The sequence below is a fragment of the Amblyomma mixtum genome, chromosome 7, assembly GCF_055824585.1.
Source record: "Amblyomma mixtum isolate Tamu chromosome 7, ASM5582458v1, whole genome shotgun sequence".
Lineage (NCBI taxonomy): Eukaryota > Metazoa > Arthropoda > Arachnida > Ixodida > Ixodidae > Amblyomma > Amblyomma mixtum.
The window spans coordinates 113,013,942-113,157,784 of record NC_143018.1 but is presented as its reverse complement, the minus strand read 5'-3'; the positions used below and the strand labels follow the sequence as shown (position 1 = coordinate 113,157,784).

General features: G+C 46.9%; 3 protein-coding genes and 1 pseudogene across 5 annotated transcripts in view; 2 read left to right on the top strand and 2 right to left on the bottom strand.

The window, feature by feature from the left end:
* LOC149337246 (putative sodium-dependent multivitamin transporter) overlaps nt 1–40,760 on the bottom strand; it is a 62,143-nt gene extending 21,383 nt beyond the window's left edge. Inside the window, exons 1-8 of the mRNA XM_089554847.1 lie at nt 40,629–40,760; nt 24,554–24,996; nt 16,746–16,811; nt 15,288–15,339; nt 12,758–12,825; nt 10,768–10,925; nt 4,358–4,498; nt 1,108–1,237 (exon numbers count right to left, since the gene is read on the bottom strand). Of these exons, the coding sequence (XP_089410973.1) occupies nt 1,108–1,237; nt 4,358–4,498; nt 10,768–10,925; nt 12,758–12,825; nt 15,288–15,339; nt 16,746–16,811; nt 24,554–24,925 (987 nt within the window). The 5' untranslated portion in view covers nt 24,926–24,996; nt 40,629–40,760. The remainder of the gene's footprint in view (nt 1–1,107; nt 1,238–4,357; nt 4,499–10,767; nt 10,926–12,757; nt 12,826–15,287; nt 15,340–16,745; nt 16,812–24,553; nt 24,997–40,628) is intronic.
* A 17,358-nt stretch (nt 40,761–58,118) lies between these two features.
* Nucleotides 58,119–58,643, bottom strand: LOC149337245 (uncharacterized; annotated as a pseudogene).
* Nucleotides 58,644–61,630: 2,987 nt separating this feature from the next.
* Nucleotides 61,631–96,334, top strand: LOC149337244 (deoxyribonuclease TATDN1). 3 transcript variants are annotated; one of them, XM_089553405.1, is made up of 10 exons: nt 61,638–61,893; nt 68,937–69,003; nt 70,081–70,175; nt 71,362–71,425; nt 74,709–74,861; nt 81,498–81,670; nt 84,007–84,083; nt 88,396–88,466; nt 90,658–90,790; nt 96,197–96,334. In XM_089553405.1, exons 1-10 carry the CDS (start codon nt 61,780–61,782, stop codon nt 96,315–96,317), a joined length of 1,068 nt encoding a protein of 355 aa, XP_089409531.1. In that variant the 5' UTR covers nt 61,638–61,779; the 3' UTR covers nt 96,318–96,334. The 3 variants fall into 3 exon arrangements, with proteins under 3 accessions (XP_089409533.1, XP_089409531.1, XP_089409532.1); XM_089553406.1 differs by lacking the exon at nt 61,638–61,893 and adding an exon at nt 61,900–62,406; XM_089553407.1 differs by lacking the exon at nt 74,709–74,861 and having other exon boundaries at nt 61,631–61,893.
* Nucleotides 96,335–101,534: 5,200 nt separating this feature from the next.
* On the top strand, nt 101,535–137,817 carry LOC149337243 (glucose dehydrogenase [FAD, quinone]-like). The gene is made up of 11 exons (XM_089553404.1): nt 101,535–101,761; nt 105,397–105,593; nt 110,055–110,247; nt 115,410–115,544; nt 121,002–121,123; nt 123,240–123,407; nt 124,852–125,008; nt 127,074–127,231; nt 131,271–131,448; nt 135,014–135,236; nt 136,161–137,817. Exons 1-11 carry the CDS (start codon nt 101,635–101,637, stop codon nt 136,300–136,302), a joined length of 1,800 nt encoding a protein of 599 aa, XP_089409530.1. The 5' UTR covers nt 101,535–101,634; the 3' UTR covers nt 136,303–137,817.
* Nucleotides 137,818–143,843: the final 6,026 nt, after the last annotated feature.

Sequence of the window (143,843 nt, the reverse complement as noted above, 5' to 3'; positions counted from 1 at the left end):
TGTCGCTGGATTTCATGTCTGAGCTGCGGCGCCAGAGAACATGATTGTTCGGGTAGAGAGGGTAGGAGAGATAGCTGGCGGCCAACCTCCTCGCGGACAAATTTCTTGATTTCGGCGTTGAGCTAGGAGGAGTCGGCGACCGCGGCCAGTCCAGCGATCGACGCGTCAGTAGGGTGGCGAACCAAAATGCGTTGCTTCCGTAGCTCGTCGCAACTTTCCAAAGTTCGTATACCTTTGCGATGGTGGTCGGACTCCTAGCCACGAGCATGTTGAAGGCGCCATCATCGATGCCCTTCATGACGTGGCAAATTTTATCTTCCTCTGTCATAGATGGGTTCACTCGTTTACATAAATCGACTATGTCCTCGATGTAACTTGTGAAGCTTTCACCGGTCCTCTGCGCTCGCGAACGGAGACGCTGTTCAGCGCGAAGTTTGCGAACGGCAGGGCGGCCGAATACTTCGGCAAACGTAGTTTTGAACACGGACCAGGTGGTGATGTCCGACTCGTGGTTCCGATACCAGAGGTTTGCGACGTCAGTAAGATAGAACACGACGTTGTTAAGCTTAAGAGCGTCGTCCCACTTGTTGTGCCGGCTCACCCGTTCGTAGGCTGACAACCAATCTTCCACATCTTGGTCGTAGCTGCCACTAAAGATAGCAGGGTCGCGTTGACGTGAGGGACCAGAACAGGTGATAGGTGGAAGCAGGTCGCAGGAAGCAGGAAGCAGGATCGGGGGCTGCTGGCTTGGGTCCTCCATGGGAACGGACACCGTGCGACTGTGGAGTTCCAGGGCGACGTCGGGGTTGGGATCGTTGCACCCTCCACCAAGTGAACAGTGAATTTATTAGTGGGTCACGGCGACCAACGCACGCAGCGCTCAGGTCGTAGCAAGACGGCAGAACCAGCCGAAGGAAGCAGCTCCAGCACGAGCCTTGCGCCGGAACCACCAGCGATGACGACGAAGTGTGGCACCGCGGAGACGCCCTCTTCTTCTTCTTACACTACTATTATTTCTACTACTACTACTACTACTACTACTACTGCTACTACTACATGTTTGCACCTGTCTCTGAATTTATGCAGGATATACACACGCGAACGCACCTGATCGAGCCGAGTGATGTAGCCGGCCAGCTCCGGGTCGCAGTCGCGATACCAGTACGTGAGCGCCAGCGCCGTCAGTGACACCGTTGTAATGAAGAACATGAGCATTGTAGCTCCAGCCCACATAACCCTGCACGATAGAAGCAGTGGAAGCATCCAGTATCTGCTACAATTGATGTCAAAATTCTCGTCGCTTTAGAAAGTGGCGCTTCTTCTTTAAGTTGCAAACGATGCGGGTAATGGGCCTTCATAACACGCGGCTGAACAGGTTTGCAGGGCGCTACAGGACCCGAAACACAAAGGAAATTAAAACCAGCGTTGCTTCTTTGCGCGGTTCTCAGCTCTCACCTAAAGACGATGTGATTTGGTTTTCCTCTGAGGTTTTACCATTTACAGCTATGATTACACTATCGGCCACTCGTAGAGTGCTTTTCCTGTGATCAAAGTGCTGGGAATGCCTGAAATACTTAATTTTATTAAGTAACCCAGCTTAACTGCAGCGGAGTTCAGCAACATATTGGACGTAGTCGGTACTTTTCTAATGACTCAAGCCTGAGAGAACACGAGAAGGCTTTATTCTGCTGCAGTTGCAAAAATAAAGAGCAAGAAACTAGAGGGAGCAAATGGGATTTGCATTTGCATGGTTGCACAGAAAACTGCAGAAAACAAACTTCCCAAATTGCCACTGATAAGAACGTGTGGCATGACCAACAAATTGACATAGCTCCATATTTTTTAGCATCCCCCGATCCATACTTGAAAATTTTGAACAATGTAAAGAACTGCTCCGCTTCTGCTACAGAGGCGACGTTACCTCACTTCGTGCTAACCTGCTCCAGCCTTGGGAGGCACGCTAGTGACACCTCGGCATTCAGGGTTACCACCCCAACCGACCACCAGACACTCGAATCTGGACCCGTGGGCCCCAATACCGGGCCTTGTTGGCATTCATAGCCGACACTGGCTGGCATCATCATCGTCACCATCATCATCAGCCTGATTACGCCCACTGCAGGGAAAAGGCCTCTCCAATCTCTCTCCAATTCACCCTGCAGGCAGGGTCATATTATTTTTATTTCCATTTCGGTTGCCCCAACCTACCCTTTGTCCATTGCCAGTGCTGGGGTAATCTGACTGTGCGGCCTGCTCGTGCCCCCCCCCCCCCCCCCCGCCACCGGATACAGGCCGGTGTAGTTTCGTCTACTAGGCTTTGTTCCGGTGCAATGCCAGCAGTGGGGATGGGACGGCCGGGACCCATCCTCTGGGGATGCAAAACCCCATGGGAGTGGCAGCGACTCCCAGGCGGCTGTGAGGGCCAGGCGCGCGCGTGAGGTCCGATGCCTGAGCGGAGGCAGGCCTGGGTTTATACTCAGGTTGGACCCACAAAATCCGGCCCGGAAGGCAAGTCCAAAGAACGAAAGGTTTTCAAATACATGCTACTTCCCTCCGCACGCGGGGGCGTGCAAATCTGGCTACCGACGCGTCGGTTTCTGGTTATGGAGAAACCAGGTCCGCGCGGGGGTTTATAGTAGCCAGGCTCTGAATCCGCGCCTCGGGGAAGCGGCCTTACGGCCGGCCGCAGGGCTGTAATGGCCTTTGCGGGACGCCGGGGGATGGGGGCCTAGTACGACCACGTAAGAGTCTGGTAAAAACCGTCGATGTTGTGGAGTACCGGTGGAGTAGGCCCGGGCCATCTCACCCTAAGCCACGTTCTTGGTTAGTGGCCCGGTCGGCCGGCCTTGAACACTCTCTCCTCAGTAGGAGAAGAGCAAGCTAGGGGAGGAAATAAGTGCATGGTTGGATGGATGGAAGCACATATGGGTCCCCGCGGAGGTGTTAAGTCACGACGCTGAGGGCCGGGGGACCGTTAGGCAGACGACCTAAGCCTCTACTGGCTGGACCACATCACACATACTTCCGGTGTCTGAAAAACCGTGAAAAGGACTCGACGGTGAGTAGCCGTCTGGTCGGAAAAGTCCCCTAGTGTCGTGGAGGGGCCCCAAGAAGCTGCTGACCCCGTGTTAGGTTTTCCTGTCTCCGACGGTCGGAGCCCCCCTGCGTATGGTGGGTGGTCGGGCATCCCGTGAGTGGGGCCCACCATTGGGCAATCTCGATGCTCTCCCTGCCCTGGCCAGGCAGGCCAGCAGTGGAGTCGAGATAATCGAAGGATCTGAACAAAAACCTCGCTGTCCCCATTCCCAACCTTTATCCCCACCCATTACCTACAACTATTCTTCCTATCCAATTGTCCATCCCTTTCCGCTACTTCCCAGGGGAGATCAGGGGTGTCTCCCCGGGCCCGCTCCCCCGGCTGTGGGCCGCTATAGTAGCTTTTCCCTTTTATTTTACTTTTCCGCCTACGGGTGGTGAAATTACAATTTGCCTACGGGCCTATTCTTTTATTTTAGGATTGGGTTAAGCCTGTTGTACGTATGTGGTGCAGGCAAGGGGCTTATTATTTTTATTTCCTTTTCGGTTAGCCCAACCTATTCTTTGTCCTTCGCCAGCTGCACCCACCGTATCCCCGCAAACTTCTTAATCTCATCCGCCCACCTAATTTTCTGCCGCCTCCTGCTACTCTTGCACATGTGCCTATAACCCTTCCTCTTATGCGGAAGGGTATATTTGTGCAATTAAAAATAAAGATAAACCGTGAGCTTAAAAAATACGGTTTAACGTATCGTATTGTCATATTTATTTCAAAGAGTACCCCTGTTACCCGCTTTTTCATGCAAAAATGTGCATATTTCTTTTCAGGTTCTAGGGAAAAATGTACTGTTGGTGGTTTCTTTTTGTGTCATTTCTTTTCATTACAATGTGCTGTTGGCGGTTTTTCATTTGTGTTATTTCTTTTCATTACTGATGTGTGTTGTCACACGGCCTCTTTTAAAACATTTTCTTTATTCTATTTGTTAAACCGTGTATGCGTGAACGCCGCGGTGTTATTCAATAGCCAGTTTTGGCTTAAATTTTTTGAAGTTAATAAAAGTGCAATTGATTAATCTACCACCCATTCCACGGGAGCGTTAAACCCAGTGCTCATACGAGACAGCCCCATCTGATTCACGTGCCCATGAACGGCAAATTGTCGAGAGCCCCAAACCCCGCCCTCCTGGACATCACCTGCAGGATATGAACGCGGTAGCTCTCTGTTACGATATACTAACCCCTTTTTTTCCAGAAGAAAGCATCATACCTATCGCGCTGAAAGAGAGAAGACGCATAGCAAAATTACGAAGCAAGTACTGGCCTGCGTGCACTGTTGATGTTCCTCGCCGCCAGAAATCTCTGAGCGACCATCTGGTCCATGCCTTCCCGCACCATGTGGAAGGGCACAGTGGCGATGGCGTGCGCCCACACGGTCTCGTCGTCTCTAAAGTCGGCGTCCAGTCTGCAGGTACGCGAACAATCGAATAAAAATATAGAATGAGACGCCGGGCTCAGTGCAATAAAACTGCGCAATTTATTAGAATATTTTCGGAACCGATCAACAAGTTTGCTATTCCGGGGTCTTTTAGAAACAGCCGATGCATGGAGCGCAAACAAATGCCAGACGTTTTACAGAGACTGTCAGATTGTAGCCAAGGGGTAATTCCAGCTAAATGAGGAGATAACATAGGCCTACCGTACTGCAACGCACCGTGATTGGTGCGTAACAAAATTATCAATTTCTTTAAGACAGAAATTAAATACCTACCAAGTAGATTTTAAATCTCGTTTTCATGCAAGTTGGTGACCTTCTTGTATGTTCTCTCCATTTGATTTTGATATGTCATGCAGTGACTGTTGTATAAATTGACGACCTCTTAAGTTTTGTTTAGTTAGTTTAGTTTATGGTGTCTAACGTCCTAAAGCGACTCAGGCTATGATACACGCAGTAGTGAAGGGCTCCAGAAATTTCGAGCACCTGGAGTTTTTTAACGTGCACGGACATCGAACAGTACACGGGCCTCTAGAATTTCGCCTCCATCGAAAATTCGACCGCCACGGCTGGGATGGAACCCGCGTCTTTCGGGTCAGCAGCCGAGCACCATAAGCACTGAGCCACCGCGGCGGCCAAATGACGACCTTTTGAATAAAAACGTGAGTTGATAGTCAGCACTGTGTGTGTCCGGTTCTTGCGCTCGTGCGGTACTTTTCGCGCTGAGACTAACCTTAAAATAACCTTACTTTGATCAGAATGATTCATTTTTGCTTGGACAATGTGCTTTTTGGTGCACCAGTTAATGTCATGACCGTAAGACGATAATAACAATTAGCTAATGTAGCTTGTTGTCAAGTTCGCATTTTGTGCGACACACACAATCTCACTTGCCAGCGTCTAGGTCATTCGATAGTCACCATGTACAATGACTGGGGCTCAAGTAAGTTCATGCCTGGTAGAAACATAACTTAACAAGGGGATGGTTCGGGCTAGTGGGTGTGCGTTATGTTCCATAGCGGAGCAAGAACTCAGGGGTCAAACACAAGCGCTAACTTCCACTAAGGCTTTATTTGGTGCACACATAATTTGCACATGAAGAAGAAACGATACGTGTCAGATTAGTCAAGGTAATTTGTGAACAACAACCTTAAAAAGCAAATGCAAACACGTTTCATCGGTTGGCATACTGCCGCGAGGTTGTTTGTTCACAAATTATCTTGACTAATCTGACACGTATCGTTTTTTGAATGAATGAATGAATGAATTTTTCTTCACGTGCAAATTCTGTGTGCACCAAATAAAGCCTTAGTGGAAGTTATCGCTTGTGTTTGACCCCTGAGTTCCTGCTGTGCTATGGCACATAACGCCTGGTAGAAGTGAGTTAAGAACCGCTTTTTTTATATACAGGGTGTTTCACCTAAAACTCTACACAATTTTTAAAAATAGGCTTTTTGAGGTAGAAGAGTGCTTTTCTCGGCACAGCATCGTCAGCGGTCTTGTACATCAAAATACAGCTAAGATGTGCTAGCTATAAGAGTGGTTAACTAATATTTAATAGTTAACTTTTTAACTATTACTGTTAGACTCCTTGATTACTGAGACCCGTGTAGCTCGTTGTGTGTAATATAGATATCAGTTTATCGAATTTTGAAAACGTTGTTACTCTTAAAGAACCCCAGGCGGTCGAAATTTCCAGAGCCCTCCACTACGGCGTCCCTCATAGCCTGAGTCGCTTTGGGACGTTAACCCCCCATAAACCAAACCTTTCCAGTGCATGTAAGTGGCCGAAACGGCCAATATTTGTTTGGCCACAGCATCGAGGGTGTCAGCTTTTTTTGAAACCAGGAAAACTGATATAGCTATTAATTACGCTAGGCTACACGCCTCTCAATAATTAAGGAGTTTAACACTAATAGTTAAAAGTTAACTATTCAGTATTAGTTAAACAGCCTGCAGGATAGCTCGCCTTAGCTTTATTCTTATGTAGAATACCGTTCACAATGCTATGCAGAAAAAAGTGCTATTCTAACTAAAAAATCCTATTTTTTAAAATTGTGTAAAATCTTAGGTGAAATACCTTGTATATAGTATATCACACAACGAGCTTTTTTTTTTTGCAGACAGATTGCAGGGGTCTCTTCGTCTTTGACCCTGAAATTTTTGTGTTCGGTTATGTCTGTTATAGGAAGCAGGTTTTCAAGGCCTATGTACCTTGGCGCTCCGAAGGACGCGGGTTCGATCCCGGTCGCGGCGGTCGCATTTAAATTCTAGAGGCCCGCGTGGTGTGCGATGTCAGTGCACGTTAAGGAACCCCAGGTGGTCGAAATGTCCCAAGCCCTTCACTACGGCGCCCCTCATAGCCTGAGTTGCTTTGGGACGTTAAACCCCAATAAACCGTAAATCAAACCAAGGCCAATGTACCGCGTGAACTCTTTCAGGGCCCAGTGCACAAAGTCTCCCATTTTGCTTCCTGAAGCATGGTTGGCTGTGTGAACTAATCCACAGAGAGCGATCGTGAGCACTACGCTTAGAGAAGCTGGCTTACAGTCGCAGGTGAAATTAAACATCGCGTACGAAAGTACTGCTAAGCTTTGTAGCTGAGCGATCGCTAGATCGTAAAGCACGCGGTAGGTGCTTCGCGAGTGTACGTTTCTCCTAAATTCAGTATATTGCGTAATAACAACCTTGATAATATGAACAAAACCAAAGCTTCAGTTTACAATCCGGGGAAGTTAAGCTATTTTGGGCATTGACAATGTTGACATCACGGAGTGGTGGTGCACATGTACAGCTGGAAATTTCGAACAAATGATAAAAACCACACGGATAACTAATCTTTATCTATGATCAGTTACGATCAGTTGAGTTCAGCAGAATGAAGAAAATAAGCCCCTAGCAATATTGCCGATTAACTCCGTTTTGCGACAGCCTGCTATTCCATAAAATTAGAAAACAGAACCTGAGGAGGGGGTTTGTGTTGCGTTCTGAAGAGCGTGAAACAAGCGCAAGAAAGATAGAGGGAAAACCTGAGAAAGCGCTATCTCACGTCTTGCTCCCTTCGTGCGAATCTTGCATCTGCGCAGATCAGTCCACCAAATGTATGTCTCGTCACTTCATACAACTTATGGGCGCCATAGATTGTGATTTCTAACCACCTGTACACATTCTGTTCCTCTAACTGAGGTTCCCCGGCTTTGAGTTTTGCGCATTACTTTGCTTGTGCTGACTATTATTATTTTTTATTTCCCCTCAAATACTCTCGTATTTCCAGTATGAACCATGCATCTTCTTGTTCAATTCTGTACTTATATTTTTATTAGACAGTTTTAGTATAGCGTTTGCGTTTTTTGCGTACGCAACACGCAAGATGTTTGCGTACGCTAAATTCAAAGCGCGAACAACACTTTTAGGTGAGCGTTTGCGGACCGTTCCGCAATAGCCGCTAAGTAGACATACAACATCCAAGTTCAGCCCCGTTTGGGTAAGTACCTAGCGCCACCACACGTCGAAAAAAAAAATTGAGATCGTTTTGATCCAAGTGCTAAAAATGGCCGTTGCCATGACGACAGTGTACAAAACCTGTCGTTAGGCTTACGGGCTTGAAAACAGACTGCTATCTCAAAAGTACCGGCAAGTTATCGCACATAGCATTGCGTCCCAGTGAAACGACAGAAAGCGGAAGTGAATACCACCATTTATTGCCAGTTGAGCGCCGAATAACTCAATGACGAGGTATTTTAGAACCGAAGCGGGCAAACAGGGCGCCGCCATGTTGTCTCCGCAAGCCCCGCAAAGACGCTACGCTATTTCCAGAAAATTGCGTGCGTACGCTAAACGCTAAGCTTCTTTTAGCGTTCTGCGCATGCGCATTCTACATGCGCTATTTTATTGCGTAGGCAAAGGTTTTGCGTACGCTATACTAAAACTGTCTATTTATTTATTTATTTATTTATTTATTTATTTATTTATTTATTTATTTATTTATTCATTTATTTATGTATTTATTTATTCATTAATTCATTCAAAATACCTTACAGGCCCATTGGGCATCGTGTAACGTAGACGTAAAAATAGTGTGCAGTGCATTAATAACCAAGGGAAACAAAAGGGAAACACACGATCATAATAAAAAAATAAATCAACAATACAGTTATGTCTATTCGAGAACTACTACTAATCTGCTATATAACCTTTTTGTTATCCTGGAAAGTTTTGATCCGCACGTGCGTACAGGAAAGGCATAGTTTATACACTTTTCTTTCCTGGAATAGCGGAAAGCGGATGTCCTTCCGCGTTTGTTTTAGTTCAGCTTTACGCACACTGCAGCGTCCCGCGGAACCTGGAGTTGTAGCAGGGAATAGAAGCACCTTTGGCGCACGGTGTTGAAAAACAAAAACGGTTATTCCGCACATGTTTCCGTGCAGCGTACGGTCGCTTGCTGCGCCGTGTGCAATTTCTGAACACAGTCGTACGTAGGTAAGTCAGCGCACATGCTCTGGTAGTGTGCCTTTACCGTGGATCGCATCCCGATTATAATCATGGGAGTCATGCTTTCGAATGATTTTTTCACAACCTGATCTCCTATACTTACCGTAATGGTTCAAAGGCGAAGGTGTTCTGCATCTTTTCATTACGAGATCGAGGGATGGAATCCCGGCCGCGGAGGTTATATTTTTGTGGGACCAAAACCCAAAACGGCACGTGGGCTGTGTGACGTCAGTGAATACTAAAAAGCCACGGGTGGTTAAAAAAAAAACTAAAAACCTTGAACTGCTGCGCTTTCTAGCATGTGCGCAGGTTTGGAAAACCAAATCACACATACTACTCCGCGTTTGCCTTTTGGCTGTTTTTTTTTCTGTTATGCCTTGGTTTTCAGAGGTAGCGCTGCGATTTCATTTATTCCATCCTCAGGGAATTCCAGAAACATGTTAAGGTACGGATGCACGTGGTTAACAAACGCAAAAAAAAAAGAAGACTAACCGAGGAGCGGTACATTGATACACCTTCGAAGACAACTTAAGCAATAAGTGAAACCTCTGAAATGTGAAGCACTTTGGGGGTTTCTTGTCACACCTGACTACTTGTCCCGGTCAACCAAGAATATTGTTACCGGTATGTTACGGTATTACCGTTACGGTAAGTCTATACTGGCGGCTGCTCTGAGATGGCCAGCACTCAGCTCCGACTCCAAGGGCCCAGCTACCCACTGTCAACGTCGTCGTCGTCCAGCGCACCGCCACTTCTTCGTTCACGATTCGTTCACTTATTGAGCAACCAGTTCACCGGTAACACTACCCCCCTCGGCTGAAGGCAACGTCCCGGTGCGTGTTAGGCGTGCGATGTCGAGGGTGGGTGATAGGGCTTGAGGCGAGCCACATGAACGACTTCGGATGTCAGTGGAGCGGACGGGGACTTTGGGTGGAGCGGTGTGATCTCGTACGTTACGTCGGTCACTGCCCGCAATACACGATAAGGACCTGTGTAGCACGGCAGAAGTTTTTCACATAACCCCACACGACGGGATGGGAGCCACAGCCAGACGAGAGATCCGGCAGGGTAGCGCACATAACGATGCAGGCCATCGTAGCGGTGTTTTTGAGCCTCTTGAGAGGCGGAGAGCTTGTCACGAGCAACCTGGCGGGCGGCGTCTGCTCGGGCGATAGCGTCTCGCGCATATGTAGTGACAGGGCCGGCTGTGGGCAGCAGAGTGTCGAAGGGCAGTAAGGGGTCTCGTCCAAAGTGAAGATAGAAGGGCGAGTAACCACCGGTATCCTGGCGCGAAGAGTTGTACGCGAAGGTGACAAAGGGCAAGCTGATGTCCCAGCCCCGGTGGTCGTCGGATACATACATGGCGAGCATGTCTGTCAGCGTGCGGTTGAGACGCTCCATAAGACCGTTCGTCTGAGGTTGATAAGCCGTCGTGAACTTGTGACGAACGGAGCACGAACAAAAGGTTTCGTCAACAACTCGGGAGAGGAAGCAGCGGCCACGGTCGGTAAGGAGTTGACGGGGAGCGCCATGGTGTAATATGACGTCGTGCAGAAGGAAGTCAGCGACGTCAGTGGCGCAGCTGGTTGGAATGGCGCGAGTGATCACGTACCGCTTGGCATCGCGTTGTGCACGTACCGCGTTGTGCATGGCATCGGTTGAACGCAGTTCAAGCGTTGTGATTTGCGCTTGGAATCATTGCCGTAAAAAATGAAAAGCCATTGAACACATACAAGGCAATCGCTAACCTTAATAGGTAGTCCCTGGTGCTGATATCGCTCAGAGGCCTGAGCGGCGTGGACAAGTGCGCCGAGTCGTATACGATCTTAGCGATGATGACAAATGGTGCAGAGAACAGCACCACGCCCTGGACGCAGTCAGCCCACACGACTCCTCGCAGTCCACCCTGCAATGGGGATTATATGCACCGTAAACTTCGTTGCAAATGCATCTGATCAAGTTCTAAGACTAGAAGAGAGGGCTTCCTAATGCCCTTCTTTTTTCTGGACATCTTTTCTATGTCTCAGAAAAAAAGAAGGGCATAACGAAAGAATATAAAAGGAAGAAAAGGTGAAAAAATTAGCTGAGGTTTAGCTCTCATTAAACCGGACAAGTTGCGTAAGCAAGCAGCAACTGTTTTGCCCGAGGCGAACGCGCGTATTTATTCTCCGTTTCCCTCCCGCTTCCTCTCTCCACATTCCGACACATGCGTCGAGAGCGCGCGACTAGGCGCGCGGCGGCGGCGCAGCGATGGTCGTGCCGCCTGGTGGAGCGCGGCTAAAACGGTTGCTATGGCAACGGCGCTTCATCTGTTTGACCTCGGCCACCGCCGGGAGCTACGCGACGGCTCGAAACCTGGCGCAGTATTGCTTACGCAATAAAAAAAAAATTCAAGGATGCACACTTCATGCAATAATTCCATGCTCTCAGCACTACTCATCTCCAATCTGGAAATTACACCGCAATTTCCTTACAAGGCCAACGTGAGAAGTAAAATGATTGGTTTGTGTTAGGATGTCATCTGTTCTTGCATTTTCTACCCTAAAGTACAGCGAGCACTGCATAAGAAAGAACAATCTATTTGTTCTGGTAGCGCTGTTTAAAAAGTGTAAAAGGCAGAGCAGAGTTTTCCTGTGCTTTTGTGTCTTCGGACAGATTTATTAACCCGACTGCGATAAAGGCCCCGTTGTCCAGGAAATCCGGTCTCGGCTTTGTCGTCGTTGTGAGCGAAAAATCATGCGCCTGGCTCTGACAGGTGATCCCCAGAGAGCAACGTAGGAGGCAGGTGGGCCACATGGGTCACGTGACCTAGCGGGGTCATCAAAACCTGCCCACTGGGTAGTAAGCAAACTGCCGACCGTGGCAGGTGACACTTAAATCAATGATTGGTCGCTCGGGAAGAGCAACGTTAGTCGCACAAGGCCCACCACTTCGAGCACCTGCCATCGCAGTGTCGCATCTGTACACCGCTGCACCACTGCACCAGGAGGGGTAGTCGGACTCCGAGAGGTCTATGAATGTACCGCGTGTTCCGTATTTATCTGTCCCTGTTACGAAAAATTCCGCTGCGCAATCTACTGAACTATATGGACTCAAAACGCCGACTACAAGGAACCTTATGATGGTCTTCGTCTTTCGATAAGTAATTTAACATCTAAAATTGCCTGCATTTTCGGGAATCCGCGAAAAACTGCATTAAGCTGCGGCAGAACTTTTCGTCCAGGCAAGCAAAGAATCCAGTTTGACAGACTGCGCCATCTGGCGAGTGGTGTTAATTTCAAGGAGCAGACGACACGCACTCCGACCCAAGCCGTGACATCGGTTGCCTCACCGCTCGCCAGATGGCGCAGCCTGTCAAAGTGGCTTCTTTGCTCGCCTGACGAAAAGGTCTGCCGCAGCCGAATGCAGTTTTTCGCCGATTCCTGAAAATGTAGGCAAGTTTAGATGTTAAATTACATATAGAAAGATGAAGACTATCATAAGCTACCTTGTAGTCGGCGTTTGAGCCCATATAGTCCAGTAGTTTCCACAGGAGAATTCTTTCTAACACGGACAGACAAATACGGAACAGGCGGTATATAGTAGAGATTGACCTGCCGCATATATGGGAATTAATTACGTACCCGCGTCATACCCTTAAGGCGGAGATTAAACGTCCCCTCTATTTTTTTCTCTGTTACAGTTATTTGTATTGTAATGAAGTACAGGGGCTTTGAAAAAAGAGCAAAAAATATTTACCAGGGCTGTATAAGATGTTCCAATAACGCCGACCATCAAGTTGCACGCCAGTAGAGGAGCGCCAAGCACTTGAAACAAAAGGGAGCAGAAGCTTTTTTCAGACCCTTACTCAGTGCGAAAGTACAGCCCAAAGAGTTGTTTGGCGACATTTTTTCCAAACCGAGCGTAGCATATCTGCGGAAGCCGTTCAGGTGTGTGTCCCATATTAGGTCAGTGTTGCAAAGGCTTCGTAAGCATGGCGCAATGGGAGAGAAGTCAGGTGGGCGCCCATAGGAAGCATATGGCTGCTGGCCGCATCACTGGACCAAAAGTGAGCACGGGCGGGTCGCGGCATCTGCGCAACGCAACCTCAGTGGGTTTGGGAACTAAATCGACCTTATCGCTTTAACTTCTCCTTTCGCGTCGCATCGTACACTTCATGTTCCAAAGATTTCTACAGTACTTTGGCTGCTATCAGTTTTAGTGAAGACTTTTATATGTAGATAAGAGCAACACATACTGTGCGTGGTACCAAACGAGTCTATGCTCAGTCACGCCTTTTACTAGGGTTTCATGTCCATGGGCACAACGTAGAAGTGCACCGTATACCATAATGCAAAAACCGTCTCAGCCCAGTGGAAAACGCTTTTAAATATCTTGGCCCGCCTCAGGGATTTCTATTTCCAAAAACCCTTGCATGATTACTCTTGCGTACTTCGTCATGCGAACATTCAAGAAACATTAAGTAACGTTATTAAATGCCTTTATCCTTTGCTTCGTGCTGGTTCAAAAGCCCACCACTGATATTTTAGCGAGGTTCGCGAAAATATGCACTTCCAGTACCTGGATTGTACGTACAGCGAAACAGTGGCGAATGATGGCCTTCTCAGAACTGCTCATTTTTTTTTATTTTACCTTTCGCCTTTAGCAGAGTAGCAGCGGTTTCAGTTGCTCAAAATCCTTATCACTGAATGCTTCGTTCGGGCTACTTTCAAAGATGACTGTGCATATTTTGCTCTGGAACCCAATGTGCACGAATGCGCTTCCCACAAGCGAAAGCACACCAGGAAACAATGAATGCGTGCTCCTGCCAGCAACGAGGCCGCAATCGTAAGGTCCTGGCGAAATCAGCTTCAGTCTGAAATCACTAATGCAGACTGGCTTGCGCGTAATGTTCGTGAGCACGTGCCTGAACTGTCACATACTGGCCAATGTGCGTCGCATGGGCGTCATTAAAGGTGCACTGAAGACGAATCTGAACTCGCCTTTTTGCCGCGGTAACTCAATCTACACGTTCCGAGCATTCTTAGAAACATCCGACTTATTGCCCTGTGTGGCCGATTTCCCTAATTAAATCGAATTAACGACCGGCTCCCGCCTTTAATTTTTGAATTCTCCCCGTACGGTGGGCGGAGTCGACCAACGCGTGGAGTGCCTTTCAGCCAGCTCCGTAGAGGCTTTGCTTTCGCTTTATTTTGTTTTTTGGGTTTCCATGAATAAATAGTTTCATTCGCAGATAATATAGCCGCAAAAAAAGCCCGCCGCAATAAAGATATGCGCGGACTATTTGCTACTACGGATTACTACGTATTACTCCGCCGATGGCAGAGCGGCAAGCCGCCACAGGACTGGGTAAAAGGCACTCCACGCGTTGGTCGACTCCGCCGCCATACGGGGCAAATTAAAAAAAAAAGGCGGGAGCCGGACGTTATTTCGATTTAATTAGAGAAATCTACCACACAGGGCAAAAAATCGCAGTTTCTAAGAATGTTCGGAACGTGTAGATTGAGTTCCCGCAGCAAAAAGACGAGTTCGGATTCCTCTTCAGTGCACCTTTAATCTACGAGTATAGTGCTACGAGACTGTTATATGTCATTGGCTCTAAAACACAAAATCGACAATTGAGAAATGTAATCAAACTGGGAATGCGAGAATGTGGCGAGTGTAAATTTCACAAGAAAAGTGCCCCATTTAATATCAAGATCCCGGGAATTCTGTAACGATAGCAGCAAGCAGGCGAGTATACTCGCAACACAAGAGGGTCAGAATCAAAGTGACAGAAATACAGAGTTGTGGTCTACGCCGACCCAGGTGTATAGGTGGTGAGGTTAAAGTTGCAAAGGAGTAGACCATTGCGTCGTTTATCGCTCAACTTTCTTCCTAACGCCCCACCCCCACCCCTCATTTATGACGTGCATGTGACTCTGAGCCAGCGACATATCACAATTACGGCTTTCTCCACATTTTTCACTTTTAGGTGCTGAACTTTGTTGGCTGTACAGTTTCATTTTTTGTTGTGAAGGTCCTTCTTTAACCTAAAAACACTTGCCGCTATCGTTACTTTCTGTTAAATTTATCGGTAAACATTTCATTGAGTTTTCGTAAAGTTACTTTCAATATCCAGACGATATACTAGTGTGGATCTTTAGAGAAAAAAGGCAACTAGATCTTTTTTTGCACACAGGTTAGGAACGCGAAAGAAGCTCCCAGTTTTGCTCAAACTTATAGCAGAGCTCTAGGTATTACAAGAGAATACTGATAAGGTACTCACTTGTAGACATCCCAACTGCTGCACAGTAGACGCTCACTGCCCCTAAAGTTTGCTAGAATATCAAGACGCACTGTCAGGTTTTTTTATTTGGTCTTAGTAGAATGACAATGAATTGAGCACAATGCTTTCGGTGCATTAAAAACGCAAGCCGTTTTTTTAGCTGTTACGTAAAAACGAAATAAACAAAAAGTACACTTAAAATTCGTGGACAACATAAGGTATAACAACGAAATGTAGTTTTACGTAGTGCATTCGATGCAGATATTTTTTGCACATCTGGTAATTTCGTGGGGATATTTATTCCGCGAAAACTTCGTGCTGTGAACCAGGTTGTAAGAAGCCTCTATCTGCTGTAGGGACGATTTCAAATTTCAGTTGTACTTTAAAAGTGGGCTGATATCCAAAAGTTTGATATCCCAACGAAAACGGCGCTTTCCTGCGGCTGGATATTTGCTTATCCTTCTCGTAGGTGAAGTTTACCACGAGAATTTATGCCCCCTCTGCTCAACCTGATGGTCCGCAGAGCCATACTTGGCAATGGTGTACACCGCAGGTTTGAACATTCAGCCCTCACTGTGCCACGTGTGGTTCCAGTCTGACCTGCACCTACTCTACAAATCAGCGCTCACTAACAGAGTAGCACGAAAAACGCCGCGTCAGTACTCTGCAGTAAGCGGCTGTTGAGGTACAGCCTGACTCGATTTGAGGGTGATCGCTTCAGGCTTTATCTACTCTGATTAAGCCGCCCCTTCGCAAAATGGCTGAAAGAAATAGGTTAGCTTAGCTAGGCGATGGATTCCTCTATGCTGCAACGTCATTTTTGTTGCAGACTAAGTGACTGTCACGACATCAAAATTTATTGGTCCATTTTAGCTGGAACGAACGCGATAACCTCCAAATCCTGCAATACTACACCTAGGCTGGGATGAAAATAGCGCTCACTTCACAGTATTATCTCACAGGATGGCTCAGCGCACGCCCCGTTCTAACTACTACATTATTAACGCGGTAGCATGAGGGTCTGGTTGTTTTCTATTTTTTCGTTTCAGCGTAGCTTCACAGAACGCTTCTTTATCGCGTTAAAGAAAAACTACTGTAATTTTCGATATACAGTCCGTAACCAGTCTGTGATCCGCAAGCTTCAATTTCAGTCGAAAAAAAAATGAACATCTTTTTTACTGGATTGTCCGCACCATGGAAATAGCCCGCAAAACGCAGGTGTGCAGCACGCGCATATGATGTATGCGCGCGCACAGCGTCATTATCACAAACCTCTTAATTATTGCAAACCTGTTAATTGTCCCAAACCTCTTAATACTAAAGAAAAAAATAGTATGTAGTAAGCACCAGTAGAGATAGGTCGAAAAGAACAAAATTTCAAATTTTAAATATGCAAAGCCCGTGCATTTTATACCGGAAATTATGGTCAATAACGAAGAAATGAAGGGGACAACTTACACTGAAGAAGAAATAGATGAGGCAAGCCGAGATTCCCACGCTGCTTCCAAAGCGCATCCGTAGGTACTGTGTGCATAGGGGGCCGAAAATAGAGAGAGCCAATGCATTGGCTATCATTTCTCTAAATTCTTTCCCGGTGTTAAATTTACTTTCTGCGCCAGCAACAGCCACCAGTAATTGTGTACGGGCTCCATTGCTCCTTTATGTGCAAGTAAAAGCCGCCTATATTGGCTTTCAAGCCCTGACTTACAAAGTATTTGGTATCTAACACCTTGGCAAGCAGCGAATACACAACAAATAAAAATGTCCGCAAGGAAGCATGAATAAATGAAAAGATTGTAGGCGAAAAAGTCAACAACTCTTATTTCATAAGGGCGGATCGTGTTCGAGTCATTTGGGCGCTTTTTAGGTGGCAGCCTGATCGCTTTCAAACCCACTCCGCAAACAGCGTCGAACTTTCTCGATGCAACAAAGTGGGGCCAGAGGTAAGTAACCTGCTTGGGAACACCAGAGAAAAGTTCGGGATTGGAGGAGCGGATTTTAATTGAGCAGACGATGAAACTGAAATGTTCTCAGACCAAAGGGGGGGAAGGGGGTGCAGTGAGCCGCACAGCAGGAAGTTTATAATCCCTCGTTTCTCAGTATAAAAAATAGCTAGCACTGCAAAAGAGCTAACAAAGAAAATAGCTAATGTGACAAAAGAGACTTCTATAGAAGCGGAAGGTCATACTAGCCAAAAACTGGAAATTCCAAGGGTAGCAAAACAAACACAGCGACATTTGCGACACGTGCAACAGCTGATGCTGAACATCCAAGGATACTTTAACGAGAGAAGAGGATGTATTAAATGCTATAGCGGTAAGGCTCCAGTGCTGCAGAAAATCCGACGTGATCGTTGTCGTCGTCGGCAGCGTTGTGAGCGAAGAAGCAGGCGGTCCGCCTACCACCTATATCTCATGATGTTGTGACGTCATCGCCATTTGCCCATCGTGGAAGATGGCAACATGTCCACCGAATTGTCAGAAAACAGCCCACCGTGGCAGGGGGCAGTTAAATTAATTACTGGTTACGAGAGATTGCCCGGGAAGGACGACCTCTCACATGCCCCACCGGTGACTGCGCCTGGAGTAGTATGAGCTTGAGGAAAACAGCGCAGGAACAGGGACAAGAGAAAAGAAGACGACGGGACAGCGCCTGTCCCGTCGTCTTCTTTTCTCTTGTCCCTGTTCCTGCGCGCTGTTTTCCTCAAGAATGTATCAACTCGCTCAACTCGCCGTTTTACTGGAGTAGTATGAGGACTCCCAGCGATTTATGACTGTAAAGCACAAAATGACAGGTCATGTAGGCTACGCCTATAGGCGAAGTGGTTTGCAAAGAGGACCCTTGGGCGCTGAGATTATCGTGTCATACCCTTAAGGCGAAGCTGAAGTGTCCCCTTAAGTTTTTTCTTTCCGAAATGGCACAGCGGGGAGGCCCATAAGCTACTCGAACGAACAAGCAGCAGCTGTGTCCACTAAACAAACCGGCATGCAGCAAAGCGCAGATTAGGAGAGATACGATTTAGTAAAACTACACAAAATTTGGCTTTTTCGACAGTTACGTGCACTGGAGGGGTTGCTTTTCCTGCATGCTTTCAAAACCGCATGTATTTTAGCACGATGCAGCCAAACTTTGTCGAGCCACAGCGGCGAGGGTAATCGCGTTTTAGAAATTCTAAAAACTTATATGGCTATTAGTAACGACCGCCTACATATCTCTAATTACAACTAGACGCATAACTCTAGCAGTTAAAAAATTAATTAAGAAATATTAGTTACCCAGCTTACTATCTAAGCCGATTCACTGGTTTTCTGGTTTCCGCCAGGCCTGCAGTACCATGCCGCAGAAGCCATATTTTTACCCCAAAGAGCCTATTTCTGAAAATTTTTGAAAGTGTTGACTGAAACACCCGGCATAATGCGTACCTGAGCCCGATGCTCTAACGAAATGCTCCAGATGTCACACAGCCGGCGTGTACTTTGCGCTCAGAAACCGGCTCATTACAAGGAAGCTGAAGCCAAAGCCCTAGTAGAGTTTCTATACAAAACGTTTATGGAATAAGTAGCACTCTGAACTTTATCCATTTCAGGGTTTGAAGCATGCATTCTCAGTGCAAAGTATACCTTAAAAGTTCCCGCTTTGAGCAGCACACCGCCGCGTTCGAACTTGTGCGGCGAGCATAAAACGGTGCAATGCATGAAAGTTATTAAAAGTCATTAAAAGTCACTCGAAGTGAAAATGTACAGCTGTTGTCTAAAAGTAGGAGAGAGGGCGGCAAAGTGGAACATGGGACAAGACGCGAGATCTTGTCACTTAACCGCGTCACTTTTAGATGTTGTGAGGATCTGTGAGATTGCAGGTCTTATTTTCAACAAACACCAAAGTACAAACAATAAACGAGGCGGCTTTTAACGGAAAGGAAACCAATTACAATATGAGCGAGAAGAAAGGAAAGGAACAAGAGAACAAGGCAAAAATACACGGGAAAAACACACGGGGGAACAGAACAAAGTGCTTATGATAAATGCAGGAAAAAGAGTCAAAGAGGAAAGTTCACACTACTTGTCTTATTCGAGCAACGAGCGGGGAGGACTGGCTGGGTGTCGGGCAGTCAAGGAGTCTCTTGGCGTTCCAACGTCGATGAAACGCTACCGCAGCGTCAGCGTTCGTGGGCACCCGGCACGGTTCCCAGGTCTGGTCTCCCGGAAAAAAGGTCACGTAGGCGCCCGAAGCGGTCTATGTAGAGCAGCTGACGGATGGACGGAGAAGAGTAGCGCCTGGGCCTGGTGGTTGAGGCTCTCGACGATGGAAGTCCAGGTCTGGTGGCCCGGACGTCTGCGGCTAAGGCCCAAGCCCGGAACTCGGGGAGCCAGCAGAACTCGTCCACGTCCGTCGCCCACCGCGCTCTTCTCTTCTCTGCCACGTAATCCTCTTCGACCTGCCCCGCGTTCCCCTCCGCACGCGCTCCTCGTGCTTTGTCTTCTTCTCACGAACGCCGTTCGGTGGCGCTATCTCCTTACAGAAGGCCCCCTCTTCGGAAGTTTTTTCCAAGGGAAAGAACTCAACTTCAGGAGAGCGACACCAGACGCGTTCGACGATCGCAACACAGAACACCGCACCACAGCGCGCACACTACACACCACACACAATACGACGGTCATCAATGTTCGAAGCGTTCACAGACCTTCGCACACACAGCACAGAGAGCACATGGAAAGTCAACGTAAAGCGTCCATAGAGGGCGAAGAAACACGGAAAGCATAAAAAGTAGATAGCCGACACTCAAAAACAAACATGAACAAACAAAAACAATTCCAACAATAGGTGTGGGCTACATTCTTCCGTATTCCATTGTTCCCATCAAACCACATCACCGTCGCGAGAACTTTTCCGGCTAATACTTCCGTTTTTCTTTGTGAAACCGTTTTCTCCAAACCGACCTCGGTTTCCACCATGATTTTACATGTTCCCGTCCTATGATGTTATTCACTCTGTTCTCCCTTGCCTTCGACACAGTCTGCTGACACATGTCACACGATCTGACATAACTCTTAATGTCAGCCTGTACCCCGGGCCAGTAAAACTCAGTGAGCACCCTAGCTATTGTTTGCCGTATTCCATGATGGCCGGATAATGCACTCTTATGTGCCAACTTAAGAACTTGCGTGCGTAAGCCCTTCGGTACCACCGCTTGCTCAACGACTTGGCCGGGACACACTTGGTACGACCGGAAAAGAACCCCGTCATCTGTATCAAAGGAGTGGGCGGTCTGTCCCTTACCACGAAATATTTGCCCCAACTTCCTGCGACACACCTCTAAGCTCGGGTCTTCTTCCTGTTTGAGGCGAAACTCCGGCCGTGACAAGTGGAGTGTGTTCAGAGTGGGGCTTTTACTACTCTCTGAAACCTTTGCTGTCACCATAAGGGAAGGAACATCGACCGCACCCGTCATGGCAAGGGAAACTGCCTGATCAGTGAGAACTGGCGGGTCAACCGGGAATGGAGGTTTAGCCCCGGGGACATTGCCTATTATAATGTCGTATAAGGGTGTAGACAAGCAGCGCGCGATGGCCTTACCCGAGAAGTATGGAGAAGAAATCACCACTTCCGCTTCCGGAACTTCTACACGGGTCCCATTGGCCAAGAATAATGTAGCCTTTTTCTCTGTTAGTGCCGCTGCCGGTACAAGGGACTCACGCACAACAATGCCGGTGCTGCCCGTATCCCGTAATACCGAACCATGCTGGCCGAACACCTCACCGTGCGCCACGGGCATAGCAGTTTCCACAGGGTTGGAAGGACAGACCATCTCCCCCAACTGGCCCTCTACGCGCGTTACCACTGCAGTGCTATCGGGATGTGAATATCGAGGTGTCATGCAACAAGCGGACTCCTCACGGTCTCCTGGCCTCTTAGCCTTGCACGACTGGGCATCATGTCCTACCTCGCGGCACCAGGTGCAATACGATTGCTTCGGCTTCGTCCGACAATCCGCCGCCTTGTGCCCAGTCTTCTCGCAGAGAAAACACCGCAGGCGAGATTGTGAACCTGAAACCTCGTCCTTGGCTTTATTCATCGTATGCTCCCCCTGTTCTTTGAAGAACAACAAGTTATTTTGCCGCTGCGCTTCAAGAAAATGATCGGCAGCCTCCGCCAGCTTGGCAACTGTCTTGCCCTCCCGCTCACGTAAGAAAAGGGCTAAACGAGAATGACAGTTGTTCAGAAATTGTTCGCTCACGACCATCTCGCGAACCACCTCAAAAGTGCGGCCTTCACCCCGCATCTCGACCCAACGGTCAAAGAAGCTAAATAACCTGGCAGCATATTGCGAGGCCGTTTCTCCATCCTGGGGCTTGCTCTGGCGAAACTTCTCTCGGTAACCTTCCGCGGTGAACCTAAACCTCTGAAGCAAGGCAAGCTTCGCTTTGTCATAATCCACGGAATCCTCAGGCGAGAGCCGACCGAAGACCCTAAGTGCTTCGCCGCCAAGGCACAAGCTCAACGCCGTTGCCCACTTTTCTTTTGGCCAACCCTGCCCCGTGGCCACATGCTCAAATCTCTTTAAGTAGGCATCGAGGTCATCCCGCGCTTCATTGAACTGTGGTATGAGGCTGTGCGGGTTAATGGAGCTGGCCGGTGAGACGCTACGCTCTCCACGGTCACTCGGAGGATTTGCGCCACCCTCCATGAGCCTTATTTGCAGCTGCAAGTTCCGCGCCTCTAACTCCAAGCGTTCCTTCGCAGCCTCTCGCTCCGTCTCTAAATTCCGTGCCTCTAAATCCAATTTCTGCTTCGCAGCTTCACGCTCAGCCTCTAAATTCCGTGCCTCTAATTCCAATTTCTGCTTCGCAGCTTCACGCTCCGCCTCTAAATTCCGTGCCTCTAATTCCAATTTCTGCTTAGCAGCTTCACGCTCCGCGGCTCTCTCTTCCCGTGCCTTACGAAGCTCGTCCTCCACCCACGCTCGTAACTCCGCGCCGCACAAGCCCATGCGCTCGCCCAAAGCAACCAAATCTGAAGCGCTCATATTGTTCCTAAATTAACACAACAGGCGAATAGATAAAAACCGACCTAGTCCTGTCGTGGACGCCAAATTTGTGAGGATCTGTGAGATTGCAGGTCTTATTTTCAACAAACACCAAAGTACAAACAATAAACGAGGCGGCTTTTAACGGAAAGGAAACCAATTACAATATGAGCGAGAAAAAAGGAAAGGAACAAGAGAACAACGCAACAATACACGGGAAAAACACACGGGGGAACAGAACAAAGTGCTTATGAAAAATGCAGGAAAAAGAGTCAAAGAGGAAAGTTCACACTACTTGTCTTATTCGAGCAACGAGCGGCGAGGACTGGCTGGGTGTCGGGCAGTCAAGGAGTCTCTTGGCGTTCCAACGTCGATGAAACGCTACCGCAGCGTCAGCGTTCGTGGGCACCCGGCACGGTTCCCAGGTCTGGTCTCCCGGAAAAAAGGTCACGTAGGCGCCCGAAGCGGTCTATGTAGAGCAGCTGACGGATGGACGGAGAAGAGTAGCGCCTGGGCCTGGTGGTTGAGGCTCTCGACGATGGAAGTCCAGGTCTGGTGGCCCGGACGTCTGCGGCTAAGGCCCAAGCCCGGAACTCGGGGAGCCAGCAGAACTCGTCCACGTCCGTCGCCCACCGCGCTCTTCTCTTCTCTGCCACGTAATCCTCTTCGACCTGCCCCGCGTTCCCCTCCGCACGCGCTCCTCGTGCTTTGTCTTCTTCTCACGAACGCCGTTCGGTGGCGCTATCTCCTTACAGATGTATAGAAAAATCAACTGAATCCCTCACGACATGTTCAGTGCAATTCAGTTCAAGGCCGAGAAAATTGGTCGTAATAAAACTAGAGAAAAAATGTAAAAAGAGTCATCGAGCACGAGAACGTGCTCGAAGAGGCGCGAATATATGCACACGTCTTTGTCCGGTGCTTCCCAGCAAAAACAAAGGGTTATTAATTAACATAAGTGTTTATTTATTGCAATTCAATGCTAGTTTATTGTACGAAAATTGCAAGTAAATTTCGCGGAAAAGATAGGAAAAAAGAACGCTTGGGGGAAGGTGAGAATTTTAATAGCTGCCCGTAGCCACTCTGCACGCAAAGTCTGGCTGTAGTACGGTGTGGCATGGGTAGCGGATCATGAAACAAAACAGTGCCGGTTTATCTCTGGATGCACAGATTGTCATATGTATAGGCTCATAAAGATTGCGCAGGAGCTCATTGAGGTTCCTTGACTGCGTACTGTATGATTTCGAAACAGCGTCGTCCCTCGCACATCCTCATTTTCCCCCACTGCACAGGGAAAATGGGGCATATTTTAATACGAAAGCATACGGTGTCCAACTGAAGCTTACCTTCCGTAATACCTCATAATAATCCATCACGTAATACCGCATTCCTGGGGCATCTGAGGTATTGATAATAAATAAATAAAAAACTCCACAGTGCGATGACAGGAAGGCAGAGAAACATTCTGTCCATTTTTTGTTGATATTTGTGAATAAACCAAAAGCAGATAATTAGCATAATATTAACGGCTAAACGGCAACAGTAATTTCACTCGGTGTAGAATCTCATTCAAAACGAAGTGACGAGGTGCGGTGAAACTTCTTGAAGGCCACCATGTGACGCCAAATCGGTGCGCGCAACCTCACTTTTTGGGAAATCCATCATATAGTGGAATTAATTGTTTCCAGTATTTTATGAGCGTTTACGCTGTTTCTAGAACCTGTTGCAATGTAAAGAAGGTTGATTTGAAATGCGGCACTGCCTTTGCGTTCATGACTTGACTACAGGAAGATTGGGGAGAATATTGACAGTCGTCACAACCTGGAGGCCCGCTACAGCCTCTTTGCAGGCGTGCGAACATAGAGGCGCTTCTGAGCGAGGTATGTATTAGGGCTGGATCTATTAATATAACAGTCCTCCAGAAATAAGACATAACCAGATCCGAAATTTCAGCCGAAACATGTTTGTGCGTTCAAGGTGCATCTTTTGCTGCACACCATAGGGATACATAAACCCGAGTGCGCCCGTGGCGTTTTCAAACCAACCGCTGCGGGTTGAGGTACAATGAGTACCAATCTTCCTATCTTCAATCTTCCTATCGCAAAAAAAAAACAATAAAGCTGGCACCCTAGAAAGTATTTTGCTGCACCCTGTTGCGTGTCGTTGCCTTCTTTTAGTGGCATCTAGCTCTCCCAAGCATGTGCGCCTAGCTTCACGTTTTAAAGAGATACGGATGACTCACCTCGAAGACCGATGTGACCTTCAGCCGGTAGAGCACCGGTAGAAAGAAGAACACAATGAACGGCGTCATCACCGCTATGGCCACGTTGTCCCAGAGGAAGTGCATTCCGTAGGCGTACTGGTGGGCCGACATGCTCACCACGCCGACTCCCGACGCTGCAGATGCGAGCACGGACACCGCGAGGGACCAGGTGGGCAGGCTTCGACCGCCCAGGAACACTTCCTCTTGCCGCGCTTGAGAGGAAGTAGGAGACTTCTGACGGCTTCGCTGAGCGGCTTGGTAGCCTTTGCGTATAGAGTAGTAAAGTCCCAGTGCTAGGCTTGAGGCCGTGAGAGTGCAAAAGATTGCGTAGTCGACGATGTGGAGGGTCATTGTTGAAGTGCGCCTCTGCCTTTCGGCAGCTGGGTCTTAGGAGGCTACGGTGGTCTCTCGCTGAAGGGGCACTGCGTTTTAGAAAGTCACAAAATGCAACATAATGCCATTAGCCTCAGCTCTAAAGGCTCACACTCGACGGTATTCTTCCCGCAGGGAGGATTTAGGCAACAACTTCAAAAATACCGCTTTCAAGCGTTAGGAACCGCAGTGCCGTCATAGAGGGTACTAACGTGTAAAGGAAAACAAGTTCGAGTTCTAAATCTACTTATTACACAGCATGGAAATAGGCTCATGCATTCAGCTTACAAAGCGCTTTCTAATAAAACTTTGCCGTGTGCCTGGGTATCAGTTTAGTAAGCCTTGCCGTCTTGTGAAACCTTTCGTGCATTTTTTTTTTCAGGCTTGCAGGCGCCTTGAAAACAACTGCAGCAACCGTGAGCAAGAAGGGAGCGCAGTTACTGGTTCATCGCAAAGAAAGATCGAATGGTTACCTTGAATCGGCTCTGGAACGAGCGGAAGTAACACCGGCTTTTTTATTTTTATCTTCAGAGATATAAAATCACACCAGGAGCCCGTCAGCCTTCAAAGCGGAAACTCGGATGCCCTTCAACTGCGCCATGAAGCGTGTATGTAGAAGCTACCTCTGTCACGGGAAAAATGCATGCTCATGCTTGGCCTTGTGGCTGAAGTAAGACTTGTATGCCACGCTGGGATTCTGACTATGCTATTGGTAACCGCGTAGTAGGAAATGTAACAGATGCGGGAGCATTTGAAGCCTAGTTTGAGACTTCGTTTTCCAAAATGCAACCCATCAGATAATCCTTCTATACAGCACTTCCTGTTTGCTGAAACTTCAAGCTCGCCAGCATGTCTTCCCCTGGAAACTCCGCATGCTGTTTACACCAAATAGACCCTTTACTTCGACTCAATCCTCCATCCGGCGTCTCCCGCTACGATTCTGCGCTGCTGTGTCGTCTGTGGCTGGGGTGGCATGTACAGATGTCTACTCTGACTAAATCGCAATGGAAGACTGTTCTGAACTGTGCATTGCGGATGCGATGAGAATTGAGCACCTGCTTTGTGACTGCCCTCTTTTTGAGCGCTAGCTTGTCCTCCTGGCTTCAACACTCCGCCGGCTCGATTCTCGTTGGTTACAGTAGCCAAGATTCTGGGTCCTTGGACTAAACCTTCATCTGAGAAGGCGCTTTTGAAGCTCTTCAAGGACACTGGATTGAGTTCAAGGTTGTAAACTTTCACTGGGGGCCCTGTGTACCCTGTCAGTAATGGTCTACGGAAAAGCGATCTCCCTGTCCTCTCTTCCCTTTTCGTCTCTCCCTACGTATCCCTTTTCACGTGCAGGGTAGCATACTGGGCGTCGCCTAGTTAACCTCCCTGCCTTTGCGTTCATCTTTCTTTCTCTCCATTCATTCATTCATTCATTCATTTATTGTACCCTTAAAGGCCCTTTTCGGGCATTACATAAGGGGGGGGGGGGGGGGGACAGTTGAAATACAAAGTAAAGAGAATGACAATGTTAATACAGTAAAATACAACACAATGCAATGCAAAAAGAAAAAAATAAAAACAAAAAAGAACTGGAATACACTGCGAAATGTTAAGATGCAGTTGTAATCAATACATGGTGGCGGATAGCCTAAATAGGGAATAGTAACAAGAAAAATAAATGGTAAAAATCAAAGCATGAGGTTGTTTTCTTCATTTGCTGTAATGTTCGATTAGTGCGTCTCTAAATTTACTAGCGTCACGCTTGTTTACAATGTGATCTGGTAACTGGTTCCAATTTTCTATTGCTGTAGGTAGAAATGATCTCCCTCTCTGTTTTACCAGTGCTCTTACCATTTGAAATTGAAGTTATTGAACCTCGTAATGCCAAAGTAGGGCTCCAACTCACTTGAATTACTCAGATTCCGGTGGCTCAGTTGAAATGATATGACTAGCGCAGATAAGGACTTCCCCGCACCCATTTAAGTTGATGTTCCCATGAACTCCATTTTTTCTACAAGCTCGCTCGCCTACCATACAGGTAAGCTTATTAAACGATACCTCACAGTTTTCGGCCTTCAGGTGCAATGGAAAAATTGACCGCTTCTGAATGAAGGTAGCTTTCACATCGTTGCCACCTTATTTCTTGATGAAAAATTAAGCGTATGGTATCAATTTATTCCATTGTTATCTCTTTGCTATTGTTCTACGAACAGAACATGTGAGCACACAGATGAAACAGGAGATGTCACCCTTCAGAGTGCTCTTAACCAGCTTTGGAGGTCGATGATGTTATGTGAACGTCGCGCTCCGCCGCTTGGCAGACGTCGGAGGTAGCGATCCGACCTCCAGTATCGAAGGCCGAAAATGAGGAACTGCGCTCTCAACATTTGTCAGCTAGGAAAGGCATCGAGGAGCTTCTGATGTGTTTGACAACCACAGGCCAGAGCGCCAGACTGCAGACTAACTCTTGGCGTCCTTTCTTTTTAAAGACCAAAGGAAAAACATGCAACGTTTCATACTACAAAATGCACTCGCTTTTCTTCCCTTTCTTTATCCTCCTCTCCCCGTACAAGGTATCCAACCGAGCACTGCGTGGTTAGCGTCTCTGTATTTCCGTTTGGTGTCTATCTTTACCAGCGACGTTCGGGGGTGGTGGTGGTGGTGAAAACATGTATTAAAATGGACAGGAGGCATGTTTGGATCAGCCCGTAAGGGACCGATCCTTACAAGCCCTAGGTGGAGGTCCCTAGTATGGGACCCCAGTGGCGGTGGCCGCCGCCCGGGCGCGTCCGACTAAGGCTTGTTGGGCCTGTAAGTCGTGGCAGCCGAGCAGGGTCGCCTCCCAGTCCTCCCGGGTTGGGTTGGGGATGGGGGGAATAACGGGGTTGGAGGGGCAGGCCCACAACATGTGATAGGTGTCAGAAGACACTTAACTACAGTGTGGGCAGCTGCCGCTGAAGGAGGGGTCAAAATGTTTTAGCGCTGCCGGGCACAGAAAGGTATTGGTGAGAAGGCGGAGAAGCAGCCGCTCATCCGCCTTCTTAAGGCCTTTACAGGGGCTAGGGTAAAGGCGGGAAGCCGTTATTTCGACGCGCGGATGTTTCAATCCCCACAAAGTTGCCCTGAATGGAAGACCACCGTCAAATCAACAACTTCTCTTCTGTAATGCGAGGGATCAGGGGGAAACAATTGCGTAAGGAATTGTTTTTCAACAGTCTAGGTTATCGAAGTGCATCTGGATCGATCCTATCTCAACCCGTAGAGGACGTAAATCCGGGTGAAACAATATTCAAGCAATAAAAGGTGAAGCCTAAGCCAAGAATATACACTTGCTAATCTACGGTGAAACAAAGCAAAGTCCAAGATCTAGGCATGAGTGCCACTCAACGTTGAATCTTCTTTGCAACTCTACACACTCTACACATGGAGTTTCCGCTAAACACTACTTATTAGGTGTTGTAAACCACTAATAAGTAGTGGTTGGCCATTTTGTAAAGCCTACCACTACTTATTAAAAAAATAGGATTTTTGAAGTATAAAATTGGCTTCCACGGCCTACTAGAGAGAGAGAGAGAGAGAGAGAAATGGACGGAAAGGCACGGAGGTTAACCAGGCGATGCCCACCCAGCTGGCTACCCTACACTTGGGGAGAGGAACAGCGACGGGAATACAGGAGGTAAATGAAAACTAGTAAACTGGTGTATAAATACTATGAGTGAAGTTTTAGCTACTACAGTTATGTGCCTGGTTGCAATTGTAGGTTTGTCGCTGGCTGTTAGTATGTGTTGCATCAGTTTTTAAAATTGCCTTAATGCGATCGCTCTCGGTGCTGTAGCTTTACAAATTTTAGCAATCTCGCGTACCATTCGGAAATCGCGCAACTACTATGAGCGCAGCAGCGCCCATCAGTACGCTTAACTCAACGGCGCATTTATTACGTGACCTTGTTGTACGCTGCTCTCCTCTGCTCGTTGCTTTAGCCCAGGCGGAACAGAAAAGGTCATATGACAGTCAAATATCATATGACAGGCGTGCCATAGTGTTAAGTGTACTATTAGGGGCCCCCGTGTGGACTCCAGCCGCACACTTTTCGAATCGTGCACGAGATAATCAAAATATGTTGACCGCAGCGCCGAGGGAAATCGCGGTTTCGAAACATTATAAGAATTCATGTGGCTCATACTAACTACGAGCTTCGAACTTCTGTTTCCCACCAGGCATATAACTGTGATAGTTAAAAATTTAATCGTTAGAATTTGATCACTGTTAGGTCACAGCACGGGTCACTGTTCGCAGGGAGACTTACGGACATGCAATGCTCCTCTACAGTCAAACAACAGGGTCAGTATCAATTTGCCAGTAGACGAAGCTTTTCGAAACTTCGGCTTCGTCGCCGGCGATGAATGCCGTCCCTTACTTGCTTGCTTAGTCTCAGCAGCCTGCAGAAGTGTACTCTGCATGCGTTTCCTATGACGATAAGCTGTACGAAGCCATTTTATCCAACTCTAAAACGTGTAACGGCGCCTGACTCTCGTCAATATAGTATTCCATCAGTCCGGAGAGAATTGTTTCGGAGCTTACGTAAACGAAATTTTACATAAATTACTGCAGGTGTCCAATATTATACCATCGCTTTGCCATGCTTATTCCTCAATTCTTGCATCGCGTTTAACGGGGTTAGGAGAACAGGTGAAGCGTATGCCGTGGTGCTAAAGGGCGGCACGTACTATACTATTTTGGGGCTAACGGACAGATGAGAGCTAGGTACGGGATTCCTGATCAATAACGATATAGCTGGCAACATGGAGGAATTCTACTGTATTAACGAGAGGGTGGCAGTAGTCGTAACTAAGGTTAATAAGGGGCATAAATTAAAGGTGGTCCAAGCCTACACGCCTACATCCAGCCAGGGTGACCAGATCGCCGAAAGCTTTTATGAAGGCGCGGAATCGACGATGAGCAAACTAAACACACTACACACTACTGATGGTTGACTTCAATGCCAAAGTAGCCAAGAAGCAGTCAACAAGCAGAGGGGTGTTATTAATATAGTAGAGCTCACAGAACGAAATAATTTACGTGTCATGAATACCTTAATAAGGGAGTAATTACTCATTGGCATCCACCAAGCGCAGCCATACGGCTACAAAGGAAAGCTATACAGCTTTCTCAGAAACTTCGTAGTTAAAGAAAAATTCGTCCTGGTCCGGGGTTCGAACCCGGGACCACCGCTACACCGGAGCAGTCGCTCTACCAACTGAGCTAACCGGGACGGCAAGCTTATGGTAGGGCGAGAGCGAATTGATCAATAACTCGAAGTGGGAACAGTGTTGGTCAAATGATTTTGGGGAATCCCCCAAGGTGGAGTAAATTTGTAATAAGGGAGTAATTACTCATTGGCATCCACCAAGCGCAGCCATACGGCTACAAAGGAAAGCTTTGTAGCCTTCATAGCTTTCCTTTGTAGCCGTATGGCTGCGCTTGGTGGATGCCAATGAGTAATTACTCCCTTATTACAAATTTACTCCACCTTGGGGGATTCCCCAAAATCATTTGACCAACACTGTTCCCACTTCGAGTTATTGATCAATTCGCTCTCGCCCTACAATAAGCTTGCCGTCCCGGTTAGCTCAGTTGGTAGAGCGACTGCTCCGGTGTAGCGGTGGTCCCGGGTTCGAACCCCGGACCAGGACGAATTTTTCTTTAACTACGAAGTTTCTGAGAAAGCTGTATAGCTTTCCTTTGTAGCCGTATGGCTGCGCTTGGTGGATGCCAATGAGTAATTACTCCCTTATTACAAATTTACTCCACCTTGGGGGATTCCCCAAAATCATTTGACCAACACTGTTCCCACTTCGAGTTATTGATCAATTCGCTCTCGCCCTACCATAAGCTTGCCGTCCCGGTTAACTCAGTTGGTAGAGCGACTGCTCCTGTGTAGCGGTGGTCCCGGGTTCGAACCCCGGACCAGGACGAATTTTTCTTTAACTACGAAGTTTCTGAGAAAGCTGTATAGCTTTCCTTTGTAGCCGTATGGCTGCGCTTGGTGGATGCCAATGAGTAATTACTCCCTTATTACAAATTTACTCCACCTTGGGGGATTCCCCAAAATCATTTGACCATCATGAATACCTTGTTCGGCAAACGGAAGAACCGGAAGTGAACGTCGAAGATCCTGAGTGGAGAGACTAAAAATGATGTAGAGTTTATATCGTGCGCTCATCCCGGCTTGGTGGAGAATATGGAAGTGCTCGACATGGTGAGATGTAGTGACCATGGGATGGCAAGGACTCTAATTAGCCTATTCTTGAAGAGGGAACGGAAGAAACTGGAAAGGGAGAAGGTCATCGCCCAGTTAGCGGTAAAAGGGAAAGTGGCGGAATTCAAGTTCCTCTGCTGATCAGGATCTTCTGCAGAACCTATATTCTGCTTTAACCCAGGAGTGCGACCTTAGTGTTCCCTCAGTTAACGATAACCTCATACGTATGATTACGGACTGCACCATAAAAGCATTGGCAGAATATATTCGGACAGGATGCCGGCGAGCACTCTCAGGAGACGATATATCTTATTAAAAAACGTCAAAGCATGAAAGCCTCTAACTCCGCAAATGGAATAGAGATGGCAAACCTATCAAAGATAAGTGTAACGTAGCTGACATAAGGAAGAATAATGGGGAAGCATCAAGTTCTAAAGCACGGAGGTAGCCTAAAAGCGCTCAAGATGAAGTTAGGCATAGGCCAAAATCAGATGTCTGCGTTCAGAGACATTGAGGGCAATGTTATTAGAAGTATCAACGCATAGGTAAGGTAGCCGAGGAGTTCTGCACAGACCTATACAGTAGCCGAAGTAATCAGGAAGGTAATGAGAGATGCAGCAGTGCAGAGGAGTCAGACATCCCGCCGGTAACAAGTAAATAAAGTATTATTAGCAATGCAAAGGGGAAAGCAGGTGGCGAGGATCAGGAAACAGCAGATCTTTTGAAGGAAGGAGGGAAATTGTGCTACAAAAACTAGCCACCCTGTATACGCAATGTCTCACGACCTCGAGCGTTTTACGCTAACGTTATCTTAAGCGTAGGGAAAGGGGTGTCAAGACATAAAAATAGCAGACCGATCAGCTTACTGTCCATTGCTAAAAAGTATTTACAAAAGCATAATTTTATAGAATCCAAGCAAACTTAGACTTTATCCAACCAAAATGTCAGGCTAGCTTTAGGAAATGCACACGACAATAAACCATGTTCACGTTATCAATCAGGCGATAAAGGATTGCGCAGAACATCATCAATACATCTACTTAAGGCAGGCAGCGACTGCTGATCCGGACCACGAGAGGGAAATAGCTGGAAGAACAAGACTGGGGTGGAGTACATTTTGCAGGCACTCTCAGATCACGAATGACAGTTCGTTCCCCAAGAGAAAAGTATATAACGGCTGTATCTTACCGGTTCTCACATAGAGAGCAAAGACGTGGGGGCTAACGAGAAGGGTTGAACTTAAATCGAGGAAAGCGCAGCGAGGCATGAAAAGAAAAAATTAGCTGAGGTTTAGCTCTGGTTAAACCGGGAAAGTTGCGTACGCAGCGTGAAGCCTGGTGGAGCGCGGCTGAAGCGGTTGCTATGGCAACGGCGCTCCATCTGTTTCACCTCGCTGCTGCTAAAGGTGAACCGTGGCCACCGCCGGGAGCTACGCGACAGCTCGAAACATGGCTCAGTATTGTTGTTTCTTATTTTTTATTTTTCATAATGCCATTTTTTGTTTTATACTATTTATGAGACCCATGCATTCACTACATGAGCCTTTATTCATGCTCAAACCCTGAGCCTTCGTGGCGGACTACAATAAAGAAAAAAAGCCTTCGTGGCGGAGTGGTGGCGTCTCCGCCTCAAATGCCAAAGGCCCTGGTTCGATTCCCAGTCTCGACGCAGTTTTTTTTTTTTAAGTAGTAGCGGTCCTGCCGCCGGGTGGAACGCTGCTGAAACGGTTGCTATGGCAACGGCGCTCCATCTGTTTGCCCTCGCTGCGGCTGAAGGTCAACTGTGGACACCGCGGGAGCTACGCGACGGCGCGAAACCTGGCACAGTATTGCTTACGCAATAAAATGACAGGAGTAACGATAAGAGACAGGAAGAGAACAAAGTAGGCCAGGCAACAAACACAGGTGAACGACATCCTAGTCAAAATCAAGGAGAGAAGAAATGGGCATGGGCAGGGCATGTGATCCGAAGGCAAGATAACCGATGGCCGTTAAGGGTAACGGAGTGGACTATAAGTAGGGAAAGCGTAACAGACGGCAACAGAAAGCTAGGTGGCCCAATTAGATTAGGAAGTTTGCTGGGATAAAGTGGCTGCAGTTGCCACAGGACAGGGTTAATTAGAGAGACCTTTATCCTGCAGTGCGTGAGTCGTGCTGATGATGATGATGGGTTTCGAGGCTTCCTTGCTTTGGCGCTGCTTATTCTGCTTAATCGTGTCTGCATAATCAGAATGAGCTATTTCATATGTCAGCTCATTGCTCTCTAGCATGTAAATTGGACACCACCACAAGCTTTGGAAAGAAAAATAAACGCTTGTTTGCTAGACAGACAGAGAGGTGGACCAGAAAGAGATTACCTTATTAGAGCACTCCGCTACTGAGGCGCCTGCTTGTTAACGTTAACTTTAGTCTGATTCATATCACCGCGACAGTAAACACCCTGAATGTTCTTAAATTAACAGGGTGTTTCCCTCAAGACTTTACACGATTTTTACAAATAAGCTTTTTGAGTTAGAACAGCTGTTTTTTCAGCGTAGCATTGTCGGCGGTGTAGTACACCAGGAACCAGATAAGACGAGCTAGCTAGCAGGCTGGTTAACAAGTATTGAACGGTTAACTTTTTTAACTATTACTGTTAGGCTCATTAATTATTGAAAGGTGTGTATCCCACCGAGAATGAGAGCCATATCAGTTTTTAGAATTCCGAAAACGCGATTACCCTCAGCACTGTCACCCAACAAATTTTGGCTATTTCGGCAAGTTACGTATACTGGACAGGTTGCTATGCCTGCAAGCTTCTAAAATTCACATGTATTTTGGCGCGATGTCGCCAATTTTTTTGGGACACAGCGCAGAGGGCAACCGCGTTTTCGAAATACTAAAACTGATATGGCTCTTGCTTGCGGTAGGATACACGCCTTTCAATAATTAAAGGCACTATGCAATAAACTAATTGAGATTACGTAAATCATACGAGAGATAGTCATTCCATCACTCGTCACCCCAGCGCAAGAATCTTTGAGCTAGCAAAAATAGCAGCGAAGATAGAGACGATTAAAAATTGTACTCCTCCTCTTCCCCCTCAACTCGTACACGCGGGGCACCAGGAAAAAAAAACAGTGAGCTCTGGGACTTGGCCCTGCCCATGAATGCGTCATTCGCTGACGTTCCGTTTGCGACTTCCGGTTGTCGCACCCAGCACCCCAGCAGCAGCGTCGGCAGCGTCTCTCCGGTCTCTCTTCGCCTTCCTCGATTATCCCGATTTTCTCCCGAACTCCCGACACAAAGACTGTTCGTTTGTTTGTTTGTTTGTTTGTTTGTTTGTTTGTTTGGTTGGTTTATGGGGTTTAACGTCCCAAAGCGACTAATGCTATGAAAGACGCCGTAGTGGAGGGCTCCGGAAACTTCGACCACCTGGGGTTCTTTAACGTGCACTGACATCGCACAGTACACGGGCCTCTAGAATTTCTCCTCAAAAGAAATTCAACCGCCGCGGAGGGATCGAACCCGCGTCTTTCGGGTCAGCAGCCGAGTACCATAACCACTGAGCCACCGCGGCGGCTACCCGACACAAAGAGGCAGCACAGGTAAATTGAAACCATAAGCGCGAAGGCAATGCCTAGCTGGCTCGCACTTGACCGAGGGGGCCGCGCGGCGGCACGAGCAGACGATTTTCACGGCTACCGGAAGTGTGCCGGTGACGTCGTGGCCGGTGACGTCGTGAGTTAGTTGCATAGTCACTTTAAGGAGCCTAACATTAATAGTTAAAAAACTGAACTATACAGTATTAGTAAACCAACCTACTAGTTAGCAAGTCAGCTGTATTCTGATGTACTACACCGCTGACAATGCTATGTGGAAAAATCGCCTTTCTAACTCAAAAAGCCTAATTTTAAATATTGTGTAGTCTTAGGTGAAACACCCTGGTTATGGCGTGCGTGTGTGCGTGCGTGCGTGTGTGTGTGTGTGTGTGTGTGTGTGCGTGCGTGCGTGCGTGCGTGCGTGTGTGTGTGTGTGTGTGTGTGTGTGTGTGTGCGTGTGTGTGTGTGTGTGTGTGTGTGTGTGTGTGTGTGTGTGTGTGTGTGTGTGTGTGTGTGTGTGTGTGTGTGTGTGTGTGTGTGTGTGCGTGTGTGTGTGTGTTGCGCTGTCAGAAAATTCCAACCCTAATTGAGCCCAATTTCTCTACCGAGTGCCCTATAATCACCCTGTTAGTTTCTTAAATACCGCGCTCCGTAATGTGGCTCTTTTCACATATGGTCGCAGTTGGCAAAGTTGTTCTCTGAGATACGGAAGCATTCAGCTAATCTTCAATGTGTGCCGCTTGGCAGCTGCAGCTCAAATATTGTACTCTTTAGCTTATCACTCCAACGGGTAAGTTAATGAGCCATGGATTGCAAGAATGGTATCGATGACATGCGCAACGCCTCTGGCCTCAGAAACTGCGTTTCTCACTCAGTTGATAACACTAGATGAAAGTGACCAGAAAATTCCTTAATGTAATGTTTAGGAAGGCATGTACAGCCTTTGTCAAAAGTTTAGAACCCAGGAGGTTTGCTTTTTAGCCCTATTGTGGGGTTCCTGTAGCGTTCCTGTAAGTCCTACTCACTGAAGGGAGCAGGACACGATATTTTCGTAACATCAGGAGATTTGTAACGCTGAGGTTAAATTACGAGCCGCACGGTGTGGCTCAGAAGCAAAACCCGTTGGCGCTAAACTTTTGACAAATGCTGTATATTGACGAATATGCACCTGCGTAGAGAGTCAGAGGAAAAACCATGCACGTGGCGTTTTTCGGTTATTTTTTTCTTCTCTACAGCTGCTCATGACGTGTGCCCTGCACAGCTACCACTACGCAGCTGCTCGCATGTATTTGCGACTGCGAACAAAAGTTGGAAGTGGCATGACTGGCGAAAGGACATTATAGGAAAACAAATATTCTGTACTATATTATAAAATGTTGAATGGAAAAACACTTGCATATCAAGATCGTTCGTCCGGTAGTAGAAGCTACTCGATAACTGTGGTTTAATAAACACGACAGCGTACTGAGTATCATTTCGTAACAATCACTGTGCAAGAACTGTATAAATCTACTCAATAACGAAACCAATATGCGTGTTTTTTTTGTATGAGCAATAAAATGCCTTTGACTCGATACAAAGACAGTCTAGCTCTGTTAATATTAAGCTGTTAATTATATTGCTGCGGGAATAATATATGTACAAGTATTTGCTGAAACAACGGTAATGGCAGCCGAGATAGCCGCGAGGAGCGCAGAAGAGCAAGGTTCCGGGTTAGTTGGTAATGCATTTAAAGGAAGAAACAGCGCGACGAAATACGGACACACGAATAAATGACACACACACGAGCGCTGACTCCCAACTGAAAGTAGTTTATTCTGGTGGAAAGACCCTTAAATAGAAAACCCGAGGGGGTGGGTAACAGGGCTGCTCAGCGATAACCGGCAATCAGTGGCGTCACAAGATGACACAAAAACACAACAGGGAACAAAAGAAAGTTATAAGCGATAAAAAGACAGTGTAAAGGGCCGCGTAACGGTGGTCAGGTAGGTAACATTAACAAAAAAAAAAGGCTGAGGCTTAACTTGGTTAAGCCTGGAGAATGCGAAGCATCATCGTGTCGCGTAATTTGGAGGCACACAATCACAGTGACGGCGCGAGGTGGGCCCCCGTTTCTCCACTGTCGTGACGTCATCGTGTCACGTGGTGTGACGTCATGTATCACGTGATTTGGAGGCGCACAACTACAGCGACGGCGCGAGGTGGGCCCCCGTTTCTCCACTGTCGTGACGTCATCGTGTCACGTGGTTTGACGTCATGTATCACGTGATTTGGAGGCGCACAACCACAGCGACGGCGCGAGGTGGGCCCCCGTTTCTCCACTGCCGTGACGTCATCGTGTCACGTGGTGTGGCATCATCGTGTCACGTGATTTGGAGGCGCACAACCACAGCGACGGCGCAAGGTGGGCCCCCGTTTCACTACTGTCGTGACGTCATCGTGTCACGTGGTGCGACGTCATGTATCACGTGATTTGGAGGCGCATAACCACGGTGAAGGGCTGAAGTGGTAGCTAAAGTAGTATGCTTCGCATAAAACTATGAAAAACTACCCAAAAGGGCGGGGAAAGGTAAAAACTATGAAGGACACAGATGGGCGAGGACGAGATAAGTTGACAAGGGAAATCGTTGAAGCCCTCCAAATCCATTATGCCGTTCAAGACTGCCTCAGTACTCCATCCCTCTCCTTGTCAAAAAAAGAGCTAGATTTTCTGGGTGCGTTGACTAACGCCGAAGGTTCTGGTGCGCCACACACAGCTGATTAATTCACGGAATCCTCGTTGCTACCGCTTTTATCTTGCTTTTAGTTCCACACCCCCTTTTTGGGCGCGTTTTTTAAAACTTTTACCTTCTTCACGTTCTTACATTTTTTATATTTTTATGTTTTCACCTGTATAATTTTCATCTGTGTCCTTCATAGTTTTTACCTTTCCCCGACCTTTTGGGTACTTTTTCATAGTTTTTGTTAATGTTACCTACCTGGCCACCGTTACGCGGCACTTTACAGCGTCTTTTTATCGCTTATAACTATGTTTTGTTCCCTGTTGTGTTTTTGTGCCATCTTGTGACGCGACCACACTGATTGCCAGTTATCGCTGAGCAGCCCTGTTACCCACCCCCTCATGTTTTCTATTTAAGGGTCTTTCCACCAGAATAAACTTTCAGTTGGGAGTCAGCGCTCGTGTGTGTGTCATTTCTTCGTGTGTCCGTGTTTGGTCGCGCTGTTTCTTCCTTTAAGGAGCACAGCGAAGACACAGTGATCTTCTTTGTACTCCTTTGACTCGTAGCATGTGTACTGTTCGTCTTCGTCGTCGTCTGCGAACTGCAATATCATAGTCCCAAACTTTAGTATTACCTCAGGGCATAAATATTAAGCGTTGAAGAGACGTTAAAATTAAGCTAAGTCATTTCTAGTGTCCCTAGATAGCGCGGAAAGAAGTGTGCTTATATCGGAGAATAGTTATAGACTACTTTCTGATGCAAATAACACTTTACTGCAATAAAGCCACAGATGGAAGCGTTTGAAGCTTATTTATGGACAGGCAGCTCGGCTGGTATACGTATCAGACAGCATCAAGACATGCAGTTCCTTTCTGAAATACTTGGCGGAGTAAGTTTTAAAGTGGGACATCCAGAATCGCAAATGTATGTTAAAAGGCAGCAGAAGAAGTACGCAAAAAACGGCTTTTAAATGCGGTATTGAAGCAAATACTTCAATATAGGGTACGAAGCAAAAAAATTCAGGGGGCACTTTGGCTCTTTAAAGTGCTGCAAGGCGAAAGCCTTTCCTGGCGCAGTGTTTGACATTGACTGCGAGACTTTTTGTGCTGTACTAGTGCTTTGTTTGACTACACACTTCGACTGCCGACTTGGACTGCTTCTTTAGCAGGACATTCTGCTTCGATGAATTCGGTTGTATCCATGGCTCTGTTCGCAGTAATGAGGTATGAAATGTGGTCACCCACGGACGCCTTACGCCACCTGTCGGAGCGGACAACTATATTATTAGTTGTTGTGTGCTCTAAAAGGGGGCGTAGGGTGACCTCATTACTTCGAATCCGTGCACTCTGACGTCATAACCATTTCGACCTACCGAAAAGCGTGACACCTCTGCTGACAACCTTCTGTCGACAACGATGAGGCATTAAAGGCTCTCGCCTTAAATATCATGGGCGATAAATCCGACTGATGTGAAGGTGGATGCGTTAGCAAGTGGACTACGATTATGTGAGCGCATTGACACGTGGTGCCCTCTTTTTTCTGTCCCGCAAGTTAGAGCGTGCGTCAAGGATTCGTGGCGCACTCTGTACGCATTTTGTTCTAAGCAGCAGACAGACGCTTCTGTGGCAGCAACACAAAATGCTCTTTATTAGAGGCAGCAGCGTGCTTTTGTAGATAACGCTGCATGCCGGTCAGGCACACGATCAGGCATACAAGACGTTTATAGCCTTATGAATGGGGAATATTCAGACTTTAGTTTCAAAATCGGTCACTACGAACACACCAATCGGCCCGCGAATTTTAAAAAACACGGTTTCTAAAAATTCATAATAAATTGCCGGCTTAGTTCCGAAGACTCATACTTGGTGTGAATGATTCTTAGCGTAATTTCTAAGCACTTAAAATATTTACTAGAAAATAATTACATATTTACAAAATATTTACATTCGTTGCATAGTCCCTTTACAGCGGTAAGTTGCTTGAGTAAAGTGCAAAAGTGGAGTCAAATAAAACTTCTCGAAAACGCGATTTTTATTTTGTGAGAGTAAATCAAAAGAAGAAATGTTTGTAGCCGCCTGAGGTCAGCCGGCCAGAACGTCAAAATAAATAGTCAATGTTAGTGACTAAAAAATTTACCCGCTCTAGATTTCCCGGAAGTTTCCGTTACAAGGTTGCAAAGCGTAAAATGAAACTAACAAAGATTGCGTTTATTATACGACTTTAATATCCATGACCTTTTTACTTATGCGCTTTCTCCCCCATGACGGTTGACATTTTGTTTGTTTATTCGTACATACCTTCATTGTCCGAAGGCATCATTGCAAGGCGGAGGATACATGAATGATGCTGTTAGCCATTGTGATAACAAAACAATAAACGAAAACAAAACAAGCGTGCCAAGTTCGTCGCGCAAAATTTGTTACCAGAAGGAGCCAACAAAGTAAAACCTGAGCTGTTCTAACATTTCATGTGATCCGTTCATCGGATGGACGAAGCTCTCATCACCAGTTTAGAGTAACACACCCTGAATTCCATTTGGCTAGCAACATCTCAATGGAATGCATTTTCGTGCCTTTTAGGGTTAAATCTGAAACTGCTTTGTATAAATCGGTCAAATATTTAGGGAACCCCCCAAGGTGGAGTAGATTTGTAATAAGAGAGTAATTACTCATTGACATCCACCCAAGCGCAGCCATACGGCTACAAAGGAAAGCTATACAGCTTGCTCAGGAACTTCGCAGTTAAATAAAAATTCGTCCTGGTCCGAGGTTCGAACCCGAGACCACCGCTACACCGGAGCAGTCGCTCTACCAATTAAGCTAACCGGGACGGCAAGCTTATGGTAAGGCGAGAGCGAATTGATCAATAACTCGAAGTGGGAACAGTGCTTTGTAGCCGTATGGCTGCGCTTGGGTGGATGTCAATGAGTAATTACTCCCTTATTACTTTGTATAAATTGTTGTGAAAATTGGTATGAAGAAACAAATCCCGCGTATTTCGAGCAAACGTCAATGGCACGTATTCTTTTATCGTTTTAACCATAGACATATATTTTATCTGCAATTTAAGCCAACCGCGTGGGACATCGTATTTAGATTATCTGGATTAGGCAAAAAGAAAGCCGATGATCCTTACCTTTGTACGTTATCCTCCCTGCGTATAATACAAGTAGACTTTTCCTGCCGTCAGTCGGATATGACCGCGCTTTCGGCGTATTACTCACCGACTCCCTCAGCCCCAAAGCGCAGTGAGCTTCAGCTTTTCCGCTCATTGCCTGGAAAGCGCTGTTTTGCACCTGTTGGTTCTGTTCCAGCCGTTAGCCGCAGCTGTTACCACGTCGCCAGGCGAGAGGGTAGGCTGTTGACAATTTTACCACATGGACGGTAGCGCAGCCTGCATCTGGCCAACACATTTCACGTCGACTGCGCTAAAGCACAGCAGCCTGAGCGACGGCGCCGCGAGGAAGTTACTCTTTCGGGGCTCAGAAATACAGTATGACCACCGCTTGTATGTTCGCATGAACGCGCCTTGTATTTTCTACAAAAAGTGTTTATACAAAAAGTTTATACAAAAAGTGTTTTGTATTTTCTGTAAAATAAATTCGAAATAAATTGAATTGAATTGAATACCGTTACAAAAGTTTTAGACAGACTATAGAGTATCTATAGACTTCTGTCTATAAAGCCTATAGACTGTCTATAGAAAAATCCTACAGAACAGTATATAGGCAATATAAATGCCATAGGCAGTCTATAGAGATTCTATAGATTTATAACCATACACTTTTAGTAGACTTTTTTCTATAGACAGTCTATAGAATATGAATAGACAAAAATCAATACCTATAGGAAGTCAATAGAGTCATAAAGAAGTCTATAGACTGTCTATAGACCATTTTTATAAGGGAGCTGCATATAACATTAAGGTCGTTGTCTGTAAGGGCATGAGTGCCGAAGCAGGAAAGTACAGAGGAAAATTTAGCTCTGGCAATCGGGCCGGAAACGTTCTAAACGGGCCAAACAACTTCAGGATTTGGTGCCTCATCAATAAACTAAGAGGCTCATATGCATACGCGGGCTCAAACTATAATTGTGACAAAATTCCGTGCCCCATCAGGCACACGAGCGGACAAATTTACCTCTTACAGGGATTTTTAATTTTAATTGTCTCCGAAGTGCCCATCCATGCATTCACGCCAGCCGTGTTCACACATCAGACAACGATTTATTTCTTGTATAATTTAGTCCTTTCACAGCATCACGGCCTAAAAGAGAGGGCAGTTCGCCTGATGCAAGCTCTTTGTCGTCTCACAAATAATGTACAGACTGTCTACCTCCACCTCACCCAGTCAGAAATAGCAAAACTAGAATCACTAATACGGGCGGCTTAAAATACTGCACTGGGTCTCCCAAAGACAGCATCAACATCGCCCCTGATGTCTCTCGGCATCCACAATACGCTCCAAGAAATCTGGGAGGCGCAAAGGTTGTCACAGCTGAACCGCCTGGCCCTCACTCGAAGAGGCCAGACCCTTCTAAGCAATTGGTGCACCTCACAGTACCCTACACGGTCGACCAAAGGGCGGAACTTCCTCTATCGATCCCCAAGAAAATATATGTCCATCAATTACCCAGAAATATGCATCCGACATTTAACGGGGAGCGAAGAAACGTTAGAGTCGAAAGCCTGCGCAAGAAATGGGATGGACGCCCTTACACGCTCTACGTGGATGCAGCCGGTCCAATCCAAGGGCGCATGTCCATCGCCGTGCCACTGTGGTTAGGTTAGGCAGCGAACGTGCTGACGTTTCTCTTTTCCGCCTTCTCGGTTTTCGAGCTGCAGGTCGTCAAACTGTTTGCTATTCCCTTGAGCGCGTTGAGTGCTCGTTGAAACCATGATGCGGTGCTGAATCAAAACGCACTCATTTTTGTAACAGCACCAACATAGGCCGGTGCTGTGTGCTTGAGCGCCGCGGAAATTACGACGGCGGCCAAAAAGTTAGGGTGTTTAGTTTTCCCAAGGATGAAACTCGCAGAAAACTTTGATGATAGTAGTTCCTCGCAAGGATTTTACGTCAACCATGCGTTCCAGGGTAAGTTGGGAGGACTGGGAGGTCGTGCTCTCGTCTCTGGACCCGCCATCGCAGCTTGCTGCGGTGCTTCGGGGTGCCGACGTCATGGACAAACACCACATGAACGTTCCGACGTAGAGTGGGACCGTGCGGTGGTCCAGGGACCCAAGGGGGGTCTAACACACTTGCCATAATAAAGTTTCTCTCTCTCTCTCTCTTTAGGGTAAGTAACTGCAATTCAACCGCTTTTGATTGCTTATGTTCTATAAAACCCAACACTAAACAAAAACGTTGGTTGTTGAGTAGTGGTTTAGAGAGAACTGGATAGTATAACAATTAAGCTTGCTCATAAAGTTGTGCGAGCTCCATTTCTATGAGCAAGACTTCATCCCAAGCTCTCACATGATGATCAACAAACGGGAAGAACCATACAGCCCGAGCGCGATTGTGTTCAACTTCAAAAGGACGCAGTGCGTTCGGTGCTCCCCAAATGCCTACCGTACCTTTGTTCTACACCTTTATGTCGCGAGTCCACAGCAAAAAACAGAGCACGTTTGGAAAATGACGCGCTATCCAGGTAGCCATCAACAATTATATCAAGGCAAGCGAGGAAGAAAAACCCATAAATTCAGTGTCTACGTTTGAAGTATTGCAAATCAAGCTAGTCAACATTTACGACAGCAAGTTTCGGACAGTCACTGCGAACGAAAAGTTCATCACGTTTCTTAGTTTAGAAACTGAGCTGTCTCCACATGTGAACGGGGCTGTCAAAGTCCTTCCGAATCTAACAATATTTTTCACTATAGGCATGGTGAGGCTGCACTTGAAGAATGACGTCATTTAGGACAGCAATCGAAAGGTGCCTGCCACGAAGCGAAAAAAAATTAAAGAATTAAAATATTTTAAGGCACAGCAGTGAGAGCAATAAAGTATTCGCATAGCCTTAATGTTACTGTTTTCCATGACTGCATTCATTTTGTTTATTTAAATGTTTAGCACGTCATCCGCTTTCTAAAATGCAAAAAAGACATATGCTTCTTTAAAAAGCAGTACAATGCATGAGATGCGGCTAGATGCTGAATTTCATACATTCTACTGCATTTTACTGTTATGCTGTCTAGGAAGTAATATTTTGATGTTGATATGAACTAATTGCGATGAACTTAAGAGCAGGAACTGTAGCAATGCTATGCTTTGTCACAAGTATCATCATAAAACTATAAAACGAATCAATGAGCTGCAGCATGAAGTGTAGCCCGAGGGTCACGAAAAAAAGCACAAATTATAATAAGTTAACACGGGAGATATAGAGCGAAATTAAGCACGGATTTAAAAAGCTGTTCTTTATTCGCTAATTGATGTTTATTGGCTCATTACTACAGCCATTGGACCTTGAATAGTAAAATAATGCGCTGAAAACCGCCGGCGATCCTTCGCAGCCGTGAGCGGAGGACGGGCAACTAGCGTGACGTCACGGAGCAAGCGGAGATACCTTTGCGTTGCGTTTCGAGCGTTGCGGAGAGGCGACGCTGCCAAAGCTAGCGCGCCTGTTCGCGCAGGCTAAGTCCACACGCAAAAAATAGTTCGCCACACAACCAAAGCGAACACATACATATTTCGTAGCGACAAATCTTAAGTGCTGTTACTGGCACCTCCGGGACTTCGTTTTACCTCTCGCCCCATTTTCGTCCTGCGACTCGCCGAGATTTCGAGAAGCAAAAAGTACACGTGGCGGTATGATACGCGGTTGGTAGGGCGAATCGCTTTTACTAAATCCGCGCCCAAAAAGTAGTTCACACTCCGTGAAAATTATGGCCAGAGAGCCCGAACACTGAGCGCTTCACAGCTTTGACTGTGATTGTCAATGCTACTACATCGTTTTACGCCGCTCTTTGTATTCGTCCGAACAATGACCGGAGTTTAGAGAAGAACGAATGATGCGTGGCGGAGTAATATAGTTTCGCGGACGCACTATTTCAGCAACCTTCGCAGCGTTGCCTGCTATGTGGCATTGGTTGATCCTTCGACGGGAGCGCCAGCGGCGGTGGAGCGCTCGATGAATTTGGCAGAAAGCCAAGAGACTTGTGCGCCCTGGACGGGAGCGTTGGCGTCTTGCAGACGGGACACTTAACATGCTTGTGAGGCCTCCGGTATCCAAGACTGCGGTAGGCGATATCTATTATATATCGGTTCGCAAGAAGTACCCAGTCGCCATTTTGGGATGCCAAAGACAATAGGATGTTGCTGGCGCAGTTTTATTCGATCCTAATGAGCATGTCATTTTTAGGCGACTTGTTCCCGGAAAAAAAGTGCGCATTACAATCGAGTAAAAACGGCAATCACTTTTATTTACGTCTTTAGGTGTGAAGATTATGGAGTCAAATTTAAGGCCACCAATAACGAAGGTCGTTGTTAAATTTTCTTTATCCACAAGTGGTTCGAAATATCGAACGTCAAAATTACGCATTTCAAAGCTCGCTAAGTTGGCTTTTACGCATTGCATAATTATAAAATGGCGCTGGTGCGCGTAATATCGCCGCCAAAACCATGTTAACAGCTTCTACGTCATAAAGTACACAAAGGGCGTGGGTGTTTGCGGCATTAGAAATGCGAGCGACTCTATATTTTATAAATTTTCAATGCGGTAAAGCCAACTGAAGGAGCTTTCAAAATGCACTTTTTTTGCATCCTATGCTTGCAACGCCATTGCCAGTAAATAAAATGTAAAAACCGGGTTCACCTTCGATGTTGATCGCTTTTTTCGCAATGTCATCTTGCCCTCTAAAAAAATAATGCAAATTTTGATTATTTAATTTTAGTTCACGTGTCACGTATAATGACCACCTGGCTGTACAATGCACCTACGCAGACCGTCCCAACGTATCTCTCACTGTTTTAAAAATAACAACCTGAAAACGTTTTAAAAAAATTAGACTATATTTCCCGCAGCTCTTTCCAACTCCAGACAAGTGTGACAACCGAGTGTGATGTCAGTTTCCCGAAACAATAACTGGCCTTTTTATAAATGCGAATTCGGTGCAAAGCATTTACGAGAAAGGCGGAAGTTGTGGCTATAACAACGCAACAACACGACATAGGCGAAATGAGATAGGAGCCTCCGGGCTGTTCTTCATACGAGGAAAAGCGAATGACCGATAACAGTGTTTGCATAGCGAAAACCACTTCTACGGGGCGCAATTATTTCCTCCGCACGGCACATATAGCCTCCCACCGCTGCGGTTAACGCCCTCACTTAATCACTGAGAATTGTTTATAAACCTAAAGTCTACATGGGTATCCCGGCAGACAGCTCTGTGCTCATGCACTCCGAAGTTTTTTTATGTTGGTTTTGGTTAGTAAGTCGAAAACTTCGCAGTTTATTTTCCTAGTAAGGTGGAAAGTTGGGCGATTTGAATCATATTCATGAAGAAGTAAGCGCCAAAAACGAGGTCCAAAGTAGGAGAGAAGACACAACACGAGCGCTTCTACGGGGTTCTTGTTGTGTCTTCTCTCCTACTTTGGTCCTCGTTTTTGGCGCTAACTTCATCATGAAGTTTATTCTGAATAAAGACCAAATAAGTATCCACTTCAAATATTGTTGTAAGATCCCCTCCATACATTTACAAAGTTTTGCTGTAAAGCTGTTTCAGTTTAGTGGTAATCTGTTGAAAAGAAGTTATAAGCTTGCTCGTGGCTTGACATTCTGTAAAACCCGTATGCTGCTTCAACCCGTGCGGTTATTATCCACGGGACTTCTTTGTAACCTCCTAACGCTGGAAGAATCAAAAGTTCCATAGCCTTGAACCCTGGCGAAAATCTTTCCCAGCCCAAATGGTTTATGGAACAATTTCCAGATGGTTTCAGTTGGAACCAACTGGGTTCCAGTTGGTTCCAGTTGGAATCAACTGGAAATTGTTCCATACACCAGTTGAGCTGGGAAAGATTTTCACCTGGGAATGCTGCGTATGCTCACACAAACGGGTGGTGGTGGTGAAAAACTTTTTACTCAGTGAGAGTTTGCAGGCCAAAAATGGCACTTTACATAGGTGGAGTCCTTAGTCCGGGACCCCGCTGGACGAGGCCGCTACTCGCGCCCGTTGGACTAGAGCCCTTTGAGACTCCAGCCCCCAGCAGTTGAGCAGGGCTGCCTCCCATGTCGGGGAAGTAGAGATCACGAAGCTCCTCGAAGAGTTTCTGCGGGGAGGCCTTGGAAGTGTGTATGAGCTTTATGAAGTTGTGTTTCTGGTGTGCCTTGGAATGAGTCGAATCAATGAGACAGCGGAATAGGTTCAAGGTCTGGGACAGGCTCATGTTGCTGTCCAGCCTGTTACAGAGGAATTCCCAGTTTTTGGCGAGATAGGCTCGCAGCATGCGTCTCAATATCCTTGTTGAGCCGGGCCAGTCGGCGTCTGAGGGTTCCATTCCAGCGCTGGCGCCCCCACCTCCGCATATGCCTGCTTCTTCCCCGCATATCCCTCCGCAGGCCACCGTGACTACACAGGCTCCCTCAACAACCCCCTCGACCGACCGATCACCGAGACGGAAGTCAGGGCAAAACTTCAGCGCCTCAACACGTCCTCAGCTCCTGGCCCCGACGGAGTGCACAACAAGGCACTCCGCAACCTCCATTCCCCCTCCGTCAAAGCCCTAACCGACTACTTCAATGAATGCTGGACGCGCGGCGCCCTCCCGTCTCAATAGAAAGACGCCTAAGTAGTCTTTATTCCCAAATCCGGCAAACCACTTCTCCCCGTTAAAATTCGTCCCATCTCCATTACGTCAAGTGTGGGCAAGCTCATGGAGCACGTTCTCCACACCCGGCTCAGCCGATATCTTGAGCATAACAACCTCATGCCTTCGTGCATGCTTGGTTTCCGCCTAGTGTTATCCACCCAAGACGTCTTTCTACTACTGGAACACCACATCCTTGACTCCCCCGCGGGCGACACCAAGGCTATCCTCGGTGTCCACCTGACAAAAGCTTTCGACAACGTTACCCACGCAGCCGTCCTAGAAGGCCTCCACGCCCTAGGCGTAGGTCCGCGGATGTACATTTACGTCCGCGACTTCCTCTCCGAACGCACAGCCACACTCACCTTGGGCGATAACCAGCACCCTAGTGTCTCACTGAGAGCATGGGGAACGCCTCAGTGTGCTGTGCTGTCTCGTATGCTCTTCAACATAGCCCTTCTTCAACTCCCCCACCAACTCGCCCGAGTTCCCGACGTACATTTCAGCTTCTATGCTGTAGACATCTCCGTCTGGAGGCAATCGAGGCAGTGATGGTGACGGAACACAACCTACAGTCGGCCCTCAACATCATCGATTGGTACGTTCGCGCGCGTGGGCTAGCCTGCTCCCCCTCCAAATGAGAACTCTTCATTTACCGCCCCAGGACGCATGACCCCGCCAACCCTCTCATCTCATTTACGCCAATGAATCACCCCATTCCCCCGTCTCAAAGATTCTCATCCTGGGCCTCGTCCTTCACTCCCACGACGCGCACGGCGACACCATTCAAGCTTTCCAGGCCCAAACCCAGCAAGTCACCTATCTAATCCGGCGCCTGGCGAACCGGCGCGCAGGTCTGCGAGAGAGAAACACTCTCCGCCTCACCCAAGCCTACATCGCGAGCCGCACGGCGTACTCATTCCTCCACCTCCCCCTAAAGCAGAAGGAGCGGGACCGCATCAACGCGCTCCACAGGAGCGGCACGAATGTCGCCCTCCACTTAACCCACAGCACCTGTACTTCCCGGTTACTCAACCTCGGCACCCACAACACGTTTGAGGAGCTGGCAGAAGCCACTCTAACAGAACAGCTGACTCGCCTGTCGGGTACCGCGTCAGGCCGCACTCTACTCTGTCAGCTAGGCATCGCCCCGATCACCCACCCTACCAAAGAGGCCCTCCTACCTCCAGACCTACGCTCCCATCTTATAATCCATCCCATCCCAAAGAACACGCACCTCGAGCTCGACGGCGAACGCAGGGCAGCCCGCGCCAAAACCCCGCACAAGCTGTACGGCGACAGTTCCGAGGCAGCCTAAGTGGACGTGGCAGCGTTCTCGTCGGGCTCGTCGTTCTCGTCCTCGCCGTCGCTAACAATCAGGCCCGATTACTCACGTCAGGTTCCATCACCACAGACTCACCAGAAATTGCAGAGGAAGCAGCCATTGCGCTCGCTCTCATCTCCACATCTGCCACCAAAATTCTCCGACTCAAAATCCGCCCTATCCAATTTCGCTAAAGGCCTGATATCCCGCACAGCGGCTCGGCTTCTACGCTTCTGGCACCCCACCCGCCCCGTAGCCCTTACATGGATCCCCGCACACGCAGGCTTCCCGGGTATAGAGGAGGTCCACTCCCTCGCTCGAGGTCTCACTTTCCGGGCTGGAGTTGGACCCCTCTGCCATCTCAGCAGCGTCTGCTTACCTTCAGAGATATCCTTACCCACTACCGAGATACCCGGCGTGTTTGCGCACCACCAGCTCCCTCCCTAACCCTAACCCAGACCTCCCACTGGTGTCGACTCCAGACCCGTACTGCTCCCTGCCCTATTCTTCTTCATGCCCGCTGACCCGATCAGTTCCTCTCCTCCTGTAAGCTCTGCTCGAAACCGGGAGACTTTATTCACATCCTCCTCACATGCCCTACCTTCCCACACCCTCCATCCCCAACCACGGCGGAGTCATACTGGGAGACTCTCCTGACCAGCTCCGCTGCTGCTGACCAGCGCCGGATAATTACCGAAGCCTTGAAGCGGAAAGCCCTCCAAGGGCTGTCTAAGGGTTGCCTCGTGTCACGTAAGGGGGCAGGGGAGGGGGCAGGGTTTGGCCCCTTTGTATTTTTGGGCAATAAATGTTTCCGCCACCACCACCACCGCCTCCCATGCCTCGTGGAAAGGGGAAAAGAAGGATTCTCCTGTCCTGACAGGCCCAAACCATGTGGAAGTTATCGGACACTCCCCCACAGTGAGGGCAGCGCCCATCAATTTGGGGGTCACAATAGTTCGCTATTGCTGGACACAACGAAGCGTTGGACACCAGGCGCCTCAGAGTTCGCTCATCGGCTCTACTCAGACCCTTAGCAGGGACCAGGAAAAGCCGATGCCGTTCGCAACAGTGCTCCAGAATTTCCCTGACCCGCAGCAGCTGTGGCCTAATCTCTGAGCCGGAGGAGCCTGGATGAGGTGCCCGGTGGGTATGCGTTCGGGCGGCCGCGTCCGCAGCATCGTTATCTCTAAGGCCCTGATGGCCTGGAGTCCAAACTGTGCGTTTGGATGAAAGGTCCGATTCCCTTGCTGCGACGGAACTTGAGAGTGACGGCTCGAAGCCGAATAAGGAAGGGACAAAACACAGCGCTGTGTTTTGCCCCTTCCTTGTTTGGCTTCGAGCCGTTGAGCTGGTTTGCAAGAACCATGTCTGAACAACTCTCCCACCAGTTCATGTTGGAACTTGAGCGTACGCTGATGGCCTAAGGTAGGCATCTTGTGGCTTGAATGAGTGGATTTTGAGGAAATGAAATAGCGCAGTATCTGCCTCGCATACCTCGGTCGACATCTGAACCGCGTTTTAGGGAAGGGAGGAAGGTGGGAGTGAAAGAAGAAAGAGGTGCCTTAATGGAGGACTCCGGAGTAATTTCGACCTCCTGGGAATCTTTAACATGCACTGACATCGGACTGCACACGGGCGCCTTTTGCGTCTCGCCTCCATCGAAACGCGGCCGCCGCGGCCAGGTTCGAACCTTGCGGTTTGAATGTAAAGGTCTATGCAGAAGAGCTTTTCCGGCTGAAACGTTTGTACTGCCACAGAAGACTGCAGCTCTAGGCATCGCATGAGCTAAAACAGGAATGCGATAGCATTTTGGTTGCCTGCTATGGTGTCTACAATGAATGTATAATGTTGTTCTCCCGATTTTCCCGCCACAGTTCTGGTTGGAACCGGTTTCATTGCCCTTATACGGTATGCATGAGACATTGTCTTCTAGAATGTTCGAGCAGCGTTTGTTTGAGGGCTAGTTGGTTCATGTCTTCAAGACGAAATACTCTTTAGCGCCTGTCCTGTCCCTTTATGTATTGACTAAAAGGTATTCCACCTTCGCGTACCCTCCACTAGGTTCGAGTACCCTCCACAAGGTTATCATATAGTATTATACTAATCCGACCCACTAATCCCGACTAATTCATCTTAATCAGTTTTGGGAGTGGGCTTCCAAATTTTAGGGGGGCCAACTTCCAAATTTTACGGGGTCCGCAGGTTTTAAAATTTGGTGATGCCCTATGATTGGCCCACTGGTAGTCACATGGTGTTGATGACGTCACGACCCTCTCTGTCGCATTCATGATCGCTCATATCGGCGGCGGTTAAACAGTGCGCCACTGTCCCGACAGGGGGTTGTTTCAAACACAGCCACTGGTGAGGCTTGTGCGACCGCAGCGCCATGGTGGGCAGGGAGCAACTGCGTTAGATTCGGCAACGTATAGGGCAATTTGCTTACAGTCCGGTAGCCAAAGTGCCACCTTCCAAGGGTGGGGAGGTTATGATGACGTCACAAGGTCGCGTGACATATGTTTTTCGTCGATTCATTCGTTGGTTGTGAAGACACCTACGTATAAGTGGCAGGCATTTACCTGGAGGATCGAGGCTAAGCATTGGTCAGCGTAAGACATCTTGACATTCATCCCTTAATGGGACATTTTTTTATCTCGCACAGCCTTTTCACTATACCTGCAAGTGTTTTTGAATATCATGAGATTGGGTGTTCCGATTTGAAGCCTATCAAAAACTACTTGAAATCCAGAGTGGAATCGTCTATAGGTTCTCAGGCCTTCCGGGATTATCAACTGAAAGTGAAATCGGCAGTTCTGCAGCATTCACGGTCAGAAAAGGAAATTTTGATTTCCTCCTTTTTCTTGCTTCATACACACACTAGTAAATAAATACGTTCACCAAGTGCCATTGCATTTTGTACATTCGTTAGTTCCTTGCCAGAGTAATATAAGGTGTGTTCATGTCTACCTGAATATTAAACAAAATTTTCGAAGAAAATTGAACCCCCTACTTGTCAGAGCAATCCTCCTTGACATCAACACACTAATTCCATTTCGCCTCCTACGGCTTTCCTCACGACAGAATACTTCTTGGGGCTTCGAAACCGTGTTATCAACTCTTCGACTTCATTATCACCACAAAATTGTTGCCCACTCGAAAATTTCATAGGGTTACGAAAGAGAAAGTAATCACAGTAACACGCCTGAACTGAAGGGAGAGGTAAAACCCCATACGAAGCTGCGTTGTCAGCTAGCAGCTTGTGGTTTGCGAAACATATGAGTTGGCGCTACGCCGTGAACACATTTGCCGCAACTCTCCGACAGCTCCTCAAAGCGTTTCGTTTTGTCTGCTGAAGTAATGCCTCCGTTATTGAAGCCGCAGGTGACTCCAGCCGTCGTTTTCTGTGGCATGAATGTCAGTAATAAAACGCCTCCTTTATCCTAAAAGGCTGTTGCAGTAATCTTTCCATCTAAAATTTGTACACGGAATTTATTTATGATTGAAGACCCTAGTGCTTGCTTACATGCACACTTTTTTGGACTCCGAATTGTGATTGTAGACCCATGTTTCGTCCTGTTACAAGTCAAGAATAAAAGTCTCCTGGATTTCTCCTAATCACGTCTAAATTTTCTTGCCTATATTGCTGACGAGTATCTGGTTTCGACCCCGGCAGCGGCGGCCACATTTCGACGGAGGCGAAAGGCGCCTGTGTGCTGTGCGATGTCAGTGCACGTTAAAGATCCCCAGGTGGTCGAAATTATTCCGGAGACCTCCACTACGGCACCTCTTTTTCTCTTCCTTCTTTCACTCCCACCTTCCTTTCTTCATTTAAGACGCGGGGACAATTACTGCGCCATTTCCTTCCTTTAAAAAAAAGTGGCTTCGGCTCAACTCAGCTGAGCCAGGATATGCAGAACGAAAGCTCTTTCAGCAAGCACTGCAATTATATTAGCGAAGGCAAATCACGTGATGCATCACGTGCCACAAGTGCAAGAGCGAGCGTCCAGAGCGGCGGTCAACGCAGAGGTGCACGCGACTGCCAAGCGCGAGCGAATCACGTGACACATCACATGCCAGAACTGGCGAGGAGGAACGGCCAAGCAGCAGCCAGCGCAGCGGCGTACGTGACTGCCAAGTGTGGCGTCGGCGAGTCACATGGCATGATGTCATAGCCACATGTGACGCGCCTCTCGTTAGAGGTCAAATCTAAGACCCAGTTGACCTTCAGGGTCAGCATGACAGGAGTAGAGCTTCTTGCTCTAAAAATATTTAGCTTAATTTCTGCTCAGGTGTCGAAATTCGCAGCTTCTGCTGAGAATTGACCTTTGAGACCATCAAAACATTGTGAGCAATAATGAAAACCATGCCTATTGAAAATTCTAATTCCTGAGCTTTAACACCTGTGGTGTTTCGCAGGACGACGCATCGATGAAGACTCGTGCGTGGAGCCCAGGCCCACGCCCAAGAAAAAAGGCCCCTTTATATGCAACCTGACAAGTATATATAGACACTGAGTACGTCACGCATGCGCCGAGCATCACAAGAGTGCACGTGTACTTGCTTGATAGAGACTATCACACGAGGAGTGATAACGTCACAACACCAACGGTCTTTAAAACTCATGGCCTACTCATTACGCCACATTTTGTCTGAAGGTGCTACGACAAGGCGTCCTGAACGGTGCATGGTCATCTTCAGTTGATTGCCTAGCGCGCGTTTAAACTAGCTGCTTGAGCCAAAACTTTACTCGGTGGTAGGAGAGTGAATGACTTTATAGTTTTTTTTTTCCTTTTGTGAAGAATTTAGTCACGAAATTAAATTCGAAATCTATTGCTTTCTCCCTAACCCGCACTTTACTGCACTCGCCATCCCGCTTCCAGCTTTATTGGACTGAACTGCTGCTGTGTTCATGTCCTTAAAGGCCGATTCACACGACGGACCGTTCGCCCGCGGCCCGCACACTACGTGTGCATACGTCAGCACTTTGAGAGGCGCGCTGGATGCATGGATGGATGGCGGCCGACAGCGCGCCCCTCAAAGTGCTGACGTATGCACACGTAGTGCGCGGGCCGCGGGCGAACGGTCCGTCGTGTGAATCGGCCTTAACCGTTTCAATCTGCACGGACTAACTCAGTTTCTTCAACAGTGACGGCATATACTGGGGCAAACGACGTTCGTACTGAGCATCCTTGGTTCTGAGGGGTTTGTTTTCATCGATCGTTAAATATTGGTACCTCTTTATTCTTGCAAACGTAATTCGGTTGTTTTCTGGCGTCTGCCAAAACGCTCTTGAATGGTTGCTTGTTTGTTCTTGCTTAATCCAAAGGCAATTAATTCAGTTGTTTTCACTTTGTTCGAGTATGCCTTGTGCCGTGCTCCAGTTTAGTTGCCCTTGATTATTCGATCCTGCAATGAAGCGTTTTCACATGCTGGAACAGCACATCATTTGATTTGGTCTCATTCTAGTTACCCATGATATCGATTCAGTGTTTTTGCATGCCTTCGAACAGTAATTGGCAATTCGCCGTTTGAATTCTATTCTACTCATCATCAGCCTGACTACGCCTACTGCCAACGTTCTTAGGCAGTTTCAGTTTCGCAGCTCCCTATACTCGCCGCTTGATGGCGTGCCTATAGTGGACGTCGCTGGAACTAACGGCGCTGCAGTCGCGCTTTTCTACACATCTCGCGCGTCGTCTGCTACACCCTCGTAAAGACGGGCGGCGCCGCGCCCATACCTGCAGGTTAATTATTTTTTCCGGCGTGACCAAACAAGAATATGGCATAACTGCTGTTGGTGCGTGTCGAAAAGCTGTTCCGCTTGGAGGGTACAAGGGTACAACCTATGGGGTTGGGGCGAACAATATCTGAAGGAGGCACGCACGATCGGCGCGCTTCGCCTTTTAGGTGTCTATATCCCAACCTTCTCGAGTGTGTCATTGTATATATTATGTTCTTTCTGGCGGTTATAGCACTTCACACCAATCTGTGCAATTAAATAATCTACCGTTTCTTGTGTTCATTAGGTTCGAATAATTGAACGAGATATGAATAAGGTAAGACAAACTTGTTTAAATATTTCATTGTACAGCTCTTTAACGGCTAAACTGCGCCATTTTTAAAAACAATTTATCGATCTCTTGAGGAGAAAATTATTTTAAATGTCAAACGCTTCCATGGAAAGAGCAAAAAAAATCTTGCTTTGTAAAAAGCGTTCCATTAATGGGTGCTTAAAGCAGTTTTGCTCTCTTTCTCGCTGACTGCACTTCAGCAGTTACCAACATTTCAGAGTTCATTTTCCTGGAAAAAAAGTGCATCCTCATGATGACGTAAAACTTGATCACTTTAGTAGTGACTTCCTGGCAGTGAGCATGACAACCGACTGCAGGCACAGAGGACTCTTCAAGCTTGTCTAGCACCCCCCAGAACAGGTCGCCAATACAACGCGTTTCTCAAGGGCTTTGTGAACAATGCTCTCTATCTTCTTTATGACCGCGTACAGCCTTAGCGACGGCTCGCGTAGGCGTCCTGGCTTGAACGACCTCAGGTCAGTCAAGTGCCTCTGAACAACATCACTTGGGCTGGCGTGTCCAGGAGCAGCCGTCAGCGTGACCTGGCAATCCTTACAATGCACTGCCTTAGTTATCTTCTTATGCACATATCCTGCTAAGTAATAGATAACCATTTCTTCTGGTCCAGCTCTTTCGTATCCATGGTCGCCCAGGTCATCACTTTCACTCGAAAAAGAGCTTATGCTAAGAAGCTTCTTGCATAGTTTTTCTTCCACAGCATTTCTGAGCTCCGCAGCAGCCTTTGCCTTTTCTCCGAGGCTGTCATGCAGCGACAGAAGGACACTTTCAGCAGCTCCAGAACAGTTCCCTTTCTATAGTGCCTAGAATATACTGGCTAGTGTGCGCAGCGCGCGCGTTTCGTACGGGAGGGCGAGGCCCCCGCCGCGATGCCTGCGCGGAGAGGCCGCAAGGGGCGCTGCCGGTCGGGAGGGTGCGCGAAAGACGCCGAACTCCCGTCGTCTGCTGTCGCGCCGATACCGCAGCCTCGCGCGATTGCTCGTGTGAAATCAATGTTTGACAGACATCATCTCTTGGATTGTGAAGCTGGAAGACGCTAAACGTGAGCAAAAACACCCTGAAATGTTAAAGGCTAAGCGGCAATGCAAAGAGAGGACGTGTTTTGTTCCGTTGTGTCGAAGCGGTTACCGGTGAAGAAAAGGTATCTTTGTTCACTGCACAGGCGAACCCAGCGCGGCATGCCGAATGGGAAAATAAGATGAAAACATTTCGAGAACGAATGCATCGAAAGATCTTTTCAAGATTACGGTGAACGGCGTCGTGAATGAACTCACGCCTGAAGCCCGATGCTGTCCCTACAGTATTCGAAAATTATCCACCTCATCTTGTGCCTAAAAAGACGGTGAAAAAGAAGGTGCGAAACATTTGCGACCAAGGACCGGCACCTAAATAACGGAAGCGAAATGTTGAGCTGGTGGATCCCGAGTTGTGCTCTGCAGTCGACGGTGATGATACGCGGGTTGACCCTCATTGCGTTGTTCGTGGAGGCGCATCAGAGGAACTCCAGAGGCGTTCCGATTCCGAGCAGACAGACATTGCTACAGGACCGGTGTGTGATAGCGAAGCGATACTGCAGTGTCCGTGCCCAAGTGATGTTCGGCACCCGTTCGATGGAATTCTGATTCCGGTGACATGGATGAAGTTGCCTGCTGCGTCAAATGGCGCTTTAACTTATGTCTGTTGCGAGACCGAAACTGGTGACTTCTCGAAACAATTCATCGAAAGAATGGTGACTTTTGTAAAAACTTTGCGTGAGCACGGTTCTGTAATTGCCACAATTTACTTCCGAGGAAGAGAAAAGGAAAAGCGCGTACTTACATCCCGCCATGAGGCAGATTAATCTAAGAAATGGCTCTGCGTGGCCTTTGTAATGGATGCGGCATGATTCCTGTTGCAGGCTAGCACACTTCATACAGAAGTATGCACTTTGCAGAGAAATGCTTGCTGACCACCGACAGAAAAGGAGAGTCTTGCTTGCAGTGCAAATATTTACAGAAGCTCTCGCAGAACAACATGTACAAAAGAAAAAAGACGAAAGATCCTTGCAGTGAAAAAAAAAAATCAAGAATTTTTCTCGTGCTTTGAGAAAGACAAAGAAAAGCGTGGCCAATGCTCAGCAACATGTGACTCAAATGAAGGAGCAAAACAATGCACTGAGCGAAGAAACACTCGAGGCAAAAATGCAGTCACTCCCAAAGAAGCAGCAGTTAGCTGTGGGAGCTTGTTTCCTGGCCGTAAGACGAAAGTCTCTGAGAGGCATGCCTTATGATGATGCCTGGATTGTGGAATGTTTGCTAATGAGGAGCCCAAAGCTCTGCAAGCACCTTCGGAAGCAGAGCATTATGATTTTGCTGGGCGAAAATACTTGCAAAAAAACACGAAGGTTTTTTAGGCTTTAAGCGAAAAGACCAAAAGCATGGACACGTTACGCCGTAATCGTAACAAGTTCTCTTTACTTGGAACTTTTAAAATTTATATAAATTATAGGCTGCAATGGATTCATTATAGCGTAGTGTTTTATCTGTTTCCGTACTAATATACTCAAAAGCTGTAAGTTTGATATCCTGCCGCTTTGGCAAGTATAAAATGTGCTACTCTATCACACTCAAAGTTAATATGTGTAGGTGAAGCATACACAGTGTCTATCTGTTGCTGGCTATCTGTGACAGTGCCGATCTGTTGCCACTGCAATTGAATACGCACTTTATCGTACTTTCTGTTGGCCAAAAAGCCTTACCCCCACTCGCACTTCCCCTTTGATTAAACATACTGCATTCATTCTATTAAACCGAATTGTGCGTTTTGTGAAACGCTTTTTTTTTAGCTTGAATCTCATCAACCGCTTACGCTCCCGTGTGCTTACGCTTGGTTTGGTTAGCCCTTTCCAACCCTCAGAGGCGCGACGCGTGCGAGAAACCGGCTCGCCCCGACGCGCGCGCTCACCCTACACCCTCCCGCACCACAGCGCCGCTACGCGGCCGCCGCGGCAGGCATCACCGCGGGTACCGCGGGTGCCACCGCACCGCCCGCGCTCAGCACACTAGCCAGTATATTCTAGGCACTATACCCTTTCACTGCATTCTTCACAGGAGTGAACAGGGACAAAAGCCTATAAATCTGGCTGAACTGTATGATCGTGGGATGGTCATCATCGCCATGGAAAGAGCGAACAATGCCAAAGAATCTCTGAAAAAAAAAAGAGAAAGCAGGCGAAAAGTTTGTTAGTAATTGCACCCATTTACAACTAAATTTTTTCTTTCGAACAGGCTGTCGCTTTTAGGCTGCTACTCAAGAAAATTGCGCTATGTTCAACGTTTCATCATTATGCACGCGTGTTACCTCCAAGGGATCTTGGTTCAGCTTGGCCGTCAGTAAATAAGGCACACCTGCTTTGTGCAGCTCATCAATTATGTCTAAAGCCGACAGCAAGGTGACTCGTAGAGATTCTGTCGTTTGCTGTGAAGCAAACAGGGGCATGTTTCGATGTTGGTGGTTATGCTCTGTTTCGTCAAGCAGATGGAGGAAGTCCTTGATGACCTGCTCGAAGAAATAAATGATTACTGAGTCAAACCCTTGAGAAGCAAAAGTGTATATCACGATAAGAAACAACTCAGAGCCCGCCCACTGACATCACATTAAGAAAAAGTACCTGAATCTTTGGCGAGTTCACTCGGTTCCCTTCCGCAGGGTGTTTTGCGTTCAGTGCATCGAAAAGATCGTTCATTTTTCTCGTGAATGCCTCTGTTCCCTCAGTGTGTTCCAGTCCTTCAACACCCTCTGCCCTGTAGACCTGCAGGCCAATGGCAGTGCTCCGACTAAAGAGCTGCAAGAAAATTAGTGTTTGATGACACCACTACCAACACTGAAAGCGTTGAAATTTATAAATTTTTGTGCATGTGCCCCTTGTAGCTAACCTGCACAGCAAGCCGCACGTTCATTCTCTGCAGGTTCGACGGTTGCACATGAGCTGCCGTCAGTTTATAGACGACCTTTAGATGTTTCTTCTTCTCCGTCTCGAAGAGCAGTTGATAGTGACTGAAGTCAATACTGTAGTCTCCAGCCTGGAAGTATTGTTTTAAAAAAAAGTCGCAAATACAAATTTTCATCTCATTACCTTAAAAGAGCAGTGACACCAAATTTTATTCGTGTCTTATTTGTTTGTTATGTTGTGCTGCATGTGCTGCACATTAGAAAACATGGACAGCCGCGTGGATTGCGCTAACAAGATGCTGTTTCGCTTTTCGTTTCAACAGCCGAACGACGGCTGTGACGTAACAGACGCTTTTAGCTCGAGGCATAGAAAAACTGCAGTATGGTCGCTCCCTTCATCTATTAATCTTCTATTATTCATTCATCATATTATTCATTCATATTATTCATTCATTCATTATTCATCTATTATTAATTAAATTTGCGCAAGCCTGCTCAAGAGTTGGAATTGCAAAAAATAAATAATCAGCCATTATATCGTGGTTTTTGCATCACTCACGTGACCTCAAATCGTCTGCTTGTTCGGCTTTGCAAACGAAACCAAACAGCATGGGAGAAAAAGAAGTCAATCACAGATCATTGAGCTGGCGTAGGTGAACGCCATGTTATGGCTCATGTATACTAGTGTCTTGCACACCATTCCGAAAAAAAAAGGGAGCATTCAATCGAAAAAAAATTGGTGTCTCTACTTCAGATGACGTATTATTAATTCAAGTGGGTTACTTCAGGCATACCTGGCCATATCTGTGCTTGAGCAGATGGTTCCGCACACATTTGACGACGTGAGGAATGTCACACATAAAGTGGAGGTACTTCCCCTCGGGTAGACAAGGATGCTGAATCTTGTGACAAGGGGATGCAACGTTGCCACTGATTCCGGTGCTGCCACATTGAACGATTATTTCCAGCACCATCGCTGACCACCGATATGACAGTCGCTCCATACTTGTGCAGTTGGATAACTGCTTCCAACACAAGTTGCGCCAGAATGTTTCCAGGGGCAGCTCCTTTCGTGGCAAAGGTCGCAATAGGTTGCACCCAGTTTTCAAGCACAGGCACAAGCATAAGAACAATGATCCGCAAGCTCTGTGCTTCCTTCTGAAATGTCACCGTAATCGACGAAGCCGTCAATCTTATTTGTCGACTTGCTGAAGTTGTACGCCTGGCGCAGTTTTATTTCATCTAATATCAGAGTGCCAAATCCTTGCCCACCCATTCTACCACCTAACTGCTATTCTATTGCTTCCAAACAAATGGAGTTGAACCCAAACTTGCAAGGTATGCCTTTAAGGACTTGAGTTAGACGACTCATCATCTTCATGTCATAAATAAGCCTGTAAGCTCGTGGGCTGGCTATCCTCAGCATTAAACAGTTTAGCAACCACTCAGCATTGTAGCGCATGCCACATGATGACTGATTTCAGCTGATTTAATGCGCATGCCAGGCGCTGCAAAGGTGGGAGATCAACCAGTGCTGTTTCAATTCCTTGGTCTGTAAGCTTTGAGGGCTCTGTTTTCAGTGCCACAACCTCGCTCTGTTTGTTCTCCCGCGCGGCAGTTTCTCGAAAGCTTTCCTCTTCAAGTTCTGCAGCTTCTGGCCCTTCTTAGGTGCTGCCGTTTTCTTCCTCGCTCGAACCTGTCTTCGAAAACGCAAGCAAAGAGCACAGATTAGCTGCTTAAAAAACATAACAGTGTTTGTGATGAAGAGCTTCCGACTTCGTCGGCTGTTCATCAAGATTTGTATTTACTCCTGCACAGATATTTAAGGCATCTGTTTCCAGCAGAATGTTCTCAAGGTCAGTGACAGAAGCTACAGTTTTGATCAGCTGCCTGTGCAGCTTGTTGTAGCCGTTCACCAAGCAGCTACCATCTTCTTCCATGACAACAGCCTTGGGAATGACTAGACGGCTTGCCGCTAGCTTTCTGCAGTAGAAAACTGCACACACCTTCCCAGTTATTTCGTCCTCTATAGATTCATGATGCCACTCAGTAGATGGTAGAGTCGCAGTCGCCAGGTCACCAATCGTCAGTGCAGTCGACGTAGCACTGGTTTCCGCTGAGCGGGAAAGAGGCATCAGCTCATTCGGCCTGACTGCCTCTATGCAAGGCTCTCCTGAGGAGGACGTACTGTCGCTGCAAAAGGATCTTCACACTTATCAGTCTGCATGGCAGCACGCGTTTTTGGTGACTTCCGTCTGAATTCCACAATTTTCGGCTTTGAGAATCGGTCTGGCAGGCCGGGAAAGAGTCGAGGGATGGCACCGGGCACTAGCGTCCAGTTCCCGCGGGGAATTCGGACCTCTTGCCCATTCACAACGTGTCCTTGATAATATCGTCATGCTCAAAATGACGCTCACATATCTTAGACGTGTGAGTGAGCCGTCTATCCTTGCGATGCAACATCTGCTCCCACCTTTTAAATTCGCTTGCATCGCGAGGCGGTTGGAAAAAATGATGACCGGTGGCATCGTTTCTGTTGCCACTTGTGCAGCCGGGCGCAAAGCAGGATGGCATGTGTACCTTTCGCTTGAAGTCACCAAGCGCGCATATTTCACCACAAACACGTTTTCACAACACTAACAGCACTATCACACGAAAAACCAGCTTGAAAATCTGACTAGCCTGTCGTAGCTGCAGCGAGCGAAACTCCCGCGACTGCAGACGATGTAGAAAAGCTCGACTGCAGCGCCACTAGTTCCCGTGACCGCCACTTTAGCCACCTTCCGAGCGGAGCTGCGAAACTGAAACTGTCTAGGAACGTTGGCCTACTGCAGGGCAAAGGCCTCTCCCTTGTTTCTCCATTAACCCTGTCCCTTGAGTTGCGACCACCGTGTCCCCGAGAATCACTGTAAATTAGCAAAAACCCGTCTGCGCACAGACGCACGCACGCACGCACGTACGCACGTTTGTACATATGTGTGCGTGTGCGCGCGTGTGTGCGCCCGTTATTTAGATATAATGCTGAAATTTTGTGTCCTTAAGCTTGGAAGCATTACTACTGTGCCACAAAAACCATCAAAATCTGTCAAAACGCAGGGAAGTTCGTGTTGAAAGCCGCGTCCGCGTTCTGCCGTGCTTCAACATATGTATTCTAAAATCCATCCACTGCAATGTGGTAGAGATATAGAGGTCTACTGTCGCTTCAGCCGCTTACTACTACATGCGGAGGCGACGGAGGTAGCAGAGGTGTGCGATCGCGTAAGTAGTAGTACTTTGTGGTGTGTGGTGTGCTGTGGGAAGATGCGGACTGAGACGCTCATGCTGTCTGCGTGCTTATTAACCCGTTCGTGGTTGTGTTGCACGATCACTTGGTGAAAAGTAACGGTTTGAGCTCGTTCCGATCGCAGCCACAACATTGACAGTTACAAGCCATGCGGTATGAGGGTTGTGAGTCCGTTCGCATCGGTTGCGTGCCCTTTTGTTCGGCTCGGATCGCGTTTTCGGGACACAGGAAGAGGAAAAGAAAGCTCTGACGATGTGTGTGCATTTTAGTCGCCGCCGTCTTCCGTCCAAACCGGTACCGGCGAATCCGGCTGGCGGCGGCGCGGTGTTTAAACCGTGCCTCCCGTGCGAAAAACCCGTTCCGACTTCCGCTCTTTTCATTAAAACGACCCCGGGTGCAAGTAACGGTTCCTTCGAGCAGCGTGTGCGCTGTGGAGTCTGCTCTCGTCGTGCGCTCAGACGGTACCAAGAACGCTGACGCGATCACAGGTGAGCAACCGCATCGTATACTACATGCGTGCGGCGCGCATGTGGCCAGCGTGTTGCATCCGTGGAATTATTTACTTTTTACGTATATATACAGATATTTCACCCTCTACCCTAAATGCGATTCCGTTCTCTGTGTGTGTAATCACTAGTTACGTATATGAGTTCAAAAATCGGGGGTCCAGATGAGCGGTTGTCCAGCGCTGAGCGCATCGCCTGGGTGAAGGTTTCGAGAAGATTAGCGAGTCGAGGTGGTTGTTACATTATTAGAGAAAAGTAATCCTGCTAGTAAACGGCTCGTTAGCGCTTTAGCGCCCGTGATTACGCATCGTTAATTTGTTTCCTCGTATTACTGTAACCGGAGACGTGTTAATTCGTGTACAAGAACTAATTAAAATTGTGTTGTTCAAGGCCTGGGAAACACCTCTTCTTGACGTAAATTTTACGTCGTAAACTGCTACCTTTTTACCAAAATTCGCAGTGTTTTCTTCTAGTTCATGTAGGCTGTATCGCAAGCTGAGGGCCACTCGTTAACCTGTTTATAACTTGGAAGCTAGAAAATATGGCGTTTCGTTTCGTAGTAGCCAGTAACGCGAGTGAATTGTCTTGCCAGGCCCCTAAAGGGGCAACCCTAGAAGAGTACTAATTAGGTGTGAAGGTTTGAGACACAAATTTTAAATTGAACCCGTTCTTGAAGCTTGTGACATTGTGCCTTAACTTTTTTGTTTTTAATACTGGTCATCTTTATTTACATAGAAAAGGAAGTACTCAAAGCAACGTGCAAGCCTTGGTGATAACCCATGCAGTGTGCCTTCGAGCCAACCGCCTTAAGGGGAAAAGAAAACACAAACAGGCATGCTCGCAGCATTGATAAAGACAGAGGATTGCTGCTCATTCTATTTGCCAGGCACGGGCACAGTGCTGTGGCTTTGTGTGATCCTCTGGGAGGATGTCAGTGCAGCCAGTGGCGATTCCAAAAAGTCGCCGAGATGACAGAATGATTAAAAAGCTCGAGCATACATGGGCTCAAACTGGCGAGACTGCTTATAGTAGTATTTGTAAGAGCCCTCAGAGCAGAGAAAACCAAAGTGGCGGTACCCCTGTTGCTAAAGCCTTTCCTTTTAATGTGGCTCGGAGTCACGTCAATGGCCAAGTACACATGAACCTGGTGGCCAGTCTCTGCACACTTTTGATCCTGTTGAAGACATGGGCCAGATGCTGACACCTCACGGAAGAGCAGAATTGTACCATAGCCGCACTAGTGCAAGATGGTTGGTTTGGTTTGGTTTATGGGGTTTAACGTCCCAAAGCGTTCAGGCTATGAGAGACGCTGTAGTGAAGGGCTCCGGAATTTTCGACCACCTGGGGTTCTTGAACGTGCACTGACATTGCACAGCACACGGCCCTCTAGAATTTCGCCTGCATCGAAATTCAGCTGCCGCGGCCGGGATTAAACCCGCGTCTTTCGGGTCAGCAGCCGAGCGCCATAACCACTGAGCCACCGCGGCAGGGCATCACTAGTGCAAGAATTTGAAGGCAGGTGGGCCACGGTACTTGAACTCCCATGTCAAAAAACTATGAATATGACAGGCTTTTGCCACTATATTCAACATATGGCAAGAGAAATCTAAAGCTAGAGTGAAATTGAATCTGAAGTTCGAGATGGTCTCAACAGCATGTAGCACAGTGCCCAAAAGGGTGTATTCAGGTGTGGAAACATTCTTGATTTGTTCACAGTTATGTGGTTGAGGGCCCACTCAGGAACACTCTGAAGATAATCTTGCGGCTGAGCAGAGCACCGAGGAGAAAAAATGCGTGCGACGATGGAGTGTCGCCTGCATGAATTGCGCATTCAGAGGACTGTGGAGTATCACTGACATAGAGGACAGGGTTGGTCCCAAAACAACCCTTCGGAGCCCCAGAGAGAGCAGATCATTCACTGGTTGCAATGCGTCATAAACCAAGGCAGTTAAAGGAGTACAGCGCCACAGAGCTCAGCCTGTGGCATAGAGTTTCTTACTATTACCTAGAGGGAAAGCTGGCGGCGCTGCACTTCAGCCACCATGGACGCCCAAAGCATCATGGGGCGGTGAGCTACTTGTTGCGGCACAGTCGTAATTTTTCGGGAACACGGAGTGTTATTTTATTATTTTATTTACAAATACTGCTATCCCAGTTGGGACATTGCAGGAGTGGTACATAGGATGGAAAACAGATAAAACAGTAGGATAGTGCATAAACATAAACAAACAAACAAACATAAACAAAAGTGTGCTATTAATAAGAAAATACATGATTAGACAATTCTTGAGCAAAGCGGTCAACAGACATCTGACGTAATGTAATATCCAAATTATTCCATAGCTCCACTGTCGAAGGAAAAAATGAATATTTGAAAGAGTCCAAAAACAGCATAAACGGCACAATGTTAAGCGGGTTAGTACGGCGAGTGACACGTGCTGAAGAACTGGTGAAAGAAAAGAAAAGCGGGGCGTCAACATAAATGCATTTGTTGATGATCTTGTGAAGAGTGATAAGGCGATCACATATGCGTCTGTGTTGAAGTGTGTCAAGTGATAAGGTGCGGGCATGAGCTGTGGGAGAGAACTGGCGGTCATAACGTTTATATATAAATCTTATTGCTTTATTCTGCATATTTTCTAGTTTAGTGATGTCTTTAGCGAAGTGCGGTGACCAGACTGCCGAGGCGTATTCAAGCAGCGTATTACTAAGATGTTTCATTCCGAAAACGCTGTCCGTGTGTGCGCAGACGACTTTCGCGCGAACGCAGTGTGCAAAAGCCATAGTAGTGAAAACGCGACGACACACGACGCCAATAAAAGGTTTTACTCTTCCGAAATGTCATTAAAAAACCTCTTAAAGTATCTAAGCAACAACATTTTTTTTGAAAACATATTTACTTTTAAAAGTGCGCTTGTTAATTACGCAATATTAGTTTTTTTAGTGTTCATCACTTGGCCAATAGGAAAGCTAGTCATCTCTTATTTTGGGCAAACTTTGCACTTAAATGCTTTTCTGCTCATTTGTTGCAATCATTAGACCAGATATTGAATGTTAGGACGTTTGTAGTTATCAAACAGCTCTATTTTTCGATTATTTTTTGGCCAAAAGTTGCAGTTCCGCAACAAGTAGCTCACCGCCCCATGATGCTTTGAGCGCCCATGGTGGCTGAAGTGGTCTCGAGGGGTCGCCATGCAAACTCCCATAGACGGGCTGCCAGCTTTCCCTCTAGGTAATAGTAAGCAACTCTATGGCCTGTGGAGCTTTCTTGATGAGAAAGGCATGGTTGGGAATTTCCAGTGAACTTGTAAATTCAGTTGAACAGATCTGCAGGAGTGCGAGCGTCAGCACTCACTGACCAAGTGTGTGAGCATGGCCAGAACAGAAGACTGTCGCTACCATGATGGGAACCATGCAGTGATGGGGAGAGGGTGTGGTTCTCCTTCAGAAAGGTTGTGATGGCACAGTGCTCGGCAAGCTACTCAGCAGTAACTTGAAGTGTCACTTGCAAGCTTTCTGTTACCCTTGTGGATGGATGTAATGTATGACTGATGCCAGGTGTCAGCCACAAAAGAACGGTCTACAAATAGCTGCGAGCTCTGAAGGAGGGAGTGGGAGATGTAGAGGTACATCAGCTTCGAGAGTGCTGGAGCAACATTATCAGTGCCTAAAATTGTGGAAGGATTTTTGAGAAGATGGACAGCTGATTCATACTGATGCGTAAGGGTTTCAGTGCTGCAGCACAGCACACAAGAAGATGAACACTATGGTCGGATGACTGGAAAGGAATTAAAAACAAATACTATGTTCCTGTCCATCCAGCGTGGTCACAAGTTGCTTTGTGTTCACAAAAAAAGAGTCGCCTGTGCAAACTCGTGTCCACCTGTGGGTGATATTTTTCCTATCTAATTCACATTAAAAGCTATTGTTCACTTGTAGATTTTCATGCAGTAAAAGTTAAGGGTTGCATCAGTGGTCTTGGAAAGACAGTCGTTATTAGTTATCTGTGAAAATATGTCGTATTGTTAGCGTGAAGCTGAATGTGCCATAAAGAATGTAGTCATACGTTAAAGCATGCCCCTGGAACCTAAATATGTCAGAACAATGTGTCTGTAGTGTAGTGTGAACAGTCACGAAGCACATATCTTGCTATGCATCCTGTAGTGCCTGGGCAGACACTATAGGCACCCTGCACCCGCCAGGCACCGCCACCGTCGAGGCTGCGTTCAGCTCCCCCGCGCGGCCAGTTCTTCGTCCCTGTCAGGAAGGCTCGCCCCGCAACTGCGAAGGGATGGCGTCTGCTAGCGGCTGCCGCTGTTCGTGGAGGCGGGATTTCGACCTATTCATTCACTAGGCTGAAAAATTCTTTCGAGGAGCGAACGTCAGGAAAGGAACGAAGCTTTTTGAAGCAGGCCATGTACACACTGTGAAAGAGGTGGTGTCGTGCGACGGGAGCGAAGTAACAGCCCGGTGCATTGCGCAGACAAGCATCACTGCGCCACCGAAAACGACCAAATTAACGCTAAGAAATATTTTTATCTAATGCATGTCAGCGCTGCACTCTCACTCAATTTCTTTTTATGTAGCTCTCTTCCAGTAGACAGCTTGTAGCCGCGAGCTGCATTTGCTAGGCAGGCAAATGTAAACCCGCTGCTGCCGTTGCTGTGTTTTTGGAGCGGTGTGAAACGCTCTCCAAAACGAGCCGCCCACAAGCCTGGAGTGTTCCTGCATTTAAAAAGGCTTAACCTAAACTTTCAAAGACGGCCAGGCGGCATAACATTTAAGGTAATTAGGAAACTCCAGTTTTTGAGCGAACAACGCACACCTGACTTCATAACATTCTCTTTTCCCGCACCTTCGGTGTGCGCTCTGAAAGTCATGCGGATAACGTCAAACTGTTTGATTTGGATTCTGCAAAAAAGGAGTATCCCAGCTAATTCATGCAGGATTCTTGCCGAAAGCTTGTGCTCAAGAAGCGGAATTTCATTTCAAGCTTTGTTTAATTTCAAGTGTCCTGAATATTCGACATTTAGATATATGTTTATTGTAGAAAATTATCACCCAGTCCTTCAGATGTGGAGCAAAGATTTATCAGGAGCATGTTGCCATTGCCCCTGAAAACGTGCCTTTAACTGTCGAAAAAGACGCTGGACGACAAGGCGCAGTGGAAGCGAGCAAGGATTCTGAGCATAACTGGAACTAAGGAAAACGATTCTTTGCAGCGCAAAATTTGGGCTCCTTCAGGTGTGACTGCGGGCGAGTTTCGGCGTGGCTTTTTAAGCTTACATATTGATGACAGCCAAGTCAGTGACCGGAAATCGTGGGTGCAAGAAGAGGGAAGGGTTCCCAGAGATCCATTAGCATTCCTCCCAGTCTGCTGAATTTGCCATGACTCAAAAACCTGTCTAGGAGGTAATGCACGAGTCAAGCAAGCCCATTCCGCACGGGTTTGACCGTTGTTTGACCAGAAACCGCGCGCACGTGTTGCCCGTCGCGAAGGGTGGGCCGTCTCCCAATGTCGCGCTGGAAATTCATAAAATCTTGTCCGAGGCGAATTTATATATGTATTATTGCATCCTACAACACAGCAATGTGTCCTGCTGTTGTTATGTGCCATTTTGTGCTCGAGAAGGAGGCGTACAACCGCTTCGCGACAGCGCGCGCAACACAGCGGGAGCTGTCGGACTGCCCCCGCCTTCCTGACAGGGACGCACGCGTGTCGCGCTTGAGTTAGATGCGCAGGGTGCCTATAGCCTTTACAGCACTGCACAGACCTGGTGATATGATGCACAGACGGTGTCCCAAAAGGTGCAATAGAATTGTCCTCATGTGTTGTCACTTTCCGCTTTTCTTTTGCGCTCAGTACTTTTGCAAAAAAAGCAGCAGCACTCATAGCCGATGCATTTTCTGATGCACATGTTCTGATATATTAATGCAATGATGAACGTCGCCTTCAAAGCTAAGTGCTGATGTAAGAAATCATGAGAACAGTGCCGTTGCTGAGTAGCATCAGCGAGGGGCAAGGGCGCCTCCTTGGATGCCATGCTTGCTGTTATTGCTCCGCTCTGACAGATTTTGCTGGCTGTTTAAATAAATACTTCCTTCTGCGTCTGGTAAAGAGACCATAACCGGAACTCAAGTACAGTTCGTTTGTAACCTACTGGATAAGATTGCTTATCCAGAAGCGGTGTGGGTTGCGCAGAATGGGCCACTTTGCTCCATTGCTCAGATTGAACGATTTGGATAGGCACAGTAAGGAAAGAGTTAATCAAGAGGAAAAAATGGGTTTGGGTGTGACTTTTAATGTGAGCCATAAGTAACCACGCTTAAGACAGTAGATTCAAGGGTAACGGCAATGCAGCTTCTAGGGCACTGATGTCCTAGGATCGTAGGTACTGGGACCAGGTGATGACTGTGACTACTCATTGGCGGTGCACGACAGTTCCACACATTTTGACCCGTCGTACTGATGAGAGGATCATGCTGAGGTTGGCCTCTTGCTGTGTGTGCAGGGTCCCGAGGAGAGGAGTACCATGGCAGCCAGGCGTCGGCTCATCGACATTGGTGCGAACCTGACCGGTGGGTGAGGTCTTGCGAAGTTTAGTAAGCGTTGCTGAGATTCTGCATGTGTTTTGGTTGTGCTTTGGAACCAGCTGCATTGGCTGTCTTTCAGGCCAATTACCTTGCTGGTGATGGTGTGGGTTTTTGATCCCTGTGTTACCACATGGGGCACCAATGTGGAACTACATGGAATGCATGCCTGGCAGCAAGAGCTTGTGTTCGGGTTGTGGCACACACTTGGAACAACATTAGGGAACTTGTTTAGTGTCATTTGTCTCGTACATACTTTTATGACATCAGTCTCTAAGACACATAAAAATGCGTCGATCTTTAGATAAGGTTATAAGCTTAGGAAATTGGCAAGAGTAATGTGGCCATGTATGGTGCAAGAAAGAATAGTTAGAGGTCATTAAAAGAGGTGTTTTGTTCTGAGATGGACTTGTCTCATGATGGTGGTGGTGACGACAATCAACAAAACTAAAATTGCTGTTAAAAGACAGGGTAGGAAACTGTGCAAAGAGAAGTTATAGGGGCAATGTTAACGGAGAGAAAAGATAGTGTTGGGCTAGAGAGAAAAGGCATGGAGTGAAAGTTGGCCTGTGTCGATGCATTACTGCATTCTAAGCACAAAGGAACCACTCTCACCAACACTGAAAGCAAAGCTTTTGTAAGCTAGAAAAGACCAAGATACAAAATGGAGGTGTCACCATGGGAGGCCGTTTTTCGAAGCGCAATGTGGTGACGTCACAACAGTTTTGTAAGCACAGATCCCTGAGCCCGGGCTGCACTGACATTCAGTTCAAAGCAGTGATCATCGAGTCCTTTTTAATGTAAACGTCATGAGTTGGAGTCGAGTGTCAGGAAAATTTTAAACTCTAATAATTGCGTCTCTTGCTGTTGAACAAAGATCAGCGTAGCCAGAAAGAGCCACGTGGCGAATTTCAACAGAGAACAACGGTTGTGTCCCTTGAACAGGGCAAGTTGCATGATTGATCCTCTGTCCACATGCAAATCTGGCTCATAAGGTGACAGCATAGTGGACCTGCTAGGAGCTTATATCCCACCCTGATGTCTTCTGGCTGTCCTTGTGTGCAGACCCCATGTTCCGTGGCCTGTACAATGGATCGCGCAAGCACCCCGATGACTTGGACCAGGTGCTGCAGAGGGCACAGGCCAACGGAGTCCAGAGGGTCAGTCTCTTCTCTTGCTCGTGAACTGTTAAGAGTGAATGATGCACTTGTGAGCAAGAGAGTGATCTGTCAGGGCAACGCAACCCCTTGAAGCTTCTCTCGTCTGTCTTGTTTGGCGAGCTTGCGTAAGCTTTGCTGAAAAGTCCGAAAGAAAGTCTTACTTATGACTGATATCATTCAGTTTGGTTTGGTTTATTGGGGTTTAACGTCCCAAAGCGACTCAGGCTATGAGAGACGCCGTAGTGGAGGGCTCCGGAAATTTCGACCACCTGGGGTTCTTTCACGTGCACTGACATCGCACAGCACACGGGCCTCGAATTTCTCCTCCAAAGAAATTCAACCGCCGCGGCCGGGATCGAACCCGCGTCTTTCGGGTCAGCAGCCGAGCACCTTAACCATTGAGGCACCGTGGTGGCTGATATCATTCGTTTACTGTGGTTGGCCTACTTATGACAGTGCCCGTGTGCAGCATTGGTAAATCTTTCTGCACTGCCTTCAGCGCAGTAATGAATGTTGGGAGTTCGCGTCAGTACGCTTTACAACTTGTGGTCCTGCACAAGTGACACAGTTATTCATCACTTGCCAGCAGATCATTGACATGATATGCGGGCGTCCACAAAAGTTTTCGGAACGCATAATACGAAAGTTGCTGCAGTACCCAAGCTCTATGCACAGTTTCACTGCAGATGAGCCATGATAAAGACGCACTATACTGTAGTGGCTTCTTGCCAAGCCTCTTCCGTAGTGACACTGCAGCCACTGCGTTTAGTGCTGCAATCTGTGAACGTAGGCGTAACAAGAGGGCATGTCTTATGCTTGGTGCACGTAGTGCTGTGTACTGTGCGCAGAATGCCACGTTGTGTAACATCAAGAACAGAGAGAAGCAGTGATGATGTGCGCGGAAGGTCTGCAGCATTGATGGCCTCACAGAGCGGATGCCACAGGAAGGGAAACACATCCAAATGCGCAGAGAGACTTGTGGGCTGGTAATGTCTGGGACAGGGTGGCCACATTTGGTGCAGGACAGGGTTGCTTGGAGGTCGCTGGGGGAGTCCTTTTCTGGCAGTGATGGTGCATTGTGATGGCCCACTAGTGAACATGCTTGGAGTGGTCAGTAGTGGTGGCGGTGACATTGTGACGGTGCTCCGGCATTTCTCTGAGTGAGAGCAGTTCCTCGCCTGTGCAGATCCTCGTGACGGGGGGCAGCTTGGAGGACAGCCGCCGTGCCTTGGAACTGGCCACTGCCCACGGCAAGTGTCGCCCTCTTGTGGGCAGCGTTCGGTGCATGCCATTGTCAGTGCACATATGCAAGCTGCGTGTCGCTTGCATCAGTGTGAAGCGAATGTATAACAGCACCTTTGGTTGGAGACTCCAGGAGTACATTGTACACTTGCTGAGTTGCTGTTTTTCTTGTGGGTTGTGGCCTGAGGCACTGCTGAGGGTGAAACTCATTGCAGTTGAGAAGAAAATCCATGGGTCAGATAGGAGGGGTTAATGAGCTGAGTTTAATGGCGACTTGACAAAGGCAGCCTGAAGAAAGTGTGACATGCTGGGCGAATGACAAGTGGCATTGATTAACGAAGCAGTAGCAGGGAGCAGAAGAAGTTTTGTAGTCTGATTACCACCCACTGAACACTGAAACTATCTGCTGCACAATGTCATAAAAAGAAATTGGAGAAGACACTTAAGCTCTGCCTTAAGGGCGTGACACAATAGCGTTAATGGGTTGATGTCCATAGATCCCCGGGAGTCCTCATACCAAACCTGGCACAATGATGCAATGGTTGAGCGAAGTGCAACTGCCCTGCAGTGGAGGGTGCTGCCACTGGTGGGCCTTGTGCAACCCAGGTTGCCCTTCCCAAGCAAACCCTTGCAGCCAATCATTAAATTAGCTGTCACCTGCCACAGTGGCCAGTTAGCTCACAATCCAGTGGGCAGGTTGTGATGAGTCTGCAAGGTCACACGACCTAGGTGGCCCCGCCTAGGTTACTTCTCCGGGGATTTTTCGCTCACACCGCCGCCAGGTTTTCTGCAGAACAGGAGGCTTAACACTATCGCGCTAAAAGTGCCCACCTCGCCAATTCCTTGTAGACTTCACTGACCGACTCTCTATCATTGGTGAGCCACCTGCTTGCCAAGCGAAGTCAGTGTTGCTGCCTTACAGTGACCTTGAACATTTTATTCCAGCAAACCAAAAACCTCTCAGAGATGTCTAGCTAGACGTCTTTGAGAGGTTTTTGGTTTGCTGGGATCCTTCTCTGGTTGTTGTGTGTTGCTGTGCAGGCTCTCAAGACTTCATCCTTTATCCGAAAGTGTTGTACCAGTCGCGTCTGGTTTCTTGTCCACTCACATGGCCTTTTCTTTATCGCTGTCCGCGGTGACACCGGTTGTTGCCCCCCTTGTCTTATAAGTCGGCAGCTGGGCCTACTGTCTGTGAGAACTGAGGGGTGGTGCCCTGCCTGTGCACAATCCCCAGCTGTGAGCCAACACTTTACTTTGTGTCCAGGATCGCAAAAGAATTGGAGTGGTTGTAGACAGCATGACGGGCGCACTGGCCTGTTTTTTTTTATTCGCAGGAGATAAAGGTTTCTCGACACAGTCGTTGTGGCGAGGTCAGTTCGACAGCCCTGTTCTGAGTGGTGTACACAGCATCTGGTACACAAAGGCAGGCAATACACTGTCCAAATCAGGATAGGCAGATCCATACTAGAGGGACTAGTACAGTGGTGAGCAGCCTTGTCTAGAGCGCTTGAGCAGTGCGCACTTGGTAACAAAAACCGAAATTAGAGAGCAGCCCCTCATTACAGGGCAAAGTTTTCGTGCCTGCTTTGTTTACGAGGCTATCTGGCGCTACTTCCGTGCAAGCGTTGCAGCTGGACCCTAGAGGCTGCCACAAAATCTGGATTTGTTTGCAAGGAAGTGCACCGCCCGAGCGCTCTAGACAAGGCTGCTCACCACTGTACATAGGTTGCATAGTTATAACCAAGTAATGAATTTGGGTAGAAAAAAAAACACAATTAGAAAATTAAGAACAGATTAAAAAAAGTTACATATAAAGCCTCCTGATGTAATTTTTTTCCTTCTAAATGAAAAAAAAAAAGAGTTGGGATTGTTTTTGTTGCATCTGTAGACAATCCCTGAGTAAATGTCTGAGTGTCCATGACCGGGACGAATTTTCCTTAAACTAGTGAACTAGGAAGTTTCTTTGGAAGCTGTATAGACTTTCCTTAAAGGGACTATGAAACAAATTAATTGAGATTATGTAAAGATAGGCAATCCATCACTCGTCACTCTGGCGCAAGAATTTTTGAGCTGGCATCAATAACAACGAAGTTATAGGCGATTAAAAATCACCCTCCTCCTCTCCCCCCTCAACTCGTACGCGCGGGGCACCATAAAAAAATAAAGAAAACAGCTCCGGGACTGGGCTCCGCCCATGAAAACGTCATTCGCTGACGTTCGGTTTACAACTTCCGGTTGTCGCACTCCCGAGGAGCAGCGTGCGTAGGCAGCGTCTCTCCGGTCTCCAAGGCCCTCCGCGACAGCTAACGCTTCGAATTCGTCCTGTGCCCCAAGTAAATGCGGCACCTTTTTTTAATTAAGTTCTCGTAGATAAAATTGTCTTCCATCGCAGATCATATCGTGTAAACGTTCATACCGATCGCTGTAAGCTGGAAACTCACCTTCCCGGCGGGAAGAAACAGTGTCGGCAGGGACTTCGGTCGAAGCTTCAGGTGCTTGACATTCATGCCTGACTGTCGAACGAGCGCTGGGTTATAGTAGTAAGCGTGAGGTGCGAAGTGTCGACCGCAAACGCGGAGTCTTCGGCGGGCGTGCGACGCTGGCAGTCCGATGCGCTCCATGCAGGCTGCTCGCTCACGCACGTCTCTAGGAATAACATGCCTGAGTTCAACACCTCGCCAGTCACCGGGTTTGCAGCCGACGACAAAGCAAGGCGTATTCATCTTGGGCGGTCGAAAAAGGCACTGCGAGTGGCTCCCGAACTCGCGACAGAAAGAGGCGGCAGAGGTAAATTAAAACCATATGCGCGGAGGCAATGCCCTCGCTCGCGCTTGCCCGAGGGGGTCGCGCGGCAGCTCGAGCAGACGATTTTCACCGCTACCGGAAGTGTGCCCGTGACGTCGAAGCTGCCGCGGCTCTAGCGAATGACAGCGTGTGGTGGCCTGCCGACGTCATGGGACTAGTGACGTCTGTTTTCCCGATTTTGGTTTCAGAATTGCTCCCTACGAAGACACCAAGCGGCCCGCGAATTTTAAAAAACACGGTTTTTAAAAATTCATAATAAATTGCCGGCTCAGTTCTGAAGATTCATACTTGGTGTCAATGCTTCTGAGCATCACTTCTAACATTTGCAAGCGGCTTTTAATTCTTTTCATGGTCCCTTTAATAGCAGTATGGCTGCTCTCAGTTGTGTGCTAGGGAGTAATTACCTCCCGAATCTGCTCCACATTAGGGGATTCCGCTAAAACGTTGCACTGTGGCCATGTTGTGTGCTCTCTTGGTGTGGTGCAGGGGGCCTGCTGTGGAGCACTGTGGGGTGCCACCCAACCCGGTGCGGAGAGTTTGAGGGCCCGCACGGAACCCCCGAGCAGTACCTGGAGCAGCTGTCCACCCTGGTACGACAGGGTGCTGGCAGGGTGGCTGCTCTGGGCGAGATGGGGCTCGGTGAGCTGCTCACTTACCTATTTACACGCAGTCCTGCTGACTGGTGAACACTTGAAGGCCTTTGTTTAATTTCCCATGGACATCGTGTTGAAAGAATCTGGCTGACACTAACCGGCACTGACTTTTATTTCACAGCAGCACAGGACTAGAAAAGTGGTTAGTGGCAGTTGGCCTTGGAACCGCATTTTGCTCATTGTGCCCTTTCATCATCATGATCATCATCATCAGCCTGACTACGCCCACTGCAGGGCAAAGGCCTTTCCCATGCTTCTCCAATTAACCCTGTCCTTCGCCAGCTGCACCCACCATGTCCCCGCAAACTTCTTAACCTCATCCGCCCACCTAACTTTCTGCCGCCCCCCTGCTACGCTTGCCGTCTCTTGGAATCCACTCCAACGGCTATCTTGCCTTCGCATTACATGTCCTGCCCTTTAAATGCAACATTTTCTTGTAGCAATACGAATGGCTTACATCTTCAGCTGGCATAACAGGCTAAAACACTCTACAAATGAAAGGTTGGGTGCGTGTAGTGTGCAGGGTTTTTGAGTGTATTTCTGAACCACTCAGCAGATGCTTCATTGAAGCTTATAGTAGTGGGAAACAAAACACAAAGAAGAATGTGAGACGATACACGGCACTGACTAAAAACTTGATTTTGCTTCAGTGACAACCGATGCTAAGGTCTACCGTAAAAACCTGCGTATAATACGAACCCGAATATAATACGAGGTGAAGTTTTAGAGACGCGAAATGGGAAAAAAAATTTTACCCGCGTATAATACAAGTGACGCAAGCTCATGCACAGAAGACATTTATTCAAATCGCATTCCGCACTCCACTTCAATCACTTTCTTCTTCAGTAGCACTTTCTTCAGACATTTCTTTGTCCGACAAATCATCCCAAATGTACTAATCTTCCGTGCCATCGAGGGCGTTCGAGATGCCGCGCTTCTTAAGCCTGCTTCAGCCGCCCGGTTGGTGCCACTGCAGGCTCACCTGAGCACATCCACTCTGCGTAGCACCGCTTTACTGTGTCCTTGGACGGTTTGTTTACACGACCATCAAGCGGCTGCGAAAGCTTCGTCGCGTTCCGCTGCACGCGAAAAGGGCTTCTTTCTGTCGTGGCCATCCACGAATGCTTCCTTCGACGACACCAAACTGCCTCCCGGCCGCACTGTTGCCGATGTTCTCCACAGCTAAAATCACTTTTCGCTTGAAGGCAGGCGACTACTGTTTTCGAGACCCTGACATCATGCTTCCCAAAAGAATATCCACTTCACGAAGCGTGCCTTACATGCTAGCACGTGCGTTGTCAACAGGCACACGGCACACCGCGACCCCCCCGGTATCCCCCGGCGCACCCAACGGATCAACAAAGAAAGGACACCGTGACGTCGTTTGTCGAGAGTAACGAAGCCAAGCCATAGCCATGCCGCAAAAACGAAACCAAAACTTCAAGCAACTTCGAAAATTTTTGTTTGGATCCGCAAATAGTACGAGGCGGAAATTTAGGGTGCTAATTATGGGAAAAAAACCTCGTATTATACGCGGGGTTTTGCGGTAATCGAAGAAAAGAGACAATCAAAACGAACGAGAAGAAATGCTTGAAGGGATTAAGACAAACATTATGGTTGTCTTATAAGTGACTGCACATTTTGTGCCAGTGGAAGAGAAAGGATGGCACTCACACAGATTTCTCAGCATTTCAGTCTTGCCTGTTTCAGTTACCCATTGTGTGTGTGTCTGTCGTGGTTCTTGGCAACCACCAGTGTCTCAGTGTCAGTGTGGCACACAGATGAAGTCGCAGTTGTTACAGTAGATGCTGGAGTGGCCGGTAACGTCACTGTCAAAACATTATAACTGTGTTCTCTTGTCTCTTGCTTTTTCACCAAGGTAGCGACTGCTCTGCCCTATGCATTGCATATTGCAGAGTGGCAGAAGAGAATAATAGACAATTGACCGTCAAATGTCTGTCACAGTGGAACTCCGATTGCGCTTCTTCCATTCATGCAGCGGCCTGTATTTTGTGACTAAGTGGCTTGGGCTTGGTGAGCTTCCCTTAGAGACAATGCATTAAAGGGGCTGCGAAACACTGCCTGGGGGAATACCGGCTATACTTCAGGTGGGTTCTTTATGTCACACAGATGCTGACTTAAAAAGAACTACAGGAATCGATGCACAGGAACGGGAGTTATTCAGTGAAGAAATTTTAAAATACAAGCAAACAAAACGCTGCCCTCAACTCTATTTTGGGGGGGCTTCCCACTTTTCGCTCTCCCAATGATGGCACCTGGCGCAACCAATCAAAACAGCCTGCCAGAGCATGTCGCGGAAGTTTGCACTCCATGGTTGCCTGCTCTATGTGACTCGTTCTTGCTGAGACTGGCAGCGTCGTTTCCATGCCAGGGCGCCCCGGGTGGTGTATTTTTATTTTACTTGCTTTGCAGGGCTTTATCCAAGACGAACAAGTTTTTTTTGTTGATCTAATATAAAACACTGACCAGTGACAAAATGTGTCTCTATTTATTCACACAATTTGCAGTATATTTACTGTTTGTCCGGTCATCAAGTTCGCGCCAGGTGATGTCATATCCGCTGCTAAAAACCCGCCACTGTGTGGCGACACCATCAGAGCCATGAAGTTGTTTTTGGGAGGACATTAAAATATTAAAAAACGGAATGTATGCGGTATTACCGACGCTAATAGCACCATTATAACTCACTGTATGCAATCAACAGGCAAAACAGTTAACTAAGATTGTGTTTCTGGGCCCCTTTAAAGATCTCAATTATACGATGGAAAATTTTATGATATCTGCCTCAAACAACACAGACCATCTGGGATGAGAGAGACAGATGGAGCACTTTATTGGTAGACGTCGCGTCACCCCAAAGTATTCCAAATCGGAAGAGATGTGCGCATAATGTTATAACAGCTTTGCCAGTGGCTCAGACTCCCACTCGTTTGACCTGTGGCTGTTGGTGGAAGGCGGCTCTTGCCTGGCCCGCTTTCTCGCTCATTTTGCTGATGAAGGCAATACAAAAACCAACTGTACATTCATCTCAACATGACGTTTTTTGCATTTATGGGGATTCATATTGACGTTGGACCTCTTTGTGATAAGCGATGGCTAGTTCCAAGGTACTTTCCACTACAGCCTACCTACAGTGCGTGTTAGGCCTAGTGACAACGAGTGGCGATGTGACGGCAGTTCTAAACGACCTCAATGACGCCAAAGTGCCACCTGGTAGCCTGGTTTTGGTCAATATTCTCGCAGAATGGCCATTATTCATTAAAGGGACACTGAGGAGAGCACTATTAATATTTTTTTTATAGCAAAATCCGATAGTTCGGCATGTCATGGCTTTGTTGCCACTTGGCCGGCAGCAAAAGATGCATTTATTTCCAAGAAATTTGGATTCGAAGTTAAAAAAGTTTTTCCCGCCGCTCTGATTCAAACTTAGGATTCTCCTATGACGACCCAGGTCTAAGTGACGAGACTCATGACGTGACATAACGTAACACAGACTCCGTGATTTCTGACTTCCAGCATAGCGGCCCAGCAGCAGCCGAAAAGAAAGCTACCGCCGGCCGCACTTTGAAGGCATCCATCGGCTATTGCGGCCGTCGCTACAGTCGCTTCGCTTACGTTTGCACTGGCGTTTTGCCAGTGTTACGATGGATCTTGTTCTCGAAGTCGTCAGCGAAGTTCTCGCAAATAGACACCTTTAGCGTACCGTGTACCTTGTTACCGCTAGCGGAATACCGGGAGCCCGCATGCCGCCGGCGATCAGGCGCTGATTGGTCCCGATGCTTCAGGCGCGTGCGTAGCTGCCGGGCACGTGGCGCCGTCTGGCGATGTTAAGGAGATTTGCGCATGCATTGGCTGCGCCTTAGTGATTTGTGGCTTCTCGGGTCCTAGAGTTGCTAGAACCATTGGTTCTAGCAACACTGTTTTGCCCTATGACATCATCACGCTTGTACTTGAGAGTTTGGCCTGTGGCGGCGACACCTGTATTTTGGTTCTTGCTCTTTTCTACGTTACAAGAGCTTTGTTGTCAGTATCAGTGGCGTTTTTGTAATCAGGATCTGGTGTTCTGTCGATACAAGCCAACTTCAATTTCTTCTCAGTGTCCCTTTAAAGTCTCTCTCTCTCGTGCGCAGAATGGAAGCAGGTGCATTTTGCTTATGCTTGAGAGGGGAGGGGGTGGAAATATTTACATTTTGAGAACCAGAGCAGTGGGTGCGTTTATTATGGAAATGCGTCTTTGCAGAAAATTCTTGATTATTGGACACATGAATGTACGGGGATCTTGCACGGTCCTCTTAAAGTGCTATAATTGGAGTTCCAGTGTAGTATTTTATTTGTTCATGGCTCAACACAAGCCAACCAGCCAGTACAGTACTGAGAGAGTAATATATTGGCACCAACGTTTTGCCCAGCATGCTGTACCATATTTACTCGCATAATGAACGTATTTATTTTTTTCTAAAAAAAGAAATATGAAAGATTGTAGGGGCATTCATTATGAGGGGTAAATTATTCAGAAAAAAATTGCATTCCACATGCACCACACAGAGCTAGCTGCAGAAATTACGAGTAAGCTCGTCGCAATGTAAGTGCGTCACAACATTGTCTATGGTGGCTGCTTTCCCCACTGCCCCCCCCCCCCTTGTGTGGAGTGCCTTGATGTAGCTTCCTTTGGTAGGGTAGAAACACCCAATTTGTTCAAACAAGAGACGTCATTTTGAATCACAAGGGTTGTGCCTACTTCTACAATGGAGGGAAAGGTGCTAGAATTATTCTGAAGCAAGATTTTCATATATGGGAGCAGTGTTGAATGTTCTCATGTGTCAGAGATGCGGAACTGGCGAGTACTGGAGGAATATTTTTATGTGGCAACTAAATGAGTCGGGCTTTAAAATGGCGGAGGCGTCACCACCCTACCAAAGGAAGCTACTATATCGAGGCACCCTGGCCTGTGCGAACGCTAGCGCCACAGTGTGGCTGTCCCTGGTAGCACAGAAAGCTCTTTGGTTGCATTACACACATGCTTCATTATCAGTGAGCAGCTTGCTATGTATACACTGTCATTACAGCACTTAGCCTCTGTCATTACAGTATTGGAGGTCGCTGTCCTGCTGCCTCTAAAATTAAAACCCTGTTTGGGCCTCCTAACCACTTTACCCCAGCAGTTGTGGTTCCCGAGTTCGTTTTCATACATAGTGGTGCTTGGAGTGTTAGGAGTACCCGTAAGTGCACAACGTAAGCAGTGAACTGTGAGCTGGGATTTTACAAGTTTAGTGCCATAACGAATGATCATGCCACCGAGATCATGCGGTGCATTGTCATGATTGGGATTGATGGGAATGTTAACCCAAGTGACACAGGTAATTGGTCCAATATTGGGAATGGCTTTCATCACTCTGTTCCTGATAACCACTGGTCCTTAAAGGTAACGGAGTGGATTCCAAGAGAAGGCAAGCGTAGCAGGGGGGCGGCAGAAAGTTAGGTGGGCGGATGAGATTAACCCTTTCAGGCGCTTTGTACACAATTGTGTAAGCGGCAAACTTACTGCTTTTTCAGAGAAAGTGGAGCACTTCACAGTGATTTCATTATTTAAGTCAAATGAAGCACCTTTCTTGTTGCGTATACTAAATTGCTTTTTTGTACCATGTAGCGATTGCAGTAAGTAATATTTCACATAAGAGTGAGCTAGGTAGCACTTTGTCCACCGTTTTTGTGCAGACAGATTTTGCCAGGAGTGAAAACATTGATTGTTTTTGCTCAATTTCGAGCGTAATGTGAATCTTCGAAACATAAAACGATTACACGATCCCTAGGATGTTTACCTGACACACGAGAACATTTCGATGTTACTATTTCTAACAAATCTGACACAATTTGTACGGAATTCTCCACATCGTTGTAAAAACTTACCTACTGGTCTTTCACGTTCGAAAACTAACAAATTCCCTTTCTTGAGGCCTGAATGTACTGCTTGGGTGAAAAAATAATTGATTTCAGCCAAAACAAAAAATGGCGCCTGAAAGGGATAAGAAGGGAGTAATTACTCATTGGCATCCACCCAAGCGCAGCCATACGGCTACACAGTTCGAGTTATTGATCAATTCACTCTCGCCCTGCCATAAGCTTGCCGTCCCGGTTAGCTCAATTGGTAGAGCGACTGCTCCGGTGTAGCGGTGGTCCCGGGTTCGAACCCCGGACCAGGACGAACTTTTTTTTAACTACGAAGTTTCTGAGAAAGCTGTACAGCTTTCCTTTGTGGCCGTATGGCTGCGCTTGGGTGGATGCCAATGAGTAATTACTCCCTTATTACAAATCTACTCCACCTTGGGGGATTCCCTAAACATTTGACCAAAGGGATAAGAAATACGCGGAAATACGGTGGGCGCAACTGGCAAAAGGACAGGGTTAATGGGAGAGACATGGGAGAGGCCCTTGCCCTGCAGTGGTAGTAGTCAGGCTGATGATGATGATGACTCTGTTCCTTTGCAAGGCCAGTCTCTGCCAACACATTTCCAATATTGGGCTGACTAGCTGTGCTGCTGGTGATTATGCGTTGTCAGCCGTGGCAGTCACGAGGTGTCCTGTCCCTCGGCTATGCGTGCAGACTATGAGCGGCTGCAGTTCTGTGGTCGGGAGACGCAGCTGCGCTACCTGGAGCTGCAGCTGCAGCTGGTGCGTCCCAGCGGGGGTCTGCCCCTGTTCCTGCACTGCCGCCGGGCTGCAGCCGACCTGCTGGACGTGCTGCGGCGAAACCGGGGACTCTTTGGCGGCGCCGTGGTCAGTGCCTGTTCTCTGGGAGAAAGGGGCAGACAGGCAGTGCAGCCGAGCGGTGGCATTTCATTTATGAGCAACAAACTAACCAGGCTTCTGTCCTGACGAGCATTTCATTGCCAAGCAGAGCAGCCATTTCACCCTCCTCTGAAATATAAAATTCGCTTGAGCAGTAGCCATATCTCACCCCTTTCCTGAAAGCACCCTCTCTCCAGGCCTCATTGGCTGGTTGTGGTGATTGTAGGAGTTTTCACTTTGTCTGCCTTGAAGTTTCCTACAACCTGCGAAGCTGTTGGAAAATTTGGGAACCCCAGCCAATTTCCTATAAACTGCTGAAGAACTTAAGTTAAAATTCATGTATTGTCCCTTTCCTCAATTTTAACTCCCATTTCCACGTGGCTTCCAATCAGCACACCTGTTCTGGTTACTCACATGAAAACCAACTGCGCATGTACATAAGAGGTCCTCATTTCAGACTGGTATTATCTATTTCTCAAAGGTTTTCTATCAAGTTGACCTCTGCATTGTTGCTAGTTCATCGTTATTGGTAGCAGTCATTTAACTCCTTTGTCTGGTGCCCATCATGGCTTGGTGCTCAGCCCACTTCTAATCCTGATCTTTATAAACTACCTACCTGCCAACATTTCATTGTCCGTTCATCTTTTCCCAGATGGCTATGCCTTTTACTGCTGCATTGCATCTAACTATAATCAAATACTATTGATCTGAAATTACACAAATGCAATTTGAAACTAGTGTACCACATAGCTAATGAAGCTGAACATGTCAATCCTCAATTGTGAACCCCCCCTTTACTGAGTTACATCATAGTGATATCTATTGAGCACTAATCACAAACAATCGCAGGTCGTCAGAACATGTCACAAAACTTGCTGCTGACACTGTAATATTATTTGGGCTGATCAGGAAATACCTTGATTTCTCCGCTGCTTTCATTCCCATTATAGGCGACTTTCGACTGAGGTGGTATGTGCTGGTCATGCACAACCAGCAGCAAGTACATATGTTAGAATGGGCAAGAAAAAGAAAGAAAAATAAAATTGCCCGGTCCGTGCCAGCTGAGCAGCATGTACAGTGCGTTGCGAGCTTAATTTGCAATATGTTGTTTAGGTGCAGGCATCAAAAAAGATGTGCATATTTCGGAACCTCGACAGCAAGGGCTTCCTTACCACTCTTCCACTTGTTTGGTGCTGCATGTCGTAGTGTTTGGTGTCACTGTGTGCATGTACTATTGGGGACAAAAGTGGTATAGTACTCTACGTGGCGGGAGCCGGAGCATCGGAAAACTGCGACATTTTGGTGAGCTAAAGCACAAAACATTGAAACGAGCCAAGCGACATGCCTGCTGATAATAAAGGTCACGCATTGGCTGTCTCACTGATGCCACCTGTAAATGGCGTTGCAACGCTGTTTTCCGTTAGCATAGTGTAGAACCATATCGATACTGGAAAAGGCAGATCAGGAAGAATTTTTCTATGATAACTCAAGAGGCAGTGCCCTACTCTTTGAAGCTAGGTCAGGGTGTCTTAGAACGCGCAGCTACAAAAAAGAAATTTAACGAAGAAGATGACACATGTGCTGTGTGTGGTAGATCTGTGGAAACAATTGAACACCCCATACTCAAATGTGATGGTATCCATCCGGATGTCGATGCAGGCACAGTCACTCTTTCGGAGGCTTTAAGGTTTAAAGATAACAATGGTCATGTAAATAAATCTGCAGTGGAAGTTAGCAAAAAGCGATTGGAGGATTGGTGGCTGAAAAGCAGAGATGTGACATAAGTTTAGAAGTGTAGGAAACCGTAGGTAAAGAAGATGGCGAATCTTAATGGGAATTGACAACACAGTTGAACAAAAATAAAGAACAAAAAGCTGAGCATGGTGGCAACTGCCACCACCCCGTTTCAAAGGGGGCGCTCCTATCCATCTATCCATCCATCCGTTGCTCCGGCTCCCGCCGCATGGAGTATACCACTTTTGTCCCCGATAGCACATTTCAACATGCTAGACGGCCAGCACTGTCGCATTGCAGGTCACATTGAGGGCAGCTCTGCATCACAATGGTAGATGAAACAGTGGAGAGAAGAGACGGGAAGGGTAGGTGGGCACATCTCTGGAGTCTCAAGTTCACCAGGGACATGGAGAAACTGTGTGTAGCCAATGAACTGCCTGCAAACGAGCAAAGAGGTAGCGTTACAAAGAAGAGAGAGTACAGTCGGCGTATGTCCATGTTGTACTGCTGTGCTTCTTTGCACACATTATATCCCAGAGGTCTCCTCCAGATCTCGCATCTGTTTAACCCCCTCTTCTTCGTTGATGCAGGTTCACTCGTTTGATGGCAGCAAAGAGGAGGCGGCTGCTTTCCTCGACCTGGGCCTCTACATTGGCATCAATGGCTGGTGCGTGCCTGATTTTTATGTTTACTTACTTAGAGATACTGCTAGCCTGAAAATGCGACTGTGGCTGGGTCGAGACATAGAGACGTGGGAAAAACTGCACTTGGAAACATATGCTCACAGAAATCAGTTCTTGAAGAAGTTTGAAGTTTATTCTCAGTTTCCTCACACAAAAACTAAAGTACCCCAAACAAAAGGTGCTTCCTTGCACCTAACGAGGTTGAGGGCCCCACACAGCCTGTACAGAGGGGAAACAGTGCGGTACAGATGAAATTGTTTTCTCCACTCAAAGACACAAATTAAAAATGGAAAGATACAACAGTAATAAGCACTCATAAAGGTAAACAAATTAAAAAAGACAGTCTCAAAGACACAAATTAAAAATGGAAAGATACAACAGTAATAAGCACTCATAAAGGTAAACAAATAAAAAAAGACAGTAACAACAGTACTAACAGGCCACGGCAGTAATAGGCGCTCAAAAAGCTAAACATCATTTTTGACGTTGACAACAGTTTTAATTGGAAGCACTTAGTTCTACATTTCGGTCAGTGTACACTTGAATACACCACGTGATGTGTGCTGTTCAATTATGGCAACAAGATCTTTATTTTTGTTCAGAAGTATGTTCAAAAGCATGTCTATTCAAAAGGTGGACAGTACAGCAGTGCTTTTCTCTGGTAGAGTGAAATAAAATGCACTGGGCAGTGTAAACCACCTTGCAAGTTTAGTTTACTGCGTAATTCAAGTTTCTGCTTCAATTAACAAACCTTGAAGGATTGGTTGAGGTTACTATAGAATCTCGACGATATGACCTTGGTTGATCCGAGTTTTGGAATGATACGAACTCGTAAAAATCCCTGATCAGAGTGCATTGTGTACAGCATGCAGAAATTCGGATGTTGAAAACACAGCCCCATGCCACTGCGGATGATGCGAATGCATGACCGGCAAACACACCTTTGAGCACTGAGCACTGCTCGCACATCACCAATTCTGGGGCAGCCAGTCACGTGATGCTCATGGCGAGCAGTAAGCAGTGGCACTCAGTTCACAGCTCACCAACCTCGCAAGTAATCAGTGATGTGCGGCCGTGAATGAATCCGATCAGGTGAAAACAGACTGTAAATGTATTTTCCCTGCTTATGCGTACAGGCTTTGATTGCTTTGGATGATGCGAATTTCGGACAATACAAATATTTTTTGCCACCTCCTATGGGGCAGAAATGTGGAGGCTAACAAAGAGGGTGCAGCTTCAGTTAAGAACAACGCAGCGAGCTGTGGAAAGGAAAATGACAGGTGTAACGTTAAGAGATCGGAAGAGGGCGGAGTGGGTGAGGGAACAAACGCGGGTTAATGACAACCTAGTCGAAGTCGAGAGGAAGAAGTGGGCTTGAGCAGGGCATGTAATGCGAAGGCAGGATAATCGCTGGTCCTCAAGGGCAAAGGAGTGGATTCCAAGGGAAGGCAGGCATAGCAGGGGGCGGCAGAAAGTTAGGTGGGCGGATGTGAGCAAAAAGTTTGCGGGGACACGGTGGCTGCAGCTGGCAAAGAAGGACGGGGTCAATTGAAGAAACATATGGGAGAGGCTTTTGCCCTGCAGTGGGCATAGTAAGGCTGATGATGATGATAATGGACTGGGAAAAAAAAAAGCAGAAGAAGGGTGCAGGAAATAATAACAGAAAAGGAGAGTAAGATCGACAATAAGTTGTGCCCATAGAATTTCCATGCGGATGCATCAAGTCGTAAAAAAATTTACAGCTTTTCTTAAAGACTAGCATCTAAGAGGTAGGTAAACAAAAAGTCTAATGCACAATGCTACTCAGGAGGAATGAGGAAAGGCCCTGATACAGTGAAAGCTCGTTAATTCGAACCTCGATAATTCGAATTTCGGATAATTCGAACTACACTGCTTGGTCCGGCCAAGCTCCATAGAGATCTGTGTATAAAAAAGCCCGTTAATTCGAAAGCGAGTCGGTTCCGCTACGGATAATTCGAACTATGCGCCGCCGCGCCTGTGCGGCTTGGCGCACAGCACGTCGCCAAAAAAAAAAAAAAAGCATATCCGCATAGTTAGAGGCTGGGCAAGTCCTAAACGGGGACAGAAGATGGAACCAGATAAAACCGTGGAAGAGTGGGTAAACCCTAAATGGCGCCATCACCGGCGCGGCGGGGGTTGCGGCTGCCTATCCTCTTTTCCGCGCAACCTCCCGAACTCGCAACTAAATACTCGTTAATTCGAGCCCTGTTAATTCGTAAATACGGATAAACTGTCGGCGCGGTCCCAGCCAACGCCCGTGAAAGGCTATGACTTAGGACGGGCGCTACAAATTACGCGCGAAAAACTTTTTTCTTTGCGAGTATGGTCCATCCTTCCGCCCCTCAGTCGCCAACGGAAGCACGCTGTCCGCCGCGATCATGACGCCGCCCGGCTTTTAGCATCGTTGGCTGCAAAAGGCGTTTGCTGCTTTTATCGCGCGTTCCAATGATTGAGTGGCAGTAGACGGCATCCGCCCCAGTCGCCCATGGCACGATAAGGCGAACCTACTGAAAACGAGACTTGCACAACCCAACAAGCGTTGGCACTCTGCCAAGTTCGCTTCCCCCCTTGCTAGAGCTAACGCCAAAAGTACACACACCCTGATGTTATCGCCGCGCAGCATCTTGGCGCGCCGCCAAGAAATGTGTTGCGGACCGTGACAGCGCGAAATGGAGGGACGCATTTTTTTTTTTTTCAAATTCTTTGGCAAAAATCGAGGGGGGGGGGGGGGGGGGGGTCATTATGCGAGTGGGTTCGTTGTGCGAGTAAATACGGGACATATACCTTAATGCAAACGGTTCTTGCCGGTTTTTTCGGTTTTTTCGCGGCCATTCGATAATTCGAACATGGGATAATTCGAACTTTTTCCCGGTCCCGTGAACTTCGAATTAACGAGCTTTTACTGTATACAGTTTATTGTGATTGGAATTGTAGTTTAGCACTTTTATTTTAAGCTGGCAATGTGTTCTCTGATCTTCACTTGCTGGGCATTCCAAAACCATGGGCTCCACACAGTTGCCACAGTTGATGCTATTTGTCCCAAGCAGCATCAATAGCTCTTTGTAAAGGCAGTGTTCGAACAAAGCCAATGCTAAAGAATTTCAAGAGCACCAGACAGTTGATGCGGAACTCTTGACTTAAAGTGCGGTTCCATGGAATGCATGAATCCGTAATTATGGGATGGTGAGCTCCAAGATCTTTGCCATTGGTGACGTGTGAGCCTTTGTAAAGAATACTGTTCGGTTCCCTGTTTGCTTTGTGGTTTCATACAAGTTTCGTTTGGAGAGAATACTATCTTCCTGATGGAAAACTGTTCTAGGCCCAGATGTGGCCAGCATGAGTTTTGCTGTTCACGCCAGCTACACTGGCTTTCAAAATGTAGTTTGCTATCAGGGCAAAGTAGAGACCTGAAAGAAGCAAGGGAGATCATGTAACGTGATGCTTGCATGTGCAATGTGCAGCATCAGGTTTTGTACCTTAAAGGTGCACTTAAGAGGAATCTGAACTCGCCTTTTTGCCGCGGGAACTCGACCTACACGTTCCGAGCTTTCTTAGAAACTTCGATTTACTGCCCCGTGCGGCCGATTTCCCTAATTTAAATTGGATGAACCTCCCGGCTCCCGCCTATTTTTTTTTTTTTTAATTCCCCGCATACGGTGGGAGGAGTCAACCAACGCATAGAGTGCCTTTGAGGCAGTCGCGTGGTGGCGTTGCTTTTGCTTTTATTTTTGTTTCTTTTAGGTTTCCGTGAATAAATAGGTCTAGTCAGAGGCTACATAGCTGCAAATTAGGCCCACGGAAATAAAAATACGCATGGACTCTTTGCTTTCGCCGATCACTACGTTATCACTCCGCCGATGGCAGAGCGGCAAGCTACCACGGGACTGGCGGAAAGGTTGGTTGACTCCTCCCACCATTTGCGGGGAATATAAAAAAAAAATAAAAGGCGGGAGCTTGACGTTAATCTTATTTAAATTAGGGAAATTGGCTACACAGGGCAATAATTCGAAGTTTCTGAGAACGCTCGGAACGTGTAGATCGAGTTCCAGCTGTAAAAATACGAGTTCAGATTCCTCCTCAGGGCACCTTTAACAAGTTTTTGTCTTACCGTTCACCAAGGCCTCAAAATGCAAGTGTGATGGATGGCGGAGTGATATAACTGAACGGGTGCACTAATTACGCAATTTCCACAGCATTGCACTCTGAGAGTGAAACGAGCTGTAGCTTCGAAACACGTCCCCTGTCGATGACTTGACCATGTCTCCTCCCTGACAGCTCCCTGAAGACTGCGGAGAACCTGACTGTGGCAGCTACCATACCCGGTGACCGGCTGCTCATTGAGACAGGTTGGTCTTCCCACACACTGGCATTGATGAGCTGTGTTTTGGACTCATTGCACTGCTTTGCCTTCATTGACCTGTGAAGATCTAGTGTCCTAGGAATGGAATGTGCCTTTGGTACCCAGTGTCTTGCGAAATACTTAGGTTTGGCGCAGGCACATTTCATGTGAACGCCATTATGTGCCAAGAATTAATGAATGAACATAGGCCCGCTGAGGTGGCTGAGTGGCTTGGATGTTCACCTGCCGATCCCAAGGTCACGGGACCGATCACCGCCATGGCAGCCTCATTATGATGGAGGCAAAATACAAGAACCTCCACGTGCTGTGCAATGTCAGTGTGCGTTAAAGAACTCCGGGTGGTCTTAATTAATCCGAACCTCTCTGCTATATCGCCTCACATAGCCTCGGGCGCTTTGAGACGCTAAAATCCTACACTCCACGGTCTGCCTCTGAGCTGACACCACTTGATTGGGCATTGTGAGTCAACTCCTTTGAGGCTGAGGTACTCAGTGGGCTAACCTTTATCTCATCGAAGTGCCCTGAGTAAAAATTGGGGTTACTAATTGCTCACAATTCAGGGGTCTATACAGCTCCTTGAAAGCCTCAAAAATCTTTCAGTGTAAAAGAGTTGCTTTCGAGAGCCTTGAGAGTCCTGGAATTTCTGTTGGCCGAACCCGGTTTTATCCAATTTTCGTATTCTCAACAGATTCCCTAAACATCGAGTTAAACCCAGTTTCTTCCCAGAATTCTAGAGAATGTAGTTTTCCAGCGCTCAAAGCTGAAGACGCTTCATGAAAATTAGTGGACATCTCGTGCCTATTCTGGAGGAGTGTTCGCTCTTAACTGATGATTTCACGCCTCTTTCGTCACTTCTTGTTCATGATGTGGCTCAATGTGAGCATAAGTTAGAAAACTATGCTTCTGATACAAGAGTCCAGAGCAAGGGCGATGACCAGATGACTTATTTGCGTCATTGTGTCAAGTGCTGCCCATGCAAATGATGTCCTGTACCAATTGGGTTATGCATTTAAAGTGGTGACTGTAATCCTGAATGAGTGCTTCCATAGTGTGCAAAGGCAGGTAGGTCTTATATGGACATAGCGGTGCTGTGCAGAAAATGTTAACGTAAGCCAGAAAGTAACTGCAACAAATGAAAAAAAGAAATCCTATGTGGTAAACAGCGTTTCAGTGCACCTTCCATTTACATATTGTTTATGAAAATAATGGAACAAAAATAGAACATTTTGTGCCCTGCACAAAAACAAGTGCTTATAAGAAAATTGTATTGTGCTGGAAAAAAAGAGAAAATGACTCAGAAAAACTTCTACTATCGAAATTTTTGCTGAATAACCCTATTTGTGCCCGAATTTGAGTTTAAAAGAAATGTCGGCCGATTTGTGCCCCCTGAGTTGTGGAAAAAAATTGAACCTGGGAATGAAGGTTCCTACTTATAAATTCTTGGAAAAATCTCCTGGTGAACATGCGTCAGTCGTATGGTCACCATATTTTGTGCATGAGAGGGATGAACTTAGGCTTAACTGCTGCAATCACAGCTTATGCCTTGCAGCGTATTTGCGCATCTTATCACTGAACTTGCGGGAACTTTGATAAATGCACAATCGGCTTATCATTGCACACAAAAATGGTTCACAGGTTTATTTCTGTCACTGCACCCATATTCTTTGTTAGCCCTCTGCCCACGCAACTTGCATTGTCCAGGAACACTGTTACTTCCTGCACGCAGTTGAGCCACACTGCGGTGGCTCAGTGGTTACGGCGCTCGACTGCTGACTCGAAAGACGCGGGTTCGATCCCGGCCACGGTGGCTGAATTTCGATGGAGGCGAAATTCTAGAGGTCTATGTACTGTGCGATGTGAGTGCACGTTGAAGAACCCCAGGTGGTCGAAATTTCCGGAGCCCTCCACCACGGTTTCCCTCATAGCCCGAGTTGCTTTGGGACGTTAAACCCCCATAAACCAAACCACGCACTTGAGACATGCAGTGACCCTGGTGGTTCTAGTCACCACCTTTGCGGTCCGTAAAGTACGGATACAGTCATGTGTTGTGCTGTTCCTTTGTTACTCTCTCTAACCACTCCCGCAATGCCTCAAATCTGCAACGGCAAGTCGCACTCTCCCCTTGCTGTTTTTTTTGTCTTTGGCGCTCACGTAAGACGAGGCTGTTGTGGATGCAGACTGCCCCTGGTGCGAGATCCGACCCACGCACGCTGGGGCCAAGCTCATCCGGACGTCGTTCCCGGCCAAGAAGAAAGAGCGCTTTGAGCCCGGATTCATGGTCAAGGGCCGCAACGAGCCGGCCAACCTGGTGTGAGTGGGCACTGCCGAGCTCGGCTCTTGCTACCCCTGCACTTTCGCACTGGTTCCTTATGGCCGACAGGGCGCATTTGGTGCTGGGATGGGTTTGGTGGGGAGGGGGGGGGGGATCTCTCTTACTTCATCATCATCATCACCATTTATAGTATCCTTAAAGGTGCACTGAAGAGGAATCTGAACTCGTCTTATCTGCCGCGGGAACTCGATCTACACGTTCCTGGCATTCTCAGAAACTGCTACTTGTTGCCCTGTGTGGCCGATTTCCCTAATTAAATCGAATTAACGTCCGGCTCCCGCCCTTTTTTTTTTAATTCTCCCTCGTACGGTGGGCGGAGCCGACCAACGCGTGGAGTGCCCTTCAGCCAGCACCGTGGAGGCTTTGCTTTCACTTTATTTTGTTTGTTAGGTTTCCGTGAATAAATAGTTTCATTCGCAGATAATATAGCCACAAAGTAAGCCCGCAGAAATAAAAATACGCGCGGACTATTTGCTACTACGGACTACTACGTATTACTCCGCCGATGGCAGAGCGGCAAGCCGCCACGGACTGGGTGAAAGGCACTCCACGCGTTGGTCGACTCCGCCGACCGTACGAGGGAGAATTAAAAAAAAAAAAAGGCGGGGGCTGGACGTTAATTCGATTTAATTAGGGAAATCGGCCACACAGAGCAATAAATAGACGTTTCTAAGAAAGCTCGGAACATGTAGATCAACTTCCCGTGGCAAAAAGACAAGTTCAGATTCCTCTTCAGTGCACCATTAAATATCCTGTCTGGGGCATTACATAAGGGGGGGAAAAGACAGTGGTGTGAAGCAATCATACAAAAGCATCTGAACATAAAAAAAAGCAGCACAAAAATAACAAGAATAACACTTTTGACGTCAGACTAACGTCAGGTAATCCATATAATACAAAAATATGTGACAAACAAAGCAGTAGAGTATAAAATTAAACATTAAATTGTGCAGAAATTAAATAAGTGGGAAAATTGTTATAGGACACAAGCAGTTCAAACTGCAAGCAGAGCAGTGTGAGGGAAGTAGCTGTAGTTGGTTCAAGTGGTTTGTTAGTAGCTGCCTAAATCCGGTGGGATTAGATTCGATGACAACGGTATCAGGAAGATTGTTCCATTCTTCTATGCCGATGGGAAGGAAAGATTTGTTGAAAGCGTTGGATGAGCCGTGCAACCGCTGAATGCTGAGGGAATTGAATAGCCGGCGAGATGAGCGTAAGGGAGCATGTAACGAAGTTTGGCGTAGTGCAGTTTGGGCTGTCTTGCTGCTCTGACTCACCTACTGCTGCACAGCTTGAGTGGGGGTTTTTGAAAGAAGCGTTCACTTACCACTCGAATCTAATGCGCCCTCAATTGTAACGCGCACCTGTTTTTCATGATCAGAAAAAAATTGTGCTGTGTCTTCTATTGTAATGTGCACGAGATTTTCATGCCTCCCCTACACACAACAAACGGCACGTGACGAGTGTGCAGTTTAAGCACACTGGAAGAATCACGTGGATGGAGCTAGAGAAAGGTGCAGAGGCACCAATCAGCGTCCTAAACGTTGCGCAGGTATGTTTGGTTGGTTGGCTGACGCTCTGCCGATGATTGCCATCACCAAGGGCTGACGCGAAGCTCAGGAAAACTAAAACCGAAACTGACCGGTCGAACTGTTCTCGGAGGTAGGGATCGTCCGTTTGTGTCACACCTTCCGCTGTGCACACGTCAGAGGTGTGCGGGCAACTCTGCACCATGCAGTTCAGGTTTGAGTGGGGCTGTTTTGACGACCGCTTGCTGTGCATGCTGTAAGTGGACACAGCCTCCCTTTGTAAAGCTGTGGAAATTAGCTGATGTGAGATGCATCACTTCCAAATTAGCAAGTGTCCAACGCCATAGACTTACATTGGTGCTAGCCAGGACAGCGCCGGTTGTTCAGATTATTCAGATTGCTGAATTAACAGCAGTCGAAATAACGAGTTTTAACTGTATCGATGCACAAGGAAGTACCCAGCCTCCATTTTGTGATGCCAATAGGAATAGGGTGTTGCTGGTGTAGTTTCAGTTTCGGGCTCGATTTAAGGCTCATGGCATTTTTAGATGAGTTTTTCCCGAAAGTTGGTGCACTTATTTTTGAGTAAATATGGTAATTGACACAGACAGAGAAAGGACATAAATCACTGGAGAGAATGTGTTTCATTCAACCTGGTTTAACACAGGCGTATGAAGTGTCAAGCCTTTTTTTTTGGTTTCTTTATTAAGGATTGGCACAAGACGAGGCAGCCTCACTCAGAAATGGTGAGAAGCCATGTTAGCGCATCTGAAGACCTAAATAGCAAAAAGGCCTAAATGATAACAGTTCTAAAACCATGCATGGGCGCAGGGTGATGACGTACAGTCCAGTTTCACACTAAATTTACTGGTGCGCTTTAATTTACGAGTGGCTTGCATGGGCTTTGCAGTGCAGTTTTCTTCCGTATACTGGCTTTAAGATTGTGTTCACAAAGTTATGGAAACCTACCTAGTCCGACACTTGAAACACACCTCTGAAATGCGATTGATTGTAGTGTACCGCTGTAGGGAAGCATTTCTTCTCTTGGACAACGTCCTTTTAGCACACCCAATCACAGGCTTATGCTCTCACTAAACATATCAGAAACACTTTTGTTTGCATGAATTTGTGTTTTTCTACAGAAATGGCTCAATGAGGGCATTTTAAGTTCCATTCAGTGGAAAACTCGGCGTTGGTGGCGTGAACAGAACATCCCCTAAGAATCAAAATCCTTAAAGCAAGTGGTGGACCCACCACCTAGGTTACATGACCTTGTGATGTTATCACAACCTGCCCACCATGGCAGGTGGCAATTAAATTACCGTATTTTCTGGTGTATAAGACGCACCTGCCATATATGCAGGCTGTCATTGAAAAAGTTGGTATATAAGACGCACCTGTGTATAAGACGCACCCCAATTTACCCAGTTAGGCTAGTGAGGCTTAATTAAACACGCTTGTGCGACCATCGTGCATCGTGCAGCATACCTGTGAGAAGTTCTTAAGCAACGCTAAGTGATCGAAAAAGGCAACACTCACGCCATACCCACCCACGTTTTAGCAAAAAAGAAAAAAAAAAGGAAAGTACTCTCCTTATGTCTGTAACAACTTTTTATTTTAGCTTAAAACCTTCGTAGTCTTCATCTTCGGATGCGCTATCAAAGAATTCACCCATTTCTGGAGGCAACGCGGCTGACACATTCTCTTCGCACTACGGGTGTACTACGTACACAGAGGAAATAAAGTTGCAAAGGGTGACTAAAAAAAAACGTCAGCTTGTCTTGGCTTGTCTTGACAATGGCGAGAAGCGTGATTTTCGCCATATTATGGCATTTCACATTACTTTTGCTTGGGGCCTCCGAAACTGCCGCGTGTTTATGATCCCGGAAGTCGTTAGCCCCGCCGTTTCACGATAAAGTTCACCTAAAAAAGATGCGCACGGCAGTCCATGTATTGAAGTATTAACCATGTTAAAACCGTGTTATTGGTAGCGATACTTTTTCGGTGAAAAAAGCTTGAACATGAACCTGAGTAATTTCCGAACTCGCAAAAAAAAAATAATAAAATTCGCGTATAAGACGCACTGTTGTATAGGACATACTAGCAAGATTTTTGGAAAAAAAAGCCGCGTCTTATGCACCGGAAAATACGGTAATGAATGGCCACAATAAGTTGCTCGATTAGAGAGTAACCTTGGTCTCACAAGCCCCACAGGTGGCAGCACCTGCCACTGCAGGGCAGTGGCTGATTGCTTAAAAAGGTGTGGGTTTGGGCTGGTTGGTAACCCAGTCTTGACAACAAAGCGTGCAGAAAAACGACGAGGACAAAGACGGGAAAAGACAAAGACAGGCACCTTTTCTCATCTTCGTCCTCGTCATTTTTTGCATGCTTTGTTGTCAAAGATTGCTTAACCTCTGCACCACTGCGCCAGGAGCTGTATGAGGACTACCAGTGATCTGTGGGTGTAAAATACGAGAATTACTGATTCTGCATATATGGGTGTTAACCCATTAAGCTATTCTGTCATACCCTTTAAAGCTGAGCTTAGGTGTCCCCTCCAGTCTCTTTCTTTTTTTCAGGATTCGTGACTTTGTCAAATATCAGTGTACCGTGTTGTCTTTGAAAACACTTTCGTTCACCTGCTGGCCAATGCGGACATTGCACAAGGGACCCAAGAAAGGATGGTCCCTGGGCAGTGCCACTTCGGTCAACATGAAATACAGTCAAGTCCACTTATAACAATATTCAAGTGCCATGGAAATACCATAGTTATAACCAATAAGTGTTATAACAGGGTTGTGTATGAAAAAAAGAAAAGATGACAAACTTCAGAGCATTTATTGACAGTAAATACCCGGAGGGGTTTGATTGTTCTAATGCCTGCAAAAGCTCATTAATTCGAACCTCAGGGTACCGGAACAATGTTCACCGATGACCAAAGCACCGCCATCACTGTGCCACCGGGAGCTTCGCGCACCTCCACGTTACAGGAATCAAGCCGGCTTTCCGGTAGTGATTCTTATGGGAAATTCAAGAAGCATGCAGAACCAAGGGTGCGGTGACAGCAGACAAGAGAAAAAAACTGCGCTGGCTGCATGCACGCGCACTGCACCGACTGATTGGGGGTACACATGACATGCGTAGCCAATGCAGCAGCTCTCCTGACCTGATGACTCCTGCCTCTTTTGCTTTCGTGGCATCGCTGCGCCAGCTTAGTCCATTCGTCGGCCCCACACGTGCGCGCTTTTGTGTTGTAAGCATGGTTCTGCTGGTGTGGTTGTAGCATTTCCTTTTTTTTTCTATAATGGTTGGCACTCAGTTACCAGATTTAATTGTTATAACCAATAATGTGCCTTGACAGCATTGCTATAAGCAGTTTATTTTACCATTGAACACATGGCAAAGCTGATGATGCCATGGCTGACCATTGTTATATCCGATATATTGTTATAACCAGTATTGTTATAAGTGGACTTGACTGTATATGTTGCAAAAGGATTTGCCAGGCTAGTTGGTTCTTTTCTGAATTAGAGAGTTAACTGCCCGAAAGGGTTAGGACACCAGGGAGACACATTCATGACACTTAGAAGCACCAGTTGTCAGTCTGCACTTTGAAGTGTCGTGAATGTGTCCCCCTGGTGTCCTAACCCTTTCGCGCAGTTAACTCTTTAATTCAACATGAAGCTGAAAAGTTCAAGAGTGTGCTTTCAGGGGTTTGTGTAATGCTGCAAATACACAGTATAGCTCAAAAATTCACACTGCCACGTCCTCTGCAGCTGCTCTGTAGTCTGCTGAAGCTCATGCTGACCTATTTGATGCAAGCACGAATAAGCAATATGTGTGTCCCACTTGCAGGCAGGTGCTGGAAGTCCTGGCAGGTATCCGTGGAGAGGACCCCGACACCCTTGCTGCGCAGGTGTACGCCAACACCTGCCACCTCTTCTTTCCTGGCGAGGAGGAGCAGCTTACACAATAAACGACCTCTCAACTCTCGCCAAATGCGCCATGCTTTGCCAAGGGTGTGTGCGGGCCACCTGTCAGTGTTGTCACAGTGTATGCAGTTGAAGGAGGGCTGACGCAACTGCTTCAACTTTCGAGCGGTGGCTTGCTGTTGAGACTCCATGTGGATAACCACTCAACTTGATTAGTGACAGCTAGCACATTCGTGTCAAGCACAGCGTCGCCATCGGGTGCTCCTTGGTGCGAGACTTCGATGCTGTGGTTATGAGCTGTAATAAGTAGCATGGGTGATTGTTACCCATCAGGCACTAGTTATGACACCGCAGAGTGCGAGTGATCCTCCAGTGCGTCAAAAATGCTTCGAGGATGTCTCCAGCATAATGCACAGAACAGCCTGAATTCACTGTCCTTACATCTCATTTGGCAAATGTACAGTCTTTGTCAAAAGTACACAGCCTAATGGGTTTGCTTCTAAGCTGTCTAGCGGGGCTCTTAAGAACACTTGACAGGCCTAAGCTTGGGAGGGTTGAGGACTTCGGCTCCTTCCGCCTTCGTGAGATTAGGGTCCCTAAGTAGGCTAGAGGAGCTGCGCTGCAGGGCTCAGAAGCAGAACCTTTGGCCTGTGTACTTTTGACAAAGACTGTACCTACAATATCCTCATGACACACCCATGGCGATTAACAGGGTGCTTAAATTTTTGCAAGTACATCAATACATGCACAGTGCAGTTGTATTGTCAGTATTTTAGGTTGATTCTCCTTTGCTAACCGCTCTTGATGATATCCTACTGCAGCACAGATTGCCGCTTTCTCCTTTGCATGTATGTACTATTACTGTAATGGCTCAAAAACCGCCTGCTTTTGCTGGCATTCATGCACATTGTGAAGTGGAAGTCAACGGTGCAAAATCACATGGTCTGCTATGAAAATATGACAGGTGAGGCCATCTGTCTACTAATAAAGGAATTCTGTTTTTATTTATTTGTGCGTTGTTTATAAATGCTGTTATCTTGAAGGACAGTACCGGTCCAGGTGTTTGCACATGTTTGTACAATGACCCCCCCCCCCCCCGAAAAAAAAAGAAAAAAAGAAGACAGTAGAACTTAGCAGGCAAGCCGTCCCTACCAACAAAGATATGTGTTGGAACAATACTTCTCAAGAGTGACATCATAAAATATGAGACCATAACATGCAAAAGTTAGAAAGACGCTCAAGTCACCGGAAGAGTGGAATGCGATAACACTAGCTTTCACCTTTGTCGCAGCTTCTGTTGCAACCTCTGCGTGCATTCGCGTCACTTTCTTTGTAATTGGTGGTGTCCATCAATTAACCACCATATTCAGACTGACAGCTGCAGTAGAAGGCATCCACTATACAGTGATGATGCTGACATGTGCATATGGTATCATGTTATTTTTATGATTTTTTATTTCAATTCTCTATCTAGGTTGCTGTCTAGAAGCTAGGTTGCTCACAACCCAATGGGAGAGTCGTGACGTCACAAGGTCATGTGACCTCCCTCGACCAATCAGGGTTGCCCACTAGGGCAGATTGGGATGTCACATGACCTGTCTCGACCAATCAGTGAATTTCATCTCGGACATCAGCGGCGTTTTGGTTTGGCGATATCTGTACCGCTAGTGCATTAATAACGTTCAAATGACAGTTATAGGTCAGCATAAATGACTGAGCAAGAAATAAGCAGTCGGCAAGTCACTGCTGGATGCGGATCAGATGCAGCTCATGCTGTGATAAAGAATTCTGTGTTTATAAATGCAAGGCAGTTATATACTTTAATAATTTTTAGAAAATCAAAATATTTGAAGCAGTTATTTCTTGTTAGCAATACTTTCACTGACACAGAATGTCACCTGCATGTAGCATACCCATCAGAGTAGCTGAGGATTTGCAACATGGCAGTAGTGTAAATTCCACGGATCAAGTGAAAAAAGAATTCCAGGTGACGAGTACAATTCCCATTCATAATAGGCAGTAAACCACTTTTTTTATCAAGATCACTGAAAAAGATGCAGCTGTAGCAATTGGAGGTAAACCTGACCCGCCTTTCTTTTTGAGCTCTAATTTGTAAATATTGATCTCAGTGTAGGAGCCTCAGATTACAACATTACTGTATTCTAAGATTGATCAAACAGCGCCGTTGTAGACTCAGAAAAAAGTTTATCAGGTGTAGTAGACGGTAAAAAAATTTTATGCAGAGAATTAGCCAAAGTAGTGTCAGTATGTCTTGTATGGGAAAGATTACTTGATATTCAGAAGGCAATATACTGTTCTTTTCAGCTGTTATCCTCACATGCACTGTCGTATCAAAGGCCTGCGTGACAAAACTGCACAGTTTTAGCATCACATGCAAGCCCACTCCTGTTGAGTTGATGGCATGTAAGAGTATGTTGGGAAGAAATGAACATAGGAGAGAAAACTACCAGTCCACTTTATGATTACCATAGGAGACAAATTCTGTGATGCAGTTCCTTCTGCATATTTCTTTTCAAAGTGAGCACAACTTGAAACAGCAAGCCACGAAGCCGCTTAAACTAAGGATACACGCATAATACAGAAAATTGCATTAAACTGGCCAACCGTTTGCTTTGATTGCTGCTTCAGGGTTCATTGGCCTGTTAACTGGTAGCTATTCATTCCATTCAGTGCTTTACACAGCCTTCCCCTTCAGAATGGGTTGTGCCTAAAAAGTTTGCGGAAGTCTGCAGCAGCACAACTGACAACACTTCTTTGACCCCTATTCCATCCCACTGGAAGGACCAGGTCTGCTCAATGCACTGGACACTGCATAGGGATGCGATGAACACATGTAGTCACATCCTTTTCAGCTGCCCTTAGGTGGAAGACGACAGCAACGCAGCTAGTGTCCTATGTCAAAACCCCCAACCATACCAAGCGCTGGCAGGAATGATGGTCTGACTGAGCCAGCAGGTTTGGAGGTCCACTTCAGCACACCAGGGAGAGGAAATTTATAAGACAGCTTGTGGTCTAGTTAGGGAGTTAGTTAAAGGGGAGCTTTGCAAGCTGAAACAGCATTGTGCTGAAAAATTATTTTTGTCTGAAAGTAGTAAGGCTCTCACTCCCACTTGATGGCTTGTGCCAGCCATAGAAGATGACACCTTTCCTCTTTGTTCTACACCTATAAGCAGCTCTTGATACCTGCTGAACAGATACCCATAGGTTTCACGTCTCCAATGCACTGCTGGTGGAGATGCTGAGCTTTGTGCAGCCTGGAATGGCGGACAGTTTCCTCCACCTAAGATGTGGTTACAGCGGCTAAAGCAACCAGTTATTGTGGAGAGCCTGGGCGGTGACCGTGGCCTCGGAGGGCATGACGTTGCAGACATGAGCCTTCGTGGTGGAAGTGATCTGCAAAATGTGCCAATCATCTTGCAACTGGACACACAGGCAGCAGCTGGATTAGCTATACCACCTCCAAAGAGTGGAAAGACATCTGAAAAATTTAGAGTAGTGCCGGGTGCAAAGTCCGTGACAGCATTGCCGCATGCTGAACCTTTGAGCTCTGCCAAAGGACAATAATGAGAACTAAGGCACAAGCATATTATGAAATTGTTAGACTACTTTTCAGACATTGCCTGCCAGACAGGTAAGGCACAAGCATATTATGAAATTGTTAGACTACTTTTCAGACATTGCCTGCCAGACAACTGGAGCAACCTTCATGGTCTGACAGATGCATGAGGCAAGGTTTTGTATGGTTTTGATGTGATGGGCATGCAGATTGTTGCTTGCTGATGCTGTTGTATGCTAGAGACATGACACCAGCCTTAGCCCTGAATTTAGCAGAAGGCTGGTTGACAGGGCAGCTCTGGTCACAAACGGCAGCATGCATGACCAATGGAGCGAATATATGCTTGGCTTTCGAGGTGTGTGGAGCAAAAGGATGGTTGTGGAGGATGCACTTTGAGAGGACCTGACGGCACCAGCAGAGCGTCGCTTATACACTGCATTTGGAGGAGTGGTAAAAGCTGAACTCTGTAGTTTGGTAACGTGAGCAGACTTTGAATACACAAAGACCAGACACCATGCTAAAGTTTTGTCTTTGTACAGCCAGAGAAATCGGTTTGTTTCACGTTCAACTTTTTTGTGCACCTATATTGTGCTTATGACTTCAGTGGCTGCATTCATGGCAACCACATCACTTAGACGATGACATAGACGTCATGATTGAGGGTTCGAAGGGTGCTATGCACATGGTCAAGAAACTCTGGTCCCTAGTATGTTTCAATGCAATCTTCCAGTCACCTGTTGTCACCAATTGTTTTGTAAATTTATGCTTCTCATCAATGTTTGCGCTATTAGAATTTTAGGTTTGACTGTTTTTGGTTTATATGTCTTCGATCTGCCCATCTGCATGCCGAGCTGCAAATAAAACAAAAATGTGTCTACAAATACAGTAGCAGGAAGTGCAAAAAGCAATGTTAGGCAGCAAAAGAACCCAGAAGTATGCGAGGCACAAAGCCTGACACGTTTCTTACATCGGCAACTATAGCACCGTGCAAAGGCTAGCGCAGTCATTTGTGTTCAGGTTCACTAACCTAGCTACAAGTTGTCAAGAACGGCGCAAGTGGAACCGCCATTTCCTCCATGGGAATCGCGACGTGCGCGCACCAAAGACAGATTGGCAACGTAGAGTGCTGCTCCTGCAAAGTGACCGCACGTGATTGCATTTCATGTGACTTTCTTTTTTTTGAGTTTGGTGCGCTACGGTACGAGCCGTCAGCCTTTCGCACGTTACTCGAGAATGAAGCGGCAAACGCCCCCTCAAAGGAGGCATATCAGCGGATGGCGTCCACTGATACTGTCATGACGTCGCGGTTAATTCCATATCGCCTGCGCCTGCTTGCTAACGTGGCCGACGCGCATGGCTTTCCATCCATGCCGGCGCGCATCATATCAATATGCCACCGTAGCATGACCGTAGCATGGGGCTGGCTGGCGTATCGGTCGGTCGACGCCATTGGCTGGAGTGTCACTTTTTAGGGGCTTTCGCCACTTCGTTCTTGGACGATGCGCACCTTTTCCTCCCAGGGTTGAAATATGCATATTATTATGTATACTAATAACCGTTCACGAAACCGCCCTCATCGCGCGGGCTTTCGTGAATTCCAGCGTTCCCGTTACCACGACAATAGTGACGCCCAGGCATCATCCAATGGGAGGATTCATTCTACTTCCCAGCGGGTCACGTGGCCCTCTTCCACGTGCTGCGCGCCACTGCGCTTATTTGAATCATTTCCCCGCTGACTGCCCGCCGTGGCGGCTGAGCCGGCTGCGGCTGAAGAAGTTTTCGCTATGGCGTCGTGGTTTCCCAGCGTTGGCACGATACTGCCCTTAGCGGCGCTTATGTTTTACCGCCTCGGACGCGACCAGACAACGATGCAAACTGTCGACCTGCTCCAGGAGTACGACTACATCGTCGGTAAGTGGTCGCTTGCTGACGCGCCCTTTTCAAATGGGACGGTTTCACGTGCCTGCCACGGATGTCGGGGGACCCCGTCCTCGACGTGCTGCACATGGTTCAAGCTGCCCGGCAAGGTCGTGGAGCTGATTCACTGCCACTTTGGAGGCCAGTTTGTTCGGATGCGACGCCGTATGACGCGACAACGATGGCTGTGGTCGCGCGGCCGAACTTCTAGAAAGGAGTACTGTTTCTTTGGGCGGATCGAGGGTCATGCTTAGGACCTTAAATTTATTAAAAAATATAAAAGCAGTCCTTCAATGCCTTTTGCCTATGATAAAGCATTGATGTACTCTCGTTAAAGGGAGCCGCCGCGGTGGCTCATGGTGCTCATTTTATGGGGAAGACATAAGATAGAATATGTCGCGGTACATCTAACGCAGTTGTGTGCGCGTGAAAAAGCTAGGGCCAGTTTGTAAAACGTCATTGAAATGCTATTTTTCTTGTTTTGAACAAAACATTTTCTTGTTCTGTGCAGTTTCCTAGTGATAGCGCGTCAAATTCATCAGTATAGACAGGCAGAGCACACACAAGCATTTTTTTTTTGTTTTTTCACAGAGTAATGATGCATCATATCAAGCTTGTCTTAAAGGAGTATAGCCACATAATGTTAGCTGTATGTTTTTTTCCTGTAATGAGCCACCGTACATGGTGGCTCAGTGGTTATGGTACTCAGCTGCTGGAAAGGTTCGATCCCGGTCATGGTGGCATGCATTTCGATGGAGGCTAAATGCTAGAGGACTATGTGCTGTCACTACTGTGGGATGTCAGTGCATATTACCAGGCGGTCGAAATTTTCCGGAGCCCTCCACTACGGGGTCCCTCATAGCCTCAGTCACCTTGGGGTGACTGAGCCAAACCATCTTTTCTGTTATGAAGCAAACACGCTAGAATACACAATCATAACATGGTACTTGCCTACAACCACTAACTAATTCATCATTTAATTTCTTCTCATGCTGTTTTGGTTTATTTCAACAACTGAATGGCTGTGACATCAAAGGTCAGTATAGGTCACATGAGACGTGAACAACTGCAATATAATTATTGATACAATGTTTGTTGTCAGTCCGGCTTTTGAATCAGGCTGGCGTTATCGTGAATTAACACAGCGTACCTGTGGTTGTATTGCAGTTTTCTCACTCCTTGCACGCTGTAACACACCTTAGCCACCATTTTATTGTTAACAGCTCCACAGAAGAAATTCAGCTATATATTATTTACCGGCCGTAGGGTAATACAATAGGGTGATCCATGTATACTAATGTCTGACACATAATTACGAAGAAAACACACAAGCAAAATCTGTCTTCTCCTTTAACTCTGCTGGTAAATAGGTACAGGGAACAGCAGCTTGCAATAGTAATGTCTAGGGCAAGCAGTAAGCATGGATCTAGCTCGATATGAAAGTGCAACATCCAGGAGGATAAGAACGGGTTGGTGAGCATTTTGCAGGTACTCTTGGTCATGATTAGCAGCTTACTTGCATCCTTCAGGAGGAAATTTTATAAGAGCTGTGTCTTGCCAGTACTATTTATGGGGAAGAAATGTGGTGCCTAAAGAAAAAGCTTGAAATGAAATTGCTGACCCTGCAGCGAGCTATGGAAAGGAAAATGGTAGAGGGCGCTGTTAAGAGATAGGAAGGGGCTTTAATAGGAAGTGAATTGGTTTATAGAGTTGAGTTGAGCTGAATATTCTAGCTCAAGCTAAGAAGAGGAATCGGGTGCTGGTAGGCCTGGTAAAGCGAAGGCAAGATAACCAGTAGCCCCTCTGGGTAACAAAATGGTATCCCAGAGTAGGCATACAGCAGGAGGCAGCGGAGATTCAGGTGGACGGATTAGTTTAGGAAGCTAGCACAGGACACGGTTAATTAATTACACAATGAACATTAAAACACCATGGACAACCTATGGATGTTTAGGATGTCCACAGGACATAAAAGGGAGTTCCTGTGCTCACTGGGTAGGGACCTGAGGGAATCATGCAACAGACTTTATACAGATCATCTCTCCAGCTTGTGACACCTAACTGCCAGGTAGTGCATGAACTTGCACAGCTGCAGATTATGGTGCCACCATTTCAGATAAAGCTTCCTAAATGAATTGAGCTCCACGCCCATCACGCTGACTTGCTTAAAGACTACATTTATCAAAATGTTCAGTGTTCAGCCAGGGCACTGTGTTGGGTGTCCGTCTTCCAGACATAGTTTTTGTTTTTGTAGTCTTGCTGATGTACAAGGCAGAATATACGGCACAGGTACTGAAACGGCTGCAGCCCATTTTAAGAGATAGCTTAAGAGCCCCATGTCCCCGCATCCACCACCGGTGTCACACTTTGCCACCTGCAAGGTGACAAATGGCACCTTTTCAGATGGCAAGAGCCACCTGCTTCAGTTGGCAGGTGGGAAAGTGGAGAGGGAAACCCTCTCTCCACCTCTGTGTGTGTGCAAGGCAGCTGTCAACAAGGTTCTTATGCTGTCACATTGTCGCAGCTAATAGTAATGATGTGTCCTCCAAGTTTTTGTTCAATACACGACACTTGTGGCCAGCAGTGTTTTTTGCTAGCTCGACATACTGTGTGGTTCTGTGGCATCCTTGGCTTGAGGCTGATATGAACAACCTGGAAGAAATAAGCTGTAGGTTGGGCTGCTCTCTTAATCCTTTCTTCTCTCCAGTTTTCTGGTTTTGTTGCTGGATTTCTTTTCTTTAGTTACGCAGACCCACAGGCATCAGTGTGCAGAATGGAAGTTTGACAAGAAAGTGTAATTTCCTTGCATCCAGGTCACACTTCTTGAGCACTGTACTGTGCTTTTTCATTTCATTTAATTTATTTTCTCTTTTAGGGCCCGAGGGCATTACATAAGGGGGAGGCAAATTAACATGATGTATATTTCTTGAACGTGGAAAAAAGTTGAAGAGAAAGATATAAAATACAACAAAGAAAAGCAAAAAGAAAAAAAATAGAGTAAAAAATGCAGAAATACATCTAAGTGAAATAACAGCAAACAAGCAAGCGCAAGACAAACAAAAATTACACTAAGGTGCAGAAATGCAACTAAACGAACAAAAGAATATAAAGGGGGCAGTCTATTCAGGATGGCTGAAGTTTTAGCTTATTACGGAATTGATTTCTATTGGCATTCGGCTATGTTTTCGGGTAAGGAATTCCATAAGGCTATTGAATGAGGGAAAAATGAGCTACTTGCTTACTGCTTACTGTGCAGATTGCATGCTCAGAGACTGCATGCATCTTTTTCAGGCTGCATTGCTTCCCGTAAACTTTTGACCGAGGTGTACAGTACGGTCCTTTGTTAAAGGGAACATGCGATCGCGTGGCCTCCGCGCTTCGCGGAGTGCTGTCGCCAAGAACTTGTGGGAATTGTCAGCACAAAAGGCAAGCGCAGTAAGCATAACGGTTGGTCATTCCGCGCATGCACCTGATGCCGCATATTCTCGCCGCATCTACGTGGCAGGGCTTCATGAAGCGTGGAGGGCACGCGATCGCATGTTCCCTTTAACAATGGACCGTACTGTACACACACGACAGTGCTGTGTGCATTGTTCAGTTATGTCTGTGTTGGTGGTGTTGCCTTGCAGTGGGTGCTGGGTCGGCGGGCTGTGTGCTGGCAAACCGGCTGAGTGTGGATGCGTCGGTGCTGCTGCTGGAGGCTGGTGGCTGGGAAGGGGAGCTGGCCGACATCCCCCTGGTGGCCGCCACGGTGCAAGGGACGGCCCTGGACTGGAGCTACACCACCCGACCACAGGAGGCGGCCTGCTTCGGACTGCACGAGCGGGTGAGTGTGTTCACTTCCTTCCTCTGTGCAGCCTCGTGGCAGTGCTGAGGGGAAGCGTAGGAGCAGTTGCACTTCCTTGATTGGCAGTTTACCAATAACCCTCAAGAGAAAAGTATACGGCAGTTGTATCTTACCGGCGATCACTTATGGGGCAGAAACGTAAGGGCTAACAAAGAGGGTTCAGCTTGACTTAAGGACAACACAGCGAGCTATGGAAAGAGAAGTGATAGGTGTAACGTTAAGAGATCGGAAGAGGGCGGAGTGGGTGAGGGAACAAACATGGATTAATGACATCCCAGTCGAAATCAAGAGGAAGAAGTGGGCTTGGGCAGGGCATGTGATGCGAGGGCAAGATAACCGCTGGTCCTTGAGGGTAATGAAGTGCATTCCAAGAGAAGGCAAGCGTAGCAGGGGGTGGCAGAAAGTTAGGTGGGCGGACGAGATTAACAAGTTTGCGGGGATACGGTGGCCGCAGCTGGCCAAGGACAGGGTTTATTGGAGAGACATGGGAGAGGCCTTTGCCCTGCAGTGGGCGGAGTCAGGTTGATGATGATGATGATTACTGCATAGATGTACAATATCCCTAAGTAAGTCTTGGAAGTAGGGCATGTCCTGCTTTATCTTTCTTCCTGCTTACCCCCTGAGTAGTGATGAGGGCTCAGAAAAAAAAGTTAGGAAAAAAGTTTTTTTCTGGTGTTTGCGGAGGCATGAAAAACAGGAAACAAAACCAGAAAAGTTCCATAGGGCCTGTAAATGAGGCACTGAGCAATTATCCAGTGAACGTTCAAACTGGACCCCGCCTAGGTGGCTGAGTGGTTACGGCGCTCAGCTGCTGGCCCGAAAGACGCGGGTTCAATCGCAGCCGCGGTGGCTGAGTTTTGATGTAGGCGAAATTCTAGAGGCCCGTGTGCTGTGCGATGTCAGTGCACGTTAAAGAACCCCAGGTGGTTGAAATTTCCGGAGCCCCTCACTACGGCGTCCCCATAGCCTGAGTCGCTTTGGGACGTTAAACCACCATAAACCAAACCATTCAAACTGTGATGGATGGCTGTGTCAAAAAAAAGTGGAAAGTACGCTTAATTCGGTATTTTCAGTTCTGAGGTAATTGATGGGTTGAGTCATTGCATCATGCTTACCTTTCAGTTGGCAAGGAACGGTTAAATAACAAATGTTGCATGGTTTTGTACTTCATGCATGAAAAATTTTAAAACTGGGTTCTTTAATCAACAGGTGCCTCCTCACTACCACATATCTCAGCCTAAAATTTTGCGTTCTCAATAAAAAGAGGGGGGGCTTGCAGTTTTTTTTGTCTTGGCAATGCATTACTGCACTTTTTATTTCTCATGAAAAAAAAAAGTCATAACCTCAGAGTGTCAAGTGTGACGATGACAACGAAACAAAGTGCGATTATGTCACGATACTCTCCTATACTGCAACATATGCTGATGCCACTTGAGATAATCTTTACATTCATTTTACGATTCTTTTTCACTTAATGCCTCATCACCGTGTCATAGTCAACTGCCTCGAGTCGAGCAAGTTAAATGACAGCAACTCGAAGGCTTCTAAAATTAAGGTACAGTGATTGGCTTGTCTGTTCGCTTTCTTCTTTTCCTTGGTGCAGCCAGTTTTTGACAGCATTTTCCCCTATCTCACAACTTCATTAAATTGGCTTCTGGAGTGACTGTAACCAGGCGGCATCCTTGAAACACCGTCATGTCGCAAATGAACTGATGACACTCTGGTGGCCGCTTCTCATGCCCTTTAGTGTTGTTCTGCGTGTGCCTTCTTTGGTTCACCATGGCTGTGAGTGCAGACAAAATTATCCACCATTGATACTGCAGACCAGCCAGTGGCAGTTTTTGGGACGCTAACTCAGCCTCTTTCACGGCATGTACTGTTGAACCTCATTATAACGAAGCTGAAGGGGCCCGGTAATTACTTCGTTATAGCCATAGCTTCGTTATAGCCCACGTTGACAGAGCTTCCAGGGGGAATCATCACTCCTTTTTATCCACTAGTATTTCATTATAGACCGTTTCATTATAACAAGGTTCGACTGTAGATGTGAACAAGAATCCATGAAAAAGTATTTGTGCTGTAAAACTTGGAGCGTATCTGGATATCAGTTACCTACATGTTCGTGTTCTGAGCATCTTCTCAATTTCTCTAACATTTCTGGAAAAAATTTTCCTTCTTTCATTTCTTTCCAATTCATTCAAAATTTCCAGACATTTTACACCTCTACCCTCAACATATTGCTCTGTGTCACCAGTGTATGCACCAACTCAGCACAGCACTGTGCATTCTCAGGTTATACCACTTCCGGTTGCTTCTATGAGCGCACGGTGCAATAACGTTAATCAGGTGGATTAATAATAAAACATTAATAAGGCATAATTGAGCAGCAGAAAGGAAACAAGGACATTGAAGAAACATACAGCATCGTCCTCGTCTGTAAGTTTCTTTGACGTCCTTGTTTCCTTTCGGCTGCTCAGTTATACGGTGTGCAGTAACAACATTGAACCTGTGCCACTATTTTTCAAGTCTTCCTCCTCCTTCTCAAGTCTTCCGCTTCCTCGTTGATGGGGATGATGTTAACATTGGAGGAGCGTGAGAACATGCATAGTCATGCTGAATCTTCCCGCTTGCTCTCTGGGTGTGGTTGTTTGCATTGTGCTTGCAAACGCAGTGCAAGGGTTCGCTTGCACAGTGAAGACTGCTGCCGAAAGTAGCAGATTGTGAAGCTCACTTTGGATGCTGGATTTTGGCTCAGGTGCAGCCTGAATAGATGTTCTTCCTTGAGCTGTTGTAGGAAGTGTAGGAGTCAGAAGCACTGAGAATTTTTCTTTGGGGAATAAAAGTCGAAAATAAATAAAACCCTGGTGAACCCCTTTCAGGCAACTTAATATCTCTTGCCGGCTTGAGCATGCCATAAGAGTGTCGTTGGCTAACCCAGTGCTACCATGTCAGACTAAGCAGGTGGTGTCCATCACAGTGAATGTCACTTAAAGAAACTTGCCCATCAGGATTTACGCTGCAACTTGTCACGGTTTGTATGGCAGTGTGGGAAGCACTGGTGAAAGGCGGATTTTGACTGAAATAGTGCCATTGAAGTGAATTGATCTAAACAAACTTAAAAAGAATTAGCATGAGGCAGGCAGAAAATAGGCGATGCGCAAAACTGTCTTCAGCATCTCTAAATAAGCCGCCGCGGTGGCTCAGTGGTTATGGTGCTCGGCTGCTGACCCGAAAGACGCGGGTTCGATCCCGGCCACGGCGGACGCATTTCTTTCGAGGTGAAATTCTAGAGGCCCGTGTACTGTGCGATGTCACTGCACGTTAAAGAATCCCAGGTGGTCGAAATTTCCGGAGCCCTCCACTACGGCGTCCCTCACAGCCTCAGTCGCTTTGGGACGTTAAACCCCATAAACCAACCAACCTAAATTAGGCTTGTGCTTACCTGCCACCACTGCAGGTGTTGGGGTCATAATTGCTTTGCAGCTGGCCTGTCAGCAGCACTTTATTGCACTGTTCTGCAGATTTATTATATCAGCTTTGAAAAATCCTCCCGCCGCAAGCAGAGGCTCGTTTGCGATGTGGCCATGCACAAAGCTTAGGTATTGAGGTAACTTTTCTGTCGTGCCAAGTTTGACAACAATACTTACCCAGTTCGGCCGCGCGTGATGCAAACCCTTAATCATATACACCATGGTCGAAGAACCGAAAGCTGCCCGCCGTTGGGTTTCTGCAAAGGGCGGTGGTGGTGCCATCAGAGGATCCACCTAGCAACTCTCGCATTGGCACCTTTTGTGTCGCACACTTTCCTCTGCAGACAACAGATAGCACTACCAGTTCCCTTGAGCGACAACTCTGCATTGGCGGCTTTTGCTCCCTCGGTCTCGTCGCTGACAATTCCGGTTTTGCATCATGTGCAGCCAAACCGCGCATGTACCATCATCAAACTTGGTATGAGATGAAATTTATCTCAATACGCAAGCTTTGTGCACGGTGTCACTGAAAACAGGCCTCCGAATGAGGCGGGAGAATTTTTCAAAGCTACTACAGTAAAGTTGCAGAACACTGTACACTTAAGACTGGTTGTAGGGAAAAACCGTGACTTCAAAACGGGACGAAGACTAGAACTGCACAGGACGGTCAGCAATTAATTCTGGACAGCTACCACCCGTCCTGTGCAGTTCTCATCTTCGTCCTGTTCTGAAGTTGCAGTTTTTCCCTACAGGTATGTCAAAGCAACTGGCCCAAAACCTACCTTTGTTGAACTTAAGACTGGCTTTGTCCCCTCTGCACAGGGTGCTATACTTTCTTGTGGTTAGTGGCAACCTGAGAAATGCATGTACAAAGAGTGAGACTGGTCGTCACAAGAAATGCATACGTTTGAAAGCAAGAGCTGTGTATTCATAAGTGCAATAAAAAAAAAACATTCTGGTTTAAACGCAGCGCAGCAAGTGGCCCCGCGGCAAAGTGCTGGGTGGATCGAGCGTGCTCAACTACATGCTGTACGTGCGAGGCAGCCCCCGCGACTACGACCGCTGGCAGGACGAGCTGGGCTGCGAGGGCTGGGGCTGGCAACAAGTGCGCCCCTACTTCCTTCGTTCCGAGCACAACCGGGACCCGGACATAGCTGCCAACGGTGGGTCTTCAAGAATGATGGTGTCTAAGTCTGCGGTGTCTAAGTCTGTGGTGTCTAAGTCTGTGGTGTCTAAGTCTGTGGTGTCTAAGTCTGTGGTGTCTAAGTCTGTGGTGTCTAAGTCTGTGGTGTCTAAGTCTTTGGTGTCTAAGTGTAACGGTGTCTAAGTGTAACGGTGTCTGAGTGTAGGTCAAATGTTTAGGGGAATCCCCCAAGGTGGAGTAAATTTGCAATAGGGGAGTAATTACTCATTGGCATCCACCCAGGCGCAGCCATACGGCTGCAAAGGAAAGCTATACAGCTTTCTCAGAAACTTCGTAGTTAAAGAAAAATTCGTCCTGATCCGGGGTCCTGATTCCTGATTCGTCCTGACCCCGGATCAGGACGAATTTTTCTTTAACTACTGTGAGGCGGAGGGGTGTCCGGGCACACTAAGACACAGGTGCAAAAGTATAACTGTTTATTTGAGAACAGCCATAGGCGTCCGGCGAGCCCGGTGGCACTCAACCGACTGCCTAACTGCGCCAGCAAGCCAGCGGCCTCCCTCGGGATATGCGCGTACTACTCTCGAGTGAACTAAATGTGAGGCGCTGGCGCGCAGCATGCCGTCGACGCGTAGAGAGAGAAAGCAAGTCCGAGGTGCGCGCGGGGCGCGGCATGCCGTCGACGCGTAGCGAGAGAGAGCAAGTCCAAGGTGCGCGCGGGGCGTGGCATGCCGTCGACGCGTAGCGTGAGAAAGCAAGTCCAAGGTGCGCGCGGGGCTGGCGCGCACACGTGCACTCGAAGGGGCATCGGAGAAGTTATAATATGGTAGTCCTCACACTACGAAGTTTCTGAGAAAGCCGTATAGCTTTCCTTTGCAGCCGTATGGCTGCGCCTGGGTGGATGCCAATGAGTAATTGCTCCCCTATTGTCTGAGTGTAACGGTGTCTGTGTCTAACGGTGTCTGTGTCTAACGGTGTCTCTGTCTAACGGTGTCTCTGTCTAACGGTGTCTCTGTCTAACGGTGTCTCTGTCTAACGGTGTCTCTGTCTAACGGTGTCTCTGTCTAACGGTGTCTCTGTCTAACGGTGTCTCTGTCTAACGGTGTCTCTGTCTAACGGTGTCTCTGTCTAACGGTGTCTCTGTCTAATGGTGTCCATGTTAGCGGAGACACACCGATGCCTATGCCAGCTTGCTCTGCTGGCTCCCAACCCATTCAAGAGCAAGCTGAGGCACTGATCATCTGCAGTGTTTGCAGGCAGTTGACTCCTGATATGCTAACAGGCAGGTGCAAGCAGACAGGTTAAACTGTTGTGGTGCATCAGCTGGGAGAAGCAGCTGCAGGTGTGGACCTTAGAAATGCATGTAATCATGCACAGTATATTTATCAAGCTCGCCGCTTCTTAGCATCTGGTGAGTATTGTTGGTGCAGAATGTGAAAGAATGGAACATTATAGTTAGGCTGTTTGTATATTTTTTTTATGGTGCGATAAATGTGCCTTGTGATGCCAGACGTACACTGTGCACGTTCATCTCAGAGTTTACTAGTCAAGCATTGATTCCTGACAGAACCGCTCTTATCAGAGTTTAGCCTGAAAGGATCACAGTAATCGTATTTGATGACAGATTCTGCGAAATGTGGTGCCAGTATAAAATGGGCATATGAGATGGCATGCCTCTAAAGTGCATGTGAGCCAAGCGCTATTTCAAATAGAGCCTTAACGTTCACGTTTACATTACATATGTTATTTCCATAGTTTAGTGTGCTTGGCTCTTGTGTACGCTAAAATATAGTTTCCAAAATGGTGGTTTCCTTTCAAGCAAGGCTCCTCGCTTCAGACTGGATTTGTTGTACTGCCGTTTTCAGTACGTTCACTGGCCATAAATGGGGCACCGGGTTTTCGCTTCCTCTCATCTCACATGCAACAAAATTCATGGAATAAATTTGCTTTGTTTTTGTTTAGAGGGACAATCTGCCACTTCTAGGCATAAAAAGGAGCATCAGTTGGTTGCGTCGATCACAGAAAATAGAAAAAATGCTCTCTGCCTAACCGCTTGCTTGTGCGGGGTCCGGTTTCGTAAAAAGGTGTCATTTGGCGGTCAGTCTTGTTTTAAACTTTCTTTTGGTGGGGTATTTGCCTGATTCGATCAGAATTAATTGAAAATCTCCATCTTCTGTGGTGACGGCAGATCAGAGGAGCAAGCATTCACAGCAGTGGTACCAGTAGCGCCATCTGTGCCCACTGGAGGAACAAGCGCTCTGCCATTGAGGCTGTGGCGATGTGCAAGGGGGAGAAAGCGGTCGTGCATCATGCTTGAAAGTGCTTTCTCGACTATTTTATGAAAATTTTATGAGAAAGCAGATGTATGCGCTGCACAAGCCCGGAATGGTCAAATAAAACAAGTGAGCATACCGCACAGGGATTCTTTTAAGGTTTATATACAGTAAACTCAAAAATAAGTGGCAGGCTGCATGGCAAGAGCATGTAAACAACAAACTACATTCTGTGAAGCCAATTTTAGGGGAATGGCAATCATGTAGGCATCAAGAACGTTTTACCGAAGTTATTTTATGTCGGCTTCGCATTGGACACACCCACCTCACGCACAGCTGTCTGCTAACCAAACAAAACAAACCTCTCTGTGAAATGTGTGGTGCTGAACTCACAGTGAACCACATTTTAATTTCATGTATAAAACTAGAAGAACTAAGAAATATTTTACAACATTTTACAAGGAAAGCATCCCATTACACCCCATGTTACTTTTAGGTGATCGAGCACTGGTTGACATTTCATGTATTTTTAGGTTTCTCAAGGAAGCCAACGTTTTAAACAAACTCTAAGGATTCTTAAAAAGCTTCGCCTTTAACAAAAACTCTAACCTTGTGTTTGGCGCATCATAGCCTCAGTTGCTTTTGCGCCATTAAAATCAATATAACTAACTAACTATGAAAATTAGTCACGTAAAACATTGTTTGCATGCAACTGCCCCCCTCCCCACACCTTGCATTTCTTCCACTGATTTCTCTGCAGCCTCCCCGCACAATAGGGTGGTTGTCCATCTAGGGGGTGCGTGTTGGCGCTACCAGCATCTTAGCTGCAAAAGCCATGCCATATCGAGCACCTCTGTCCATTCCCTTGTCTGCTAAATAGTGCGAAGAGGGCCTCGAATCTGGCAGCCTTGATGCCATAGGTTACAAAAGAGGGTTCTTGCACAGCCTCCGCCCTCACCGTTCGATCGCGTTTCTACATGGCACTCATGGTAATACAGGGTGTACTATGTCCGCCGCTATGGGCGAGGATGGCGCTGGTGAACACTCTCAAGAGAGGTTACACTGCACGAAAAATACCCCCGAAAGCCGAAGATCTGCCAGCCATCGCCGTATCTCAGTTGGTAGAGCACCAGACGCAAAATTCGGAAGTCGTGGGTTCCGATCCCATTGGTGTCATGTGGCTGTTTTTTTCTTCTGCTTTTATTAATCTTCCATTGATGAAAAAACTACAAATAAAAAAAAAACATCCTCTCATATTTCCCAGTAAAGTAGTTTTAACATTAGAGATATATTAGAAAACTAAAATAACTTTTTTTCGTTCAGTTTGAGCCTGCCTTGGAAGGAGATACGAGGAATGACTGGACACTTTGGTCGCGAGCAGTAGTGTCTACCAAAATGGAAGAAGGGAAGTGGGTACAGCTTGTTAGAAAGATTTTTATCTAAGCTCAGTTCACTGCATATGCCCTGCCATTGAATAAGTTTTCCATGGCTGTCATGGTGGCTCAGTGGTTACTGCGCTCGGCTGCTGACCCGAAAGACGTGGGTTCGATCCCATCCGCAGCGGCCGAATTTCGATGGAGGCGAAATTCGTGTACTGTGTGATGTCAGTGCACGTTAAAAAACCACAGGTGGTCGAAATTTTCGGAGCCCTCCACTGCGGCGTCCCTCACAGCCGGAGTCACTTTGGGATTTATTTATTTATTTCGTGTACCCTCAGGGCCAGAGGCATTATAGAGGGGAGTGGTTACAAAAATTTCAGAAAAAAATGTACAGTGCAGCAAACTAATTAGTAATACAAAAATGATTGCTCCTAGTTATACATTATTAGCTAGATGTTAAACCCTCATAATCTAATCCAAATAAGTTTTCCTTCAGCCTTCCTTAAATATCGTCTTTAGTGCGCCTTTTAAGGGGGGACATGGGTCTTAGATCATGTTTTTTATTTACAGACGAAATGCAATGAAACTGCACAGACTTATTCAGTTTTTTCTGCTGATTTCAAATATGCAATTTGTTTATTTCTAGGCCAATTAGTTCCTGAGATATTAATATATATCATGTCATTGTTTGCTCAAACAATAGAAAAAAAATGGGCCACCAGAAATTTAATTTTAATATGTGGGTAGATACTACAATGTGTGAGGAATGCAACGTTGGAAACAGTTTTCAGGTTTTTGTCCTTGTGGACAAATGGGCTCAAAGTTAGTTTCATGTGTGTCATGTGTTTTCTGGCACTGTATGTCTGGTTAACTCACTTGAAAACTAACTATTAAGCCTATTTGACGACATGGACAAAAAACTGAAAACTGCTTCCAGCGTTGCATTCCTCACACATTGTAGTATCTACCCACACATTAAAATTAAATTTCTGGTGGCCCATTTTTTTTCCAATTGTTTGAGCAGACAATGGCATGATATATATTAATATCGCAGGAACTAATTGGTCTAGAACTAAACAAATTGCATATTTGAAATCAGCAGAAAAAACTGAATAAGTCTGTGCAGTTTCATTGCATTTGGTCTGTAAATAAAAAAAATGTTCTAAGACCCATGTCCCCCCTTAAATTCTCTAAGAAGTCCTTGAACTTTTTTCACCAGGAATGCTTCTTATATGAATGCCAGCTGGATTTTGTCCAGTGCAAGGCACAGGCATCTTCTAGTGCCGTCTTTTGCCTGCACATTTCCCACATAGCGAAGGGAAGGTAAGTGTGCAAATAGGACGATCATGAGAGAAGAGACAGGACGGGACGAGCACAAACTTCAACTCTTCTTCTCTCTCATGATCGTCCTTTTTGCGCACTTACCTTCCCTTCGCCATGAACCAGCTCGCTCAACAACGTATCCTGCACGCTTTCCACGTGGTGTCCCCACTTGACTGTGGGCAGCCGCTGACGCTTTCTTCCTGCAGGCCACCACGGGACCCAGGGCGCCCTGTCGGTGATGCGGGCCCCCTACCACACCCCCGTGGCGGAGGCCTTTGTGAAGGCCGGCCACCAGATGGGGTACCCCGCAGACGTTGACATCAATGGGGACTCGATGTATGGTGAGGGCGCTTTCTCTGCTTGCCTCCACACACCTCCCAGACAGACGCAGCTTGGCAGCTTCACTACCTTTGTGCTTGTCACTTGAGGGAAGTACACTGATCTATACATGAAAATTTTTATTATTAGGTTTGGTTTGGTTTATGGAGTTAAACGTACCAAGGTGACATAGGGTGCGTTCCAATTCTCTAGACGTCCGACAAGACGTCTAGTGTGACGTCTAGGAAGCCGTCTACATGTCTACATATTGGAACGTGTCTACTTCACGCGCCGCCTTGCAGCATATAAACTGAACTAACATTTGGGAATAGTTGCACTCCTATGTTCTTAAAAATTCTTAATAAAACAAGTTAAAAACGCGCTGTTAGTAGTTTACTAGTTCTTATTTTATTTTTTTTTCTGCAATAATGGTGCGTTCATCACTACCGCTTCAGCATACGATCTCACCTGCATAGCAGACAACCTCACCCGCACGATTTCCTCTCGCTCGATTCACAAATATAATCGTAGGTCCACAAAGACGGCTTTATTTGCCGCCAGTTTCTATAAAAATCAACTTAACGGAATGACTGACACTTGAAAGATGGTGCGTCTCCGGGCTCCAGTGCCCGCCAAGAGCACGACTCACTCAGCTCTGACAGCACCAACTGCTCCGCCATCTTTAGACAGGAAGTTAGCCTGCATCGATGTGGACTTCGGCGAAGCAGTCTTCTTGGACAGCTTCGTGAAAAATGGAACGAGTCTCAAAATGGCCGCTGTCCGGCAAGACGTCTAAGTAGACGTCTACTTGGGAGTATTGGAACGCACCCATAGGCTATGAGAGACACCATAGTGAAGGGCTCCAGAAATTTCGACCACCTGGGGTTCTTCAGCATGCACTGACATCGCACAGTACACGGGCCTCTTGAATTTCGCCTCCATCAAAATGTGACCGCCGCGGCCGGGATCGAACCCGTGTCTTTCGGGTCAGCAGCCGAGTGCCGTGACCATGTGATCCACCGTGGCGGGGCTTTTATTATTAGGGATATCATGATGAAATTAGGTGTGTATTGGTACTTTTTCCTGTTTTCAAAAATATACTTACTTTCAGTGTATCGCAATTAATTCCCATAACTGACGCTTTATTAGGTTATTTCTTATGGACTGTTAAGGCCATTTCCCTTTTTATTTTTTGATTCAAATTGAAATGGAGCTCTAGTTAATAGCCTGCCATATATATGGGGAGCTATTCTATTCTGTGTATTGTTTTGTGTATTATTCTATTTAGTGTATTGTAATCATATAAAATTGTTCAGTTATGTCGAAGCGCCAGAATTGTGAAATGTAATTACGTGACATTACGGTTCGTAAGTACATATGTTCAGCTGAGCCATAAAAAAAAAGCATAGCTCCATAGTTTAGTTCTTTCTCAGCTCAACAGTATAACATTAATTGAGATTGCTCCATAAAAACTACAGTAACCTCCATAAGGCAAGTTATGTTGGCAAAAAAAAAGTGGGGAAGATTGCATTTGAAGCACGTGCTCCATCCATTCAGAGGTCGTTGCAGATGTTGAAAAAGGATTTCACAATAGTGAGTATGTAATACCAGGACGTAGGAAAGAGTGTGAGCTTTTGAACAAGACGAAGATAGTGACTATTGGGGGATGTGGTTGTGGGAAGCATTGGGCATGAAGTCTTGTGACATTTCGATCTAAAATAGCTGTTTTGGCGCTTTGGAGGCACTGATTATATCGATTTTTTTTTTGTAGCTGGAGGTCAGATTAGACCTTGAAACCTTGCAGGTAGATGGTTGAAAAACAGCGCACAAAAGACTAGACACAAGAGTAAAGGCAACGACAGGACAAGCGCTGATTTTACTCACAACTAAGGCTTTATTGCGAAAACCTGGGTATATAAGGAAGGCATAATCATGAAAACAAAATTGAACAAACAAAACTATGACAATCACTTAAAGCAAACCTTCGGTTGCTTTAAGTGATAACGAGATCACGTTTCTTGGCAGATTTTGGGCTTCGGGCGCACGCTAGTTTTATCATTGTCATAGTTTTGTTTGTTCAATTTTGTTTTCATGATTATGCCTTCCTTATATACCCAGGTTTTCGCAATAAAGCCTTAGTTGTGAGTAAAATCAGCGCTTGTCCTGTCGTCGCCTTTACTCTTGTGTCTAGTCTTTTGTGCGCTGTTTTTCAACCATGAACCTATACCAACTCGCCCAACTTAATGTTCTACTTGCAGGTAGGTACTTGAAAGTACACTGAACCCCGAATGCATTCACCATGAATGCGTTGCCCATGCAGAGGAGCAGCTGCTAAGTGCATGATTCCATTAGCCTGTTCATATTGGAAACAACTCGAAAGAGCAGCTCCTGTCCCGCCTGCTCTCCACTTCTTGCTTTTACTGCGATAGCAAAGAGTTAATGCTGCAGAAAATCCGCCGTCAGCATCGTTGCCCATAAGCGAAAAATCCATGAAAGGCCCCTAGAGAACAAAAGTAGGGTGCAGGTGGGTCTCCTAGATCATGTGACCTTATGGCATCATCACAGCCTGCCCACCGGATTGGAAGCAAACTGGCAACCGTGGCAAGCGGCAGTTAATGATTTTTCGTGAGGGGTTGCTCGGGAAGAGCAAACGTGGGTCACAAAAGCCCCACCAGCGGCTGCACACGCCATAGCAGGGCAGTAGCGCATCGCTTAACTATTGCACCACTGCTCCAGGGGTGGTATGAGGACTCTCAGGGATCTACGAATGTTGAGTGAAGAATGACCAATTCTGCATACATGGGCATTAACCCATTAAGGCTATCACGTCATATCCTTAAAGGTGCACTGAAGAGGATTCTGAACATGTCTGTTTGCCGCGGGAACTCGATCCTCACGTTCCTAGCATTCTAAGAAACAGTGACTTATTGCCCTGTGTGGCCGATTTCCCCAATTAAAACGAATTAACGTCCGGCTCCCGGCTTTTTTTTTTTTTAATTCTGCCTCGTACGGTGGGCGGAGTCGACCAACGCTTGGAGTGTCTTTCAGCTAGCTCCGTGGAGGCTTTGCTTTCGCTTTAGTTTGTTTTTTAGGTTTCCATGAATAAATAGTTTCATTCCCAGATAATATAGCCGCAAAATAAGCCCGCAGAAATAAAAATACGCGCGGGCTATTTGCTACTACGGACTACTACGTATTACTGCGCCGATGGCAGAGCGGCAAGCCACCGCGGGACTCGGTGAAAGGCGCTCCACGCGTTGGTCGACTCCGCCCACCGTACGAGGCAGAATTTAAAAAAAAAAGGCGGGAGCCGGACGTTAATTCGATTTAATTGGGGAAATCGGCCACACAGGGCAGTAAGTCGCAGTTTCTAAGAAAGCTCGGAACGTGTAGATTGAGTTCCCGCGGCAAAAAGACAAGTTCAGATTCCTCTTCAGTGCACCTTTAAGGCTTAAGTATCCCCTTTTGGTTTTTTCCTTATGCTGTGTAAACAAAGTTTTGAGAGCATTGGTCTTTCGGTGAAGGGAGCTGATTGTCAACATAGCTTGCCACTGCAAAATTTTGACTGCATGTACTTGTAGGCGACATTTTTGTGGAGGAAGCAGAAAAAAAAGGTGTGCTGCAGTCTCCATTCGTGCCCAGACAGGTCCTAAGCTTTTCCTTTCTTTTTTTCATATATCTGGTGCTTTGTGGAAAGCAGCAGCGCCAGCATTTATTGGATGAACAGCATTTTGTGCTTGCTGTGCTGGCCATGTAATACTGTCTTGTTCCAAATGTTTTGAAGCAAACAGTGGTATGCAGCTATACGGGACCTCTGCACTTGAATTGTCAGTCTTTCATCTTTGTTATTTTCAATCAAATTTGGCACCACATCGGCGTGCGAGAAAGTAGAGGCACAGCTCCATACTCAGTCTCATGCACAGCCAGCAAGGCTGCAGAGGCTGTGGTGTAGTGCATCCACGAAACCATATTACTCTGCCACATATCATTTGTTCTTCTTGAAGTCTTAACCCTTTGAGGGTCGAATTATTTTGAAGAAAACTTTCCCAGGTGGTCAAATTACTTTATTGCGGATCTTGAATCTACAAAATGTATATATAATCGAGAATAAATAGTAAAAAAAAATTAGGAACAGTACTTTGGTGACAGCATCACTCACAACTGGAAAATGTTCAATAGAATAGAATAGCAACGGTGATAAGCAAGCTAAGAGCAGCACCCATAAAGATAGAAATCAACTTCGGCAGCCCCTGCAAGATAGTGCTGACAAAAAGAAAACTCAAATTTCGCGCGACTCCGTTGCGATCACGCGACGAAACCAAAACTACAAAAGGGGTGTTGCCGCAGTCTGTGCCGCCGCGCTAAAGCTAGACATAAGTTCTGCTTATCTCCGTAAGAAGGCAGCACAAAATTCAAACACTTCTTGTAAGTCCTAAGAGGTGGCAGCACCGCCCAGTGAGCACGCAATGTTCTTTTGGTGCAAAATTTCAAACAGAAGATCGAAACCGTACCCGTACGGCAAAGACCTTGCGGGACAGAAAACCGCCGCCGTACATATACGGCAAAAACCTTCAAAGGGTTAATGAATGTTTGGAAAAAAACGAAGAGCAGTTAATAATGTGGTAGCCCTAAAACTCAGTCAAAGTAGTAAGGCACTCAGTGTTCGAGCCCTCTGGCTATATAATTTTCAAAGTGTGAACTACTTTTTAGGCGTGGATAGAGTAAAAACAATTCGCCCTACCGCTAAGTCACTCACAATACTGAAGATTTCCCGCAAGAAATGTTCATGTTGGTTGTATGAAGAACTACTTCTTGCGCGCCCTGCCGTGGCTCGGTGGCTACGGCACTCGGCTGCTGGCCCGAAAGATGCAGGTTCGATCCCGGCCGCGGCGGCTGAATTTCAATGGAGGCAAAATTCTAGAGGCCCGTGGGCTGTGCGATGTCAGTGCGCGTTAAAGAACCCCAGGTGGTCGAAATTTCCGGAGCCCTCCACTACGGCGTCCCTCATAGCCTCAGTTGCTTTGGGACGTTAAACCCCAATGAACCAAACCAAACTTCTTGTGCACGCACTTGGCCTGCACGTAGTTAGCCTACGTGTAGAGGTGCAAGATGCCGGGCTAGTTGGTAATCCATGATGAAATAGCAGCGCAAGGAACGGGACGAAAACACGAAGGAAGAAGACATAGACACGGGCGCTGTGCCCGTGTCTGTGTCTTCTTCCTTCGTGTTTTCGTCCCGTTCCTTGCGCTGTTATTTCATCGTGTAGAGGTACGCTAGCTTTGGCAGCACTGACCGCCTGAAACGGAGTGTAGTGAGTTGGTCCAGGACTGCTGGGAATGCATGCAAAGTGCACAGCTGTGGAGTGGCTGTGCACACTCCACACCATGGCTGAAAAGGCGTGCAGTGAATGTTCTGACATTGAAGGCATGGCTAGCTGAACCCCTCCTCCCCCCTCCCCCCTCCTTCTTGTTGCTGTGCAGGCTTCACCATCCCGCAGGGCACCATCTACCAGGGCCGTCGCCACAGCACGCGCCGTGCCTTCCTGGACCCCATCCTGCACCGCACAAACCTGCACATTGGGGTCTACTGCCACGTCACCAAGGTAACACCACGCCACTCTTTTCTGCCCCGTCTGACAACACTGGTACGGGGTTGTCCACTCTTAGTTAGAATGCACTAGCACATGGCCGTGCTCTTTGGAGGGTCACTGCATCCGGAACGGCTGCGCATCGAAACGAAGTGGCAGATGACACGAAGCACCTTGCCCAGGCACACCTACTCCTGCGCCACTTTACTGCGATGAGCGACTGTGTCACACGCGGTGGCCCTCTGAAGAGTGCAGCCATGCGCTAGCGCGTTCTAACTAAGAGTGCACGACCCTGTACATGACACTTGTTTTATCGATCGTTTTTGGTGTGCTAGCACTAGATACCCCGTTAGCGAAAAAACCATCTTTCCTGTCTGCGGTTGAAGCCCAAGCACGGCAGGTTGCCCACAACCCCTCGATGAGCGCTGAACCTCCCTTGGACGTCCTGCAGACATCCTGGAAATCCGCAAGACGTCCAAGGGAGTTTCAATGCCCATTGGGCCGGTGGTCAGGTTGCCACCTGGCTACCATTGCAGGTGGGCAAGTGGAAAGGAGGCACACTGGTTTTGCGACAGCTGCAACCAGCTGCTTCACTGTGGAGAGAAGGAAATCATGTCGCACTAATTGTTGCTCCCAAGACTAAACCGGTTACATGATAGTAGCTACAACTTGGTGGAAAGGAGGAAACCTGGCTTAGATGAGAGAAAGAGATGACGTGTGTCACGTCAGATTAAACCCAGGTCACACTAAAAGGAAAGAATGTTTGTGTCATGCCAGTTCTTGTCACGCGTTCATTCTGCAGCGAACAGGGGAAACCACATTATGCGTGGGATATGGCTGATGTAGCGCACCCAAAAAGGTGCAACTGTGTTCAGCTGCTAGGTAGTTGCCAGCCATTAGGAATGCGTGCTGGAGATTTCACTTGCTCCCTTACCTGTTGTTATACCGCCAGCGCCCAGCCGGAGGCAAGCAGTCATAGACACGGCTGGTGGGGAATGAACCGTTTATTCTGGCAGCACACGCTAACATATAGTGAAAGGTGGAAAGGGGGTTTCGGGGAAACAGCAGAGTAGAATGGCTATCGCTTGAGCCATCGACGTAACGCAAACAGGGGAAAGGGGGGGTGTACAGCTTGGCAGATACGCGATGCACAACACCTGTCGACATTGCTTATAAAACCTGCAACTGCACTGGCACATTTAGTTGGGGCTGCAGCACTTTGGTGATGGCAAATTTTGCTTGCTTTTGACGCTGAATGCGCGAGTGTGGAAGTATGTGCCAGCTTGCGTGGAATATTTGTGCTCTCATGCAGACCTGTTCACTTATAAAAGGGAGAGCCAGATATTGAATTACATTATTTGTAGCGTCTTAACATAAAACAGATGGCGGTCTCCAGGATAATAGGCCATACCACAGTTTTTTAGGCACATTGCTTTACATGGAAGGGCGCAGCTGATAATTTTGTTCAAACAAATCCAGTTGTTGATGTGCTTCTGCACTTATCTGTTACCCACATGAACCTCTCTGCTTAATTTTTCAGTGAATGTCACCGCGAGGTCCATCTCTTGAATATTTCTCGTAACTGTGGACGTGCTTTTTTTTGTGTCTCTTAGTGATGGATGTTTTGCTGAGGTCTTGGAAAAAAATTACCAGGGACACTTAAAGAACTTGCGTACGAGTAATGCAAAATCATTTCAATTCTATCTCACTTCTATTCTAGTTCTATTATAATTCTATTCCATTGTAGTCAGTGCAATTGTAAATACTAGTACTAGCTATCGCTGGTTAACATTTCGTGTTTTCATGTCTTTGATGATGTCACACCATTTTGACCAATCACAAGTTTTCTAACACTGCTCCTCTTTGGGCGACGCCGGGTTTTCATGTCTATAAGCCATCTTCTGCTTTTTCATTAATACGGTCTCCTGGAACTGTCGTTAATTAAAAAAGAAATGTCTTTCAAGGAGGAAGGATGGCGTTTTCATTTGTCGAGGTGCAGTTGGTTACGGCGCCCCATTTATCTACCCGACAGTCTCGGTATGGCACCTGCCGCTCAGGCCCACCATCATGTGCATGATGTGCTGCACGTTGAGGTTTGTTCAAACCAGGTCTCCCTCTGTTGCCGCTGCAGCTGCTGTTCCAGGGCCGTGTGGCCCGTGGCGTCGCCTTCGACCGTTTTTCGGTGCCCCACCAGGCCCTGGCCAGGCGTGAGGTCATCCTCTCTGCCGGGGCCATTGGCTCCCCACAGCTGCTGCTGCTGTCGGGCGTCGGCCCGGCGAGCCACCTCCGCGACCTCGGGGTGAGTCAGGATTTTGTTTGCTCGGTGTTTGCAAAGATATATTGCACTGTCATCAGCTGCACCTCTACCAGCAGGATGCCTGTAGCTCTTTGAATACTGCGATACAGCGGAATCTACATGATGCGAATCAGATGAGGTCGCGAAAAATATTCGTATCATCCAAAAGCAACTGTGTGTTCAAAAGGACGGGAAATGCATTCAGGCAGATCTATTTACGGCTGGTGGCTTTACAGCCACACAGCATCACTCTAGGGGTGTGCATATATCAGGAAAAATTTTCAGAAAGTGATAAACGGTCTAATGCTATCTTTATAATTTTCTTATGTATTTTTTGTCTTTGTAGGTTGTTGTCCTCGTAAAAACTGAAACCTAACATGCCAAAAAAAAACATTACATGCACAGAAATGCACAGTGTTTACTGCTTGCAAGGTGGTCATGCAAAATGAGTGACAAAACATAATCCATAACTGATATGACGGGCAGTTGGAAATAACATGATGGGTAGATAGGTAGCAGTGCGAGGTCAAAGAAGAGAGACCTCACCCGTACTGCATGATCTCCCATACTGCATGACCTCACCCGCATTGCAATTTTTATTTCAAGGGACCAGAGTTCAAGGTCAAAATGAAAAAGAAATGACCAGTGATGCACCAGTTGACGTCTGAAAGCGGTGCGCGCATTGGTTCAGAACAACAGCTGCTGTCGCCATGGGCTAGCGGCGAAGCTTGGAAAACAAAACTATTTGGCCAGGCTATTTTCTGGCTTAGCAACAGGGGCCCTCCAGTCGTTGTCACACCTCTCGCTACACACACATCAGATCTGCACAGGCTGCAATGCACCATTCAGTAGGCGGGATTCCTATACGATCGCTGGCCCTGCTGGTGGTATGATTACCGAGCCCTACCTTCAGGAAACCCATGTTAAATTCAGCAGGTGGCCTTTCCCATACATCGTAGCTGACCAAAAGGAGATGGCTGCGCTCACAGTTGGAGAGTTGTGAACGTGACAGGACGGCAGAGTGTGTGAGAGAACAAACATGGGTTAATGACATCCTAGTCGAAATCAAGAGGAAGAAATGGGCTTGGGCAGGGCATGTAATGCGAAGGCAAGATAACCGCTGGTCCTTAAGGGTAACGGAGTGGATTCTAAGAGAAAGCAAACGTAGCAGGGGGCGGCAGAAAGTTAGGTGGGCGGATGAGATTAAGAAGTTTGCGGGGATACAGTGGCTGTAACTGGCAAAGGACAGGGTTAATTGGGAGACATGGGAGAGGCCTTTGCCCTGCAGTGGGCTTAGTCAGGGTGGTGATGATGTTAAGTATGTGCAAACACTTTATGGAATGGTCTAACAGAAACCGTGCATTTTCTCATTGGGATTGTTCAGAGCGGGTGGTCGGCAGTATTGTTTGTATCAAGAGTGGCCTTCACCCCCCCCCCCCCCCCTCAGATCCCTCTGGTGCTCGATGTGCCTGGTGTGGGGGCCAACCTGCAGGACCACATCTTTCCCGGGGGCCTCAACTTCCTGCTGGAGAAGCCCGTGTCGGTGCTGCAGTCACGGACTTTCACCTTCCGCGAGGTGATCCACTACCTGGCCACTCGGTCCGGTCAGTGCCCCCGTTCTCACAACCTACGAACACTCGCTGGAGTAGTAGAGGTGTGTATTTAGGCAGTCATCTCATGTCAGGGCCAGATTTACAGGTCACTCCTGGAGGGGGTGGTCCTGTTTGCATTGCGCATTTGTTGGACTGGTATCATAAAAAAGAAATGGTGTTCGTTATGGTTTTTTCGTGTAAAATTTCTCACCTGTAGAGGATAAGCACCCCCTCGTCCAGTGAATAAATACTCCTCTGGACAGTGTTTATAGAATTGTACTAGGGATAATAAGGGAGTAATTACTCAATGACATCCACCCAAGCGAAGCCATACGGCTACAAAGGAAAGCTATACAGCTTTCTCAGAAACTTCGTGGTTAAAGAAAAATTTGTCCTGGTCCGAGGTTCGAACCCGGGACCACCGCTTCACCAGAGCAGTCGCTCTACCAATTGAGCTAACCGGGACGGCAAGCTCATGGTAGGGCGAGAGCGAATTGATCAATAACTCAATAGCTCAATTGGTAGAGCGACTGCTCCGGTGTAGCAGTGGTCCCGGGTTCGAACCCCGGACCAGGACGAATTTTTCTTTAACTACGAAGTTTCTGAGAAAGCTGTATAGCTTTCCTCTGTAGCCGTATTGCTGTGCTCGGATGGATGTCATTGAGTAATTACTCCCTTATTACAAATCTACTCCACCTTGGGGGATTCCCCTAAACATTTGTACTAGGGATATGCAAATGTTTAAAATTTCGAATATAAATATGGGGAAAAAACACCTTAGAATACCAAATCGAACTTCTGCTCAGTATGAAAAGTTTTCAGAGAAAGATATATAGGCAAGTATTGTTGTGCTTGCTTTTTCAGAACAGTGCATGGTATTTGCAACTGAAATTAAGCAAGACTAGGCTGACTTAGGGCCATAAAGAAGCAAATATGACATGCACAGAAATGTGTACTGCTTGATTTGATAGCATAACAGTGTGCAACCTGTAATTTACTAATGCAAAATAAGCGAGCAGGTGAAATTCCTGAATAAACATGACTGGCAGCTAAAAACAACATGCTGGGCAGCATTACTTTACAAATTTGGACTTGAAGAGATCGAAACAAACACCCATGTTATCCGAAGGTCAAGTTATTGAATGAAGCCTCCTCCTTAGCAGAATAAAAACTGCCGAAAATGTGAAAATGCACTGAACGAGCAGCTTCATCGCAGAAACCGTGAACAGCCCGCGAAAAATGCAGAGTTTCGATGTACTGAAAGGGCTATGCAGACATAAAGAAGGGAACGCACATTGGCGTTGGCACGATGAGGCTGCCTCGAAAAGGAAAGTGAAATGACCGCGATGTGCAGCTGTGTTTGGACAGCTGGTGAATGCACAGGCTATAGCCGCCGTCACTGCGGGCTGGCAGCTTTGCTCAGAAACTGAACCTATGCAACCAGGATATTTTCAGCTTAGCAATGGGGCCCTCTTATCGCCACTCCTTTTGTTATGCGCATGTCATATGTAAATGGGCCCCACTTTTCATGCAGTGAAGTCGGTCTAGTTGAGAGAGGGCTACCATTGGCTGACTTAGTTGACAGAGGTCTAGCTTTGGCATGTGAATATCAGTTAAATTGCCTGGTGTCTGGCGTTTCTCTCCAGCATTACCTATGAATGCCTTGACGTTGCGGCCCATGCCTGTTGTGGCAGCTGGCAGTTTATATGTATTTTTAATATGAGAGCATTACTTCGATCATAGTGTGAAAACCCCGCCATCGTCAGAAACCTTGGCTGAAACGTGGCACGCAGATGTCATCACTGCTCCTGGAGCAATCAGCTCCCTCACCGCCACTACCTCAAAGCAGGATTGAGGTGTCCACTGACCCAGGGAGCCAGTTAGGCACCTTTCCTTTCCATCTAAACCTTCCGCTGGTTTTGAGAAAAGGAAAGGCACATGACTACCTTAGTTTGTTGGTGGATGCCACCCCTACCCACAACGCAGTTGAGGTGTCCACTGAGCCAGTTACAATTTCTCTTGCATTTGCACATAAGAATTTCTTATGTGCCCCCATAATTTTTGTTTCTTTTTGCAGGCCCACTGACACTGCTGGGTGGCGTGGAGGGTCTGGGCTTTGTGCACACACGCTATGCCAGCGCAGACTGGCCAGACATCGAGATCCACATGGCCTCTGGCTCCCCCGTGTCGGACAATGGCGAGACATTCCGCTCGGCTCATGGACTCAGCAACGAGGTCGGTACCCTTGGTAGTCAGGCCCAGCTGCTGCCATTTTTGCCAGAATTCAGTTCTGTCCTTATCTGAGCTTTTATCATTTTATCTTGCCATCTTTGTAAGCCATCAATGCCATTCCTTTATTGAACATTATGAGCGACAAAGTTTGGAGGTCTGTAGTATAACTTTCGTGCTCACACTTTTAAGGCCTGCTTGACTGAAACTTTACTCAGGCTGAATTGGTTGGTTGGTTGGTTTATTGGGGTTTAACGTCCCAAAGCGACTCAGGCTATGAGAGACGCCGTAGTGAAGGACTCCGGAAATTTCGACCACCTGGGGTTCTTTGACGCGCACTGACATCGCACAGCACACGGGCCTCTAGAATTTCGCCTTCAAGAAGTTCAGCCGCCACGGCCGGGATCAAAGTTGTAACATACCAGACGTACACCTTGCAGGGAGCTGTGTGTTCACTCAGCAAGGACAACATGGTATACATTTTAGAATCTCCTTTGCTTGCTATAAGCCCTCCCACTGCTTTTATTGCTTCATCCTTGTTTTCATTGCCTTCATTCTTGAGTTGTGCCTGGAAACCTGTGCTTTGTCCTTTTGTCAATATTCCTGCACAGAGCAGCATTATGTCCAAGCAGACACACTTGTCCAGAGGTTGTTCTGCTTGAAAGATGAGGACATGAGTGCAGAAGGACAAACGAGACAGGTACTGGACTAATATGAAAAACTGGACAATAGCTTCAACACTGCTTATTTTTTTTTAATAATAATAATAATTATAAGAAGAAAGTCTTTATTCCCATTCTAATACAAGGGAAAGGGACCACAGATGAAAAGCTGCAAAGCAGCAGCTTCAGAGTCTCTGAGGCCCAACACATAGACATGGCATACAGCATGTGGTCAGGTACGCGACGACATAACAACCATGGGGCGAGACAGAAACAATGCACACACTACAGGCAATTCAATAAAACTGCAAAAAAATTATTGTTGCATATGCACTCTACAATGGTTTAAGTTTGCAAATGTAAGCTTCTACACGTTAGCCTGAAGAAAAAAAAGAATTGTAAACTCTTTAGGGCGCAAAGTGTGAACATGTGTATTGCATAGGTTATTTGTTTAAAATGCTTGGCATCCAGAAAGTGTAATGTCTGACTTTTATAGTTTGTTCTATTACGGGTCACAGCCCATAGTTCCCTAGATCTTGTGGCGACAACTTTTTCCTTCAATCTAAGTTCAGCAAGGGATTTAAGAAATGAAGTCACCACAGGGGGTGCAAACCTAAGACTGTACTGGACTGTCTTAGGTTTCTATCTTACCGCTCTTACCGCTGCCAAATTTCTTACCTTAGTTGTATATAGTATGTCATGTTTGACATTGTCTAATTACTGTGGAATCCCTATGATACTAACACAGTTGATATGAATTTCAGGATGGTGTGAATTTCTATAATTCCCCGACCAGAGTGCACTGTGTACACTGTGCAGAATTTAGGATGTTCCAAACACTCTGCCGGGGCATGACTGCACTCTCCAGCACTTAGCGCTGCCCACGCAGCCTGCACATTGCAGAGTTGCAATTTCCAATCTCATATGCACCATGAGTAGTGAGCTGCGGCTGTGCGGTCGTAAATAAATCCAGTCAGCTGTAAACAGATCTGCGTGAATGCAGTTCCTGTAGTTTCACATACAGATTTTTGTTCGTTTTGGATTATACTAATTTTTTCTTGACCCTGTAAGTTTTGTATCGCAGATATTAACTCTTACTCTGTCTCCCCAAGCTGCCACCCTAATGTACACAGTCGAGCCCAGATATACTCGGTTATTGTATATACTGAACAGTCGGAACATCGCTTTGAAAATCCCATGCAAAAGTATACGATATTGTTTCTGTTTATCAAACATTTGTTCAACTGACCATGCAGTGTATCCAAATGGCATGGCACGCCGCTTCAGGTGGCGTTTCTCTAAAGACGCTCTTTGATCACTTTTCACACATGGAGACGAGTCAGCTACGTGGCCTTGGGCACCTGCTGGTAGCACTAGCGCTGTGAAACTACGTGATGAGATGAATGTGTGTTTGAGGGTGGCCACCGGTTTCTTATCCTCATTTTATAGGCAGATCGCTGTCACGTGGCGGCTCTTGCCTTGCATGCTTCACTGCCAATAGCACTGCGGAAGCCAACTGTGGAGCCTTTGTCAAAAGTTTATAGCCCAGAAGGGTTGGGTTCTGGGCTGCACCGTGTGAAGCGCTATGCATCCCAGCATTAAAGGGGAGGTGAAATGTTTTGTAGGATTCAAGGTTATTCAAAAAATTGGAATCTACGAAGCTTCTAGGTAAAGCATGAAAAGAAGTTTTGTGTTAGCATTCAAAAGGGTGACATAATCATCGATTAAAACTGCAGTGACGTTCAGGCTTCTCCTCACTGCGTTTTAGGAGTGCGAGGAAACTCGTGGTGACATCATTGTTGCCAAAATTTCAATGTCCGCTGCCTTTGTCTACATGCTGCCGTGCATTTTCGATGCCGCCAAACAATGCTTCATAAGCTTCGCCTTCAGCAGCATTCGTCTTCTTCCTTTAAATGACCGCTTCTTCACTGGAAACAGCGCTGCCATACGTGACATCATCATTACAGCCTCTGCCTGTCGCTGTACGCTGCAGAGAAGCCTGAACGCCAACACGGGTTTAGTTGGCGATTAGGTCACCATTTCATACGCTAGCGCAAAAAGATTTTGCGTGCTTTACCTGCAAGTTTCAACATTCAGCTCATTTAAACTCATCGAATTTTAAAACCTCTTCAGTTGCCCTTTAAGACTGTACCTGAACTCTAATGAGATTATTCTATTTATAGTGTACTGCTAACAGAATTCGCAGTGGCTAGTTCCAAAGCACTGTTTACTGCGGCTTCAGTGCTAAGTAGGTTAGGCCTAGCAATGACTAGCAAGCAGCATTCTGAGCCAGTACGGCGGCGAGCGGCACGTCGCTGCAAAAGTCATATCACTGGCATGGGTGCAGTGTTTGCTTCCGGGTTACAGGCAATACTTTATCTAGTATTGCCATGGTTTATTATTATGCCAGCAGAGCAAGCAGAGTGCTGGCACTGGCAGCTGTGGATAGATGCACATGACCAGGCCGGACCATTCCAGAACACTGCATCGCTTGTAGCTCCTGGTAACAGTGTTTCTTGCAGGAAATTTCTCATGGGCTCGCTCATGTGTTGATCTGAATATTCATTGAATTTGAAGTTTCAGTCGGGCAGTCCTTTAAAGATTGCTTTGCGCTTTCTGGCATAGCTTTCAGTTATTTAAATGCTGGCTGCCAGCCAATTTGTTTCTGGAAAACGTAATGTGTACCTATGTACACCTGGTCCAGATTATGAGAGGGAAATAACTAGAAGAATAAGAATAGGGTGGAGCGCGTATGGCAGGTTCTCTCTGATCATGAATGGCAGTTTACCAATATCCCTCAAGAGAAAAGTATACAACAGTTGTATCCTACCGGTACTCACCTATGGGGCAGAAACGTGGAGGCTAACAAAGAGGGTTCAGCTTAAGTTAAGGACAACGCAGCGAGCTATGGAAAGAAAAATGATAGGTGTAACGTTAAGAGATCGGAAGCGGGCGGAGTGGGTGAGGGCACAAACATGGGTTAATGACATCCTAGTTGAAATCAAGAGGAAGAAATGGGCTTGGGCAGGGCATGTATGCGAAGGCAAGATAACCGCTGGTCCTTAAGGGTAACGGAGTGGATTCCAAGAGAAGACAAGCGTAGCAGGAGGTGGCAGAAAGTCAGGTGGGCAGATGAGATAAAGAAGTTTGCGGGAATACGGTGGCAGCAACTGGGGAAGGACAGGGCTAATTGGAGAGACACGGGAGAGGCCTTTGCCCTGCAGTGGGCGTAGTCAGGCTGATGATGATGATGTTTGCACCCTTGAAGGCAGTGAGTCCTTGCACAACATAATGCCAAGTGTAGAAACTCAGGCCTGTTTTCGCTGTGCTCATTTAAGTTTCTCTGTTCTCCAAAAACACCGGTTTCTGTGTCTGTGGTGCAGACGTGGGAGTCGACGTTTGCCCCCTACCTTGACCGGGAGTCCATGTCGCTGTACCCAGTGCTCCTGCGGCCCCGATCACGTGGCCAGCTGCGCCTGAAGTCACGTGACCCCTACGAGGCACCGGACATCGACCCCCGCTACCTCACGCACCCGCGAGACATCAAGACCATGGTTGACGGTATGTGCACAGCACGCGAGGTAGCACTGCGGTATGTTTTTCCCGATGCATCGTGGGAAAGGCTCTCCACGCTTACCTACATGCAGGGATGCCAGGAAATGCGAATCACATATTTGCAGAAACGAAACGTGTTTATTTTTTTTCCTTTTTCCTGAAATCTGCTCCGGAATACTTCTCAAGTCCTATTCTAAACCAAAGAAGTAATGGCGCGATCTTTTTTTTGTCGCTCTTCAAATAAACTAATACATTAAGCTCGACCACCAGTAGAGGCCCGTGTACTGTGCGATGTCGGTGCACGTTAAAGAACCCCCGGTGGTCAAAATTTCCGGAGCCCTTCACTATGGCGTCCCTCATAGCCTCAGTCGCTTTGGGACGTTAAACCCCATAAACCAAACCAAACCAGTAAACCACCATATTTTTATAGGCTTCTTTACCTTCTTGGCGACTTAATAGTTGAAATGACTACTGTTGGAAGATAAAATTTGATAAAAAATCTCGAAATTTCTTCTTTTGGTACCTTTTTTATCAAATCAAATTTTATTTCCTTTGTACAAGGTACAAGGACGGAGCAGCCGCAAAAAGCTGCTGCTGCCAGCATCTTGATGAGACGACTGCCCCACTCACAAGAGCAGCATTGGCCCACTATACATCGTCTCAATCACAGCAGTAACATGAATATCAAATGGGTATCCCACAAGAGGAAAACAAAAGCGTCAGTGGCTACAAATGAGTAAAAAGGAAAGAAAAGGACAAAAAGATCACACAGGCCGCAAAGAACTGGCATCATGCAGACTCAGTCAGAGGCTTATAAAGTAAAATGCATCACAAAAACATTTTTTTCAATGATTTCCTGGGCAGTTTAGTGACATCAATGGACTGGCGAGCATATTCATTAAGGACGACTGGAAGCGTGTAGGTTATTGATTGAAGCGAATAGCTTTTGGGGGGAGTTGGTATGTGCCACATATCCAGATGATGCGTGTTATATGCGATTGCATTTTTTTGTATTTGGAAATATTTATGAAAAAGGAGTTATTCCTTACTGCATTGTGATACGATGCAGTCAGTCGATAGTTGTAAAATTCCCAAACAGTAATGATCGACAGATTTGTAAAGAAATGTTTTGTGTGAGTCATACGATGCGTTAGCTATTATTCTTACTGCTTTCTTCTGTGAAAGCGACAATTTGTTTAAGTTTGTTTTGGTAGCTGTTCCCCACACCAACTGCGCATATGTAAGATGTGGAAGAATTAGGGAACTATATAACAGTAGCTTTATCTGTTGGGGTAGCATGTGCCTACATTTGTTCATTACACCGATTGCTCGGCACATTTTCTCAGAGATTTCATTAATGTGGTGATCCCTAGTCAAGTGACTAGAAAAAATAACGCCAAGAACTTTCATGCTATATACTGTTTCAATAGAGAGCTTATCGAGCACAACTTTAAGTGAGGAAACGTACTTGTTTTTGGGTCGATAGAGGACAGCTTGAATTTTTTTCCGCATTTATTATTAACGAGTTTTGTTTTGCCCATATGTGAAATGAGGCAGTGACTCATTGCAAATTTTTTCTATTTCCTGAGTCGTCTTGCCTGGGATCAGTAGACTTGTGTCATCAGCGTAGCATACTTAGGAAACCTGCAGATTGTGAAATAGGCTGTATAAGTTATTACAAGCAAAAAAAGCAGCGGACCGAGAATACTTCCGTGAGGTACACCTGTTTTCATTGCCTTAGTATCTGAAGAAAACCTACCAGTTGCTACAAACTGTTGACGTTGACTGAGATAAGATGCCATTAACTTATAAACTACTCCGCTTACACCGTACAATCTCAGTCTGACAAGGAGAGTTTCATGCTACAAAGAATCGAAGGCTTTTGATAGGTCTATTATATATTCCAAGTGTTATGCTGTCATTTAAAAAACTATTAATTATTATTTCCTTCTGCACTAGTAGTGCTGTTTCTGTAGAACATTGTTTACAGAAACAGTTTTGAAAGTCACGCAGCACTGCGTGCTTAATGAGGTAGCTGGATCTAGAGTAAATCACTTTTTCCATAGCTTTAGAAAAAATAGGCAAGATTGATATAGGCCTCTAATTTTTTAACAGATTTCTTTCCCCACCTTTGAATATTAGAATGACTTTCGCAGTCTGCATTGATTGTGGAATGACGCTGGTTGAAAGGATGAGGTTAAATATGTACGCTAGTGGGGCTGTTACGATTTCTGCAGCGTGTTTGATAGGCTTTATCTGCAGATCATCAGCATCGCAAACACTGCTGTTCTTTAAATTCATTAATATGGAAGTGACTTCATCCTCGTCCGTAGGGTACAGAAACATGGTACTCTCATTTGGTGAAGTGCCTGCAAATGGTGCATCATTTCCTGCTGAGACAACACTGTGATGTGAAAATTGCTTTATGAAGCGGTCATTAAAGAGACCAGCTAGATGATATCTGAGACCATCGTGCCATTGTGACAAATCGATTCAATTTCTTTAGAGCAACGAGTACGACCAAGAACAATGTCTAATTTCTTCATCGTTTGTATTTAAACAAAAATGAAGCAAATTCAGCTCAGTTTACTCCGTATGAAAGCGCAATCCATTTCGGTTGTACAAGACAAGCTTCATAACGATGCTTGAAAAAGTTTTCCTAAAAATTTTTTGTGACTAGGTTTTGCTACTAGTTGCAAACTTAAGATGACGGCCACTGCATGAAAAAAATTTTTTTCGCCAAAAATAAGCTGGAATAATATTTATCATAGTAACACAATACGCCACGTTTTTTTTTAAAGAAATCAAAGATCGTCGAGCGCAGAGTCTGGATCAGTTGGCATTGAATGACTGGCTGAATTTCGATGAAGGCGAAATTCTACAGGCCCGTGTACTGTGGTACGTCAGTGCACATTAAAGAACCCCAGGTGGTCGAAATTTCCGGAGCCCTTCACTACGGCGTCTCTCATAGCCCGAGTTGCTTTGGGGCGTTAAACCCCAATAAAGCAAACCAAACCTTTTTTCCTATAGTATGTGCTTTATGAGGTGGGTATGTATCTGTATATGTATCCGTATCTGTATATGTATCTGTATATGCATCTGTATATGCATCTGTATATGCATCTGTATATGCATCTGTATATGCATCTGTATATGCATCCGTATATGTATCCGTATATGTATCCGTATATGTATCCGTATATGTATCCGTATATGTATCCGTATATGTATCCGTATATGTATCTGTATATGTATCTGTATATGCATATGTATCTGCATATGTATCTGCATATGTATCTGCATATGCATCTGCATATGCATCCGCATATGTATCCGTATATGTATCCGTATATGCATCTGCTTATGCATCTGCTTATGTATCTGCTTATGTATCTGCATATGTATCTGTATCTGTACATGTATCTGTATGTGTATCATATTTATGTATCTGTGTTCTTCAAATGGAAGTTTAGTTGTGCAAAAGTGTGCTGGTGTTGGTTTGTCTTTCTTGTGTCCTTGTGTTTCGTACTTCTCGTGTGATGAATGACACCTGCGTGTCGCTGTTATGCAGCCATGAAGCTCTGCCTGAAGCTGGTGGGAATGCCGGCCCTGCGTGAGCTTGGGGCACGCGTCTGGGAGCAGCCCCTGCCCGGCTGTGAGCTCTACCCGTTCCTGGGTGACGAGTACCTGGCCTGTGCAGCCCGCTCCTACACCAGCACCCTGTACCACCCGGCTGGCACCTGTCGCATGGGCCGCACCAACGACTCGCGCGCCGTCCTCGACCCACAGCTCAGGTGAGGGTCCATTGCTACTCTGTGGCCACTGAGCAAATCACTAATAGCCAGCTTAACCAGCGGACGCCATGTTTTTATGCCAACAGTAGACAAACCCGGTAGATGCCATGTTTGCTCCGTGTGATTGTTCTGTACTAATTAAACCTGCAATCGAAACAATTTCTGTAGTTTAAAAACACCTAGAGCAAACTCTTATAAAAATGACAGTTGTAAAAACCAAAAAAATTGCAAGACCAGTTTCATGACAAACTATCCTTCATCTCGCAAGTTATTTGCAGTTCTTTGGAAGATGGAGCTCTCTAAATATAGTCCCAAAAGTATTTTACCACTACAGAAATATTTTTCAAATTATTAATACAGTACTTGAAAAACCACTTCAGACTGGTGTTTCTCAAGTACCGTATTAATAATTTGAAAAATATTTCTGTAGTGGTAAATATTTGTGGGGCTATATTTAGAGAGCTCCATCTTCCAAAGAACTGCAAATAACTTGTTAGATGAAGGATAGTTTGTCATGAAACTGCAGTCTTGTTGAAATTTTGGAGTTTTTGCAGTTGTAAGTTAACGAGGGTTTGCTCTATATGCAGAGTGCTTGGATATCTTGGATTATATTGTGACGAAGACAAAGCTGGCAGTGGTGCGGTAGGGAGCACTCGCACAATGCCAGCGGCCATCAAATCATCTCTTGCTCATCGTTCATCGCACCTCATTCTTCGGCTGGCCGCCACATAACAATATTCTGTGTCTTAGTGCCCTACGTTCGCTACAGTTTTTGTTATTCGTGCACGAAAGCCAGTGCTAGAAATTTGCCATCTGTTCCTTTGAGGCCTTTGCAGTGGGATATGTTCATCTCCAAACAGTGTTCTGCACTTTTAGTGTGTTTGGTGAATTTCTGTCGACCCGTTTGCCAACTTCCGCTTGCAGGGTGAAAGGGATCGAGCACCTGCGCGTGGTGGATGCTTCCATCATGCCCATCCTGGTGTCTGGCAACACCAACGCGCCTGTCATCATGATCGCGGAGAAGGCCTCCGACATGATCCGGCAACACTGGCAAGGCACAGCGTGAACGTTCGCCCCGGACGAGTTGCATGAGCTGCGTGTTGCAGCGCTGAATTTCTTCTTGCACCGTGCTGGAGCACACAGTATCCGACACATGCTCCAGCTGGCTGGAACATGCGTCCCCCTGAGGAAAATCGGACTCTGCCTCCAGTACCTCCTCCTGCTCCCAAGTCCGGAAGACCGATGGGTGCAGCCACTGGGCTAGTCAGTTTCTTCAGCAGTGGCTGTATTTTCCAAACGGTGCTTTGAGTGCCTGCAGGCTCAGGCATGGACCAGAAGAGGACACTTCTCTCAGTGGAAGATCCATTTACTTCATTGGGAGACCAACGGCGCATGAGACAGGACAGAGTGGAGGAGAGCCTCAGTGTTTAAGCAAGACAGAGAGCTTGGCAAATCGGTCCAATGTTTTTCAAGGGAACAGTGCACAGACAAAGGACTAAGGGAGTAGACAAGACAAATGCTGTCTTGTCCGCCTCCTTCGTCCTTTGTCTCTGCACTGTTGCCCTGAGAATTTTTTAGCGTTGACAATTTTTTTTCAGTCGTTGACTGGAAAAATGAAATGGTGCATATTTTCATATTCAGGAACATTCAGGGAACAGGTGCATATTCAGGAACATGTGTGGCCTTTCTTGTTACCGTGTATGAATAAGTGGCAGATTGTGCTTTCGTCTTGCCTCGCCCCCTTGAGGTGGACTTCTGCGGCTTGTTGAGCGTCACTTTTCAACAGCTGAAGTTCCGGAATTGATTGATTGTGACCTAAAGGCTGCAGCTGTTGTGCTGCTTGCCTTACAACTGCGAGTCGCTGGTGCGTTGCTGATCTGCTTTGAGTGTTTTGCTCAGGTTGGCTTCATTCAGCACGATTTCTGCGAGCACTGCACTGGTGAAGTGTAGTCCCAAGAATTCCCCTGTTTAAGGAGGGGAGGGCCCTGGGGACCATTTATGTGGGCTACGGCACCCAACACTAACTAACTGGGCATGCCGTTGTAGTGTGACAAGAGCTTCGGTTCAAGATGTTGGTGAAATGCCATGAGTTTCTTGCAAGTTGTGTGCACAAGGTGCTAGAAAGCCTGTGCATTTGGCACTCATTCCTATTGAGCGGGTTGAATAGAATGTTCACATGTTTAATGAGTTGTGGGCCTTCGATGTCATCGAGGGTCAGCTGGTCATTTTCAATGGGATATCACTTGTTTGAAGGTGTTCTGTCCCAGTCCAATTTAAGCCCATGTTGCAGCTTAAATTGGTCCATATATGTATTTCAAGGTTAACTGAAGATGCATCCGGTGCAGCATGCCTCGTGCAGTGTTTGATTAAAGTGAATGCTGCCTGTAGGCATGTATGGTTTCAAGCATCAGTTGTTAGCCAGCCGTTGATTTTAAGAGGCAGGTTGTTGCCGATCGGAAATGTGTAGCAGGCATTGCTTGTTCTTGGGGCCAGTAAGAAGAATGAATGCTGTGCCTGACTAGTCATTGTCATGGTTTTTGTGCATCTGTATGACTACATAAATAAATTATGCATTTACTTTCGTTCGCAGGTCTTGTATTTGTTCACCAATACTTTGCGCTTAGCACTGCACTGTAGTACATCTATTTGAATGGCCCACTGCTCTGAGTATTCTGGTAGTGTTGTATATTTTTACACAAAGTTTCAAAGTTAAGAGTTGGTCTATACCGGGCAAGTTCAATTCAAGAAAGCAAATCATCTATAATGAGCGGAGGTTTGTGCTCAACACAGTTGGATGTATTGCAAAGCATCTGGATTAGCGACCACCTTATCAAGTTTACAGGAACCTTCAAGACAGGGTGCGATGAGTTGTTGTTCATAAAGGTAAATCCAGCGGTATGCCCACTACTCGGAGCACTGTAATGCGAATACACAGTAACAGTGCTCAGTGCAGGTGAAGTGCACCCTTCCGTGCAACCGTTGATTCGTGGAAGGACAACTAGGTCTGCAAGGTGGGTACTACCATGCCTACTTCTTCCTCAAGAGGACTGAAATCTGCCAGAACCATCCAAGCTTTGGATCCTCTGTCAACTCAAAGCTGAGGCAGATTGGAATATGCATGGCTACCTCTGTCCTCCCTTTCATTAGCACCGCCCGTGCCACTCATGACTGTGCTTTGCATCATGACTTTGCATCCCAGCATAAACTCCTCCTTACGCCTTCGTTATGGTGATTGCCATTTTCGGAAGTCTTTATTGAAGCAAGTTGAACACGGATATATTGAATTCAAAGGTGATTGGGAAATAGTTTGATACATCGGTGATCCGATACATCAAATATGGCAGTAGATATGCTTTTGTATAACCCAGAAGCAATAATACATTGCATCCATGCTAGTGATGCATTCTTGCATTGCTATATAGGCATTGTTCGGTTTAACCTGCAGCTTTGATGCTTCACATCAAAGCTGCAGCGGACGATATACTGCCCATTGTAAGATGTCTGATCCTGTTATCGGTACACTGTAAATTCAATAATCTCGTTAAATCTAGGGTAGTTGGTTTCAGCAACTCCTGCAGCGGAGCACTGCAGGCGAGGGTTTAGTTATGTTGGCTTCGCTGCGTGACAGCGATGTGGTGTGAAAAAAAAAAAAGGATGAGCGGAATGTTTCCCCCGAACGCACCTCGCATTCACCTCGTCACGCGGTTTCACAGCGACAACACTCCCATGCGCTAAAAACGGTTTGAAGCTCCACTTGCACGGAAGCGGTGTGCTGTTGGTTATATCGAATGTTGCGCTGAAAGTGAATTCGATATGCATGAACAGTAGTGCTGTACTTCTGCACAGGATTTTCAAGGGGAAGCTCAGACTGTTCGATATATGCAGGTTAGATATCTCCTGTAAATAGCGGGAAGGAATATACCACGAAAAGTCCCATATCGGTTAAAATATCGGACTTCATTTAGAAGCTGGAGACGTATGACTGATATGTAGGAGTGTGCAAATATTTGAAATTTTGAATACAAATTGCATATATTTGTGATATTTGAAAATTCCCAAATATTCTCCAGCGATCGTATACCACGTGGACGTCCATAATTCGACCGTGGCAAAACTACAATATCTGGGCAAATTGTCCGAAACCTAGTTTAAAGTGGCGGGAAGACAGTACGAAGGCATCCTCTTAGATATTTTTTCTTCTCCATCGATCGTTTCTTGTGGAGCAATCACATTCGGATGCTGCTAGGCTTTGAGCTCGAGCGAAATTCCGCAAGTAGGCTTTCCTGCATGTGACGCTTGATGAGAACAAGACGGCGGACCACCTGCTTCGAGCAATCAAAAAACGATTCCATGCTTTACATGTTTGACACCCACGCCCATGGCATTTGTTCTGTCACCTTCGTAACTCTCCTAGCGTTAGCTCTACTATCTCGTTTTGGTGACCTATTCTATGCGGAAAAGCCCATCTGCGGAATTTTTCACGACACTGCCAGAGGGCGACTGGCGATGTCGTAGCAGGGCAAGTGATCATACAAAAATCCCACATACTGCAAGAGCCGCCGCGGTGGCTCAGTGGTTATGGCGCTCGGCTGCTGACCCCAAAGACGCGGGTGCGATCCTGGCCGCGGTGGGCGAATTTCGATGGAGGCGAAATTCTAGAGGCCCGTGTTCTGTGCGATGCGAGTGCACGTTAAAGAACCCCAGGTGGTCGAAATTTCCGGAGCCCTTCACTACGGCGTCCCTCATAGCCAGAGTCGCTTTGAGACGTACGATAAACACCATACATGAAACTGAACTGCGCTGTAGCACTATAGGGCCTAGAAATACTCTAGGCACTATAGTAGCACTGTAACCCACGCACTTCGCAAGTGCCTATAACGGCAGGCGCGATGACGATCGGAGGGCCGCTATCGCTAGGCCAGAAACTGGCCTGCTTGCATAGTTTCGGTTTCTGAGCTTCGCTGCTAGCCCGCGCACTCGCCTGCCGTTCGAACCTCGATGCGCACCGCTGGTCATTAATTTTTTCTTCTTTTAAAAGCAGCCTCGCAGTTCCAACGCCAATATGCGTTCCCATCGCTGACGTATGTGTCTCAGTGCGCTAGCAGCAAGACCCCCACTCACCTGAAATTTCGCCACTGTCTCCCGCTAAGCATGAGCTGAAATAAATGAACTAAAACACTTTATGGCCGCGAGTGGTTTTCGAACCCGCGGCGTAGCGAAACGCCATCGCCGCAGCCGAAATCGTGTTTAACTGCGTCTCTGGCGCTGTGCTTTTGGATGTCGTCTCCATCAGCGTAAATCCATACACAGTGGATCCGAAACTGAAATGCTCACGCAGCTAATTCGCATTTGGCCTGCCACGCTAAATAGTCCGCAGTTTTTTTCTTCCAGAGAAACTTTATTTGCCTAGGTATTGGGAATTAGGGTTCTTCTAGCACGCCGAAACTGTGCACTCATCACGAGCTTTTCGGCGTCTGTGCGATACAGCCATAGAGGCTATTTACATATTTACAAGGCTTCAGCACATTTTTGCAATTTTCGGCAGTTTTTATGGAGGGGGGAGGGCATATTATAAATCGACCTTCGGATAATTCGGGAATTTCTTTCCATCGCTTGAAATCCGAGGTTTTACAAGCCATCACATTTTTTTTTAGTTGCCAGCCGTGTCAAGTATTTCATTTTGCTCATTCTGCATGACCATGTTAGAGGTTGCATACTGCTATTAAGGGTGGAGACACCAAATTTTGAAGCTATAAAAAGCCTGCTATTGGATTCCTATGTATGCAAGGGCGCTCACAGCCAGATGTTGGACGCAACAAACGTTTAAAAAATATTTTAATTCCGTTCCAAAGATTACCTAAATGCTCACTCTCACGATCTAGACCCATCGCTAGCGCCATCAACCATGACGTCACAAGGGGTAAAGAAAAATTAAAGTTTTAGTGACGTCATACCAAAATACAGTGACGTACGATGAGCGCAGTCGACGCACCAGCGAGCCGCGTTTGCTGCTAACCGCCACTCGCTCGGTTTGCGGCGCGCTGTTGCGAACAGCGTCGCAACGTCCGATCGCAGCTCGTTGCCTGCGTCCGGCCTGCTAGATGTCAACGGCGGGCCGCTCGCGGCAAACGCAACGACGGGAAGCGGCAGGCAATACGAGCACGGAGAGCGGCATCATCATGACGACATATAGGGCGCACTCCTTGGAGCCGGGCGGCCTGCGCCAGTCTTCGTGCCGACCGCCGGCATCTGAAGAACGCGATAGTATTGTTTGTTCACGTTCATAGCAAACCCTGGGATATATGAATATCAAAAATGCATTGTTTCTGACGATCGTTAGCAAATAGCGAGTTCCTGGTAGAAGTGATGACTGCGATGCAAGCAAATTTCATCCCATAGCCGGTTCTGTGCTGCTGCTACCTGGTGCGGTTCGCCTGCCGTCTGCTAGCTCTGTTGCTGAAGACGTCGTGGAAATCGAACATATATTTTGTTATGGGACGAGTTCACAGTAAAGGGGTGCCGAGCGGAGCACGTTTCTGAGCGCTGGCCAGTCCCGAAGCGCCCTCAGCTGCGGAGTCAATGCGAAAGCAGATAGGCCTAGCGACGACTAGGGCAGTCTAGGACCAGCGCGCAGGTCGTCGGCCGGCGTTGCCGCAGGCAGTGTCGCTGCCGAAAGGTCCACTTTTAGCACAGTCATGCTGTCGTATCTCGAATCTAGAAAGCATCCTTTCTGGTAGCATGGCTGTTTTGTATTTTCTTGTGCGGACGTGAAGTACGCCGAGTCTGCCGGCCGGTAGGTCAGCCTGGATACCGTCTGCCGACGTCATAAAAGCGAGCTAAAGAGTGTTCTTGACGTAAATAATAAACCATGGGACAAGAAATGTGAAAAAAGTGTCATTTTTGAGGATCGCTGACCAATACTGAGCTGCTATAGTAGAGGTAACAACTGTGATATGAGCAAATTTCTCACAACCGCGCCTAGCAGCTGCCGCTGGCGCGACGTTGGGGTCCGGCTCGCCTGGCGCCCGCTCGCTCCGCTGCCGAAGGCGTAGAGGAGTTTGACCATACTAATATTTTATTGTGAGATGATTCTATTAACACTACAGCTATTTGTGAAAAGTAGGCCTTTTATTATAGCGCAGGCGACTTCCGAAGCGCCGGCCGCTTGCTAAACAGGCTATAGGCCTAGCGACGACCACGGCAGCCAGGCAGCAGCAGAGCTCGTCGCCCGGAGCGCCCGCGAGCGGTGCCGTTGCCGAAAGCTCCCAACATAAAGCTTTGTCGCTGCTCGAGTATAGCTGGCAGTTCTGATAACAAGGCGATCTTGTCTTTTCTTGTGATATTTGTACACCATCCCAAGCAGCGCTCAGGTACTGCTGCACGGCAGCGAAGTGTGACACCGCGGTTGTGGGCGCACCTTGGGTAGAGCGGCGCAGCGATGCTTACTGGCATTTTGCAAAGTGTTTCGCATCCTCACGCGAACCCGCGAAGGCGATATTAGCGCGCGAACAAAACAAAAATTGACGTCCTCAGTCATTGGAATGAGATCTGTCAGAATCCGAGCTGCTGGGACTAGACATGCAGTTGTTTGCTTTCATGCGCTGGTCAGCACGTGTGTGAGAAAGCAGACGATGCAGCAGTAGGTGCGTCACAACTTTTGTGGGCCCACGTGACCAAGCGAAGCAGTTGATCTTCCCCCTCTGTGACGTCACTGTACAACTCGGCGTTTCGAAACCGAAAATCGTTCACCTAAAAAATGCTATAATAAATTATTCACTGTGAATATATGAATCTTTGAGTGTGTATCATGCTTCCTGGAGCCATAAGAAACGTTTGAAACTAAGAACGCGCGAACCACAAATTTGGTGCCTCCACCCCTTTAACATACATTTATGTGAACACCTTTTGTAGCGAGAGCTACATTACCCGCAGTCTCGCTGTGGGCCTTCGGAGCCACTTGTGCGCATGCGCGAGGAGCCGCCGAGTGACGTCACAGCTGCCGGCGCATTCGCAGAAAGAGGAAGGTCGCGGTGGAAAAACAAACCTTCATGGCGGCCAAGGAGAGCGAGGCAGACGCTGTGCCGCGTAGGAGACGGGAGAAACTCGAGTCGTCGGACCATTAAGCAAAAGAATAAGACATAACCAGGGTTATACCGTACCTCTCGCTACGCATATCCTGACATAGCCGAGCTAAGCCACTGCCAGTCTTTTTTTTTTGTCTTTCAGTTGCATACACTATTTCGAAAATAAGATATGGGCAACAAACTTCATTGCTTATACTTGTAAGATCTTTCATACTGATTCGATATTCGAAATCGTTTCTTCATATTCGTATTCGATTAGTGTACGAAAATTTCACTATTCACACTCAGCAGTAGGTTGCTTTTTACGAAACCTCCTAAAACGGGAGATAATGAGAAATTTGTCTTCTCATTTACTACTGGCAAATGCCAACAAAGCATCCCCAAACCTTGCTGTATACGCTTAACGCTCATATTGTCTTTACTCAGTCTGCCAGTTTAAGCATATGATAAGAGACATTTTGTACAGAGTAGCTTTTTTAGCTGCCAACGCCAACTCTGCTCACCCTGGGAATGCTTTCACTCG

What these genes read in the sequence shown, in the direction of transcription:
- LOC149337244 (XM_089553405.1), top strand. Translation starts at nt 61,780, where the DNA reads ATGTATTCTAAAATCCATCCACTGCAATGTGGTAGAGATATAGAGGTC. An exon ending in CATTGGTGCGAACCTGACCG is followed by an intron (nt 69,004 to 70,080) that starts GTGGGTGAGGTC and finishes CCTTGTGTGCAG; the next exon opens with ACCCCATGTTCCGTGGCCTG. An exon ending in TACATTGGCATCAATGGCTG is followed by an intron (nt 84,084 to 88,395) that starts GTGCGTGCCTGA and finishes CCTCCCTGACAG; the next exon opens with CTCCCTGAAGACTGCGGAGA.
- LOC149337243 (XM_089553404.1), top strand. Translation starts at nt 101,635, where the DNA reads ATGGCGTCGTGGTTTCCCAGCGTTGGCACGATACTGCCCTTAGCGGCG. An exon ending in GCTTCGGACTGCACGAGCGG is followed by an intron (nt 105,594 to 110,054) that starts GTGAGTGTGTTC and finishes GTTTAAACGCAG; the next exon opens with CGCAGCAAGTGGCCCCGCGG. An exon ending in CTCATGGACTCAGCAACGAG is followed by an intron (nt 127,232 to 131,270) that starts GTCGGTACCCTT and finishes TCTGTGGTGCAG; the next exon opens with ACGTGGGAGTCGACGTTTGC.